Source organism: Moschus berezovskii, chromosome 8 (assembly GCF_049115385.1).
Source record: "Moschus berezovskii isolate FMDL1 chromosome 8, NW_MosBer_1.0, whole genome shotgun sequence".
NCBI lineage: Eukaryota > Metazoa > Chordata > Mammalia > Artiodactyla > Moschidae > Moschus > Moschus berezovskii.
The window spans coordinates 68,186,147-68,312,018 of NC_142467.1; the positions used below are offsets into that span (position 1 = coordinate 68,186,147).

Genomic DNA, 125,872 nt, shown 5'->3' on the forward strand with positions numbered 1-125,872 from the left:
ACAAAGGTATTCTCAGAAAGTCGCTGTGGGGGAGAGGGTGAGGGAGGAGGGGACCCCTTCAAAGAGAGAGCACTGGGGCTGGACCACAGCCTGCACTCCACGCCCTGCCAGGCTGGTCCCGAGACCTTCAGGATCCCTGCCCACAGGCTCCAGTCTATACCCCTGCATGGTGCCATCAACCGCTTGGCTCTCTGGAATTTCCCCCTGCTTCTCAAGTAGACAAACTCTGCAACTGGGCGAGGTGCCGGGCCTAGCCTGGGGCCCATATGGCCTCTGGGTGAAGGGAGACAGTCCCACCCAGCCCCTTCCCGGCAGCCGGGTCCAGATGATCTCTCCTTGAACCCTGGCTCCTTCCAAGCCTGAAGCGCCTCTGTGGACACCACCCACCCCTGTGGAAGGCAGGCGCTGCCAGCATCCTGCGGTAAGCCAATGCACTTGATGCGGAGGGTGGGTGTCCATACCTGCAGGGGACTGGCCTGATAGGCCGAGAGGTGAGCCAGTGACCACCGAGCTCCCCCGTCCACCGTCCTGTGTGTGTGGTCCACGAGGAGAGGACGACCGGGCCACCGACCCAAGAAGGGTTCAGGAAGAGGACCTCCGTGGTGGGGGTGGGGGTCCTCACCACCCAGGCGGCCCCAGGGTCATGGGACTCAGCTCTAAGACACCCATAAAGGCTTCTTAAACAGTCTGGTCTTAGCCAACTCTCATCTCCACTAATGCGTAAAAATCATTAGGTACGGGTCCCCAGACCCCGATCGTAAACCGGCAGGTCCCTGGGGCCTGTGCCTGGTCGGGTGAAAGACATCAGTCCGGAGGCTCGCCCACAGCCCCCTCTGCCCCCGCCCCACCCGGCCCCATGTGCTGGGAGCCTCTTCTCGATCGATTTTATGAAAGCAGTTAGGGGTTCACAGTGTTTCCGCCAGCGCTTTTATGCCCCTGTTTAAAAATTCTTAATTAAGCAGGTTTTTTCTGTTTACACTTGAACTAATTACACTTTTAAAACCAACAATAAAACATTAGGCCCAGGCTATTAAAGGCTTCGGTGGAGGCCTGCGATGCGGCCCATCCAAGCAATTCAGGAACTGGGTCCTTCCGCGGCAGATAGGGGTGCCGGGTGGCAGGCGGGTGCCCGGCTTCTCTCAAGAGGGTCCCTGAGTCTTATCCGCCTTCCTGGAGGGTGGGGTGGGGGACAGCAGGCAGCCACCCGGGGCCTGGCTTCCTCCCGCCCCCGCTGCTGATGGAGCTATTGATCGCCTGGCCTTCCCCATGGCCCATCCTTCCGGACATCCTCGGAACACCAGGGTCTGTGCCAGGTGGGGGCTTGGGGAGCACGGGAGGCCACAGGGGCCCAGCCCAGCGCCAGAGTCATACGCCTGCATAGGGAGCTGTCCTGGCCAACAGGCCTTTCATGTAGGCTCAAGGGCCCCATTCTGTGTGGAATGAAGCCCTCAGGCCTCTGGTTGTCCTCTGTAGCTCTGCCTGAGCTCAGCTCAGTCACAGGCCACCCTCCCCTCACAGCATGGACAGCTCTCCCCTGGTCACTTCCAGTGTCCCCACACACCCCAGAAATGACCTGGACAGTGGCTCTGGGGCTTTCTCTCAGGGAAATTTTCCCGACTCTGCAGTTCCCTCTAGACTAGCCAGGTGGCCACCAGGAGGACTTCCACACATGATGGACGACTGCCTTGTGGGCAGCGCAGCTCCGTTCCCTCAGGACTTTCAGCTGGGGGGACTCCTTCTGTCCTTCAGTCACCAGGTGACCTCTGGCAACACAGGGGCCCCTTTGAAGGCAGCCCGCAGGGCCACAGGGCCCACTGGGGAACTTGGCCCAAGCCTTCTGGGCCCCATGGAAGGTTCTAGGCCCATGGGTCACTGCATTCCTCCCCTGAGAGCCAACTCCACTGCCCCAGGCTCCCAGTTTAGCCAGCTTCACTGGCCTCAAGGTCCTTCTTGTGTCCCCATCACTGATGGCCCAGCAGGCCACCCACCTCCCAGCTAAAGACGCTGTCCACTCAGCCTCCTCCACCTCCACGTTCAGGCCTTCCCACATCCTCCATCCTGCCTCCTGATCTCCCTGGGAAGGGCCCCCTCTTCAGTTTCCCCACAGCCTCATCTCTTCCTGGGCCCCCAACTCTGCTCTCACTCCTCTGCACCAGGCTGCAAAGGGCCATGAGTAAATAAGTTCAGCCTTCTGGGTCAGCTGGTCTCTCTCAGGACAGCTCAGCTGTACTCTGGTAGTGAAAGCACCATAGGTGATGTAGAAATGAATGGGCATGGCTATGTGCCAACAAAACTTTACTGAAACAGGCCCAGGGCCACATTTGGCACTCAGGCCATAGTTTGCTGATTTTTGGTCTAGGCCACTCCCAACATTGACCTCAGGGGGCTCTTTCTCACTCACAGATCCAGTTTAGACCCTGGATCTAAACATTTTCTTTGCCTCTTCATTGGTGGGGCAAAGGTCCCACTCTCCTGACTTGTCTTGGAAGGCTCTTCAGCCCACCTCCATCACTGCGGCCTTTTATAGCCATGCTTTCATTGACTGTGCCAAAACCTTTGACTGTGTGGATCACAATAAACTGTGGAACATTCTGAAAGAGATGGGAATATCAGACCACCTGACCTGCCTCTTGAGAAAGCTGTATGCAGGTCAGGAAGCAACAGTTAGAACTGGATATGGAACAACAGACTGGTTCCAAATAGGAAAAGGAGTACGTCAAGGTTGTATATTGTCACCCTGCTTATTTAACTTATATGCAGAGTACATCATGAAGAACGCTGGGCTGGAAGAAGCACAAGCTGGAATCAAGATTGCTGGGAGAAATATCAATAATCTCAGATATGCAGATGACACCACCCTTATGGCAGAAAGTGAGGAGGAACTAAAAAGCCTCTTGATGAAAGTGAAAGAGGAGAGTGAAAAGGTTGGCTTGAAGCTCAACATTCAGAAAACAAAGATCAGGGCATCTGGTCCCATCACTTCATGGGAAATAGATGGGGAAACAGTGGAAACAGTGTCAGACTTTATTTTTTTGGGCTCCAAAATCACTGCGGATGCTGATTGCAGCCAGGAAATTAAAAGACACTTACTCCTTGGAAGGAAAGTTATGACCAACCTAGATAGCATATTAAAAAGCAGAGACATTACTTTGCCAACAAAGGTCCATCTAGTCAAGGCTATGGTTTTTCCCGTGGTCATGTATGGATGTGAGAGTTGGACTGTGAAGAAAGCTGACCACCGAAGAATTGATGCTTTTGAACTGTGGTGCTTGAGAAGACTCTTGAGAGTCCCTTGGACTGCAAGGAGATCCAACCAGTCCATTCTAGAGGAGATCAATCCTGGGTGTTCATTGGAAGGACTGATGCGAAAGCTGAAACTCCAATACTTTGGCCACCTCATGCAACGAGTTGACTCACTGGAAAAGACTCTGATGCTGGGAGGGATTGGGGGCAGGAGGAGAAGGGGACGACAGAGAATGAGATGGCTGGATTGCATCACCGACTCGATGGATATGAGTTTGAGTGAACTCCGGGAGTTGGTGATGGACAGGGAGGCCTGGTGTGCTGTGATTCATGGGGTCGCAAAGAGTCGGACACGACTGAGCGACTGAACTGAACTGAACTGAACTTTCTTTCTCACTGATGGTGTTTCCTCTGCCCTCCACTTTCATCGCCAGACAAATTCTGACTCTTTCCTCAAAGCCCCAGCTCCAATGCCCCATCCTTTGTGAATCCTCATCTGGGTCCCCAGCATAGCTTTTGATCATACCTTCTTCTGTGGCCTCCCTCACCCCAGCCCTTACCACCTCAGCCTAAAAATATCTGTGTCCAGGCTTGTCTCTTCCCAATCTCAGGGAACCTTCTAAAACCATGTCTTGGCTAGCACGAGTACTTCATTGGAGCCAGCCAATTGTGTAGTGTCTCCTCCTCATGACTGTGGTGATTGGTCCAGAGATGGGCAAGTGACCCAAACTGGCCAATAGAAGTCCTTCCCTGGGATTTTTCAGTTAGAGGTAGTAAGGAGGAATCCTTTCCTCTGTTGCTGAGAAAATAGAAGGCTGTGTGCTTGGCACCATGGGGACACTTGCAGGGCAGCTGGGCTGGGAGAATGAAGTGGGACCCTCTTTTAATCAGACAATTTGAAATCAAATTACCATCACCACTAATACACAGTAGGCATTTCACAGACGTAACAAATACATAACCACAGTTCCCTTTCCTCCCCAATCTCCTCCCCACCTCCTGTCACTATCTTGTCTACCTTACGTTCGAAATGTTCACTTATTCCTTGAGTGTCCCTCCCGCTAGACCCTATCTGTTCACAGCCATCTCCAGGGCCCAGAATGCAGGACCCAAAGCATAACAGGTGGGGCTTTGCTGCAAAATGAAAATGCAAGACCACCCGTTCTGAAAGCAAGAAATCAAGTGTTATTCAAGGTGCTAAAACACATAGCTTTCTCCTTTCTCCCTCGGAGTCTCTCTCTCTCTCTACTTGTCATGGTTTTTTCCACTTGCGATTCAGTGTCTTTTTTAAAAATATATCAATAATTACTTAATTTTTGTTTTTTCTTAATATATATATTTTATTCAAGCATAATTGACTCACAGTGTTTCAGGTCCACAGCAAGGTAATTCAGTTATACACATATGCATATTATTTTTGAAATTATTTTCCATTATAGGTTATTATAAGATATTGACTATAGTTCCCTGTACTATACAGTAAATCTTGGTGTCTTGTAGGTGTCTTTTAAATAAAGAAAAATTACAGGTGTGAATGGTCAACAGGAACATGGCCATATATTGTGTGCAACACAGATTGTACACACAGATACAGATTGCATGTCCTGTAGGTGCAGAATCACACCTACAGATACCACACCGAAGACACCAAAGACACACTGGATTTCACACCGGAATCACACCAGACACACCGGATTTCATAGACTGTGCATGCATGTTTTGTTCTCATCAGAACAGATGAAACAGCCCCAAACCTGGGTGTTTTCATCTCACACTGGGTGTTTTCTTCTGGACATGGAAATACTCCACCAATGCTGCAGAGGCTGGTGGTGCAAGTGGGGCCACAGGAACTGGGGGGCTAGTGGTCCGTGTGTGCGTCCTGAGCTCATGCCTCGCTCCATGGTCCCCATGGACGTCACTTACCAAACACAAGGTCAGAGATCAAATGATCAAGAATCTCAAGACGGTGGCAACAGAGCATCAGACCAAGCGTGGAGGCCTGGGAGACTGCATAGGTCCCCTGCCTGCAAAGCTGGCCCTGCTGGAGAGCCCTGGTACACAGCCAGTACTCGATAAATGCTTGTTGAGTAAGTGAGTGATGGGAAGAAGTTGGAGATCATCTAATCCCAGGGGCACAAAATGTTCCTGCAGTCTCAGAGGCTATGAATGGTGTCCTGGTTGCAAGGTAGGCACGGGATGAGGGAAGTTGAATGCAGGGCAGGGGGTGTCCTCTGTGATGGTCTGAATAGTGGCCCCCAAAGACATCCACCCCTAACAGCCAGGCCCCAAGGACACGTTACCTCATGGGGCAGAGGGGACTTTGAATGAGGAATTAAATTAAGGTCCCTGAGATGGGGATGACCCCAGATTCTGGGGGACGCAGTGTCATCACAGGGTCCTTATAAGAGGGAGGGGGGCGGGTCAGAGGCAGAGAGAGATGCTGAATTGCTGGCTGTGAGGATGGAGGGAGGGGCCGTGAGGCAGGCATGTGGTGCCTCTAGAAGCTGGAAAAGGCCAGAGCCATTGCTCCCTTGGAGTCTCCAGAGGGAGCAGCCCTGCCCATGCCTGTGAGACCCATGTCAGAGTTCTGACCTCCAGGACTGAATCAATGCGTGTGGTTTAAAGTGCTAAGTTTGTGGTGTTTATGACAGCAACAACAGGAAACTCATACGTCCTCAAGCAGCACCGCCACCTGGAGCAGATGACCCCACTTTCATCCACCCAAACCAAGGAAAGTGTGAAAGTCTTAGTCGCTCTATGTGTCCAACTCTTTGTGACCCATGGACTATAGCTTGCCAGGCTCCTCTGTCCATGAGATTCTCCAGGCAAGAATACTGAAGTGGGTTGCCATTTCCTTCTCCAGGGAACTTTCTGGCCCAGGGATCAAACCCAGGTCTTCTGCATTGGAGGCAGATGCTATACCATCTGAGCCACCAGGTAGCCTTCTGCAAAGCGATTGTCTGAAAAAACATTGTTCTGCTGCTGTATGTAAAGATTTGAAGCCCCGGTCTGACCCCATCTGCCTGCTTGTCAGATGGGGAAGCTGAGGTCAAAGGGGGAGTGAGGGTCTGAACGATGGTCTGGCTGAGCTGGGCTGGGCATCCACCTCCTCAAGCCTCTTGGTTTCACAGCCCCACTTTCCCAGGTGGACATTTCTCTCCAGAGGATGAAGGTGAAATTCAGGAGCTGTGATGGGGCAGCCCCCGTGGAAAACAACTTGGTGGTTCCTGAAAAGAAACAGAATTACCATGAGATCCAACAGTCCCATTGCCAGGGGTACACCCAGAACTGAAGGCAGGGACTCAAAGAGAAATTTGGGGACCTTTGTTCATAGCAGCCAAAGGTGAAAGCAACAGAAGTGACCATCAGCAGATGACAGATAAACAATTGTGGTCCCTCCACATACAAAAGCATCCCTCAGCTGTCAAAAGCAGAGAAGCCCTGACACTCGCTACCACGTCGATAGACCCTCAGAACACAATGCTCAGTGAAAGAAGCAGACACAGAAAGACACACAGGGTATGATTCCACTGATGGGAAATGTCCAGAACAGGCCGATCCACAGACCCAGAGGAGTAGTAGTTGTCAGGGGCTAGGATGGCAGCAGGTAGGGGTGGCTGCTGATGGGAGCTGCCTTCTATTGGGGTTGTGCAATATTCTGGAACCAGAGATGATGTTTGCTCACCATTGTGAATGTACTGAAAACTAGTGAATTGTTCACTGCAAAATAGTTAGCTTTACCTGAAGTCAATTTTACCTCGATTTTAAAGAATCCAGAAGGGCAACCTGAGGCTGTGGCTGCCCTGGGGGTGGGACTGCAGAGCCAGGGGGCGATGACTGTGTAACTTCCCAGGGATCCGGGGAAGATCCCACCTCAACTACCCCTCACCTCCTCTCCCCCCATGCCTGAGGACTCCAGTTCCTCTGCCTCCAAAACTTATTTCTCATTTTTTTTTCCTGTCTGCTTCTTAGAACCATTCTGATCTATGTGAAACCTTTGATATCTATGGCAGAAATTGGAGGTTGGGGATTTCGAAAGCTAAAGGGACCTATCAGTGATTTCCAAGGGGGTGCTGGCATGCCCAGAAGTTAGGGATGCGACATCCTGAGGGGAGAGGGGGTAGAGCCTTAATAGAGAGGGTTGCCCCACAGAGACCCCTCCAATGGGGCTCAGGGACACCCATGGGGGGCTGCGGGCCTGAGTCTAATCCCCTCTCCCACCCCCCACCCAGTGCTCTGGATCCTGGAAGAACTGGTTTTCAGGTGGGGGTGGGGATGGGAGGATTGGGGGGCTCTCTGGCCAAGGAATATTCCTCCTTTTCTGACCAGTTTCTCCCAACACTGGGGCAAGGCCCCCCCTTGTATCTCAGCCCACCATTGCTGCCCACCAGAGCCCCACCTTCCTTCTGGGCCGCCTGGGCCGGGTTAAGGACACAGGTGTGAGCACTTGGGCAAGGATCAGCATCTCGCCTCCCAGGGGGCCCTGGGAGGGACCCCAGCTGAGCACAATAAACAAGCTGGTCAGCCTGGAGCCTATGGCGTTCACTCCCAGCCTGACATCAGGGTGGCGGGCTGCCAATGAGACACCAAGGCGGAGGGGTGGCCCAGGATTGAGTCTGCTTCCTGGGGGTGGCACCCAGAGAGGTTTCGAACTTTGGAGGGTCACCTGTGTCTTGCATGACCCCGGGCCAGGGCAGCCGGGGAGCATTGGGGAGGACAGGCTGTAGTTCAGTGTGCCACCCCCTCTGTAGGATGGGGAGGGGACAGCGGGCAGGGCAGGCAGGGCGGAAGCAGTCCCAGATTTGTGCTGAGTGGACATGAATTCTGGGCTCACGGGGTTGTCAGCCCAAAGTGATGAGTGGACCCAGGGAGGGAGGGGCTGAGGGCAGGGCAGAGGGCCATCAGCTCAGAACCTTGAGGGACTGGGCTGGGGGGAGGTGGTGGGCCCAGGGCCTGGAGAGGAAGGATGGCAGCCCCCTGGGGATAGGCAGGAGGTGGGAGACACTGGCCTGTGTAGAGGGCTCTGACTGGAGATGGGGAAGATGGGGAGTGGCACGGGGAGAGGGGGGACTGTCAGGGGCCGGCGTCTACAGTGGTCCAAGCCCCCTGCCCGCATCTGGCTGACGGCATCTCCTGCTCAGGCATCTTCCCGCGTGGTGGGGGGAGCATTTCTGAGAAGGGGAAGGAGTCCCTCAGGGTCTTGGGGTTTCTCAGAACTATCTCCATCTTTTCTCAGAATTGCCTCCCCCAGACCAATCCCCGGGCCCCAGCCTGACGCACATCAAACTTCCACTGCAGGCTCTGGGGAGGAGGTGAGCTCCCTGTCCTTCTGGGGGTGCAAACAGCACAGAGCCGGGGGCCCAGCTCAAATGGGGCAGGCCAGTCAGCATGACCATTTCAGAGCTGGGAAGACTGAGGCTTACAGGTACACAGACCTACTGTACATTTAGGGAGTTTAGAGAGACGCTGGTCCCCTAAAGGGAAGGAGCAGCCCCTCCCTTCAGCCCCTCCCTGACTGCCTGCCTAATGGCTCTGGGGACACACCAGGGGAGGGAACCTGACCTCCCCTCCAGGAGGTGAGGTTCTAATGGAGGTGGAGCTCATTTTACATGGGTCACCTGTTCCCTCACACCCAGTACATGGCTCTAACCTTCAGAAGCCAGCCTCTTGGCACAAACCATGCCCATTTCACAGGGGGAAAAACTGAGGCTCAGAGAGCCCAGTGGCTGGCCTCAGGCCTCTAGCAGAGCAGTCGGGTGGGACATGGATGCAAGGCTGGCTGTCACTGGGTGTGTCTGCCCAGGACCCCACTTAGCCAGCTGCACCTTGACCATCATTTTCCAAAGGCATCGTTTTTCTCTATCCGCCAAGATTTCTTCTCGCCAGGCTCAGAGAGGAAGGTCAGTTGGCCCAAATAACAGGGTTTGCTGAGAAGCCCCTCTCAACTGCACTGGACATGTATTATTCTTGGTATTGTTTGCTTGGTGACTCTGGCCACCTGATGCAAAGAGCCAACTCATTGGAAAAGACTAATGCTGGGCAAGGTTGAAGGCAGGAGAAGGGGGCAACAGAGGATGAGATGGTTGGATGGCATCACCAACTCAATGGACTTGAGTTTGAGCAAACTCAGGAGTTGGTGAAGGAGCTGGCGTGCTGCAGTCCACGGGGTCACAAAGAGTCAGGCATGACTAAGTGACTGAACGACAACAACCAGATCCAGATGGGGAAGCTGAAGCTTGAAGGGGACTCCCTATGCTGACCCCTTCCCCTGGCTGGGACTTTGTCTGCAGTCTCCCCAGGGTGGAGCTCATGGTGGGGGCGGGGGTGGGGAGGGAGGGTCACTCCTAGCCTCCCTCCCCTGCTGGCAGAGCCCCATTAACAACCTCTTTTCCAGGCCAGTCCACGTAAAGCCCCACTGCACAGAAGGATGGACTGAGGCCAGCCAGGTGGAGAACCCGCCTGCCTAGGTGGCTGTTTGATGCTGGGCCAGGAGAAGCAGCTTGCTTCCAAACCTGGCCAAGCTCACAGCACAGCAGACACAGCCAGCAGACACACAGGGCTGGGATCACAGCTCAGTGGCTGGGCCTGAAATATGTTTATGAATAATAATCCCAGGCAGCCCCCAGCCACTGAGATCGAAACCTTCTGTCTAGTCTCTGGCGGCGGTGAGGAGTAGGGACAGGGAGCCACCCCCCTAGTCATGCCTCTCCCTGGTGGGGGGTGTGGGGGGTCCTCGGGGGGGTCTCCAACCCCCTCTTAGAATGAATCCTAATCTGGCCACCTCTCTCCACCTTTGTACCCCTATAGGCCATGGCACCCCTGTTTCCTGCCTGGACCTCAGTCCCCCACCTCCACCCTTCTTTCTTCCTTCCTGGGACAAACTCCACGGGGAACTAGAAGGATTTCCAAAAAGACAACTGCATTGTAGCCCCTCACCTGCTGAAAGCTCCACCCCCCCGCCGTCCCCCGAGCTACCCCGCCCCCGAGCTCCTCATGGTTTCCTCCCTTCTCAGTAAAACCCATATCCTTGACTGCCCTGCCCACTTTTCCACCGGGGTTTTAGGGGTCTTCAGCTCCCCACCCCCCACTCTGCCCCCACACAGCAAGTTTCTTTGCTGTACCCCCCTCAGGGCCTTACGCACACATGCAGAACCCAGTCTTCTTGTCACCCAGCCAGTCCCTTCTCCTTCCTCAAAGTCCTCCCCTTGCGGGACTTCCCTAGTGGTTCAGTGGTTAGGAGTCTGCGCTTCCATTGCAGGACGCATGGGTTCAATCCCTGGTCGGGGAATTAAGATTCCACATGCGTTGGCCTCACCACCAAAAAAAAGTCCTCTCCTTGGGGAGCCCTCCCTGCCCCTCAGGCAGAGCCTCCAATACCCCTTAGACTCCATCCCCTCCCCACCCCGTTCCCCCTTCGGGCCCCACTCTACCCCACAGGCCTAGCAGCCCGTGTCCAGCTGTCTGCCGCGAGCCTCCCCAACTTCTAGACAAGTCTTTGGGGTCTCAGTTTAGTCCAAATTCTTCCCCTGTCAGGAAATACTGCTAGCGAAGCTCTGCGCTCAGAGAGGGGTGACCCTGCCAGACCACGCCCCATAGCGGCCACGCCCACAGAGGCCACGCCCCGCGTCAATGCGGTGCGCCGCAAAGCCAAGTGAAAAGTGAAGTCTCAGTCGTGTCCGACTGTTTGCGACCCCGTGGGCTGTAGCCTACCAGGATCCTCCTTCCATGGGATTTTCCGACTCTTTGCGACCCCATGGACTGACTGTAGCCTACCATGCTCCTCTGCCCATGGGATTTTCCAGGCAAGAGTACTGGAGTGTGTTGCCATTTCCTTCTGCAGAGGATCTTCCTGATCCAGGGATTGAACCCAGGTCTCCCTCATTGTAGGCAGACGCTTTACCGTCTGAGCTACCAGGGAAGTCAAGAGTACTGGAGTGAGTTGCTATTTCCCTCTCCAGGGCGATCTTCCCGACCCAGAGACGGAACCGGAGTCTCCCGCTAACCTGGGCCTCCCGCTATCCTGGGTCTCCCGTATTGTAGGCAGACTCTTTACTGCTTTACCGTCTGAGCCCCCAGGGAAGTTTCCAGCTACAACGCCAGGCCCTCACCAGATGCCCCACGTCACTGTCTTCCTCCCAACTCCAGAATGGCTCCAGGTTTATGGTTTTTCTGGAACCTCTTCACACCTCCCACAGTCTCCACCTGCGATCTGCCCTCAGCCACCCCTCCTCCCTAGCCCTTCCGCCAGGTCTCACCCCAATGCCCCATTTCCAGGAAGCCCTCCCTGAACCCTCCATGGTTTTCTAAGTAGACATTCATTTGTTTGTCTCTACCTCGGAAAGAGGTCACTTCCCACATCCTTACCATAATGTTCCCACTGCCCAGACCCGGGGTTGGTGCCCAGGAGGTTTTCATGATACATTTATGTAGACATGCAGGAATGTAGGGCCTCGGTTCCCATTGAGAGGGCTCCTGGGGACCCCTGCCTGGCCGTTTGACCTTAGTAGGCAAAGGAGCTGCCAGCACCCTTCACATCCTAGGATCCCTCCATTCTGTTCAAGAGCACTGACTCCAAGAAGACTTGGGGTGCCCTCTTTCCTCATCTGAGTTTGGGATACAGAGTCTCCTGGGGGACTCTCCAACCCTCCCTGCCCCTCTCCCAATACAACCAGTGCATAATCAATGCCTCAGGTGACCACCCCCAAAGTCCCAGCCCTTGGAGCAGGAGATACCTTGAGACATGGTTAAACTACATCCTGGAGCTTGATGACCAGTTTACATGGCTTCTTCTGCCCTCAGCTGACACATTCAAAAACTGGAGTCTTGTAGCCCTTCACCAGGATTAAATTAAGTGATACTTAGCCCCAGGATGGTCCCATGGCCCACTGGGGTGTTGCTATTACCTTACTCCTTCCTTTGCAGGCTCCTTGCCTGCCTCCCCTCATCTGAGCATCGCCCCACTTCACAGATGTGGAAACGGAGACCCAGAGAGGGGCCACCCCCGCCCAGACTCCCCTGGCCGCCTGGGCCTGGTTGGAGAAGATAAAGCCGTGAGCCGTTATCAGCCAGAGCGACTTGACGGATGAGCCAGAGGATTCCTCGCTGCCGTCCAGCGGCCCATCGATCGGGCTCTCCAGCCTCCGTGGCCGGCCACGATTAATTTATGTGGGACTGGAGAACACTAATTAAGTCTGTTTAAAAGGAAGTTAACTTTAATGCCCTGACCACCCACCTTGTGCACTGTCCGAGTGGTTAGGAGTTTCCTCGGGTGCCGTGGAGACCCCAGACGTGGACCAGCGCTGTTCTGCCACACACGACCGGTCTGCTCCTGGCCCTGCAAGTCCCAGCTGTTCCAGCTGTTCACCAAGGCAGTGAAGACCCTCCTGGGTGCACCATGGGAGACTCTGCTGGCCTGGGAGGTGGGCCTAGCCGTCTGGACATGATGTGGGCGGAACCACCGCCCCTTGCATGCCAGCTCCAGCCCTGTGCTGTCACCTCTGAGCATGAGGCCAAAGGCTGTACACAGTAGGTGTTCAATTAATGCTCATAATGTCGCTGATTCTCAGTGGAGCTTCTAGCTCCCACTTGCACCCAGGGTGGAGTTATAAATCTGGGAGGCAAATCAGGGGCCGTGCCCTCCGGCTTGAGCTTCCCCCACCCCACCGCAAGCCCTCCTCCTGCAAGAGAGCAGAGCCCTCAACCAGTCCTGGAACATTGGCTGCAATCTGAGCCTCGCTGTTGGGAAGATGCCCTGGAGGAGGGCATGGCAACCCACTCCAGTGTTCTTGCCTGGAGAATCCCATGGACAGAGGAGTCTGGCAGGCTACAGTCCATGGGGTTACAAAGAGTCAGACATGACTGAAGAGACTGAGCACAAGCATACATTTCGCCACTGCCAGGCAAGATTTCTAAGAAACGGAGGGCTTTCCAGACCTCTGCACTTCTGCAAGCGCTGGTCTTCCTACCAGGAATTCCCTTCCTCTTCACTTCCTCATCCTTCAAGTCCTCCCCCAGGTCTGGCTCTCAGCCTCTCCATGACCCCCTGCCCTACCCCCAGATCTCTTTCTCCCACCCCAACCTCCACGGGGCTGGGAATGACTATGTCCAGCTCTCTCTCCACCCCATCTGGACTCACCAGCTGGGGCCCCAGGTCACCCAGGGATCAGAGAGGTGCACCCTGGGGGGTGTGAGTGAATGAATGAGCTGACCAGTTCTCACCACACCCCCGCAGTGAGATATTCTCATTGTTATTGTTGCCATGTGTGCCTGCCAGGGAGGCCTCCTGCTTTGGCTGAACCTCAGTTTCCCCATCTGTATAACGGGCAGTGCAGCCATCAGAGGCTAGACCAGAACCAAGATAGAGGCCACAGCTGGGAGGGTGGAGGGAGCTGAAGGCTGGCCTCCCCAGGGCCCCTCGGACAGGCCCACTGAGGGGACCAGCTGAAATCTCACACAGTCCCGGGCTCAGCGGTGAGGGGGTGGTGGGGTTGCTAGACTGGAACTCAGCCTTCAGAGCGAGCAACAGACAGAGAGGGTCTGTAGGTGCCAAGACAGGGAGGGTGTAGGCCCCAAGACATGGCCCCGTGGGCAGCAGGGAGGTTGTAGAGCAGGAGCGGGCCCTGGATGAATGACTGTTAGAAAAGTCTTGAGCGGGAGACTTCCTTGGTGGTCAAGTGGCTAAGACTCCATGTTTCCAATGCAGGGGGCCTGGGTTTGATCCCTGGTTAGGGAACTAGATCCTGCATGCTGCAGCAAAAGAGCCCACATGCCGCAATTATGACCCAGTGCAGTCAAATAAATAAATCTTTTAAGAAAAAGAAGTATCTTGGGTGAGAGAGATGGAGACCAGGATTTCGAATCCTGGCTTTGACACTCACCTGTTGTGTAACCTAGCCACACGGTGCCTCAGTGTCCCCTTCTGGAGAAAGGAGACAATGATCATGTCCATGACACACTCAGGTCCCTCTGGCCAAATAGGTCAGCCAGGTGAGTTTGGCGAGCTTCCCAGATGGCTCAGTGGTAAAGAATCTGCCTGCAATGCAGGAGACCCAAATTCAATCCCCGGTAGGGAAGATCCCCTATAGGAGGAAATGGCAACTCACTCCAATATTCTTGCCAGGGAAATCCCATGGACAGAGGAGCCTGGTGGGCTGCAGTCCATGGGGTCACTAAAGAGTCTGACAGAACTAAGCACACACACACACCACCAGGCTCTTGGTGGAAGAAGAGGGAATAAAATCTTCCCCAGGCCAGCAGGGACCTAAAAATTCCTCAGGGGCGAGTTGCCCGCCTCCCTCTGCAGCTGCCACACCTCCCTGGAAGAGAATAAAGCAGCAAACCCTGAAAATCCCAGAATCCCGAGATCCTGATATCCCCAAATCCCCGCAACCCAGAGTTCTGAGATCCCAGAATGCCAGAGAATGGGATGAGCAATAAGACGGGTACCCTGGAGTCTGTACACCTCCTACACCATCATTCTTGTGTCTTTGCCATCTCCATGCAGATTTCAATAATTACCTTATTCTTTTTTTTTTTTTCCACAATAGCAGAGTCCGGAGCAAGGGATTTGGAGAGCATTGTGATCTGGATTTCCTGTCCCTGGACCTGTTTCAGAGACTGCAATCACAGAGTCTCAGAGTTGGGGGCCCCAGAAGCTGAGCCCAAGACCAGCTGAATGAGGGTGGGTTATGCAGGAGGCCTCCTGGGAGGGAGCTGGAGGGACACGGCCCAGAGTGGTCACTCAGTTCAGTTCAGTTCAGTTTAGTCGCTCAGTCGTGTCCGACTCTTTGCGACCCCATGAATCACAGCACGCCAGGCCTCCCTGTCCATCACCAACTCCTGGAGTTCACGCAAACTCATGTCCGTCGAGTCAGTGATGCCATCCAGCCATCTCATTCTCTGTCGTCCCCTTCTCCTCCTGCCCCCAATCCCTCCAGCATCAGAATCTTTTCCAGTGAGTCAACTCTTCGCATGAGGTGTCCAAAGTATTGGAGCTTCAGCTTTAGCATCAGTCCTTCCAATGAACACCCAGGACTGATCTCCTTTAGAATGGACTGGGTGGATCTCCTTGCAGTCCAAGGGACTCTCAAGAGTCTTCTCCAACACCACAGTTCAAAAACATTAATTCTTCAGTGATCAGCTTTCTTCACAGTCCAACTCTCACATCCATACATGACCACTGGATAAACCATAGCCTTGACTAGACAGACCCTGGTTGGCAAAGTAATGTCTCTGCTTTTTAATATGCTATCTAGGTTGGTCATAACTTTCCTTCAAGGACAAATGACAGGACTTATCCATCAGGGTGTGGAGGGACATCACCCCTCACCTCTGGTCCCTCCAGAGCACAGAGGGGCCCCAAGGCTCACTGGGGACGGACAGCTGCAGCTGTGTTGAAGTGACAGGGGCCCCAGCGCCACGACCTGAGCCCCCAAAGTGTCTGCTGTGGGGGGGGGGGTTGACATTTGCTGCCTGTCACCCACACTCTGGGACAGACAAGTTCCCTTCCTTCAGTGAGGTGAGGCTGGCAGGGAAAAGAGAGGACAAACAGATAAACAAATCACCAGGACAGGGTCATGGGTGCTAGAGACGTGACGGGGATGTCTTTGGGTGAGGAGGGTCAGCAGGAGTCAGCGGAGACAGATGCATCTGAATTTCCTCTGCAGGGTACTGGAGAGCCACACACTGCTCTTGAGCAGAGCGAAGAGGCGTGTGATCTGATTTTTGTTCTTGAATGTTCCCCCAACAAGTCCAAGTCTACAGGCAGGCCAGGAGTAAGGGAAGGATGCACCAGGCAGAGGGCACAGTACATACAGGGAGCAAGCCAGCCTTGAGCATTTTAGCGCATGGCTGGCTGGTGGGGCTGCAGAAGGAGGGCTGGAGAGGAGTGGCATGTCCTGGGGGGTCAGCATGTCCTGAGGGGTCAGCCTGAGTTCTCCCCACCCTCCCCAATCACTACAGGGCCTCCAGGCAGCTCCCCTCTTGCTCCAGCCTTGGTCTCCTCACCGGCACAGGCATGTTGGTGTAACTTCTGAGCTGCTAGGACATGTCACCTGTACATCAGCTCCCGGGGCCCCAGAGACCCCTAGACCTAGGCCTGAGCACCTTGCCTGCAACCCCGGCCCCACCACCCACCGGCGTCCCCTCTCAGGCAACATCTTCATTACGGAGCCGAGTTGTTTAAATAAATGAATTAATATTGACGAACCATCAGTGACCTAATAAATGATTAGTTAAGGCGCACATACATCACGCCGCGGGGACGCCGGGAGCCCTTAATTACTGCTTCTGAGGGGCCAGCAGGGCCATGGCCATTGCCCCACACCCCTTCCTGGCCCTGGGCTCCTTCCTGGGACCCCATTCCTCTGGGTGTCAGGGGCTGGGCAGGAAGGCCGATCGTGCTGTCTTGCCATCCTTCCCCAGTTCAGACATTCACATGGCCTCAGAGCAGCCTCATCCCAGCCTCCTGGCCTCCTCCTATCCCCAGAGTTCCTTCTCTCCCCGCGCCCAGACAGCCTCACGCCTCCATCATTCTAATGCCTCCTGGGGTTCCCCAGTGAACTCAACAAAAAGACCGCAGACCTCCCCACAGCCCACGGGTCCCTGTAGCCCAGCCTGGACGGTGTCCCAGTCTCCCTCCTTGTCCCACCTCCTGCCTCGCTGCTGCCCACTCCGGACCCAGGCCACCCTGCTCACCTCAGCCAGCAGCACCTGGGGTGGATCTGTGGGATAGGACCACCCCAAGCCCAGGCCCAGAGGCAGTGAGGGGGACACCCAGCCCCAGGGGTGCTGGCCCTCCTCTGGTCCAGCACCCCTGACTGCCACTGCCCCAGCAGGATGTGAGTGGAGGGCCCGAGGGAGGCATCATACCTGAGGGACTGGTGGATTCATTCATTCTCTCCTCTCCCACCATCTGGTGTCTGCTCACCATGGTTGCCTGGGACCCCAGACTGAAGGACACAGCCAGACAACAGACTCTCCCAGCCTGCATTCGAGTAAGGGCCGATCCAGTCTCTGACTTCCTGGAATCCCAGCCCTTTGGGAGTTTACAGCTGGGTAACACTGTCCAGAGAGGGCAGGGGCTGGGCCAAGGCCACAAGGCCAAGCAGCCTCAGACCCGGCTCTGGGAGGGGCGGGGGGTGTCTGTGGAGCTTCTCAAGTCATTGTGGCTGAGAGGTTGTGGGCTGTCCTTTCCTGCCCCCAGAGGCTCTTCATGCCCCAGAGGCTCTTCATGGCTGGGGGCTGGGCACCCGGAAAGGCCACGGCCTAGGGCACCTGGGAAGGCCTGGGGAAGGGGTGAGCCGGAGCTGAGAGGTAGGGAGAGGTGACTGCAGCCAAGCCCAGAGACAGGGAAGCAGAGAGAGGGGCAGAGAGACAGAGGGACGGGGGAGACAGAGATGCAGAGAGACACAGGTTTAAGAAAGGGGATAGGGAAGGTGGCTGGGAGAGGCCCACACTGCACTTTGCAGGGGTGACTCCAGGAGGACACCTCCTGGGCCCCTCACCCCTCCTATGGCCCAGCCCCCAGGCAGTCCTTTCCATGGTCACCCCTGGGCCTTGACCCTACATTTCTAATTTATTTTAAAAAATAATTTTTAAATATTTATTTATTTATTTGGCTGCACTGGGTCTTAGTTAGGGATCTAGTTCCCTCACCAGGGATGGAACAGGGTCCCTGCCTTGGGAGCTTGGAGTCTTAGCCATGGGACCACCAGGGAAGTCCCCCACCTGCATCTATTAAGTGCCTGCTCTGTGTGTGTGTGTGTGTGTGTGTGTGTGTGTGTGTAGGCCCCTTCTGGCTGGTTGCTCTGGGGTCCCCTCCCGCTGTGGGAGGGCAGGGGCATGCTCCCTTCCCTGGACCTCCTGCTCCTGAGACCCTTCCCACAGGATCAGGCGCTTCCCTGTGGGTGGTCCCAAGGTCACAGCATCTGGTTGTAGCCCACACCTGGCTCACCCCACTTTTTCCTGAACTGTCCCTCGGCTCTTCCTCAGAGCTCGGGGAGACACCTGGGCCTCTCCCTGGCTCTGGGCCACAGTGTCCCCACATTCAGAACCTCAGGACAAGATGATCACCCCCTTTCCTCACAGACAAACTGAGGGCCAGGCACAGATGGCTCTGGGTTTAGAATCTCATCTCTCAGCTCTATGAAAAAGCCCCCCCACCTCCCTGATCCCATCTCCTACTTTGCAGACCAGGTTTGTCATATTTCCAGCCTCACGGGGATGTTGAGGGGTTGAAGGGGGTAGCTGGGGCATACAGTTGGCACTTAATAAATGCTGGGAATGATTGGATAATAGAGGTTTTCGGAATGATGAGGCTGGGAGGGTAATCAAGAAGTGACATCCAAGGACTTTCCGGTGGTCCAGTGGCTAAGACTCCACCCTCCCAATGCAGGGGGCCTGGGAACTAGATCCCACGTGCTGCAACTAAGACCCAACCCAGCCAAATAATTAAATAAATTTTTTAAAAAATAAACTAGATCCTGTCTAAACTGTTGTTATTTAATTTGCTGCTTGATCCCCTGGTTGGGAAGATCCCCTGGAGGAGGGTGTGGCAACCCACTCCAGTATTCGTGCCTGGAGAAGCCCCATGGACAGAAGAGCCTGACGGGCTCTGACAGAAGAGCTACAGTTGGACATGACTGAGTGACTAAGCACAAGCACAGTTACCATTATTGCTAAGTACTATTATTTAGTCAATTGACAAACGTTCGCGTAGGAGCATTTGGAGCTGGGCTTCAGGGCGCCTCCGGGGTGAACGCGGGTGTGCGCAGGGATCCACTCTTACTGCAAGTCCTGCAGGTGCGCTCAGGTGAGGGGGGTGGGAGTTGCACCTGTGCACACAGTAGGTGGTCAAGGAAGTCACTCGTGGTCTGGCAGGCACAGAGGAGTGTGTGAGGGGTGGGCCTTTCATGCTTCCTGCTCACGCAAGTGGGCAGGCTTGGATGAGTGGAGCTTTCTCCCCAGGCTTCAGAATTTGGTGATGGGGGGGCGCCCCAGGCACAGACTCGGTGACCCATCAATCCTCCCCAAGCTTTCAGCCCACATTTGGGGAGGGGGTTGTAAATCTGCCTTCAGACCAACCCACCAAGCTCAAATGTCTCCCAGAGGCCTTTGGGGTTGCAGTACAAAGTAGGGTTGGTGGAAGGGCTTGTCCCCACAAACCAGTCTCTTCACTTTATAAGTGACTCACCTGGGAGGTGCCCCAGGAATCAGAGGGGGTGGGGGAGGGGGGCGATTCGTGGGGAGGAGGGAAGCTGCGTGTTCTGGCTCAGCCCCTCAGGCTTGCAAAAGCTCAGGCCTCAGTTTCCCCATCTGTAAGATGGGATCATAGGCTCCCCCACCCCATACCAGTTGTCTCAGTGATCAGAGTGGACTCAGACAAAAGCTTCATAGGACAGCAGGGATGATTATTTATGATAATAACACTACTTAATGACGTTTTTTTATATAGTGACTATTGAATTCACGCTCCTCGCATACATGAGGCGCTCAATAAATGTGCTGGACAAAGGCGCACCCCTCTGTGCAGCCCAGTTTCCTACTCACAAAACAGAGGAATCGATTATCCACCCCTAGTATCCGGAGCACAGGGCCGCCGGCACCTGGGAAGCCCCCAGCATCGAGCCCCGGAGACCCAGCCCCAGTGCCCTTCGGGGAGTCGTTTACAAGAAGCCTGCTTCCCCCAACGCGGCCCCCGCCAGGCTGCCGTTCCCAGCCGGGATAATCTAATCGTGTTTCCAAGGCTGCAATCGATAACCCCGAGGCCGCGCCAAAACGAGTCTCTTAAAGGGCCAGCAGTCCCGGCCGGCGGGGAGGGGGTTCCCAGCTGCCCCCTAGTGCCTGCCGCAGGGTGGGAAGGCCCTGGGTAAAGAAAGTCTTTTGCATCAACAGAGCGCATCGCAGAACCCCCCACCCCTGAGGCTGTGTGGTTCTGGGCCGGCAGCCTGACCTCTCTGAGCTGGAGGTGCCTCCTCTGGATAGAGGGGCCCAGGAGGCCCACCGCAAACCCCCTCCACATCGTCACCTCCCGGATGGGGAAAGTGAGGCTCGAAAAGAGGAGGACACGAATGAGGTTATCTTCTGTGCTGTACTGCACCCCTGGCGTCCCCAGTCAGCCTGCGGAGTGCCCCCCCTGCCCTCCACGGCTCCCTTGGCCCTGCCTCGCTTCCCCCGGGGCCAGGGCTACCTGTCCCAGGATCTATACAAACGCATTTAGTGATCAATGTTCTCACAGGCCAGGTTCATCGACCTGCGCCCAGGGCCCCCTGTGGCCCTCATCCCTGTGGCTGCTCTGCTAAGCCGTCCCCACAGCCGCTGAGGAAGGGAGAGAGCCCATTCCTTCTGGAGTGTTTGGTAAACTTCCATGGTCTGATCCCAAAGGGGAAAAACCTAAAGGCCCCTGGGGGTAGACTCTTCAGAGCAGTGATGGTAGAATGTTCTAGAAGTGGTGATGAGGGGGGTATATTCTAGAAGCACTAATGGTGAACTATTCTAGAAGCTGTAACTGGGCTATTCTAGAAGTGGTGACGGAGGAATATCCTTGAAACAGTAATGGTGGGATATTCTAGAACCTGTGACAGTGGGCTATTCTAGATGTGGTGATGGGGGGAATATTCTTGAAGCAGTAATGATGGAATATTCTAGAAGCTGTGACAGTGGGGTATTCTAGAAGTAGTGATGGGGGAATATTCTAGAAGCAGTGACGGCGGACTGCTCAGTAGCAGTAATGGAATCTTCCAGAAGCTGTGATGGCAGCCAACTCAGGAATGTGGACTTGTCCAGCGTGCTGTGGACACAGCCCTGGTTTTCAGGGCCAGCTGTGACCAGGGCCCAGTCAGGCATCCTTGTTATTAGCTGCAAACTGGGACAATGACTGAACCTTCCTCCAGGTCCTTGCACGTAGTGACTCGTGCTGGAAAGAACAGGCCTGGGCAAATCTTGGAGTCAGTATGTGCCCAGGGCTCACTTGACCTCTTCCTCTGCTGACCACACCACCAAGGACCCTCTCTCCCTCTCCACACCTCGCCACCGCTGCCCTGGATGAGGGACCCCTGTCCTAATCCCACAACATCCCTCCAGCCCAGACCCCAGGCCTGACCCCACTTCCTTGTCACCTTCCAGGTCCAGGGTCGGGGCTATCCGGGTGAGAGGAGATTGATCCAGCCACTGACCCCATGGCCACTGTTGCCAAGGAGATGGCCCCCTGGGGCTGGGGTATGGCCAGGTCAGGGGTGACCAAGGGACAGAGGGAAGGAGGAGAGGGAGGTAGGGATAGAGGGAGGGGACAGACAGGCAGAGAGAAGGACAGAGGCACGGGGGAGAAACACAGTAGGATACACTGCTCATATCAGAACCTCCTGGGCAGCTTATCAGCTCTGCCAACCACTGCAGGGCACCCAGGAAGTGGCATTCACCCCTCCCGGGAGTCCGCTTTGGATGTACTGATGGGCTTTTGTCTGTACACTTGGCCTGGACCACCCACGATCACCCTGCCTCCATGGCAGCCTCTTGTCCATTCACCCCCAGGAGACCAGGTGAGGTATCCTAGAAGAGGGACCAATGGAATAGGGCCCTACAGGATGAACAGAAGTTTGATGAGTGGAGAGGGAACCATAAGGGAGAGTGATGTGAGCAGAGAGGACGCGGGGGAGGCTGGATATCAGGCAGGCTCCGCCATGGTGGAGCTTCTCCAGGGCTGGCTGACAGTGGATGGATTGTCAGAGGACGGCATAGATTCCCATAATCAAGGGGACTGTGGGTCATGTCCTTCTGCCAGTTTCTCAGGAAGGTGTCCCTGGGATGCCAGAAATCAGGGGTGACATCACAGAGCATGACTCCTCATGGGGGACAGGCAATAGCCAAGACCCAGATTAGGACAACAAAGGAAAGAAACAAGCTGGGGGACCTGGTGGAGGGCAGCACTGGCTGGAGGTGACACTGAGCTGGGGACATGTCAGCAGGGTCCTGGGGAAGTTGGGGCAGAAAGAACGGCCACAGCAAAGGCAAGATGTCAACACAACCAGAAGCTCCCTGTCTCCTTGTAGGTGACACGTGGCACCTGCAGGTGACATGGAGCCTGTGACCACCAGCAGGAGGAGATTGGGTGGAGGCCAGAGAGGCAAGAACAGGAGAGCAGGGAGTGGGCAAAATGCATGTCAGGACCTCAGGGAGGACCTGTTAGAGACGTTCTGACAGCTGACTGGTGGAAAGGGGTCCTGCTGGGAGCAGTGTCTCTGAGGGGGGACTTGAATGTGGGCTGTGGCTGTAAGCACAGGTGCATGCATGTGTGTGTTAGTTGCTCAGTTGTGTCTGACTCTGTGACCCCATGGACTGTAGCCCTCCAGGCTCCTCTGTCCATGGGATTCTCCATGAGGATTCTCCTCCAGGGGATCTTCCCTACCCTGGGATCGAATCTGGGTCTCCTGCATTGCGGGCAGATTTCTTACTGTCTGAGCCAGCCACCAGGGAAGCCCTAACATGGAGATATACATTAACATCCCCGAGCACACGTGTATATGTGTGTGCCCCATCACAGTGCACACGCGAGCAGGCACATGTGTAAACACGCAATAAACATGCCAGAATATGTGGACACTTGTTTGCCAGAACTTGCGCATCTGCAGTTATGCCGGGCAGTACATGGAGACGTGCAGGTAGGACCCCGCTCGAAGACAGGCAGACAGATCGATGCACAAAGGAAATGTGGACGTTTGGTTATGGCAATCCCATGTGCATACGCGTGGACAAACAAGCCTCACACGTGCAAACAAAACTGTGCCCACCTGTCCCCGGACGCGCCAGGTCCTGAGTACACGGTACCCAACAGAGCTGTTGCAGGGCAACGTAAACCGTTCGAGCACATGAACACACCAGCGTGCCGGTAGGACCGAGCTCGTGAGCACAGCTGAGAGCTGCGTACACGCGAGCACAGTGAGCTCACACGTGCGAGATCCCAACCGGGTACGCGTGGACATCGCAAGCACAACGAGCACTCAGAGCCCACAGGCACCGGGCACGCGCGTGCGCAGGCCACCGCGCGCAGCAGGCCTCCGCGGGTTTCTGGGCGGCGGGCGCCCCCTGGTGGACACTGGCCCCGGGCCCCCCAGTGCGTTTGTCCCGGGCAGCGTAGAGTCTCCCCAGCCCCGCGCTCACACCTTGCACCGGGTCAGGCGAGGGATCTGTGTGGACATAAAATGTTCAGATTAGGGTGACAATGGAACGGGAAGGTTTGGAGTAGTCACAGGCCTGACGGGAGGCGTCTGGAGAGGGTCAGGACAGGGCAGCCGGGTCGGGCCTCCATTTCCTTCCTCATCATTGAACCCTCTCCATCCTGCCCATTGCTGCCCGCGTCCCCAGGCCCGGGGACTCTGGCCTGCCTCGGTATCGCTGCACCCGGGGGCTTCCTGGGTCCCCCAGCGCGCGATGTGCTCCTTGGAGTGGGGGCTCCGAGGCCAGAGGAAAACCTCAGACCCACCTCAGGGCACCACCAGGTGGCAGCACGCGCCCAAGTGCGCACCTCTGGCCTGAACCGCCGCAAGGACCCCAAGCCCCCAGGGTCCAGCCCCCACCCCCGAGGCGAATGGGAGGGGAGTGGTCTGAGGGGGGACCCTGTGTGACCCGAGCAGGCGGCCTCTCCAGGCTGTGCCTCGGTTTCCCAGTTTCGAGATGGGGACCTGGAGGTGACAGGGCTAAACAGGCGCGTGGGCAGGGTGGCCTGGATTGCCACAGAAGAGGTGAACTTGAAGGGAAAGGAGGAGCACCTGGCGGGGGAGCAGCATGTGCAAAGGTCCCAGCTGGGCAAGGGGGAGCTGGAAGGAATCCTGAGGCTGGGCTGAGAGAGCCTAGGGCCACAAGTGGGGTCAGAACGCCCCGCCACCCCACCGGGGCTGCGGGGAATGGTGGGGGGAGTGGGGTTTCCGGCCTGAACTCAGGAGATGGAGATGATGCTGGATCCAGAGTCTATGACGGAATCCAAAGATTTTACGGCAGAGTCTGATCCCAAGTTCTCAATTTTCCCACCATGGGATGCTCAGGATAGAGCTCCCGACAGAAAATTTCAGACTCCCCATTGCCCTGCTGCCCCCAAGGTTGATGCCCCAATTTCAAGAGCAGAGACACAGAGACTGGGGGACCCCGCCCCTCCGCCCCTGTGACCCAAGGGGCAACGGTTGAAACGAAGGGACAGGGATCCTGTATCTGGGGACCCAGGCCCCCCTCTCACTCCTAGTGAGGAATACCCCCTCCTCACTCCTCAGCAGTACCAGTGTTTCTGCACCTTTAAAACAATATGGCAGAATTAGCAGCTCTACCCTCATTAATATGCAAAAATGCAAATCAAGGGGTGATCAAGCCACAGCCCCCTGGGGATATTTCCGCGGTGTTGGAGTCTATTGTCAGGGAGGTTTCAGGGGATGGCTGTACTGGCAGACTTGGGGGGATGTAGAGACAGGGCAGTCGGCCCTGGGAAGGCAGTCATCCTGCTCCCTGCTCACCTCCACTGCCCTCCTGGCTGCCTGCACACTTCCGGGGTAGGGGAGGGGTCTTCACGTGGGGCGGTGGGCAGATCAGTCTGCTTCATGACCTAGGGTTGGGAACCCAGGAACTTGGTTGAGGGTTGCCCCAGGCATCAGGGCCTTTGCATTGGCTGGGCCTCTCCCCACCCCACCCCACTCCCGTGCAGGATCACTTCTGGCCTCTGTATCCCCTCCCCAGGACTCTCTCTGGTCACTAAGGTAGGGGACCCCCCCCCAGGACAGATTCAGATGCCTGTAAAGTGGCTCCTTAGTGACTGTTTTTTCCCAGACTGACTGTGGCCCATCCCACCCCTGGCCCAGAGAGGGTGCCCACAGACTTTGCAGCTGGGAAACTTGCCCAGGGTCCCCCAGCCCACAAGAAGGGTGTCCCAGGCTCCCGTCTCGGGAGGGATAGAGACCACAGTGGGCGTGCAGAGGTAGGGGTCCTTCAGTTCACATGATTACACCCAGCAGGTGGAGGTAAAGGGGGGATCCTAATGATCTGAAATGGGGCTAGTCCCCCAGCTCCAGTGAGAGACAGACAAAGAAACACAGACAGGCAGAGGCCGAGAAAGACAGAGACACGCACAGAGGGAGATGGAGAGACAGAGGCAAAGAGAGAAACAGAAAGAGAAGAGACAGAGGCAGATAAGCAGAGGGAGATATAGAGACAGAGACCAAGAGAGAGAGACGGTCGGGGCAGCCCCACCCCACGGGGGTTCCTAACTGGCACAGGGCCAGGCGCCAGCTGCGGCTCCCCCTCCCCCACCTCCCACTCGCACTCCGAGTGGGGGTTGGGCCCCAGGAGCCCAGCTGCCGCTGCCACACACACAGGCCCCAAGACCCGTTAGGTGCCCCACCAGCTGCCCTAGGACCCCACAGCCCCCTGAGCAGAAGGAAATGCCTTTGCCCTGGTGGAGAGGGGCTGAGGCAGGGGTGGGGGGGCTTCTCAGTGCCTCTCCCTGTCTGACCTCAGACCTCTCCCTCTGAGTCTCGATTTTCTCACCTGTGAAATGGGGGCCACTGTCTTCCCCAGCCTCTCCACCGTGTGGGCTGGACTCTGGGGAGAGCCTGGTGGGGATGGAGGGCGTTTGCCCTGCAGGAACTGGGAGGGGACATTGAGCAAGCAAAGCTGACAGTCGTGGGGATGGATGGGCTGAGGAGAGAGTGAGGGAGAGAGGTGCTCTAGGCCAAGAGGCCAACCGTGCAAAGGCCCTGAGGTCAGCATGAGTCACGATGTCCAAGGAGCAGGGAGGGGGACGCCAGCACGGCTGGAGGGGCTGGGGGGGAACTGACTGGTGCACACCCTGTAGGTGACCTCAGTTTGCTCCTGCTCTGGATTCCTCCTGGACCCCAGCCCTGACTGCAAGTGTCACTGCCAGCCTGACACAGCCAGACCCCTAGGGGAAGGAATTAGGAGCTGGGGAGTGAATTTCTTATGCTTTGTGCCTGTGTGCAGACCTTATAGGTGATGCACCGAGGGGTTAGGAGCCACCTAGGCTGGCAGGGGGTGGAAGGAAGCTTAGGAGCACTGAGGGGCCAAGCCCCGCCCACACAACAGAGTCAAGGGAAGGCCAAACGTGAGAAACCAAGAACCTGGTGGTTCTGGGTCCAAGGCAAGCCCTCCACGCTTCTCCAGTTTCCACGCAAACCTGGGGAAACTGATACCTTTAAAGGGGCAGTTCTGTGACCCGCACAACCCAGTTCCTCTGGGCAGTGCCCGGGGCTGTCCCTGTCCCTGGGGAAGGGGCCGCCCCTCAGCGTTCCCCCAACACCTGCCCTGCGACCAGGGGCCCAACCTGGCCCCTGGTGGGTGGTAGGATCTGCAGTCCCCTTGAACTGATGAGAACTTGGGCTCTGAGTGAGGAAGTACCCACGTCAGACTCTCTCTGCACTGCTCCCTGTACTTGGCTCAGGCTCAAGGTCACCCAGGGGGGCCCTCCCCGGGGCACCAGGGGTTTTCCCCAGAGGACCCAAGGGGCAGCTGGAAGCCTGCCCCCTCCAAGGAACTCCCAGTGAACCCAGTTCCTGAAAGGAATCTTGATCTCCCCTGTGGAAACCCACCCCACCCCCTCCCATGGCTCTTCAGAGACCCAACCTCAACCAGGGATTGACAAACTAAATTTTCTTATAATTAAAAAAAAATACCAGAACATACACACTCACATCGAAAACACAATCCAACCTCTAAGTTCATCCCACCTCATGAATATAAATATAAAATAAGAACTGAAAGTCCCCCCCCCAACTCCGCACCCAGAGTAACCGCTGAACCCTTGGGGCATTTCCTCCTCCTGTGTTTTTTCGATACACACATTTTTGCTTCACACAAACTGTGCTCCCAAAATGGTGCTGTGGGTCCCAAACTTGTATTTAATCTGAACAGTCCACCTCAGATGTCCTTGGCTCAGAACATGCATGCAACACTCCCCTACCCCATCAAGCAGTTCAGTTTTCCCTGTTTAGTCACGGCTGGGATCTTCTCTCTCATCCCTGGTGATTGGTATGTGCTGTTTCCGAGTAATAGCTGCCACAAACCACATTCTAATGAACACCCCTGCTTGCACTATCATTTTTAATAGATTTCTGAGTGTTAGGGCTGGAATTAGGGAGTCCAAAGGGATGCAGAGCTTCTATATTAATAATCACCCCCTCAGAGGACCTCCACACTTACCTTCACTATTGCAGGATGTAACCAATCTTTTACCATTTTGCCAACTATCAGAACAAAACGTGGTTTCTTATTTGCATATGTGTTTACATTTCTTTCATCATGAGTGACTTTAAGCTTCTTTTTCTGTCTCTCCAGCAGCCATTTGTGTGGCTTCACATGTGAACTAATTGTTCCTTTCTTTGACCAGTTTTCCATTTTGGTGTTTTTTTATTGATTTGTAGCAACTCTTTGTATGTGAAGGACATAAATCCTTATTCTGTAACTAGGTTGAAAATAGTTTCTCTCCATATGTCACATCTCACCAGTGTGTGTGTGTGCACTAAGTCACTCAGTCGTGTCTGACTCTCTGTGACCCTATGGACTATAGCCTGCCTGGCTCCCCTGTCCATGGAATTTTCCATGCAAGAATACTGGAGCAGGTTGTCACGTCTTACTCCAGGGGATCTTCCCAACCCCAGGATCAAACCCTCATCTCTTGTGTCTTTCACATTGGTGGGTAGGTTCTTTACCACTGCACTACCTGGGAAGTCCCATCTTGTCTGTGGGTTTGTTACATGTCAGAAGCATATCTACAGAGTCACATTGGAAGATTTTTGTCCTTTTGTAGCTGTGGCCTTTGTGCCTTTTCCACCCCTAAGGAAGGCAAGGAGGTGGGGGGAAGTGGGCAGCCAAACTTTTCAGTTTCCTTCCATCCCTGGAGCACAGGGAGCTCAGCTGATTAATAGATGCCCCTCCCCCTAACATCTCTGCCACCTGTGCAGCACCAGTGGGGATCCCAGGAGATGCTCAGCAGAAAAACTGCATCGTGTTGATGGTGACCCTATCGACCTGCCCTTTGTAAACACCCACATAGGGACACAGCCCTCAGAGGGTCCTGGGGTGTAGAACTCCAAGATGACACATCCAGCCATGCACCCTGGGGTCTTACAGCTAAGACTCATGGTGGGGAGTGGGAGGTGGGACTTGATCTGTTGGCAAGCGGGGCCAAGGGGCTGGGAGCACAGCCCATGGGCTGTGTGCTCCCCTAGACATCCACCTGCCTGGCTCCATGTCTATCCCCAAGAACCAGGAGCCCCACTGGACCTCAGCTGCCTCTCTGCCACTCCCCAGGCCTGCACTGTCCCCAGGATGCTCTGAGCCTCATGGGGCAACAATAAGCAAGAAAGCCTGGGCCTCGCCCTTGGGGGCCCCTGATCTGGTTTGAGTGATAGGGTGACAGAAATGGCAAAAAGATGAATGGTGACAGGAGTTATAAGAGGGGAAAGGGGCCTGGCCTGCTTTGCAGGCCAAGGAGGCTTCCTGGAGGAGGCAACACGGAAACAGTGCCAAAGGATGAGAAGGAGAGAGCCAGGCACAGTGAGAGAAAGGGTGACCCAAAAGGAGGGCACAGGCAGGGCAAAGGCCTAGTAATTTATGGTGGAAAAGGGGGATAGAGAGACCGGTGTGGGGTCCTGGCCCCACACAGGGTGGCCAGGACTGGGGTGGGTGCTGTTCACTGCCAAGTGCTCTCCAGGGCCCCCAGCACACACCACGGAATGGCTTTGACCCCCCAGGCCACTCCCAGCCCCATGCCCTCTTCCTGAGCACCCTCGCCAGCCTGGGACCACCTCAGCATTTCAGGTTCAGCTCCCCTATCTCCAAGAAGACCACATTGCCCCCGTGACTTCCCCCAGAATCCTTAAGTGAAACCAACACACCTTAGCCTGGCAAGGTGCTAATCGCCCGGACGCTCTCGATTCTGAAAGGCACCAAGGAACAGGTGAGGGCTTCCCTGGTGGCTCAGATGGTGAAGAATCTGCCTGCAATGTGGGAGAACTGGGTTTGATCCTGGTAGGGAAGATCTTCTGTAGAAGGGAATGGCAACACACTCCAGTATTCTTGCCTGGAGAATTCCATGGACAGAGGAGCCTGGCAGGCTACAGTCAATGGGGTCGCAAACAGTTGGACATGACTGAGTGACTAACACACGCACACACATGAACAGGTGAAGGAGCTTGGGCAGGCATGTGCGCCAGGTGTAGGAGGCTGGCCCGCCTCAGGCAGGGGCTGGAGCCTTAGTTTCTGTGTCTGAACAATGGGTGGTTCCCGCTGCCTCCCGCAGGTAGCTCAGGAACCCCCATGCCTCCAAGGCAGAGGTCATGGGGCCACAGGCGTGGGCAGTGGGAATCTGGCAAGGTTTCTTGTCCCCTGCCCTGCCCCCCTCACCCCGTCCACCCCCGGGGGAACAGGGCTGGATAATGCCCAGGGGCTGGTCGGGAGGTGCCCCATGTTTGCACAAGCTCCCCTGGAATGTGGTGGGACAGGCCCCCGGGGGCCCTGAGTCAGGAGCTGTGGGCACCCTGCCAGGAAGGGGAAGGGCTGCCCTGGACAGGTGGCACCAGCCCTGGGGGTGGACGGGTACAGGGCAGGGAGAGGGGGTAGTGTGGGGGCCGGGTGGGAGAGGTGCAGGGCAGGCAGGCTTGGTCCAGGGTTGGGGGCTCAGCCTGGGCCCAGGGTTCAGTCTAGAATAGGGGCTCAGAGCAGAATTGGGGCTCAACTTGGGGCTGGGGTTTAGATTAGGGTGGGCACTCATTCATTCACTCTTTAAGTTCCTCGTGGCCAAGCCAAGGCTCTGTCCCCTGGGGCCTGGGCAGGGCGGGAATGTGGACTTCCTGGGCCCTCAGATACCCCTGCTCCAAAAAGGGTACCACTATTCACAAACCCAGGTCCCCAGCCCACACTCAGCGCCCATGGATGGCTGCCTTCTCACCCCCACCCCCAGGGAAGACTTCCATCACCCCTCGAACATACCCCCAGTCCACCCAGCTCATTCATTACCCCCAGAATCAACCCTTTGAATCCACCTCCAAATGTAGCCATGGGGACCACGTCCCTCTCCTGCTCAGACCCCCACCATGACTCCATAGTGCACCTGCAATGCAGACCCGGTGCCCCTGACTTTGGCGTCACTGCTCCAATTCTCTGGGCTCCAGCCTCATGGAGTCCTAAAGTACACCACACAATCCCCTGCCCCCCAGGTTCCTTGTTCTTTGCCCACTGACCATTCATCCTTCTGGTCACACCCAAGTGTCGTTGCCCCAGGGAACCCACCCCAGAGAAGAGCAAACTCTTCTGATAACCCAACATTGGAAAGCAAGTGGCTGGGGCTCCAGGCACCCTCCTGGCCCACTGACTCCCCAGGACAAACCGAGTCCAGTCACTGGGTCCCCTCCCCTCCTTATGCCCCTGGCTCTGAGCACCAAGGAAGGCAGGCTGGGGGGTGGGAGCATGGCCAGCAGAGCTGCTGCTCCGTCCATCATCCGCTTTGTGCCCACCATGGTCAGCACTTCCTCCCTCCTCTGCAGAGGGTAAGAAGCCCCCCCGCCCCATATCCAGGGAGAGCCCCTGGCGCCAGGCCCAAGCAGCACACCCTGCAGAGCCCTCCCTCCCAGAAGCCAGGGAGAATGAATGAATGAATGAATGAGTGAGGGAACCCCAACCAGACCTGTGTGGGAGGAGTCACGGAGAGCATGGACAAGCCAGGCCAGGCCCCTCCGGGGGGTCAATGGCCCACCAAGACCCCAGCTCTAAGCAGTTGTCCCCCCCCCCCCCGCCACTCGTACCCCCCCAGTTAGAGACCATGACCTGAGGTTTGTCTGTGGGGTCTGGCTTGACGGATAAGGGCCCCTCCCTTCCTCCTGGGCTAAGGAACAGCAGGGTGGGGCTGGGTGGGGTGGGAGTGGGAGAGTGCGTTTGGGGGGTCCGTTCACACCCAGGAGAAGGTGCCCACTCTGGAGACAAATGAAAATGATGTCAGAAGAGTGGTCCCCAAGTCCTAAATCCATGGTTAACTGCGGTGTGCCCATCTACTGTCTTCTGGAAGTTTCCATCACCATTCCTGTGTTCTGCCCCAGCGACCCCACTCACTAGTGGGATTCTGTCCTCGGCATGAGTTTTCCCAACCAGAGATGGGGTTGTCTTCCTCCCGAAGTTCCCAGCTGGGACAGCACACAGTAGGTGTGACTTGGGTGGAGGGAGGAAACCCGCACTGGGGGAGGCACGTTCCTTGCTCCTGCCTGGCCCCAGGCCCCTGGCGGGCACCAGGGGAGAACAAAGGCCTCAGTCAGACAGGCGGGGGTGGGCGGGCTGTGGGCTGCCCTTGAGGGGCCCCTGGCACCAGCTGCTGGCTGCCTGGTTCTGTGCCAGTGCCCTGTAGGGCACACCCGGGCCTCAGGGCTGGGCAGAGGCGGCATCCAAGGAGGGGTGGTGGTCCCCCATGGGCTGCTCCACCCGGTGACTCAGACTCAGACTGAGCCTCCCCAGGGAAGACAATGGTGGCCTATGGGTGCTGGGAGAGCCTCCTGGCAGGTGTAAGCCCCAGGGTGGACTGGACCCCAGGGAGGAGCTCTCTGAACCTCAGTTTCTTCATCTGTACAATGGGTTCATGGGTTTAATCACTCAGGCATGAGGACCTAACAGCTGAACACATGGATAGAAGCAGCACATTTGGGACTAAAATAGCGGGCCTCTGACAGTTCATCTTGCCTTGGAGGAAAGGGACTAGACAGCTCATAGTCACCACTGTGATCCAACACCCAGCACCAAGCCTGGCATACCGTTGGTGCTCTCAATAATTGCATGACCTGTTAATGGATCATTTACCCACTTCAGGGGGTGTGTCAACTCCAGGAATACTGGCCCCAGTTCTGTCTGTACAGGTTAGACCCTTAGCACGGTCAGGGAAAAGGGTGATGGCCCACCCTGAGTCAGTTGGGGGTCCAGAGGGATTTCAGCCCCAACCTGATCCTCAAGAAAGCCCCCCAGGCTAGGGGCAAGCCAGAGCAGACCCTGGACTTGTGGGATCGGGGTTGGTCTAGGGAAAGGCTGTGGTCTGGGAGCCCTCACTCCAGAGACTTGGGTATTCCAGTGGGGAGAGCCCACAGGATGGAGGCACATGCCCTTGGCACCTACACAATGACCATCACTACACTCTCCCATTTTCCTGATGGGGAAACTGAGGCCCAGAGAGCGGCAAGAGCTTGCCCAAGTGATGCCAGGAGGGATGAGGGATTTGAACCCAGACCCCCCCAAACCCTCAGTCCCCTCCTGAGACCTGTGGCACATGGCAGCACTTTGGCTCTGAGGGTCAAGGTGGGGGTCAGCCTGGTCCCCATGTAGCAGGAAGAGGCTTTATTAGGAGCCGCCTGAGCTTCCCGCCTTTCCTGGAGTTGTCTCCCCTTCCCCCAGGGATCCCACTTTTCTCCCTTACTTTCAGTCCTGCTCCCTGGATCTAGGGCCTCCCTGACCGCCCTGAACTGTGGGGTCTGGGGCTCCAGATGGGGTGGAAGAGCCTTTCAGGCAGAGGGCACAGCCAGGGCAATGGCCTGGAGATGAGAGTGAGCCTGGAAGTTTCTGGAGGCCACTGTGGCTGGAGTCCCTTGGGCCAGGGGTACACTGTCTTCTTCCCAGCCTGGAAGGGACTGTGATTTTATCCCTGCAAAACAGGGTGGGGTGGGGGCCACAAATCGTATTAGAGTGTGTTAATTTTCCTTTGTAATTATTCCCATTCTGTAGGGTCTACGATTCCCAAAAGCTCAAGAGCTCCTGGCTGTGGGGTGAACTTGGGATCTAAGTGAACTCACAGAGAGTCTGAAAGCTTTGTGAGGTCTCAGTTCAGTTCAGTCGCTCAGTCGTATCCGACTCTTTGCGACCCCAGAACCGCAACTGAGACTGTGAGGTCCCAGTCCAGCTCAAACTCAGGCCCAGATCCTATTTAACAGATGAGTAAACTGAGTCTCAGGCAGCCAAAGGCAAACAGCAAGTCAGAAGCATAGAGTGGGTTCCACGTGGAGCTCTCAGACCCTGAAACGGAGTTAGCAGCCGTGGCCACAAGGGTAAAATGGGTCTGATTCATTCACTCCGGCCATAGGATGCCCGCTCGCAAAACCCAGCACTAGAGGCCAGACCTAGAAACTCAGATATGACCAAGCTGAAGAGACTGTGCGGGCGGCCATGCAAACCCGAGAATAAAACACCAGCTGTCCCCCGCCCCCTACAGCTTCTCGCGGCCTTCAGCTTGGAGAGACCCGCCTCTTCGCTAGGCCGAGCGAAGTGGGCGGGGAGGGGGCGGGGCCTAGCCACGAACTGCTGGCAGCCTTGCCAATCATGCTTTTGCTACCTCCGATTGGCCCCGGCCTCTCCGCCTTATCGTTCCATCTCACGGCCCTTCCCGTTTGCGTCACAAGTATACGCCCAGCTCTCGTGCGCCTCCGCGCTAAAAGATAGTTCCTTCCCCCGCGCCCCCGCCGTTGTCCAGATCCCCGGCGCTCCCGTTCCAAGCGCCGGGCCCCGCGGGTCCGCAGCCGCGTCTAGCGTGCGCGTTTGGGCGGGCGGCGGCGGCCGGGAGAGCGGGCGGTGGCGGAGGGATCCACGAGAAGCGACGGGGCGGGGCGCTCTGGGCGGGGCCTTGAGGGGGCGGGGCGAGGCGCGGGGCAGGGGGCGGAACATGTCTCCCGCCGCAGGAAGATGAGGCAGCGGCCGCAGGCGTAGCGGGCCGGACCGAACCCAGCGACGCGGCAGGAGGGCACCGTGGGCTCCTCGCACGCGTCTCCGCCAACTCCAGGGCCGCGCGCAGGGCCCGTGGGTCGGACACACGGGGACCCGGACCACGCGCCGCCACCCACGCGCGCCCCTCGGGGCCGCGACGCCTCTTTGTCCGGGGGGGCTGTTCATGCCACCGCCCCCTGCGCGTTGCGGGCCGGGCCGCACCGAGCAGGTGAGCGCGCTGGGACCCTCCGCCGTTCGTTGCCCGGCGGATTGGGCCTCTTCGCGCGGCGCCGGGGCGCCGGGAGCCGGGGACGCCGGGCGGGGGCGGGCTGGGCTGGGGGCGGCGCGGCCGGAGTCATTGTTCTCCAACTTTGCGCGCCGGAGGGGGCCGACGACGTGGAGAGCGCGCTCGGGCCCGCGCGCCCCAGCCGACCGGCACTTCGGGAAAGTTTGCGGAGCTGGGCGGGGGTGACGCGGAGCCGCCCAACTTTGCGGCGGGGCAGCGGCGCGGGGGCCGCGGGCGCCCCCTTCCCCGGGGGCCCGGCCGGCGGCGGAGTTTGGAGGGGAGCGAACGAGGCAGAAGGAGCGTCCTTTTGTCTGTGGGGAAGGTGTGCCGCGCCTATGGGCTCGGGCCGGGGGACACATCTGCTATGTGCTCCGCGGGCGCGGGCGGCGGGTGCGCCCCAAGCTTCAAAGGGCTCCTGGGCCGCGCCGCGTCGCCCGCACTGGCTGCGGGGGTTGGGGTGGGGATTGGTTTCCCGGGCCCCCTACCCGCCCCCCCCGAGGACGGTCCTGCCCCTCTTCTCCCAAAGTGGCTTTGAGCCCCCAAAAGTCCTCGTGACACCCTGGAAGTATCTTAGCTCCCCCAGAGAAGCATGTTTCAGCCCCCCCTCAGGTCTGCTTTTAAATCGGTTTCAGCCACCCCACGAAGGAGTGCGGTTTCGTACTCCTCAAAAAAAAAAAAGTCAGTTTCACACGCCCTCCAGAAAAGAAAAAGCTTCGCGGGGGAGGGGGTGCGCCCGGGCATCCGTTTCACACCCTTCTCTAGTTGGCAAACAAAGAGGGGGTTTCTCCACTTCTGAAATCGGGTCTCCCTTGACCTCGGAACCCGAGCTTCCCTCGTGGCCCCCACGGTTTCTGCTTGCCGCCCCCGCCCCCCTGGGGGCCCGGGAGGAAACCCTGGAGGGGCTTCGCTGCCTGACTGTGGGACGGGGACCTGCTCTCCTGTCTCTTCTGGGTGTGGGATGGTGCCTGGCAGGTGGATTCCCCCTCATTCTAGAATGGAGCCCCAGGGACCTTGTGAGGTGGGGGAGACTCGGGTCTTGGGACCTCATTCCCCCAGAGCAAGAGGTATTTTCAGAGTTGCTTAAAAATAATTGCCGGATACATCGTGACAATAAAACAACCTAGGGTGGTGTTTCTCTTTTCAGAGTTCGGTTGTTTTTCGTGGTGGGAAGCTTTGTGGGTCGGTCCCTGCACGGGGCACCCCCGCTGCCAGTGTAGTCGTGGGACAGGAAGGGGGCTTCGCAGTCTTACTAGTGGATTTATTTTGCTTTGAATTTGGGGGTGACCAGGCCTTCAACGGGCTCTGACAGCTGTTGGGGGGGGTCACCAAGTTTCCCTTGGGGCGGGGCCGGGTCGCCCCTCCCTCTTCGCGGGGGCGGGGCCGGGGCTGGTGGGAAGCGTGCGGGTGGGAGGAAATAGGAGAGGTGGCGGGGAAAGGGGCGGGTTCTGACCGATTTGGGAAGGGACCACTCCGCCCCGCATCCAGTGTAACATTTGCAACTTGATTCCTTGGTGGTCGCTGAGGGAGTTCAGGGGATCTGCTCTGTGCTGCCCGAACCCCGTTGTTCAAACTCCCCCGTGGCCCTGGGGTGGGGTCTCTAGGGTCCCCAATCCCGGAATCCTGGCTGCGAAGGACCCAGAGCCTGGGACTATTTAGAGGGGCTCTTAAACAGCCTCCCCATCTGTCCACCTCGGCCGTCCTCGCTCATGTCTCTTCTCTCCTTCCTCCTCCTCTCTTCCTGCACCCGTGGTGGCCACCACGCAGGGCTGTCTCTAGGCCTAAGGAGCTGACCCCGGCACCTCCTTGCCGCTGGAGAATGAACCAGTCGCAAAGAATGGCGCCTGTAGGCACGGACAAGGAGCTCAGTGACCTCCTGGACTTTAGCATGGTGAGCGACCCTACCCACCCTTCCTCTCCGCCCAGCTCTCCACAGTCCCAGGACCACAGGAAGAACCCTCTGCCAAAAACACCCCCAGTATCTGGACTTCAAACTTGTTTGGGTCAAAGGACCCCAGCTGGGGCTGGGGGGATTTGGGGAGCTACCAATGGATGGGTTGACACCCCTACAGCAGGGTGCTGCTTCAGGGCACCTGTCACCCAACTGTATGCCTTGGCACAGAGTGGGTCCAGCCCACTCCTTTACAGATGTAAAGCCCAGAGTAAGGGCACGGCTGCCCAGGGCCCTCAGTTCGTCCTTGTGGAGGCTCGGCCCTGAGACCCCAGCTTGCTTTGGGCATGCAGAGATCTTGACAGTGATCTTGCTTCTGACCTATAGGATGGTGTGATCAGGGTTATTCACAGCACTGTCAATGCAAAAAATGGGAGTGCCCAATGCTTCAGTGCCCTGTGTGGGACCATCTGTGAGTGGAGAGAGGACACACACAGCGGACGTGTAACTGTTCATTTATTTACTCACATGAGAGCCAGTGCGCAGTGTCACCAGGAGCTGGGGCCACAAGTGACTGGAGACCTTGAGAGCAATGCACAGGAATCTGGGGGGATGGGAGTGTGGGGTGTGGCAGAGGATGTCCCTACACTTCCCAGGCGGTATGCTCCACCAGCCACAGCCCATTCCCTGGCCAGGTGGATGGCGGTTCAGAGAGGGTGCTGGCTTCCAGAGGTCACATAGCTCAGACAGGCCTAGGGGTAGGGGCTGGAAGCTAGAGCTTCCCTTGGAGGAGTGGGGGCCTTGGTTTGCCCTTCTGTAAGGTGGGCTGCCTGTGACAGAAGTAAACCTGGGGACTGTATGTGGACTTCCTAAATCCTGCCCCTCTCCCTGCCCCACTGAGCACCATTTTGGTTTGATTCTTTCGGTCTGAATTTGATCATCTGCGGGTACGAGGCCTAGGCCACTGAGGTCTGTCAAAAACAGAAGTCCCCAAGCTGAAGCCACCCTGCGGAAAAACAGCCCCTGGGACAGAGCGGCCGCGGCTCCGGAAGGGCCAGGCTGGTATTTTTAAGCCCCGTTTTATTTTTTCCTCCCCGGGTGAGTAACCAGGGGTGCTACTCAGTTGTTTTTTTGTTAAACTGACAAGTCACAGACTATTGGGCTGGAACAGACCAGCTTAGGGGTCAGGGGAGGGGGTGGCCCCTTCCCCCTGCCGCCCGACAGCCCCAACCACTTGCCCACCTCCCCTTTCTGTCTGGAGGGTCTAGACCACCCCCTCCCCCACCAGCTCAGAGCCAGCAACCTGCTTCATGGATAAGGAAACTGAGATGGAGTGGGAAAGGTGCCCAGTGTCTATCCTCCGGGGAAACCCAGAACTGGATCTTTTTCACCCTCCTTGTCATCATGGGGAGAGAGGCCCAGAGACATCCCCAGTTGTGGCTCACAGCTCTGCCTCCCACCTGCCCCATAGAAGTTGACTTAATTTGTTTTCTTAAAACAACCTAATTTCGATTAAAACAAAAGATTTCAAGGGGAAGCGTATCTCTGGGGCAGGTCCATGTGAAGGAAATGAGATAACTGTCACTTAAACACCAGAGAAGAAAGCTGCCCCAAGCTGTTAAAGATCCATGTCCTCCTGGTCCGGGGCTTCCTGTTAGATGGGTGGTCCTGAGCGCATGTGGGCTCTGAGCGCCCAGGTGGGCCTGAGGTGGTCCCCAGCCTGATGATGGCCTGGAACAACTGGGGGCTGGGGAGGGTGCTGTGGACAGGCGCTGGCACGGTGGTCCGACTGTACTCCTCTGAGCCCTGTGCATGCCCACGTGCGCTTGGGTTTCACAACTGCCCACGCGTCCTGAGCCCTGAGTCCCATTTCACAGAAGGAAGCATTGAGGCTCTGAGCAGTGCGGGGGCCTGTCTGGGCTGATCACAAGACTTGAATTGCCTACAGGACATGGCCCAGTGCCCCCTGTGGCAAGTGCCACGTCAGCGGCCCCCCGGCACCCTGGAGGATGAAACAGAAACGGAATTGAGCCCCTGCTCCTCCGGGGGGTCTTGACTGATGACCCCCCCAGGCCTGCCCCTCCCCCAGCGCAGGCCTAGGGTCCCCAGGGGGAAAGGGGCCCACCTTGAGGACAGGGCCCTGGGTCTAGGGAGCACCACACCACCCCCAGAGAGGACACAAACCCCAAGAACCCACATCCAGCCTGGGTGCTTTCCTTCCATGAGCCTCTGCACTCACCCTGCCAGCTTTGTCTTTGGCCTCAGTTCCCCTTCTGTAGAATGGGGTGTGCAGGCAGAAACCCCCTTCCTGGTCCCTCCCCAGGCACGTGATGCTACCCCCAACAGTCACAGACTCTCACCACCTGGTTGGCCAGGGAGGGATTGGGGGGCCATCAGCCGCTCCCCAGTTCTAAGCCTTGATTCAGGCCAATCTGAGTCACTTGGGGCCCAGAAAGAACCTCTGAACTCAGACCCTTGGGGCAGGGCAGGACTGCATTTTGTTTTTTCTATGGCACAAGGGTTTGTTGGTGTTGGGTTTTCCCAGTTAATGCTGCTAAGCTGTTTAATCTTGAGGGACTTAACACCATGGGTTTGGGTGAGTGAGTGGGGAGGCTGGTGGGGGTTGGGGGGTGGTGTTCCCACACTGGGTGCCCCCACCCTTGGGAGAACTGCCCAGTCACTGGCAGGGAGGGGTACAGCCTCGGAGCAGAGCCCAACATGTGGGGCTGCTCCCCGCCCCAGCAGTGGAGCCTGGGGTGTCCTCCCCTCACCCTGCCACTCGCGGGGTCAGGGACACAAGGAGAGGTGGAAGCCAGGCTGGTCAGGGAAGGTCAGGGTTGGAGGCTGGAATACCAATGCCTAGGGATCCACCTGAGGTATAAATGATCTCTTTTATTTAAAGCTGGAACTTAAAAGTGTATCCTTTCTAAGAGTAGGGATTATATTAAGTGCTCCATAGGTTAATTCATTTCTGGAAAGTGGTAAACAGGAGTTTTCAAATCCCACTGGTGACTGATCTGGGAGGTGCTCCCTGGGGGTGGGGGTCCCAGAGGGACAGGACCCCGGCAGAACCGTGATCCCCACTTACCCCTCTCCTTCCCTCCCTGCAGATGTTCCCGCTGCCTGTGGCCAACGGGAAGAGCCGGCCCGCCTCCCTGGCTGGGACCCAGTTCGGAAGCTCAGGTAGGAGGATCCCGCTGCCTCCCGGCTTTGTGTTTGAGGGAGGAGATCGCTGCTTGGGGGGTGAGCCAGGCAGTCCGGGACCGCCACTGTTGGGTAGGTCTGGTGGGCCAGGCACCAAGGGAGGAGGTTTCTGGGAGCAGTGCTCAAGCCCACCAGGTGGTATGGGGATGAGGGGCCTGGGGCAGTATTTCCAGGCTCCCAGGTAGGCGTGGGATGAGGTGACAGTGGGCCTGAGGGAAGCTGGAGAGCCAGCCGTTGTCATGGTCTTGTGACCTGCCATGGGGCTAGGGGAGGGAGTCCAGTGGTTAGCGCAGAGTTGCTGTCCAGGCTAAGGTGGGCATTTGGGCCTCCAAGGTCTCCCTGGCCCCAGTGGGTTCTGGGTCTCCAGTCCCTCCCCAGGGGGGAACCTGAGGCCAGAAGGGGTGTGGTGTGGAGTCCCAGCTCTCCACATCCTGCCCAGCTCCTGGCTGTTCTTGGTCAAGTGTGTATTTGGCACTTTTTGTATACGAGACTAGGCTTTAGAGTGAGTGACTGGCTTGGTGTGCTCTAGATCTGGGGGTTTGAGTGTTCGCACGGGATTGTCCCTGGCACTCCTGGATGAGCTGGTCACCCCTGTGGCACCGAGTACAGAGGGTGGACAGGGAGGATAGACAGGCCACAAGTAGCTTACAGCAGGGGTTAGGCAGCAGAGTGCTGGGGGGAAGCTATCCTGCAGCCGGGCAGAAGGGCCATCTCCAGGGAGATGTCTGAACTGAGGCTTGTGAATGCCGAGCCCTTGGGGCAGGACAGTTCCTGGGGTGCTGGAGGAGTAGAGGGAGGAAAAGTAGGCAAGTCATGCAGAGCCTGGTGGGCTCAGGGGAGGACTCAGGCTTTTCCCCTAGGGAGGTTGGAGCCCTGGAGGGCTGCGGGCAGAGAAACGAGCTCAGTGTGTTTTGGGGAGGAGGGCTGGGGGTCGTGTCCTTGGGAAGGCTGGCGCTCTATGTGGACTTCAGTCTCTTTCTGGGGCCCTGGGATGGAGGCTGTGTCCTTTCACGTCTCTGGGGTCACAATAGAAGTTTCTGTCGTTTCCAGATTCCATCGGGGTGGCTGGGGGGAGCTGGCTGGAGGTGGAGGGGTTTCAAGGGTGGTTTGTACTCACTCACCCCTACCCCCTAAATGGGGGATGGTATTGTCTGCTGCTGCCCGGCACTGGCCTTCCTCTCTGCCGGAGGAAGTGGCCTCAGGGCTGGCTGGCGTCCTCCAGAAGTGTGGAAATCCCCACCGGCCACCCTGCTCCTCAAACAACCCTCAGGAGCTGGGGGTGCTGCTGCTTTCCTGCTTCAAGCAGAAGGCCGGGCCCTGGGAGGCTTCCTGGAGGAGGTGGCACTGTCCTTCCTCCTCAGGAAGGTGAGGTGGCTCCCTCACCTTCCCCCAGGCCTCTTCCTGACTCTCTTCCCTTTTCCAGGGTTCACTTGGGGCCAGGAGCCCCCAAGGAAAGTCCTCCAAGATACCCCACACCTGGCCCAGTCTGGGGGGCCCCCTGTGGGTTTTTCAGGTTGATTTTCCGTGGTTCCTGCAGGCCCATTTCAGTTATAGCCCCACCTGACCATGTTGGATGGGGAGGGTCTGGTCTTGGCCCCGTGTGTGTCAGGGCTAAGCTTTCTTGCCCGCGAGGGTGTGGTGTGGCTGGACTAGCCCCAGAGGCCTCCAGTTCGTTTCAAGCCATTAGTGCTGCCAGGAGTGAGGGAGGGGACACGGGGCCGGGAGCCCTAAGACCTGAGCTCAGGGGCCCCCTCCTTGCTGTCCTGTCAGACACAGAGCAGGCTGTGTCACCTGACCCAGGTGACGTGCCTGCATGCCTCAGTTTCCTCATTTATAAAACGAGTCTTCCTGTCGGCTGATTCAATGAGTCCTTGGGTGTGAAAGTGCTTTAAGACCTGAGGCATGGGGCTGTCTCCATGTCTGCCTTCAGCTCACAGTGAAGGGGGGTCCTGCTCCAGACACGAGAGCCTCAGGAACAGAGACTGGCCCCTTTGAGGGGCTCTCCCCTGCTCCTTCCCTGGTGGAACTGGAGACCCCAGGAAGAGACCAGGGATGAGTGTTGGTGGTCCAACTGCAGGACGGGGCTTGGGGAAGCTCCCTGCTTTCTGATCCTGGGTCACTGCCCTCCAGACGGGCAGGGTCACCTTAAGGCGATGAGAGCTTCAGGGGGTCCTGCCAGCCCAGTCCTCCCTTCCCGCTCTGTACATCCTTGGCTCAGTGTCTGCTTAGAATTCCTTCAAGGTCACTTGCATTTTCCTAGACCTGCTCCGAAAAGGTGCTTTGCACCAGAAGAGCAGCTGCCTGGGCCGTGGGGAGGGGTCTCCAGTGAGGGGGTCTCGGTGTGTGGGCTGGGCAGCTGCCCTGCCAGTTTGTGCCATCTCTTTCTAGAGATTCTGTCAGAGGCATTGAAGACACGCTAACCTGACGTGGAGGCTTGCTTGTGTTAGATGAGAGGCTGTAGAATGAGAATAGTTTTTCCACCCCCTCCTTTTGGGAAAGCCCAAGGCACAGTGGTCTCAGTGGCAGCACCTCCTGTGCCAAAAACTATAGGGTCAAGGGCCCCCTACCTGGAATCATCAGGAGGCACTGGCTAACCCCAGAGGAAGGGCTTTTCTGTTGTCATGTCTCTGCAGCTCTCCTGGTTTGTGTGTTTCTAAATGTTCGTAACACATTCTTGGTACAAATCTCACAGGCAGGCAAGTCAGCGTCCACCCTGGGTCAGCACAGATGTGCGGTTACAGCCTCAGCCTAAGCTCCAGACCAGAACCGCTGGCTGTGGACCTGTGTCCATGGTGAGGATGTCCTTCTGGCATCCCAGGGCCGGCTCTTCCCCACCTCTTCCAAATCCTCCTCTTCAGCGGGCGTTAACTTGCTAGTGAGCGATTATCTTTCCAAAAGCATATTGGTCAGATGGGGTATTTTTTGATGAATTTCTGATCACTGTCTTGAGCCCTTCTCCCTTTTTTACTTGGATTTAGTCAGCTTTTTATTTTGAAATCACAATATATTCACAGGAAGTTGCAAAGAAATGTGCAGGGCAGCCCCAAGCCTCTCTCCAGCCTACCCCTTCCCAGTCTTCTCTCATATGACACGGAATCAGGAGACTGACCGTGGTACAAGCCATAGAGTTTATTCAGTGTTTAGTTTATTCCTGAGTCTTGCGCGTACCATTTGTGTGTCTGTAGCTCTGTGCAGTTGTATCCCACGTGTAGCACCATGAAGCCACCCCGACGGTCTCTTCAGGACTGTTCCATCGCCCCATGATCTCCCACCTGCAGCCCCTCACCACCCCTGCCCCCACCTCACCCTGGCAGCCCTTGATTTCCTCTTCTCCATCTTCCCAACTTTGCTGTGTTGAGGATGTTGCGTACATGGAACCACATAGCACGGAGCCTTCTGGGGTCAGCTTTTTCCACTGAGCATACTTCCTTGGAGACCCCCAAGTTATTGGATCAACAGTTTGTTCCTTTTTATGGCTGCCTGATGAACTTTTAAAAAACAGCAATAGTTAACACTTGTCAGCAACTTAGATCAGCATTTCTCAAGCACTGTACTCCAGGAACCAACCCTAGATCATTCATTCCGAGTCCTCAGTACTCCCGGGGTGGTGAGACAGGTGCAGTCATCTCCCCCGTTATACTTAGGATGAAGCTGAAACTTAGAGAGTTTAGTAACCATCCCAGCTAACCACCCAATGCTGTATTCTCTTTGTAGTGTCCTGTGCCCCTGCCCTATACTGGTCTTACTGATTTGCAGGAGCTTTTTCTATAGGAAAGATATTAGTCTTTTGTGATCTGTGTTGCAGTTTTTTCCTTAAGTTTTCATTTATAACTGTTGTTGATGATGTCGATTTTCAATTCCTCTCCGTGGTTTACAGGTTTCATTTTTATGTTGTTGAGTCTTTCCATTTGTTCTAGCCTTGGTGCCATTTCTGAGAAATTTTTAAGAATTAGATGACAGTCCATTCTGCAGGGCAGATGTGACGGTCATGAATGTGCCTGTTCCATCAAATTGAGGAATATACAGGAAAAGACACTGGAGGGCAGAAAAGGATGCCTTTACAGCTTTTGTGAGAGCAAAGAAGTGCAAAATAAGTGGGAGGTAGAGAACCTCAACGATGGAGTGATCAAGATTGAACTCACAGAGCAGTTCCTGGCCAATGGCACACATCCTGCTAACCTGTGGTACTGCTCCAAACATATACTCTTGGGCCCTGGACCTGGAGATACTAATGAAAAGCCTGGAATGAGGCCTGAAAGACACCTTCATTTAGAAGCACTTATCCTTCAAAGGCCATGCCCTGTAAATAGGGATCACACTTCTTATAAAAACTGATCACATACCAGGCATAATAAAAGGATGTAACAAAAAAAAGTGACCAAAATATAATTCCTCATATTCCTTGAGAACAATGCAGTAAAACTGCAAATAAAAGACAAAAAAATGCAGAAATAAACAAAAAGGCTAACTACTTGGAAATAACAAAATTGCTTTTTGTCTGCCTCTTGAGTTCAAGAGGAAAGTAAAACACAGCCAGGCTAGACAGAAATCAGCAATAATGTAAACACAAGAAACAGGTGTAGCCAAAGCTGTACTTGGAGAGGAATCATAGTCTCTGACAGTCTTCAGATGCAATGGAAAGAAGTGGAGTAAGCATTTAATTTAGGAAGTTCTAGAACAGAATAAACTCAAGAAAATCTTTCTCGGTGGTTCAGTATGCCTCAGAGAATTTCCTAAATTGCCATTTAGCCATGAATTTTTGCCTTATATTTCTACTTTCCTGTAAAAATATAAATATTTTACTTCAGTACTACCCAGTGTTAGTTACTATAGCTTTGTGGTGTTTTTTATAGTCTTACCTCAATTTTTGTTTTCCAGGTCCTCCACCCACATATTTTGACATATGCTGATTCTTTTCTTTGATCTTTAGAATAATTATGTCTCCTCCCATCCCACATCCCTTCAAAGGAAAAAAACCTGTCAGGATTTGGATTTTATGTTAACTTCATAGATAAGTTTAGGAAGAACTGTTTGTCTTTATGGTGTTGCATTTTTACATTGTAAGAACCTGTTGTCTGCTCCCTTAAGTGTCAACCCTTAATATTAAGCTTTTGAGATAAACTTGGAAAACTGAAATTATAAGGCACTTAATCACTTTATAGTCTTTGTTTTTTCTTAATTTGGCCACATACTTCTGCAGTGAGGGTTGTTTCTAGATGTTTTAGGACTTTCTATACTGTGGTTGGAGAGCTGACTTACTGGAAAAGGCCCTGATGCTGGGAAAGAGTGAAGGCAGGAGGAGAAGGGGACGACAGAGAATGAGATGGTTGGATGGCATCACTGAATCAGTTAATGTGAGTTTGAGTAAACTCTGGGAGATAGTGAATGACAGGGAAGACTGGCGTGCTTTAGTTCATGGGGTCACATAACTTGCAACTGAACAACTGTTGTTTGGGGATCTTTTTCATCATATTTTCTACCTGGTTGCCTCCTGACATCCCCTAATTAGGTTCTTCCCTTGGCTTGGTTTTCCAAGTAAACCACCTGCAGGCACCCAGCTTCCTCCATCCTGGTGAGGATGCCATGTGCCTTTTCCCATCCGCCAGTTTCTGGAACCACACGGGCGTGTGCTATTTGGCTGTTGTCAGCAGGACTGGGCCTGATCCTGGCTGTTGATTCGAGATAGACCTCTCTGACTGTGTTTATCACATTCTGGGCATTTCCTTCTGGTCCTATACAGCTGTCCACGTGAGTGATTGGCATCATCGTGGTGTGTTGGGCGTCTCAGGATGGCCCCTGTTGTCCTCCTTCCCCACCTCCTGACTCTGTCCAGAAATTAATGGTTTTTCTTTCCCTGAAGCACCCTGAATTAGGGTTTGGTCTATATCCTTGTTTTAACTGCCAGACCACATCTGCCAGCCTCAGGTTTGCATTTTGCATGTCATGTGGGGTTCAGGCTTTTTTTTTTTTTTTTAATATTTATTTATTTGGCTGCATTACAGGTCTTACTTGCAGCACGTGGGATTTTTCATTGTGGCATGTGGGCTAAGTAGTTGTGGCACATAGGCTCTCTAGTTGAGGTGCATGAACTCAGTAATTGTGGCACGTGGGCCTAGTTGCCCCGAAGCATACGGGGTCTTTGTTCCCTGACGAGGGATTAAACCCACCTTCCCTTTGGTGGCAGAGTCTTTCCAAATTGGAAGGCATGGTCTTGACCACTGGACCACCAAGAAGGTCTCCTTGTATCTGTTTATTGACTTTTCTTCCAAGGAGTCTACTTCATTGTGGAATTGATGTTTATCAGTTGATTGCTTTCCTCTGCACCATTTCTGTATTGTTTTACTTTCTCTCTTTCTTTTTTGGCCATGCTGCATTGCTTGTGGGATCTTAGTTCCCCAACCAGGGATCGAGCCCAGGTCTTTGGCAACGGAAGCTTGGAGTCCTAACCAGACCATCAGGGAATTCCCCACTATTTCTATTTTAAGTCCTCTTTTTCTGTTAAGTTTTTCTTTTTACTTTTGAATCGAAGTCTCATTTGTTTACCTCTGTTCTCTTGAGGGTTATAAATTTCCCTCCAAGGATCACTGTGGCCATATCTCATTGGTTTCAATAATGTGTATTTTCATTATTTTTTAAATGTAGATTCTTGATAATATTAAAAAAAAAATTTCCCTTCTGGTCAAGTTCTTTTGGAGATTTCCAGTTTTCCAGGTTGAGGGGTGGAGGGTTTGTTCCTCGGTTGGCTCATTTCTGGGTCAGTGACGCAGCGAGTAACCACGGCTTGGGCTGCTGCCCCTGTTGGGGCGGTCCAGGGTCTCCCTGCTTTCCAGAAACGGCCCTCTGGCATTCTTCCCGAGGCCTTGAGGGGCACTTTGACCCAGAGCTGTGAGAGCTTCGTCTCCTGCTCATCTCAGTCAGGCTTTTCATTTGTCCAATGTCAAGGACACAGGACGTGGGATATTCTCTGTGGGTCCTGCCCACTGTCAGCAAAAACCCACCTTCCACTCCAGCGAGAGCTTGTGCCTTGAATTCAGATTTGTGTATAAATGTTTTGGTCCCTCCATTTCATTGGTGTTACTTGGTATGTCTATGTGCATCTGATTGTCTTCCCGAGTCACTTGTTCCAGAGCACTTTTCAGGTTTCAGAAAAGTCGAGTCTGTGTCCCTTTCACGCTTTTCACACACTGATAGTAGGTTTTCTTCCTTGCACCCGGGTCTGGTGTACTTACTTGGCAGCCTGTGCTGGTTTGCAACACTGCCGGTGGGGGTCCTCCTGATCAGGCTGTTTCCTCCCCAGAAGTGTAATCACATCTTCGTGCCCTGCGGGAAAGGGACCTTCCCCAGTCCTCCTGTTTGGTTTGAATACATTGCCACTTTTTTAAAACATCATTGCTCTTTTCAAATCCTGTCCTGTGTGTTCGTATCCAGCTGGGAAACACGTGTCCTTGTTATATTAATTCTGCCACTTAGGCGATCTCAGTCTCCTCATCTTTGAAGTGGGGATGATGGCAGCTGCTCAAGGGTTCCTTGGGAGAAACCATGGGGAGTTCCCCGGGCAGTGCAGCACCTGTGCACTCTGGTGCCCACTCTTGGTGGGATAGTGTCTTAAATTCTGTTTAATGTGTGGGTCAAAGGTGCCCGCTCATCACTTCCTCCTGACTGGAGTGGCCTGTGCTGGGATTACCCTCCTGCCTGGAGCGCTTCCTTTTGGATGTTCTACAGGGAGGAGCCGCAGGTGATGTCACCTTGCTCCTGCTTTTCTGGTGAGCGGCACCTGGGCACCTGCCTCATGTGAGCAGCAGTGGGTTGGGTATGGGATTGGGGCTGGTACTCCCCAGGGAGGCCGCTATACACCTCACTGAGCTTCCGTCCTATGGATTGTGTTACTGCATGGGGCTGCGAGCACGTGGTGTCCAAGAGGTGTGTGCATTCTTCCAGCTCCTCACTTTTCCCTTTGAGCACCTAGGTTGTTTTTGACTCGGTGTTTTTGAGTTTGGGTGTTTTTTCCCTTGTTCTCCCTGGACGCCGGGGGCCTCAGAATGCCCCCTTCCCTGGTGTTTGGGGGCATCTCCAGAGCCCGCCCTTGTGTTTGATCACCTCTTCTGCACTGTCACTTCCACCTCCCTGCCTCTGATGCTGCTTTTGCGAATTTGCTGCAAAATTATTAGTTTCTCCTCTTTCCTCTCTCCCAGAAGCCTTAGCTTCTTCCATCCATTCCAGGGAACCCACAAGCTCTGCAGTTTCCTTGGGAACGCACGCACAACAGTGGTAGTCTTAGATACTCTTCTGTTTCCTGGGATTGATCCTAAATCCGTGAACATGGCTGTCTTCTGTGTTCTGGTTTTGTTTTGCCCTATGCCTTTTTTTGCAGGGAATTCCTGACTGGGATTCTGAGCTTAGGTTTGGTGGTGGGGTGGAGTCGAGACCCTCCCACCTGGCCCGTGAGACTGGAACAGAAGGGCGTCTTTCTGCTGTCGCTTTGTCACGAATCCGAAATTCACAGGAGGGGCGGGGCAACTTCTGTGCCTGAGGGACCCCGTTTCTCTGCATTACCATCTGTTTGTGGGACCCTCTTCTCCACCTGAGGGCCAGCTCCTTCCACTGGGGAAGCCCCTGGGGTTACGGGTTTCCTCTCCAGGGCTTCATGAGAGGTTGGGTTGGAGTGAAGCCTTGGTTTGGAAGTGGTGGGGTGTTCCCCACTGACTTTCTCTTTAGCCTCAAATCTGCTTGCTTGGGGGCAGTGTGGGAGCCCTTTAGGTGCTGTTAATTTTTTCTCAGGTGTGATCATGGTGTGTGTGGTGGTTTATATCGTTATTATTTAGTTTTTATTTGGTTGGTTCATATGTCCAGTGCAGCAGTTGCTAGCCAGTTATGTCCATCTGAGTGTGTGTTAATTAGCCCCTGGTGGCGGTGGGAGCTTTTCCCCAGTCCTGGAGGCCGCGTTGCAGGCAAGTAGTCACCACACGTGACCGCAGGAGGATGGCACACCAGATGACGTTTTGATGGGTTCAGTAGCTATCAGATCAACGAAGGGGCCACAGGTGTCTGTGGAGGTTGTTTAGGGGCTAGCCCTGGGCAGGCATCGCTGGGGACAGAGGGGGCCGGCATGGCAATCTGCCTGTCGGGGGACATAGGATCATCAGGTGTGGGAACCACCCGGGCAGACCTTGGGTGGGGTCGAGATCTGCTCACCTGCTGAGGGTCGGGTAGCAGTGAGCTGGGAGAAAACTGTGGTCAGGGAGGAGTCTGGTCTCTACGCTGAGGGCAGTGGGGAGCCCTGGGAGAGGCTGGAGGGAGGGAGGAGAGCCAGCCTGCCCATGGTGGTGTATGGGCAGGGAACCTGGGGGGACACTGGTGTAGGGTGGTGGCTTGACCCAGGGGACATACCTTGGCTGAGCCAGGGTCGAATTGCAGAGTGAGCGTTAAGAGTGAGGTGGGGAGAGGATAGCTCCTTGGATTTAGCCTGGGACCTGAGGCCTGGGACCACAGGATAGAACCTCTGACAGCGACCATGGCTGTACAGCTGCAGGTTTTAGATGGGGGCACTGCAGGGCCCTGCTCAGGTGCCGTGACCATCTTCCCTACACTCCAGGTACCAAAGTCCACTGGTCTGGCTGCTTTATACAGGGGGACTGGCTCCAGGAATCTCCATGCTCAGGTCAGCTGATAAAGAGCTCTTTCTGATAAAGAGCCAGACATTATGTGCAACTAATCTACAATGGCAAACACCATTGTAGACAGTGCGGGAACAAATGCCTGTGACCTTGTACTAATAAAGCTTTATTGACAAAAGGAGGCAAGGGCTGGACTTGGTCCAAGGTCCCAGTCGGCAGACTTGCTATGGAGGAATCAAGGTACCGAGGCCCTTCAGAGGAGCCCTCCCCCCATGTCACCTGGCCAAGGGGGCAGCCAGCTGGGGTGCGGGCTGGGCAAGTCCCTCTGTGCCGCACCTAACCCCCCAGCCTTCTGGTCCGTCCATCTCTCGCCTCTTGCTGGGGTGGTGGACCAGGACTGAGCAAAGAGGTGATTTTTCTGGGTGCAGCCCCACCACCACTTCATTTCCAACTTTGTTTAAAAAAAAAAAAAAAGAGTGCGCTTGTTTAAAGAAAATACACTCAGACTGTGAAGTCTTATTCTATTAGTACATATTAATTGGAACATGAACAAGGGATGTGTTATGAATATTCATGATGGGTTATTAAAATGTGTAATTAACCAGTGGGGGGGGAATAACTTAACGGGAGTCTTCGGGGAGGGGTCATCCCTAGTTTTGTCGTTTCTAGGAGGCGGGGTGGGGGGGGGCGAGGCTGGGGCTGGGGGAGGAGATTTTTACCTGAAAAGGAAGAGCAGGGCCTGGTTGCCTCTGCCTGAATCTTGTGGGGCCTGTGTTGGCCAGGTCCCTGGGTGTCAGGTTCCAGGAGCACCCCTCAGCCCTGCCAGGCCTTGGGGTGCAGGGAGGCTTGGATGTGGCCTTGGACCTGGCCTCCTGCTCTTGCTCGAAGTTCCTGGGGCCTGTTGTGAATGCCCACGGGAGTGGGGGACCCAGAGCAGAATAAGTTCATCTAGGAGAGGGGCTATGCCAGAGGGCAAGGGGACGACAGTTAAGCGGGTGTGGAAGGAAACAGGCTCAAGTGCTGGCCCTGTACTCGAGGTCACCCCCCACCACCAATTGCTCTAGTTCCTGTAGTCCAAGTGAAGGCCCAGAACCTTGGGGAACAGACACCCCAAACCTGGCAGTAAATGCCAGATGGATTCATGGAGACCATGGGAGCTCCCTATATGACCCACTGCCCACCATGGCAGGTCTTAGCCCGCCATCATAATCACACTGGAAATTTTTGATTAGAAAACAAAATCTTAAGTGAGCTATATGAATATTCATCAGACCAGAATATTGATATGCACAATTATGCAAATTAGACAGCAGTTAAGCACCAGTTCTCCAGGGGAGATGATTAACACAAAGGCACCAAAATAGGAGGCTGCAGTTTGAAGTAAGTTTCTGGTACAGACAAGCAAAGGAGGGCTGGGTGAAGGTTCCAGCTAGGGTGTTCTTGATGTCCACCATGCAGGGTCAGGGCAGGGGGAGGGGTTGTCCCCTGGCACAGCCTGCAGTGCTGGGCACGGCCCTCCCCCCATCTCTCGGCCAGCCTAGCTTGGGGAGCTTTGACTCAGTGTCAGATGTGGACACCCCCAGTCCTGCAAAGTGGGATGTGTTCATGACCCCACTTACTGAGGAAAGAAACTGAGACACAGGTGGAGGGGCCCAGGACTGCTCATTTTTGCTCTTCCGGGCCCTGAGCCCTGTGGCCCCCGATGGGCAGTGTTGGAGATAACCCACCCCTCCCCCATGAAAAGTGCAAGCACGTGCTGTCTGCCCCTGAAGGAGGTGGGGAGAGTCCTGGGCCGTGCCTGGCGAGTGTTCAGGGAGATAAGGACCCCACCCTGCTCCCTGCTCCATCCATGGTCCTTGTCCCCAGTCCCAACTGTGGTTAACCCCTGCCACACTTTGGGCTGGGTGAGTGGGGTAAGCTCCTGTCTTCTGGATTGGATTCCACTTTCCCAGGCGCCAGCCTGTGTGCTTGGCGGGGAGTCAGTGGTGGCTGCTGCTGCTGCTCCTTTCAACAAAGGCACGGCCCCACCTTTTGAGTTGGCAGCTATGGGAAAGGGGAGATGAGAGCTCATCCCTTGTTCCCCCCCGCTTGCCCCCTGAGAGGCCCAGAGACCGGTCAAGGACTCCATCTTTCTTGGCAGGATGGGGGCCAGTCCCAGATGAGTGGAATTGGTCTTCTTGGTACCTGCATACCCAGGGTGCTTGCCACTGGTGGTGATGTCTTTGTGGGCAGAGTAGGGTGGGTTCATCTGTATAAGCTCCAGGGTGGGTCAGAATGGCCTGGAAAGTATCCCAGGTTGAGTAAGGGCACCCCATCCCTCATCTCTGGCCAGGGGTGGGAGCTGGTGTGGAGTGGGCAGGTGAGGCCCTTGACCCTGCCTTCCTGCCCTACAGGTCTCGAGGACCGGCCAAGCTCGGGCTCATGGGGCACCAGTGAGCAAGACAGTTCCTCCTTCGACCCTGGCCGGGTGAGGGGCCGCTAGAGGCCGAGATCCTTGGTTTCCCTCCCTGGGGTCGTGTTGCATGGGGAGATGGGCCTAGGGCAGTGAGGCTGGATGCCAGCCTGGGCTGCAGGGGCTCTGGGCTCTGTGTTGCAGGGTCATGTCCTGACCCAGGCGCCTCCCCAAGCCTGTCTCCCAGCCCTGAAGCCGGGGGTGCCTCCCTCACCCCTGCTGTCTCTCTGCAGACCTATAGTGACGGCGCCCACTTCGGTGAGTCTCACAGCAGCCTCCCTTCTTCCACATTCCTGGGTCCTGGGCTTGGAGGTGAGTGTCTGCACGTGTGGCACCCATGCCCCCCATGTCTCCCTGCACGCGCACTTGGTCTGGGGGGTGGTCAGTGTATTTGAGTGCCAGGGCTTCCAGATATCCATCCAGAGAGAGGACATGGCTGGGGACCCTCCAAGTGCAGCTAGGAAGTGAAGTCCTGACCACTTCAGGACCTGGCTGAGGCCTGTCTGCCCTCCCTGGAGCGCCCACGTCCTGACTGTGGGGATCAGGATCCGGACGAGGGTCCCCCACCCTGAGCCCTGGCTTCCTGACCGTCCAGATGGGGTTGTCACAGAGCCTTCCGAGAACTGGCAGTGATTACTCTCCAGCATCCCAGACCCAAAGGCCCATCCCCATCTTGCTCACCAAGAAGGGACTCAGCCCCCAGGACCCTTGTCCCCCATGAACCCCGGTCTCCCTGTCCTGAGGGAAGCACTGGGGCTGATGGTGGAGTTGGCATCTCTGGGAGTTGAGAGGGGCTGGGAAGTGGGGGGTGGTTCCCAGGCCAAGGGTCATGGCAGGATTGACAGGCACTGGGGAGGTGGGTGAACTGGGGGTTCCCAGCAGACCAGCCAGGGGGCAGCCAGGGCTGGGCGGCTTTGGGGTCAAGCCCTGTGTGGCTGGATATGCTGAAGGAGCCAGATGGGTGAGTGGCCTGGGTGCAGCCCTGGGAAGGGGCTTGGGGAGAGCAGCGTCCAGCACCTGCTGTATCCAGCGGACATCTGTGTGCCTCTCCCAGCCTGGGAGGTGGGGCCTGACCCAGGGGCACCTGCCACGACAGAGGATTCCCCTCGCAGTTCCTTCCTCAGCCTCTTCCAGCATGGGCAGTTCTCACGGCCTGGCCTGGTCAGCAGGGCCCAGAGCCCAGCTGTGTCCACGCCCACCATATGCTCCTGTGGCCATGGAGCTCAGAGGGCAACAGGGAGCCCAGGACATGCCCAGGGAACTAGCAGCGATGTGGGCGAGGTCTCACCTCCCTGGGCCCTGGTTTTCTCACCTGTGGACTGGGGCAGGTGTGGCCGTGGTGGGGCGTGGGCAGTGAGTGCCAGGGCCCTGGGGGTGGGGTCAGTCTTCCAGTGTGGCCCCCAACCTGGTCCGGCTCCTTGACAAGCCCTGGTGGTCCTGCCCTGATGCAGGGGCCTGGTGCATGGCTTAGGCACCTGCTGTATACCCACAGGGCTCTGGTCACTGCGGGTCCCATCCCAGAACCTCTGTTTCCTTCCTCATCTCCTCATCTTTCTTTTCAGGATACCCCGATTCAGTGCCTGCCCCATACTCTATGGGGGGTGGAGGGGCGGGCGCCCGGAGCCCTGGCTGGGCTGGCCAGCGCTGCTTCCCACAGCCACCTGCCTGGGAGGAAGGAAGTTTGCTCTCTGGACTGTGGGGCAAGTCCCTCTGGTCTCCAGGCCTTAGTTGGTTTGTCCCCACATGGGTCCATTGTTGCCTGCCTGGAGGGGCCATGGGAGGTTGAGCTGCTGGGTGCGTCCTGTAGAGTGTCTGCATATTGGTAGGAGCATGGTCCCTCTGTCTGCCCCCTAAACGGCGTTTGTTCTGAAGTCTACTTGGAATTGTCTTTTTAAAATAGAAAGGAGATTCCCCCTGCAATTTGAGAATAAATCATGTTAGTCAGTCAAACATTCTGATTCCTTACTCGCAGTAGGGCTGGGTATGGTCCACCCTCAGTCAAAGCTGGTGCTCAGCAGAAGCCAGAAACAGACTTGAATGGCTCGGGTACTGATTGACCCAGGGACAGCTTCAGACGAGGCTGGATCCAGGTGTTTGTGTAGCTGCAGCAGTCCACTCACACAAGCAGTTCTCTCTGACAGGTTGTCCCCCCACATCAGGGGCCTGCCCACCCACGTAGAGAGAGGGTGCCTTCACCAAGTCACCTGACTTAGCGTCCTCAGGGACGTCACTTGCTCACTCATTAGGTAACCCTGGCTAGAGGCTGGTGAAGGAGCCCGGGCCCTGGGTGCTGAACTGAGGCAGCAGTGGGAACCCCAGCCTGTCCCCTGGGAACCCAGCACTCTGGGGAGTTGACACCTCATGACCTTGAACAGAGGAAACCAAAGCTCGGAGGGGTGCGGCAAACTGGTGCTGTCCCAACTCGGGGGTGAGACAAGGGGGCCTGGCATGTCTGCAAGGTACTCTGCAGGTTGTCTAGGGGCAGCATCTGGCTGGACCCCCGCTTGTCCCTGGGGCCCTCGCTACCCTGCAGGGAGAGCAGTGTCCCGCCACGTTTCTCAGTGTTGTGCACTTGTGGAGTCCCTGCAGTGTGCAGGCAGCTCCAGGTGACCCTCCTTCCTTTCCCCAGGCAAGGGCAGCGAGCGGGGTGCATACGCTGCCTTCGGGAGAGACGCTGGGGTCAGCAGCCTGACTCAGGTGAGGCAGTGTCTGCGGGGAGGGCGTGGGACTGCAGAGTCTAGAGAAGCCCGCTCTCCAGACTGGGGGTGGTATAGGCGGGCGGGAACGAGGGAGCACCTGACCTCTCGTCAGCACCTCATATTCTCCAGTTTTAATTGTAAACAAATTCATCCCGATTTCCTCCTGATCTGTGAAGCTGCTTTGGCTGAGCCGAGTGCTGGTCACTCGCCAGCAGCAGCTAAAACAGGCCAGGGCCCTGGACCAGGCCGGGTGTGTGTGGAGGAGAGGCTGGGTCCAGCCTGCGGGCCCCCTACACAGCTGAAGGGGCTTCAGGAGACACCCACCCACCCAGCCCCAAGTGGCAGACAGGGAACCTGAGGCCAGCCCAGCCCTGTGGTCCAGCCCACAGCTTCCAGCCTGGGTAAGGTCGTCACCCCTGTTGCAAGGCTGATGCAGCAGCGACCCAGCATAGCGGTCCCCGTGGCCTCCTGTCCTGGTCGCTTCTCTCGGCCCCTCCCCTGCCCCTGCTGCAGATGGCACCACCCATGTGCTCAGCAGGCTGCAGTCTGCGTGGCAGCGATCACAGCCACAGGATGCCTGCTGGGCGCCAGGACCCCTGCCCAGGGAGACCTCCCTGGCCCGGTCAGTCCCCACAATGACCGTTGAGCTGTGTAGCGGCTGGCGTGCCCGTTTTATAGACGGGAAGGCTGAGGCTGCAGCTGTGGGCCTTCAGCCCCAGTCACGGCTGCTCTCCAGGGAAGAGTCCCATTTTATACCAGTGTCTGTGAGTTTAAACTGTTTGCCTTAAAAAAGCAGAGTGGAGGGATACATACAAAATAAACCGAGCTGATTCCCTAGGCGCAATTATGTGTGTTAGTGCCCAGACCGCGCTTCGTCTTCAGGTTTGACAGTGTTTCTCTGTCTTTTGCATTCACGCCTTGATCAGAGACACTCCACAGGTGCTAGCCAGGGAGCTCCTCCCCAGGTCACCCACCCCAGGACCTGGCCTTGGCCTTTGCACTTCTTGTTTTAGCCAGAATTGGCTGGGGCGGTGGGGGTTGACTCGCGACAACTCCCCTCCCTCCTTCAGGTGGGCTTCCTCCCCAGTGAGCTGACCCTCAGCAGCCCAGGGCCTCTGTCCCCGTCGGGCATCAAGGGCGGGTCCCAGTATTATTCCTACTCTGGGCACCCTCGACGGAGAGCAACGGACAGCAGCCTGGGTGAGTGGGCCAGGGCGGCAGTCCCCTTGAGGCCCGACGGTCGTGTCCTATGAAGTCCACATGCCCGCCCCCCGGGTTCTGTGCATGGACAGAGGCTTGAGTTCTATTAGTAGAGAAAAGCCCCCAGGTCCCCTCTCTGAGCTGTGGGTGGTGGGGGATGCTGTCTCCCACCCCTGGTGACGGGCACGTCTGGTGGGAAGGGTCAGGGTGAGGGTGGGAGCCGGGCCGGGGTTCTCACTCCTCCTGTCCCGACAGACTCGCAGCCCAAGAAGGTCCGGAAGGTGCCGCCTGGCCTCCCGTCCTCCGTGAGTCGTGGGACAGATGGGCCCCATGGGTTGAGTGCCTCTGTGACACCCCCCAGGGTGGGACAGCCCCATGTGGGTTCTGGTGAAAGCCCCAGGGGCTCAGGGGTCTTCTGCCCTGAGGCCCCAGCTCTGAGGGAGTTGGGAAGTCCTTCCTTGGGTCTAGCCTGGGTCCCTTGTGTTTTAAGTGGTCTCCTGTGACTGAGGCTCCTCAGAAAGGGCTTGAACAGGGGTCCTGGGAGCGGGAACTGGTGGGCATCATGGGGGCAGTTCAGAGGGTTTCCCGCTCCCTGTGCCTGGCTTGGAGCCACCCTGCATCCTTGCCCCTCTGCCTGTGGTTGGCAGGGAGCCAGGCCCAACAGATGGTGCCGAGCCGTCAGTGGCTCCCAGTGCTGAGCTCCTGCGACTTAATCACGCTGGGAGAAAAGGCAGTTTGCCGGGTTCCCTGGATCAGCCACTTCTCTCTCTGCCCACCTCCCTCACTGGCCACCAGCACAGCCCCTGAGGCTGACCCAGCCCACTCCAGGCTCAGGGTTACCATCTGAGGTTGAAATCCTGCAGCCTAGGGTTGGGGGATAGGCAAGTGGAGGTTGTTTTTAAGCCTCATCTCATGATGTCACATCTGAAACATCAGAGTGAGAGGCCCCTGAGCCCACTCCATCCCCCCTGACTCATCACTTGCTCCCTGCTTTCTGCTCCACTGCTGGGGCAGACGTTGCCAGTAGATCCCAGCATTCTCCAGACAGTGCCAGCCGATCAGGGTTAGTGCTAATCCTAGAAGGCCTTTGCCATCTTACTTCTTTGGAGCAGCTGGGGCAGAAGGTTTACCCGGGGCCCTGCCTCTGAGGCGCCCAGGTCTCCTGTGATCAGGGCTGATCTGAGGGAGGTTCCAACACTGCTGGGCTTTGATGGGTCAATAGGAGCTTACTTGATTAAGGAGAGGAAAGGTATTCTGGGTGGGGGTGAGGGGTCTAATCTACGCAGGCCTCAGGTCTGGGACTGCAGAGTGGGCAGGAGGTTGGGTGAATAAGGAAGTGCAGATAGGTGATGACACCAGCAAGCCCCAGACACTGGCCACTGCAGTTTTGGAGAGAGGGTTTGGAGCTGTGCAGTGTACAGGAGGGTGGGGTGGAGGGCAGACAGAGTTAAGCCCCAGTCCTTCCTGCCTGACCATGCCCGCGGCCCCTGCAGGTGTACCCCCCCAGCTCAGGGGACGACTACGGCAGGGACCCCACAGCCTACCCATCCGCCAAGACGCCCGGCAGCTCCTACCCCGCCCCCTTCTACATGGCAGGTATGGGGGCTCACCCAGGCTGCCTGGAGCAGGCCGGGGGTCCCTGTGCCCACCCACCTTACCATTCCCCTCTCTGCAGATGGCAGCCTCCACCCCTCCGCCGAGCTCTGGAGCGCCCCAGGCCAGGCAGGCTTTGGGCCTATGCTGGGCGGGGGCTCGTCCCCCCTGCCCCTCCAGGCAGGCAGTGGCAGCTCTGTGGGGGGCAGTAGCGGGTTTGGCAGTCTGCACCAGCATGAGCGCATGGTAAGCTATGTGGGTGGCCCTTGGCAGGTGGGGGACAGTGCCCTAGTGTGACCCCTCTGACCCGTCCTTCATGCCCCGCAGGGCTACCAGCTGCACGGAGCAGAGGTGAACGGCGGGCTTCCAGCCGCATCCACCTTCTCAGGCCCCGCAGGCACCTACAGCAGCATCTCCAGCCACACGCCCCCCGTCAGCGGGGCCGACAGCCTCCTGGGTACAGCCCCTCGTTCCCCACCCCCATGGGCTCAAGATTAGCATCATTGGCATCATTATCATTATTTTCACTGTGGTCCTGGTGATCATTGTTACCGTTGGCTCCTCAGCTGTTTTTAAGTGGCTCTTTCATTAGGGGGCCCCACTGGGGAAACTGAGGCCCCCAAAGTGTGCTGCTCACGCAGAGCCCTGCAGCCCACCTGGCCCCAGAGCCCTGCAGAGGCAGGTTCTGGACGGCAGCAGACCCTGACTAGCTGGGCTGCCCAGGGCCAGGCCAGGGCATCTGTGCGGTAGCCTCTGTCGGCCAGGACCTCACATCTCTCCACTCACAGGCTCCCGTGGGACCACATCCAGCAGCTCCGGAGATGCCCTTGGCAAGGCGCTGGCCTCGGTGAGGCGTGGGACGTGGTGGGTGGCTGAGCAGTGACCCCGAGAAGCTGGCCCTAACAGGCCACCTGGTGGCTCTGTTTCTCCTTGTCCCATCACAGATCTACTCCCCGGATCACTCAAGCAATAACTTCTCCTCCAGCCCCTCCACCCCCGTGGGCTCCCCACAGGGCCTGGCAGGTCTGTGCAGGGTGTTGGGGGAGGGGGTCGGGGCTGGTGACTGCAGCCCCAGTTGGGTGGGGAGCTGGACCAACCAGCTGCCTCAGCTCATGTTCCCACGGTTGTCTCCCAGGCTGTCAGTTGTCTCCCAGGCTGTCAAGGAGGGCAGCCTGGAGGAGGGGGATCTCAGGTCACAAAACAGGCCAAAGCTGGGAGGGAGTGCTCCATGCACTGCAAGCACTGCAGAGGCAGAGGGACCCAGCAGAGGCCTGGGGTGCCCAAGAGCCAGAACAGACATGGACATGTTGGCGTTTATTCACCCCTACGGTTGTTAGTTAGACACCCACTGTATGCCTCATGCTGTGCTCTGGAACGGGGTTCGGGTCTGAAGAGAGAGGACCAAGGGCTCTGGAGCGTGTGGGCAGTTTTAACAGTACGCATAGGCCTGTATGGTGTTCTTGGGGCTTAGGTGTGGAGGGACTGGGAGGAGCCTCCTTCCCCATGGGTTTCATAGAAGTGGTAATTGAGGTGCAAAGATGTGACCTACCCACTGGGTGCACACCCCAGACTAGGAGCTGCCAGGTCAGCTGGGCCCAGATCCAGACTCAGGCCCTTAGACCAACCTGCGGGCATGGGAGCCCCCATGTGGCCAGTCTGAGCATTGTAGCCTAGGACTCCCGGTCCAGCCTTGCTTCTTCCTGTGTCAGGCTGCGTGGCACACACCTCAAACCTGTGCCCATTCATGTGCATGTCTCCTGCCCCTTCCAGGGACATCGCAGTGGCCCCGACCAGGAGCCCCCGGTGCCTTATCACCCAGCTACGATGGGGGTCTCCATGGCCTGGTAAGCGTCCTGGGGGCTGGGGAGGGTGCGCCATGGTGGGAGTGTGGGGTCGGTGCACAGGGACAGCAAGGAACACCTGTTCCAAGGATGGTGGGGGCCTGGGGAGGTCCATCCATTGATGGGGGAGGCAGGTTGGCTCAGTATTTCATTTCTGCCGTGGTCGTGACGTCTCACAGGACGTTGAAACCATGTCCTGTAAGAGCCCCAGGTGAGGTGGAAACAGCAGCATGTGTGACAGGACAGGTGCCCCTTGACCAGAATGGACGTCTCAACTAATTTACTGGGGATGAGGTCCAAGGAGTGGTCAGCAGGGTCGCTGGCGGCTGTTCCCAGCCCTTCACCACCCTTCTTGCAGCAGAGCAAAGTGGAGGATCATCTGGATGAGGCCATCCACGTGCTCCGCAGCCACGCCGTGGGCACCGCAGGCGATGTGCACGGGCTGCTGCCTGGCCATGGGGCACTGACCTCAGGCTTCGCTGGCCCTGTCATGCCACTGGGTGGGCGGCATGCAGGCCTGGTAAGTGCTGGTGAGGGCAGACCTGGGAGGAGGGTGGGCTGCACAGGCCAGGCCAGAGCTGATGAACCCCCTCATCCACAGGTGGGAAGCAGCCATTCGGAGGATGGCCTGTCTGGCAGCAGTGGCCTCGTGCACAACCATGTGACCCTCCCTGACCTCTCACGGCCACCTGACTCCTACGGCGGTGAGTCCCAGTAACGTTGCCTGTGCTGAGGGCCCACCAGTGCGCTGACCCCTTGTTCCTCCTCTGGAAAAGGGGGCTCAGAACCACCTGCCAGACCTTCCTGCGTGGGCTTATGACTCTCTACCCCCATTTCCAGTTGAGGAAACTGAGGCCCCAGGATACTAAGGAGGGGGCAGAGGAATGTACTCTACACATCAGTGCCATCTTCAGCCTCACCAGAGAAGCCCTGCTGGGCCTGGCCCTGGGGTCCCACAGGACTGGGGTGGGGACACTGCTGCTTCTGGAGCTGGGGAACAAAACAGATTGAGCAGAGAAAGGGGATGATTTGTGTGGAAGTCGGAAGGTGAGGTGAGCGTGTCGGGACACATGCTGGGGGGAAAGTTGGTGGGTGGGGAGAGGGGCCCTGTAGAGTCTGCAGTTTTAAAGTTAGGATTTGAGCAGGCAGGTGCCAGGGTGAGTATGTGCAAAGGCCCTAGGGCAGGACTGTGTCTGGCATGTTGGAGGAACAGCTGGAGCCAAGTGAGGAGGGGGAGAGAGGGAGGAGGGGAAGGAAGGCAGGTGGCTCAGGGCCTTGTGGGCCATGGGAGGACTTGGGCTTTTACCTCGGAGTAGGTGGGAGCCTGGAGGGCTGTGGACAGAGGAGGGCCTGGGATTTTGCTCAGGTGTTCACAGGTGCCCTCTGGTGGCTGCTGCTGGGAGGACAGACTGGGGGCAGAAGAGACTGCTCCTCCAGGAAGGAGGGTGTGGGTGGCTGCTGGGGACCAGCCTGGGTAGAGGCCATGAGGGGCAACTTCCAGGGGCTCTGAGGGATGTGAAGACGTGGAAGATGAGGTGGGGTTCCAGTCTGGAGGTGGCATCTAGGCGTCCTTGGCACATGTTGGAGTGGAGGGTCCCAGCCCGGTTGTCAGGTGACATAGTATGCTATGCAGACTTGACAAGGCCCCCACCACACAACCTTCATACCTTCCTGCACACCCTTAGCCCCAGAACCAGCCTGGCTCTGATTTGTGCTTCTTGGATGTCTAGATTTCATCCCTCGACACCCAGGGTCTCACCCTGGGTAGGGAGGGGTGTCTGGCAGGGATGCTACCCAGCCCCCACAGGGCCCAGGACGCCCAGCCTGGTGCCAGCAGTGCCAAGAGGCCCGAGTTAGTCTTTTCCCAATGGGTCATCCCTTCCTACAGGACAGCCCAGACCTTCCTGGGACCCACAGTGGCTTCAAGCCACAGCCGCAGGTTGGTTTATGTCGCCATCGTGCTGGGTGGCCTTCTCACCCATGCAAGGACCACCCTGGCCTCACAGGGCACTAGGCCCCTCCTCACCCTGGGCACTTGTGCTGGCACTTTCCAGAATCTCCTGAGCAGTGTCTCCTGGTGTGGGTTGGGATTTCTGGGTGTGTGTGTTGCCACTTTTTCTAGGTCAGGCCAGAGGGTTTTTCCAAGAGGTCACACCCAGGACCAGTGCTAAGACTCACAGCGTTTCCTCCATTCGGGGTGATGGAGCAGCTGCAGTGCCCAAGTGCCCTGCCTGCTCCCTAGACGCTCTGCCCTCCCCTCACTGAGACTCCTCCCTTTCTCCGCTTGTGGGTGAGGAGTCTCTGTTCTGTGGCCCAGCTGCTTATTTTCTTGGTGATGAGATGTTCTCAAGTTGGATATATTCAAGTTTATCGATTTCTGTTTCAAGGACAGCGCTTCAGTGTTTTAGGAGACTTCTCCGGCCCTGAGTGGCCATAACGTTTTTGTGCACTTCATTCCCAAGGCCTTTCGGTCCTCAGGGTCTGGGAACAGATGCCCGTGTGGGGCTGGGCACCAGCTCTCCGGGGGCTTTCGCATGGCCCGCTGACCCCTGCCTCTTGCAGATCTCGGGCGTGGCACTGCCTCAGGCACCACTGACATCAAGCGGGAAGAGCAAGAGGACGAAGAGAACGTGGCGGCTGACACAGCCGAGGATGAGAAGAAGGACCTCAAGGCTCCACGTACCCGGACCAGGTGCCACTCTCCCCTACTCCCACAGGCCCACCACACACCTGCACAGGGCCTCCCGCGGGCGCACGCGCACACGCCTGGGATGCCCACTCCCATGGCAGCAGCGGGTCCATGCCCAGCCCTGCCTCACTGTCTTCCTCTGGCCCCCGGCCCCATAGCCCAGACGAGGACGAGGACGACCTTCTCCCCCCAGAGCAGAAGGCTGAGCGGGAGAAGGAGCGCCGGGTGGCCAATAACGCACGGGAGCGGCTGCGGGTCCGAGACATCAATGAGGCTTTTAAGGAGCTGGGGCGCATGTGCCAGCTGCACCTCAACAGTGAGAAGCCCCAGACCAAACTGCTCATCCTGCACCAGGCCGTGTCGGTCATCCTGAACCTGGAGCAGCAGGTGCGAGGTCAGTGGGGGCGCGCTCCCTCCCCTCCGCTGCCCTCGCTCGCCCCCCTTTCCTGGAGCCCACCTCCCCTGCCTTGATCTTCCCTGCTATGAGCTCCCCCCTGCAGTGATGTCATCTCGTGACTTGCTGCAGAGACCTCTCTGCTGCTGTGACATCACCCCCTGCTGACTTTCCTTCTCCTGCAGTGACCATCCCTCCCTCAGTGACCACTTCCCTGCTGTGACCATCGCCCCCAGTTACCTTCCCCTGACAGTGACCCCCCTCCCTGAAAGTGACTGTCACTGCAGTGACCACTCCCCCAGTGACCATACCCTGCTCCTGACCTTGGCCCTCTGTCTGGCTTGGCCTCATTGTCCCTTCTGAGATGGGAAAAACAGACTCCAGATCCCTAGCCCTCGAGACCTGGGCACTTGGGTGCAGAACTGTGTCCCCAGACCCCAGAAATCCCCCCACCTGCCCAGCCCTTCCTTCTCACAAAGCCAAGAGCTGGGCTGGCAGCACCTGTCGTCCCCTGGGTCCCATAGGCTTCTCTGTCACTCTGAGCAGGCACTCTGTGGCCATGAGAGCCCATCAGGCCCACCTGCAGGGGGGTTCACCGCCATCCCAAAGGCTGAGCGAGGATCTCAGGAAGGGACCCCCTGTGACTCCCCCCCACAGCTGCCTCCTAAACTCGCCCACCCTACCCTTGCTGCCCTGTTAACCCTTTCTTCCCTGCAGTGCTGTCGCTTGGACTGGAGCTAGGGCTATGGCCTGTTGCCCTCTGTCCCCTCAGCTGAGGTTTCCACGTCTCCGTGGCGATGTGGGTGTCGCACTGTGTGTGTGTGTCGCGCTGTGTGTGTGTGTCCCCCTCCCCCTGCCCCCCTGCGCCTGCCTCTTTGCTCTCTGCCTCCCATGCTCCCCCTCCCCCAGCCGCCCTCCTCACCTCGCACTTGTGCCCAAGCACTGGAGCACTGGATGCCAGGGCTATGGCCCAGGCCTTTCTTCCCCCATGGCCCCTGCCTGCCGGGACCTGAGGGAAGAAAGGGGACCTGAGGCCTGACTGTCAGTTTGGTCTGCGCGCTTGTCCTGGGCTCCGGCCACTGCCGCCACCCCACAGGGGTCACTTAGGCCTGAGGGGGCGGGGTGGGCAGGTAGAACAGGGTCCCAGGCCACAAGGCGGGTGTCCTGAGTGAGATTGGCCCTGTGCTGGGAAACAGGCAGAGATGGCTTGTGCAGTGCCCCTGCTGCACAGCGGGGGCCTGAGGTGGGTGTGGACCACGTGGTCTCCGGGTGGCGAACTGAGCCCCTGTTACAGACTGGGGAGGGCTCCACACCACATCCACCATACAGCTTTCACAGTGCAAATACCAGGCTCCTGGGGCCTGTGGACAGGACTCAGGGTGGCTATCAGGCAGCCAACATGGGGAGAGACATTCCTTGGGGGCCCAGGGTGAAGGGTCGGGTCCCAGGCCCCTTGTGCCTGAGGTGGTCCAGCTAGACCCAGCTCCATCATTCAGCAAACAACTGCTCTGAAGGGGAAGGTCGTCATCTCTGGAGGGGTTACGGGGCCTCCCCTGCTTCCTGGGCCATCCTGGGCACGGGGAGCAGGTAGGGGGCAAAGACTGCACTCCAGCTCCCAGTCTACCCTGGGGTGGGGGTCGAGGCCCTGCCTGCAGCCAGGCACAGGGTGCCCCTGGAGTTTGGCCCAGGGCGTGCGCCCACAAAGCCAACGGGTGCCCTCCCCACGACCCCGCCCGGGACTAATGGGGCCCCCGGTGCTGTGACTCAGCAGTACGGAGGAGGTGCTGTCCCTGGAGGAGAAAGACCTGAGGGACCGGGAGAGGCGCATGGCCAATAACGCGCGGGAGCGGGTGCGCGTGCGGGACATTAACGAGGCCTTCCGGGAGCTGGGGCGCATGTGCCAGCTGCACCTCAAGTCGGACAAGGCGCAGACCAAGCTGCTCATCCTGCAACAGGCCGTGCAGGTCATTCTGGGCCTGGAGCAGCAGGTGCGAGGTAGGCGCCCGGCCGCCCCGCCCCGCCCTCCCCACCGGCGGCGCTCCGCCCACTTTGCGGACCCCGCCCCCGCCCTGCCCACCAGCGCTCTACCCACTGCGCGCCCCGCGGAGAAACGGAGGCGCACTTCTTCCTCGCTCCCTGGGGAACCCTCTCCCACAGTGCTCTCCCTTCCTCTCAGAGCGTAACCTGAACCCCAAAGCAGCCTGCTTGAAGCGCCGGGAAGAGGAGAAAGTATCGGGCGTGGTTGGAGACCCCCAGATGGTGCTGTCGACTGCCCACCCTGGCCTGGGCGAGGCCCACAACCCCGCCGGGCACCTGTGACAGGAATGTCGCCCGGACAAGTGACCCCACCTCGGTCTTACCTGAGACGGTCACGCCAGACGCCAGATCCCCACCCCACGTCTCCCGAGGTTAACCTCGAGCCAGCATCACCCCGGGCCCGGCCACCAGGTCTCCTGCCAGATGGATCCTGAAACTGCGTCTAGACCCTGCCGCCCAGGCCTGGGCCCAAAGGAGCATTTTTGTTTGTTTGTTTTTGGCAGTAGAACCTGAAAGCAAGCCAGAAATATATACACTTTGTCAGAAAAGAAAAAAAAGATGCCTTAAGTTAAACGTGAGGTCAAACATGCTGCTCACGGGAGGGAGAAGCTGTGCGGAGCCAGCAGCAAATCGTGCCTAAGCCTAATCGTTTTTGTTTTTAAGGAAAATGAACCTTAGTTACGAGATTTTTTATATATATATATATATATATAACGTAGAAGAAAATTAGAATGCCTTTTTTTTTTTTTTTTTAGCTTTTTTGCATATGTTTTGTAAGCAACAAATTTTTTTGTATAAAAGTCTCTTGTCTCTTGCTATTTCTGCTGCTGTTTCTAGAAATGAGCATTGCATTTCATTATCAACCAGATAATTTAAAATTGTATTAAAAAGACCCCAGGACTTCCCTGGCAGTCCAGTGGTTAAAATTCCATGCTCCCAATTCAGGGACATAGGTTCCATCCCTGGTCTGGTAACTAAGATCCCACGTGCAGTGGAGCATGGCAAAAAAATAAAAACCTCATGTAGACCTGAGGTCTCCCATCCTCTCCAGGAGCTACTGGTCCCAGGGGTGGTTGCTGCCATCTTGTTCCGGTTCTAACGTGGGGGGCCTGTTCTCTAAGATTTGCTCTCTGTGAAATGGTGGGTGGGCCTCACCCTGATGGGGAATTTCAGTGGAGACAGGGATGATCCCCAATCAGAAGGTCAAGGTTCCTCCCCTGTAAACAGATCTGTCCCTCCCACCCCCCACCCCTGCCAGCCCCACACTTGAGCCCCGAGCCTGTGGACCTCTCCAAGATAGGACTTTGTGAGAACCAGCATTCCTGGGCTCAGGGCCTGCACATCTTTATTAGGCCAGGGGACCTGAGCCCCTGCTTCAAACTCTAGCACAGAAACCCCCGCTCCCCAAGTGGTTGTCCTGATCTGGGGGGAATGGTGTAAAGGGTCATTGCCTAGAAAGGCCCCTGGTCTGCGTGTCTGCAACCTGGAGGGTGGGCTGCCCTCAGGCTCTAAGTGCCAGCTCCCAAGCCTCCCCAGGTACCCTTCTCACCTGTGTTCAAGGGAGCCGATTCAACCTGGACTGCTGGGACCATCCCAGGCTTAAACTGAAAGTCCAAGATGGTCACTCTGTGTCACCTAGGCATGGAGTCAGGCCCAGTGGGGTCTCACCTGCCCTCCCTTCTCTACTGCACAGAGGCCTTATGGACCCCCAGGTTGGCTGTGGGCACCCCACACCACCAGCATCCCAGGCATCTACCCTAAGACTCCCACCTTCATTCCCAAGCACTTGGGCTGCCTGGCCCCCAAGACTGGAATGCCCCCGTGGCTGGGTGTCCCATGAGAAGCTTGAGGAAACCCCAAGACCAGGATGGGTGGGATATCCAAGCTTGGGGGGCCCACCTCTGGACTCCTGGGGTTCCCCTGGGCTTTCCCCCCAAGACCAAGTCACACTCCTTGGTGACCCCCCCGGTCTGTGGGTCTTCTCTCTTTGGGGAAGCTGCCTCAGTTTCCCTCTGCAGCTCCCTGAGGCCCACAGATTTCTGAACTCTGTATCACATATATAATTTAAGTTTTATATGTTATATATATATATAAAATGAGATTAACCCAGCCCAGGGAAAAAGCCTTGAGGGAGGGGGAAGAATCACAGTTACAGGAAAATTGTGCTCTGAGTGCCTCAGGATAACTGACTTTTTTAAAACAAAAGAAAATTTTAAGTAAAATAATTTTATACAACTCAACACAGCTGGCTGGATTCTTTGGGATTTTTAATAGCAATCCTCTTTAAGAGTCAATTTGGCAACCTGTCCTGTACATAACAGCACTGTAGCAATAAATGACATTTTATGACAATACTTGACTCTCCCTTGATCTTTCAGCTGTTGTGTGCTTATGGATGAAAAGGGGGATAAGCAAGGTGATGCCCGCTGGGGTGTCTGAGCATACCCTGCCAAGGATGGCACCGGGCATACGTGTTCCAGGGATGGCATCACTTCCCATGTGCGCATGCGTGGCTCCCAGGGCAGCTGAAACAGCTCCGTGTGGGCCTGGGAGGGATAGGGGCAGGGGGCTTCAGGTGTGGCAGTCATGCTCCCTCCTGGCCCTCCCAGGAGGGTCCTTCCTGCCTCTTACCAGCTTCCAGGGACCCGGGGTGTGCCTTGGTTTGCAGACACATCACCCCAATTGCCACCTCCATTTTCAGGTGGCCTCTCCCTGTGGGTCTGTGTCCAGTTACCCCTCTTACCTGCCATTGCATTAGGACTACAAAATCTCCAGCGTGACCTCATCTTCACCAATCACTTCTGCAGACACCTTATTTCCACATAAGGTCCTGTTCACAGGTGGAGGGGGGTGGTGTCAAGACTTGAACAAGTCCTCAGGAGCACAATTCCACCCTCAACCCCGGTTTGACAGGGGGGTGGTGAGTAAGGTCAGTAGAGTCACAGGCTGACCCGGACCTCAATACGTCAAGGGGTAAATACACAGGTCCAAGTTGTATGTTTTAGGTGTATCTATGACCCAAGTGTACCTCAGTAAAATTGTAAAAAATTTTTAAAAGAATCCAACAGATGATGGGTGCACACAATGTGGTCCCTCCACACGTGGGAGCATCACTCAGTCCTGAAAAGGGCTGAAGCCCTGACACTTGCTACCACGTGGACAGACCCTGAGAACACGATGCTCAGTGAGAGAAGACACAAAAGGACATACAGGGTGTGATTCCACAGATGGGAAATGTCCAGAAGAGAGAGATCTACAGACAGAGAGTGGGGTCCTGGTTGTCAGGGCTGGGGGCAGGAGGATGGGGCGGGGGACGGTGATGGAGATGGGATTGCTTTTGGGGTGATGACAATATTACAGAATTAGAAGTGGTGGGTACACAATCATATACTAAAGGCCACTGAATTCTACACTTTAAAGTGGTTAATTGTATGTAATGTGAATTTAACATGAGACAGAGTTCGGTTTCCTGAGGGCTAAATGGAGACCCTACATGGAACCCAGGGGTGGCTGGGGGTGGGCAATCATTCTTGCTTATCCACCATCTCTCTGGTCACAGAATCCTGGTATTCTATTTTGGGGATCCTCCTCCAATTTTAGTCCACATCCTCAAATGAGAAGGACCAGCTCTTCTGTTTCCACAACATGCTAGTAAGGACCAGCTTTGGGGCATTTCCTGCAGCTTTGGGGCATTTCCTGAGATTATTGGGAAAGAGGTGCTGTCTTCCTACAAGGGCTGCTGGAATGTCAACCCAGAGTTTCTGTGTCAACCAGGAGTTTCTGAGTATCTCTGCTCAGAGAGCCTTCACCAGTACAGGCAACATATAGGAAAGCAGGAGTTGAAAGACGGAGAGAAAGCATGTAACGATATTGCTAGACTCCTGGATGCAGCTGAGCCTGAAGCCACCCAACATGGCTTACTTATTTCCTCTTAATCTGATTTTTGTTTATCACTTGAAATAAAAAAGCATTCTTCCCCCTGAGCTGAAGTGCATTAAGCACAAGGAGCAACGTGGCAGAGCTTTAGAAACCGCTGGATCCAGGACCTGCAGCCCCAAGGCCTCTATGCCCACATCTGCTCATCTTTTCAGGCTTCTAATCTCTGTCTCGGATTCTACAATCTTCAGGGTGGCCCCTTCATCCCACTTTTTAGGTTTTCCATCAAGGACAGAGCCTATTTCAGGTCCTCTCTGATCCCAACGTTAGAAATCCTAGGGCATCTGGAAAGGCAGAGGAACTATGTTCAACTCGGTAGCAACGAGCATCCGTCGTGCCCAGACCGTGGTTTCTAACCAACCCTATGGTCAGCGGCCAGGGGCAGGTTTGAGGCTATAGTCTCAGGAGGTGCCAAGGGCGGATCCCAGGAGGATGGGATGGGCTGGCCAGACAAACTCCACGGTGTCCAGTCCGCATCTCCAAGCCTACATTCGCCGCTGGAGCCCCAGAATGACGAGGACTCACCTGTCCTGGGTCCACCAGCTAAAAGGTGGTATTCTGAATGCACACAGCCCGAGGAGCCAGGACTCCCTCTGCTGCTGGAATGAGGGATATCTCCTAAACGAAACGTGCAAACAATTTTGGACCCGCCTCCGAGCAACACACAACTTAGTGCCAGCAAACCGAGGCTAGAGGAATCACTATCATCCGACCAAGGTGTCACAGGCAGTGAGTCCAGTGACCACGCCCAATTCCTCCGAAAGAGTTCAAATCGCCACCCTTCCTCTCTGTGCGACTCTGGACGAGTCCCTTCCCCGTCAGGTCTGAGTTTCTTTAACTAAAAGTAAAGTTCTAGCACCTAACTGGGACACAAACTCACAAAACGCCGCGGATTGCGTGTTGCGCTCCTTCCGGACGTTCTGACAGCCAGAGGCCGCGCCAGCTTTGCGCATCACGTGATCACAAGGCCCGGCCTCCAGGGCCCGCCCATTCCAGTCCGAGTTCTTCAGACCTTTCCCGGAAGTTAGTGTAAATAGCTTGCGAATCTGCGTGCGCAGCGGCGGCGGTCTCCGGGTCTCCCACTGCCAGCTCTTCCTGGAGGGGACGGGGCGGGGCCTCCCTGCGGGCCTGCGCGCTGCGGCTAGCGCGCCGGCGCAGTGCGCCCGAACCCGCAGGGCCGGGGTCACCCTGAGCAGGGAAGGCGCCGCGATGCTGACCAGGTTCCTGGGCCCGCGCTACCGCCAGCTGGCCAGAAACTGGTGAGGACGTAGCCCCCCGCCACCGAGCCCCTTGTCCTTCCGGATCCCAGGTGGGGAAACTGAGGCACGGAATGGCTGCGTGGTCTCCCCGCGCTCACTCGAGTGGCGGGCTCCCGACCCGCTCCACCTGGGGGCCGCGATGGTGCCCACCCACCCGGTCCGCGTCCAGCGCCCCCGCTCAGCTCCTGGAGCCTGGAAACTGACCCTGTGCACTCCTGGCTTTGCTTCTGCCTAACGTTGCTGTGAAGCCATCTGTATCTGTCCCTGCTCCCCGTGGAAGACGGGTGGAATGGGTGTGGCCCCACGTGGCAGCGGGATTGGGGAACCCACAACGTGGGGCGCTGAGAAACGGGTCTGTACTCGGCAGTCGTGTCCTCGAGCCCTAGGAGGGAGAGTGACAAGTGGGGACTGTCACTGGACGTCGGCGCTGCTAGGGACCTTCGGATGGACAGTGACAGTGGCGCTTTATAATTGGGGCAACTCATACCGAAAGGCGGTCCCTGGCGTCGGGTGGGACCTCCGGAGACCCCTACCGCCCCTCCCCCTGAGCAGCTCGAGCCCTCGAGCACCGTCTATCTGTCCCTATCTGCCTTGATCAGAGCAGCGACACCCTCATCCAGGGTTTCATTCAGTTGGCAGCACCCACTGAGCACCAGTGTGTGCTCTCACCTAGCACTGCGTTGGGTGCCAGAGACAGCGATAAACAGAACCTTTCAGGCTGACGCTGTAGTCCCTGGACAAGAAAAAACTAAAACGGTATGATCCGTGACATGAGATTGATGTAAAATATTAAAGGGGATGGATGCAGCCTTGCACTCTACACTGGCTTCCGGAGGCCGGGAAGCAGGACTCACCTACAGGAGGCACTGTGCGGTTGTGTCTCAGATTCGGAGCATACTTGCTCACCAGCTGGGGCACCCTGCTCTTAGCCCCTCTCGGAGCCCTGGTGTCTTCCTGTGAGAAAGTGGAGGAGAGGTGGTGAGGGTGTAAGGAAGGCCCACGAGGGACTCAGCAGCATCACCTTGGGTGCCCTTTGGAGGTCAGGTTCGTTGCCACCTCCCTCTGTGAGCATCCACAGGCCCCAAGGCCAGTGGCCAGGACTGTGGGGTCGAGGGCAGGTGACTCTGATTCTGTTGTTCAGTCACTAAGTCGGAAACTCTTTGCAACCCCATGGACTGCAGCACACCCAGGCTCCTCTGTTCTCCTGTTTTCTGGCGTTTGATCAAACTCATGTCCATTGAGGTGGTGATGAAACCATCTCATCCTTGCCTGCCCCCTTCTTTTGCTTTCAACCTTTCCCAGCATCAGGGTCTCTTCCAATGAGTCAACTCTTCACATCAGATGGCCAAAGTCAGTCTTTCCAACGAATGTTCAGGGTTGATTTCCTTTAGAATTGACTGGTTTGATCTTGCATTCCAAGGGACTCTCAGAGTCTTCTCTAGCACCACAGTTCAAAAGCATCAATTCTTCGGCACTCAGCCTTCTCTGTGGTCCAACGCTCACATCCATACATGACTACTGGAAAAACCATAGGTTTGACTATATGGACCTTTGTTGGCAAAGTGAGGGCTCTGCTTTTTAATATGCTGTCTAGGTTTGTCATAGCTTTCCTTCCAAGGATCAAGTGTCTTAATTTCATGCCTGCAGTAACCATCCGCAGTGATTTTCTCCTCTCCATATTTTATTCGTTAGAGGTGTGACTGGGTCCTGCTGACACTCAAAGGGAGGGGTATACAAGCCAGGAGGTGGGACTGTTAGGGACGTCCTTGACCATGCCCATTGCTGAATGTAAACGTGGGGTGTGGTGGTCTTGGAGCCCCTGCTTTGGCTCTGCACCCAGCAGGCTGTGTGTCTCAGGGACATGACTTGCCCTCTCTGTGCCATGGTCTCATCAGTAAGACGGGTCCCTGATGACTCTCACCTCAGTCCATTGGCTGTCTCAGGGATGGAGCTGCTGTAAACTCCATTCGTTAATGTGCCTACCTGCAAGCTTTTTCTATCCTTATGGTTACAAGTTTGGGCTTGGGCTTTTCTTAGCAGAATTCCTCAAATAAAACCTTAAGCAGATCTTGATATGAAAGCAGATGGGAATGGCCTTGCCTCGGGGTCATCAGCAGGATGTGTCCTGCCCATACGTGGGGCAGGGCCAGGTGCAAGGCGGACACCTGATGAACAGCTGTGTGGGAGGGGCGCTGAGGCCTGACCCCTGCTGTCCTTGCAGGGTCCCCACGGTGAGCCTGTGGGGCACCGTGGGTGCCGTGGGGCTGGTATGGGCCACTGACTGGCGGCTGATTCTGGACTGGGTGCCCTACATCAACGGCAAGTTCAAGAAGGATGACTAAATTCACAGCCTCAGGCCCCTCTGGTGAGTTTCAGCAGCAGTCAGTGGGGGTAGCCTGGGATCCCTGAGCGGCAGAGGAGCAGGACTGCCTGCAGGTCCTGGGCTGGGGCAGCAGGTGTCGGGGGCTCACCTGGACAACCCTACCTGAGAGCAGGGGCCTGCACAAGCCCCTTGCCTGGTAGTACAGAGCTACAGGATGGCAACCTGGGTCTGTGGGGTGGGCGTGGCCCCCCAGGGCTCCATCCTGGAGCTTCAGCCTGCCTGGACCCGGTCGGGGTGGAGGGATGCCCATCTCACAGATGGGAAAGCACCTGGCAGCGGCGTCTGCTCAGCCTGCTCTCTTCCCCCTCCAGGTGTCTGCTGTGCTGCCTCCTGCCGTCTGCATCTGGAGCTGCCCAGGCTCTCTGCATGGACTCTAGGAAGTCCCTGGCGCGAGTTCATTTCCTCTTTGGGGGGAAATAGCTTTCGTGTGTGGACACACACACGGCATTAAACCTCTCTGAAACCTGCCCGCCTGCACGTGCTCATGCTGGGGTGCGGTGACCTGGGGATCCCTTCAGCGCCAGAACTGCACAGGTCTGGGCTTCCCAGGGGCTGGCAGACACGGTTTGATCATTTCAGATGTGTGGTGGGTGATACTTGCATGGTGTTTTTATCTCTTGCTGCCTAAATGTTACTCCTGACTTGGTGGCTTAGGACAAACATTACCTCACAGTGAGAGTTGGAGAGTGATCTGAGGGGTGCTGCTGAGGGTCGCTCACGAAGTTGCAGCAGAGGCATCAGCTTCATGGTGGGGGTGGGGGTGGGCAGGTGTTGGGGCTTCCAGGAGGCCCCCTCACATGGCTCCTGCCCATGTGGGCCTCTCAGGTGTGACTTGAGCCTCCTCACCACATGGTGGGCGAGGTTGGGGGAGTTGCCTTTTACAAGCCACTCAGAAGTCTCAGGCCATCGCCTCCACATCTCGTTCAGCGGGAGACTGTGTCTTGAAGGGAGGCACCTGAGAACCTATCTGTATAGGCACAGATACAAACAGGAACAGGTGCAGGAGGATGGACTGTGTGACACCTGCCAAGTCCCAGAGGAGGCTAGAAACATCCTCTCTGTGAAAACAGCCACCTCATGACTCTGCCTGCACTGCTACCACAGAACAGAGGCCCAGCCGCCGAGGCTGCAGTGAACCTTGTCTGGTTCTGGAGGCTGCAGCCTGAGCCTGAGCTCGCTTCTGGAGATTTTGTTCCTGGTTCAGCTGCCTCCTCACCACGTCCTCATGTGGCCTTTCCTTGATCTGAGAGCAGGGGCGCTCTCTGCGGACTCTCTGGACACGCTGCTTCTAGGGGATCAGGGCCGCACCCTTATGACCTCATTTAACCTTGACAGCATTCTTGGGGGCCCGTCTGCAGATGCAGCCACACTGGGGGGTTGGGGTGTCAATATACACACACATTTCAGGGAGACACACTGACACATACTTTCAGCCCACAGCAACTTCATACATTTTAACACAAGGAGTGGCGTGTGCTACATACTTTTTCTGCACCAGCCTTTTTCACCTACTGTTTATTTCCTGGAGGCCAGGACACTTCAGAAAGAGCACAGCTTCATCATCAAAAAGTCTACAGATAATAACTGCTGGAGAGGTGTGGAGAAAAGGCAACCCTCCCACACTGATGGTGGGAATGTGAACGGGTTCAGCCATGGTGGAGAATGGTTACGGAGGTTCCTTAAGAAACTAAAAGTGGAACTACCATGTGATCCTGCAGTCCCACTCCTGGGCATATATCTGGAAAAGGTGAAAACACTCATTTGAAAAGATGCATGGATCCCAATGTTCATAGCAGCACTATTCACAATAGCCAAGACATGGAAGCAACCTACATGTCCATCAACAGATGAGTGGGTAATGTGGTATACATACCCAGTGGAATATTACTCAGCCATAAAATGGATGAAATAATGCAGCAACATGGATGGGCCTAGAGATTTTCATACTGAGTAAAATAAACAAGACAGAGAAGTACAAATCTATAATATTGCTTATATGTGGAATCTTTAAAAAATAATACAGAAAACTTATTAAGAAATAGGCTAACAGACATAGAAAACAAACTTTATGGTTACCAAAAGAGAAAGGGTGGGAGGGAGGAATAAATTAAGAGTTTGGGATTAACATACACACACTGCTGCTGCTGCTGCTAAGTCGTGTCGGTCGTGTCCAACTCTGGGCGACCCCACAGACGGCAGTCCACCAGGCTCTCCCGTCCCTGGGATTCTCCAGGCAAGAACACTGGAGTGGGTTGCATTTCCTTCTCCAATGCATGCAAGTGAAAAGTGAAAGTGAAGCCGCTCAGTCGTGTCTGACTCCTAGCGACCCCATGGACTGCAGCCTACTAGGATCCTCCGTCCATGGGATTTTCCAGGCAAGAGTACTGGAGCGGGGTGCCATCGCCTTCTCTGATACACACACTACTATATATGAAATAAACAAGGACCTACTGTATAGCACAGGGGACTATATTCAACACTTTATTATATAATAAACCATAATGAAAAAGAATATATACATGCATGTGTATAACACTCACTGTGCTACACACCTGAAACCACCACATTATAAATCAGCTATACTTCAATTAGAACCCACACCGCATCCTCAGGTTTTAAACAGCTGCCTGGTACCAACATTTATTAATGAGCTGCTGCATGCACACTCAGTTGCTTTTGTGGTGTCCCACTGTGATCCCAGGGGCTGCAGCCCACCAGGCTCCTTGTCCATGAGGATTTTCCAGGCAAGAATACTGGAGTGGGCTGCCGTGCATTCCGCCAGGAGATCTTCCCAACCCAGGGATCAAAGCTGCATCTCTTATGTCTCCTGCATTGGCAGGTGGGTTCTTTACCCCTAGTGCTACCTAGGAAGCTCAACCAGTCTATTGAAAAGTGAAAGTCACTCAGTGTGTCCGACTCTTTGAGACCACATGGACTATACAGTCCATGGAATTCTCTAGGCCAGAATACTGGAGTGGGTAGCCTCTCCCTTCTCCAGGGGATCTTCCCAACCCAGGGATCAAACCCAGGTCTCCCGCATTGCAGGCAGATCTTTACCAGCTGAGCCACAAGAGAAGCCCAAGAATATGGGAGTGGGTAGCCTATCCCTTCTCCAGAGGATCTTCCTGACCCAGGAATCAAACCGGGATCTCCTGCATTGCAGGCGGATTCTTTACCAACTGAGCTGTGAGGGAAGAGTGAGAGACATTCTGTTCCTGTCATCTGCCATTATAACTGTGGAGTAATGTGATTTCACACATCACCTAAATCTCTGTATTTAATAGCCATCACTTGAGTACCTATAAGTGATGGATTGTGAGACAAGTTACACTTAATTTTTTTTTTAATAATTTCTAACTCACAGGTGTGGACAGTCCCATAGGCCCCCATCAAAGCCTGAGACAAATGGAAATGTGAACCCGCCATACGTGAGTTTTTATGTATTCTCATGATGGTTAATAGTTTTAATGAAAATATCAGAGTTTGCTCCTGTGAAAGCCAAAAAAGTCAAATTCTAATAAATGCAGGTTTGGATTAAGTACAATATTTAGGCTATCTTTTTCAACCACTTTAATTTTTGGGAGAGGAAAATAAACCATCAAAAACTATATAAAAACACATATAAAGGGCATATCTTCCTCATTTTGTCTCAGACTTTAAAATAGCACTGTTCGATCTGGATTTAAAATTTTGACATTTTGTATATAAACATTTCCTACAATTCAATAACAAAAGAAACAATCCAGTTGAAAAATAGGCAGAAGTCCTAAATAGATATTTCTCCAAAGATGGCCAATAAGCACATGAAAAAATGTTCAACATCACTAATTATTAGAGAAATGAAAAAAAAAAAAGCACGGTGAGGTACCACTTCACACCAGTCAGAATAGTCATCATTAGAAAAATCGACAGCTAATAAATGCTGGAGAGGATGTGGAGAAACAGGAACCCTCCTACTGTGGGACTGTAAATTGGTGGGACTGTAAATTGGTGCAGCCACTATGGAAAACAGTATGGAGGTTCCTTATAAAACTAAAAACAGGAACTTCCCTGGTGGTCCAGTGGTTAGGACTCTGTTTTCACTACCACGGGCCCAGATCTTATCCCTGGTTGGGGATCTAAAATCCCACAAGCCCATGGTGTGGCCAAAAAAAAAAAAGTTGCCATATGATCCAGTAATCCCATTCCTGGGTGTATACCAAAAACTATAATTCAAAAAGATACATGCATCCTATGTTCATAGCAGCACTATTTACAACAGCCAAGACGTGGAAGCAACCTAGGTGTCCATCAACAGAGGAATGAAGAAAGAAGATGTGATACACACACACACACAAAACGGAACATTAGCCATCAAAAAGAATGAAATAATACCGCTTGCAGCTACATGGATGCAACCAGAGATGAGCATAACAAGCAAAGTAAGTCAGAAAGAGAAAGACAAATACCATATGATGTCACTTAATATGTGGAATCTAAAATATGACACAAATGAACATATCTTTGAAACAGTAACAGACTCCTAGACATAGAGAACAGACTTGTGGTTGCTGAGGGGGAGAGGAAGTGGGGAGGGAAGGACTGGGAGTTTTTGGGACAAACAGATGCAAAATATTGTATATGGGATGGATAAACAAGATCCTACTGTATAGCAGACAGAACTCTATTCAACATCCTGTGATAAACCATCATGGAAAAGAATATATCTACATATAACTGAGTGTGCAGTATAACTACATGTAGCTGTGCTGTGCAGCATAAACACAACACTATAAATCAACTATACTTCAGTAAAAAATTTTGACATTTTGTTCATCATGGATTTTTAAATTTTGAAATGTTAAAAGAGTACATTCCGTTCCGTTCTGTTCCGTCGCTCAGTCGTGTCTGACTTTTTGCGACCCCGTGGACTGTAGCCTACCAGGTTTCTCCGTCCATGGGATTCTCCAGGCAAGAATACTGGAGTGGGTTACCGTTTTAAGTGCCATTAATCTTGACATTTTTGGTGCTCACTAAATTTTCTCCTGAGGTGAGTGCCATGCATACCTTGTATCAGCTTGCAGGAACCCTTGGCTGGGGATGTCTGTAGTTGTCATGACTGGGGGGTCCTCCTGGCATGAGTCAGGATTGGGGGGCAGGGATGCTACTCCATACCCCACAACACTTGGGACAGCCCCTCCATGGTAGCAGATGCAAGGGAGCGAGACCCTGCCTCTGAAAGGCTTTCCAAGGTCCTCATGTGATTTAAGCCTCCTGGTTTGATTTCTACCTTTCACCTTGTGGAGATGGGCAGGAGAGAGTGTCTGCTCAGGGACTGGGCCAGTAGGCCAAGACAAACAGAGTTTATTTCAAAGAGCCGGCACCCACCCAAACAGGAGAAGAGTTGGCCAGCCCCTGTCCCTCTCATTCAGTGTTCCTGGCCTTTCCCCTCTGCATCTGCCACTGGCACCCTGGGTCAGCCACCCTCCTGGTCTGGCCTCAGGGTAGTCCCTCAAGGACAATCCCAGGGGCCTGGCTTAGACCAAGTAGCACCCACAGGCCCACTATCTATGCTCTGGGGTCAGCTTCCCTGAGAGGCAAGAGGCTGGCAGGCCTGGTTCTGGATGTCAGATGCTGTGATCTGACACCACACACCTGTCGTGTGCGACTGTCAAAACCCGCAGACTAACACTGGAATGTGTGGAAAGATCAGAGCCTTTGTTCACTCCTAGTGGGAAACAGAAAGGGCGCAGCCACAGTGGACAAGAGCCTGGCTGCCCCTCCAAAAACTAAACAAAGGGCCAGTAGGCACATGAAAAAATGCTCAGCATGATCAATCATCAGAGAAACACCAATCAAAACCACAATGAGGTATCACCTCACAACTGTCAAAACGGTTATCATCAAAAAGTTTATCAATAATAACACATGCTGGTGAGGATATGGAGAAAACAGAACTCTACTGCCTTGTTGGTAGGGATGTAAATTGGTGCAGCCACTGTGGAAAACAGCCGGGAGGTTCCTCTGAAAACTAAAAATAGTACTACCATCATAAGATCCAGCAATTCCACTCCTGGGTATATATCAAAGAAGAAAACAAAAATAAAAATAGTAATTCAAAAATATACAAGCACCCCAGTGTTCAGTGCAGCACTATTTACTGCTCTGGCTATTTACAATAGCCAAGGCATGGAAGCAACCTAAATGTCCACTGACGGATGAATGGATAATGAAGATGTGGTATATATGGATGTCTCTGTGTGTATGTTTCAATACAATGGAATATTACTCAGCCATAAAAAATAAAATTAAGTCAGATGAAGAAAGTTACTGTATGCTATCTCACATCAGAGAAATCTAAAAATACAGCAAACTAGTGAATAAAGAAGTAGACTCACATATATAAAGAGAGAACAAACTAGTGGTTGCCAGCGGGGGCAGGAGCAATAATACGGGCGGGGGAGTGGGAGGTACAAACTGCTGGGTATAGACAGGCTCAAAGATGTACTGCACAAGGGGAATACAGCCGATACTTGGCAATGACTGCGAAAGCAAAGCAACCTTTGAAAATCGTATACAAATAAAAAGTTCAAAACAATGTTTTGCCCTCCTCAAAAAATAAAAACAAAAAATTAAGAACACAGGATCACCAGGTGACCTAGTAATTCCAGCTGACGTGCACCCAAGAGAAGTAAAAGCAGGGATAGGGGCTCCTGCGGCAGGAAGGATGACAACTTTTTCCTTTAAGCGTCTTCACCGTGCAACTACGATTTTGAAAAATGAAGTCACACACGCTGGGAGAAAATACAACAGTGACCAGCACTGTCCTTCCTGCAAGGTCAGGGTCCTCGAGGCTGGGTTTGGGCCTGAACTGCACACGAGCATCCAGTGCTGAAAACCAGGTTTGTAACGGGATGACCGCTCGCCCATCAAGGTGCCTGCCCGGCCACCCTGCCCTTTGTGGGAGAACAGCCCAGTTGCCCGCCTTAGGGAACCCAGAAGAGGAAGGGACGTAACGAATAAGTTGCACTTACCCGGGGACTTTAAATAAACAAGTGGCACCTGTCCGCCGCGATCTTTGGGGTTCCGCCCAGGCCCTGCCTCCAACCAGAGCAGGGACCGGGAGACCCAGGGCTGCACTCGCAGGGAGTTGAGGGCGTGCGGACCCAGCTGGTTGCCCTCGGGGGAGCCCAGACCCTTCCCACCCGCATCCTCCCATCCCCCAGGGGTCGGAAGCCCGAAAAAACCTGACGGGAAGCCCAGCTCACTCCTGGCACTGACCACAGACAGCTTCGGCCACTCACTCAGAAGTCTTTTCTGAAATACCTGCCCTAGACCGTCCAGGCTCAGCCCTGGGGGAGCAGCGGAACCAGGGGAGCGCCCAGGGGAGTGTGAGGGGACATAAGAGGGACGGGAGATTTCCGAGGAAGGTCCCACGGAAACAGAAGGCGGTAGACCAAGGAGGCCCAAGAAGGGGCTGGTGCCTGGGTTCTGAGGTGTCATGAAGGCGTCGGGTGGGCCTTGGGGTCTGGAGGTGGGTGGTCACCTACAATGCGCCTAGACGTGGATGCCAATGACAAGACTAGGGGAGCAGCAGGATGGCGATCCGGCACTGGACTGGCATCCCAAAACACCAGAGGGACCACGGAGGAGGTTCGGGAACAAGACCACTCAAGGAGGGAATCGGATTCCTGACGCTAAGAGGAACTCTTGGACCGCCCAAAGCGCACGCGCATAGCAGACAAGCCGCGCGCCGCCGCAGGCCCCGCCTCCAGGACGGACGCTGATTGGCGCCGCCGTTAAGGGGCGGGGCCGGAGGCCGCGGTCCGGGAGGGGCCTGCGCGGCGCCTGCGCAGCACGGGGCCCCGCGCGCGCGGGCGGAGCGGGCCCCCCGAGCGGGGGCTGGCGAGCGCGGGGAGGGGGCCGAGAGGGCGGCAAAGCCGGCGCGCGCCCGGCTGGGGGCGGAGGGTGGGGGCCTGCGGGCCGGAACAGCCGCGGCAAGTGGCGGCGGCAGCGGCGGAGGCAGCTAAGGCGGCGGCGGCGAGCGGGGCTCCGGGCGGCAGCGGCGGCGGCGGGCCGAGGACCCGGGCGCGATGGAGCGGAAGAGGTGGGAGTGCCCGGCGCTCCCGCAGGGCTGGGAGAGGGAAGAAGTGCCCAGAAGGTCGGGGCTGTCGGCCGGCCACAGGGATGTCTTTTACTATAGGTGAATGAACGTGCCGGCCGGGCAGGGCCCCAACGGGCACCTCCCAGCGGCCTCTGCGGCGGCCTGGGCGCCCGGACCGGGGCCGCAGCCTGGGCCCCGCGCGTGCGTTGTGCGTGCATGCGTGCGTGCGTGCCGGCGCGCGGCGGGCTCTTTGCCCATTGCGCGTGCGTGCCCGGCTGGGCCGAGTCCGGTGCGCCTGCGTACCCGGCGAGGCACTGTCTCAGTGCGCTTGCGCTTCCCACGCGGCCGCATGGCCCTGGAACCGGTCCCGGGCGCGCGGAGGCCTTTGTTCGGCGGCCGCAGCTAAGCGGCCGGCTGGGCAAGGGACACCCCGGCTCGAGCCAGATGCCGCTGGGAGGCAGGGGTGGGGGCTGGTCTGTCCCTTTGATCCGCGTGGGGCTCTCCCGGGCCGGGCGCAGCCTGGGCGGGTGGGGAGACAGGGTTTCCGGAAGCAGTATTGGTTCTGGGGGACCAGGGAAGGCTGCCTAGGGATGCAGGTTCCTGGCCCCTTACCAGGGCTACTGGGCTCCAGAGCTGCGTGTCTTTTAAGATCCGCCCTTCTGTCCTTGGGCACCGTGGGTAGTGGCCCTTGAAGTCGCCAGACCGGGGACGCGGCGTTTGTGAACCCCCATACCCATACTGGAGGGAGACCTGCCCTTGGCCTGGATAAGGTAGCACGGACCCACACTTCTGTGACACAATCAGTAAGAGGCTGGAAGCCCAGCCCCAGACCGTGAACCACCTGCGGTTTGCTTTTCTGTTCCTTTTTTTTTTTTTTCTGATGGGTGAAGATGCTTTGTTTCTGAGCCGGCTTTGATGGCTCCCTCCCCTTTGCTTCAGGACCCTGGAGGCAGGCAGGCAGGACACCTGCCACGTGTTGAATGCCTGCCAGGTGGTGAGTGTGCAGCAGGTCCTGGGCCTTTGCTAGCCGCCTTTTGGGAGGAGTGAGGGAAGTGAGCAGGAAAGGGATGGCAGTTCGCCCGGGACAAGCTCAGGTTCTCACGTAGGAAAAGCGCTGGTGGCCTTCCAGTGTACACTGTGATTGGCTGTCGTCTGGAAAGGTCAAGCAGGAGATAGTGGGGTTACAATCAGCATCTCTTAGGGACCTGAATGTATATTCGCCGTCACTGTATCTGACTGCATGGCTGGCTCTTTAGAAAACTTGAATCCTGGTTCTGTCTTCCCAGGTGCCTGAAGTGGCCTTTGACTAGGAACCACGTGCCCTCATTTAATTCCAAGCACACTTGTGTGCTTACTTCTTCCTTTATATCCAAAGACTGAGGCAGGTCTCTGTGCCTTTAATCCATTGTTAATTTAGTAGACGCCTTTGTAGCAACTGCTGGCCATTCAGCTGGGAACGAGACCTGGGTCTCCTCTCCTGGATGACAGCTGGTGCCTCAGTCATCAAGTGCCCCATTGCTTTCATAGTTACAGGTGATGACACACACAGAGATGCAGGGGTCTGTGAGGGGTAAATGACGGGGTGCCTAGCTGAGCTGGGGGTGGGTCAGTGAGGGCTTGTCTGAATAGGTGGTCCAGAGCTGAGCCAGGAGGAGTGTCCAGGCGGTGGGAGGAGCCTATGAGGAGGCTCTGGAGCTGAACCATGGCCAGAGTGGCTGAAACGCCCTGTACTGTCATCATCTTAGGTCTCGTCCCCACCTGCTCCCTTCCTGGGAGCCTCTCAGGGCCTCTGACAGTGGCACCCCACTCCAAGGACCTGCTCCTGAGCACTGGGATTTGGTGGTAGGGAAAGCCTCCAGAGTGGGACTGGACAGCTCCCATGAGAGGTGAGCGCCTGAGACAGGATGGGGGTGTGGGGTCCAGTGCCTCTGCTAGGCCTCTGGTCTGAGTGATCTGCCTGGTCCCAGGAAGTGGGAGGTCTGGGGGCTGTGTTAGGAAACCCGCAGTGTTCTCTGGGATATGGGTTCTTGGCCTTCTCAGACCCCGATGTGGAGCCAAGTGCCCAGGAGGAGCACGTGGATTTCCCTGGTACTCTTCTCGCAGAGGGAAGGCAGCTCTCAGGACCATTGAGTTGGACATAGCTGCCCTTGGATCCTAGCGCGGCCCCTGGGCACATGGAACCTTGGTGTCCTGGTCCACAGAGTGGTGGGGAGACAGTGTGTTCTTTGCAAGGAGAGGTGGTGTCACCTCACATACTTGGAAAAAGATTATACACACACACCCGCCTCCAGCTTGGCAACCGGGCCCTGAGGACTGGGAGATGAGGATGAAGCAGCTGGCTACAGCTGTGGCTGTCATTTACAGTCCAGGCAGGAAGTTGAGGACTTGGCAGTTAGAGTCACTGTTTGGGGTGAGTGGAACAGAGAGGATTTTTGGAGCTCAGTTTAAAGGTGGGAATACACTTAGAAAAGCAGGTGGTCCTCAGCAGGTTGGCCCCCTTCCCTGAACAGCAAGCTTGGCTTGGGTGGAGCCAGCTGTGTCTTGCTCTTCAGACTTCACCAGGCATCTTGGGTCACAAGCCCCCTTATAGGCCTGGGGTTGTTGCCCACTCCTCACCCCTCCCACAGCCCTATGTCCACACTGGGCACTGGCTCCCACCTCCACAACACCCCAGTGCTTCAGGGGGCCCTCCATCTGGCTTCTGGCTGTCCATCTGCTCCCCGAGGTGGGCCTTGTTCTGTAGAAAGGCCACTCTTGTTCTGTACATCAGGTTTCACCAAATCTAGAAGATTTTTTGTTTTGTTGGATAAAATACCTCGGACATCTTTATGTCCCAACACAAGTGTGCAAAAATGGTTTTTAAAAGGGATATATAGTTCATGTTTTGCACGATTCAGTTTTTCAAAGTGTCCAGCTCAGCAGTTTTTAGGACATTCACACACATGGTGCAGCCATCACCACTATAGTTCTGAAACGTTCATGTCACCCAGAAGAGACCCGCATCCATTAGCTCTCCAGCTGCTGGCAGCCCCCACCTACTTGGCCTCACTTTCACCGTTGTGACAGCTTTACTGAGGTAGGAGACATCTGTACTGTCACCCATGTAAAGCATACCGATCACACATAGTGCAGCTACCACCATGGTCAGTTAGACCTTTCTGCTCTTCCAGAAACAGCCCTAGACCTCAATACCCCTGCTCCCCAGCCCTAGATCTGCAGCCTGGGTTTCTGTTTCCCTGGCCTTGTGTGAGCAGGACAGCAGTGGGTGGGGGCGAGGGCTTGTCGAGGTCCTGCCTCTGCCCATAAAGCTGGAGTCAGGACGTGAACTCCATTTACGTCAGCCAGCAGGAGGGAGTAAGGGAAAAGTGGATCTTCCAGAAGTGTCCCCGGTGGCCTTGGAACCCTGGAGAGGGAGGTGTGGAGGGCAGAGCTGGCATTGCCCAGCTGATATTCAGCATGGGTTCCATGCTACCCGCTTTTGTCACTGGTCTGCAGTACTCAGGGACACCTGGAGGGGGCAGGTGTGCACTGGCATGAGCTCAGACTAAAGGCCTTCAGGGGAGGTCTACAAAATGCAGCCCTCATCAGCCTCAGATGGAGAGTGGCAGGGATGGAGAGTAACAAGGATGTTCTGGATAAGTGCCAGGCCTGCTGGAGGTTTCATGTGTACAACTCACTAGTTCTTGGGATTTTCATGGCGGAGTGAGGTTCCCTGGTTGGGGGACATCCAGGCCATTTCCCTTGGTCAGTGTAAGTCAGCTTCCATGAGTGATGAGGTGTCAGTGTTTTTGTGGACATGTGTCTTGGTTCTTTGATACTTAGAGGTGGACTTGCTCTGTAACCATTAGAGGAACTGCTGGACTGTCTCAAAGCGGCCGCACCCATCCTTGTCCCCAATGACCAGTCCTTACTGCTGGTGCAGGGTCCCATGCTGGTCACCTGCGGAGTGAGCTCTGAGAGGCGAGGTGAGGCCTGACCCGGTCCATGGGCTGCGCAAGGTGCGGAGCCTCACAGCCAGGGCTCAGGCTTCCCAACAACACGGTCTGCTTCCGGAATGTTCCAGAAATGTCAGCCAGGCTCCCTGGGCTGGCCCCATCCTGCCATAGGCGGGGGCGTCTGTCCCCACTCTTGGCCTTGGCATCTGTTGTGCTGGGGAACAGGTGCCTGGCCTCCGCTGACCCCTATGTGTCCGCAGCCCAAGCGGGAAGAAGTTCCGAAGCAAGCCTCAGCTGGCGCGCTACCTGGGCGGCTCCATGGACTTGAGCACCTTTGACTTCCGCACGGGCAAGATGCTAATGAGCAAGGTGAACAAGGGCCGGCAGCGGGTGCGCTACGACTCCCCAAGCCAGGTCAAGGTGAGCCCGTGGGAGCTGCTGCTGGGGACAGGGGGGAGCTCACCCCACCACCACCACCCCCCGTCCTGGAGTTAGATGCGTGGCTGCTCCTTGGGGGAGACTCAGCGGCTATGGAAAAGTAGAAGGAAAATCGGAACCTGCCCATCACCTGCCCAGGAGAGGCCCAGCTGTGGTCTGTGCTTGGGCACCTGGCTCCTGGAGTGTCTACAAGTCTCCAATAAACAAGTGTTCAGGGACTTGGTCCCCTGCCCTGATTGCAGGACAGAGGTGGCTAAGGGCGCCCGGCCCATGCTCTGCAGAGAACGGGGCCATGATGCAGAAGGGGGCAGGTGTGTGTCCACAGCCCCTGGCCAAGCTCACCAAGGGTAGCACATCAGCCCGAGCCTGGGCATAGCATTGCCTCTGGTCCAGGGGTGCTAGGGGGGTTGCTGGGAACCCTGAAGCCCTGGAGCACAGCTTCCTCACTGACAGGAAGGCCCTCTGAGGACCTGCCCCATCCCATCTCCATAGGGCAAGCCTGACCTGAACACGGCCCTCCCGGTCAGGCAGACAGCATCCATCTTCAAGCAGCCAGTGACCAAGATCACCAACCACCCCAGCAACAAGGTGAAGAGCGATCCCCAGAAGGCTGTGGAGCAGCCCCGGCAGGTGAGGCCGCACACAGATCTTGATTGCTTGCGGCAGCAGGCCTGGCTCTGGGTCAGGTGGTCTCTGGAGCTCAGTCCACTCTTCAGAGCCCAGTTGGTTGGCCCAGAGCCCCCAGCATTGTGATCAGGAGCCGTCATCCTGGAGTGCAGTCCCACGGGAAGCAGTCTCCCCCCAACCCACCCCCACACACACAAGGGGCCTCCTGGGCCGCCACTGTCACGAGCAGGTCAATGGTGTTTCACATATGCAGTGTTGTGAACTGTTTTCCAAAAACCAAGATTTATCACATTTTCACATGTGTTTACAAATGCCCAGTAGATAGCGGGGTGTGGGGGTGCTGGCCCGGGTTGGGAGTCCATGGCTGGCACAGGGGAGACACTTGGGAGACCCGCAGGGCAGGGGTCCCACTGTGGGCAGTGCCCTTGGTGCCATGTGGGCTGCAGCCCTCCGGGTAACAGGTCAAAAGCCTCTTGTGTTCCCCCTCTCCCATTTCAGTCTTCACCCCTTAGACACCCTTCCCAGGTCTCAAGGTAAAGCCCGAGGGTGCGAGCTCACTGTGTGCCCAGGGCCTCAGGCCCGGGCACACCCCAGGTGGAGACTGGGCCTCCTGACCCCCAACCCTGGGATGAAGGGACTACAGACCATCCAGCAGCAAGTCAGATGTATGGGGTGTTCATTCTGCTGGAAACAGGGTTAGGGTTTCTCTGCCCTGGGGTGCAAACACCCCCAGCAAGTGTGGAGTCAGAGGTCACGCTGAGACCCCAGCCCAGCCCGCATGTTGCCTGCTGTGGGGGCGGGTGGCCTGGGAATCCCTTCGCCTGATATGTGTCTGGTCACAGCTTTTCTGGGAGAAGAAGCTGAGCGGCCTGAATGCCTTTGACATCGCGGAGGAGCTGGTGAAGACCATGGACCTCCCCAAGGGTCTGCAAGGTGACCTGCCGCGGGGGAGCAGGGGACAGAGAGGAGGGACAAGGCTCAGGCTCCCCCAGCCTGGGGCCAGCCAGGGTGCACCTGGGGACGGGACAGTCACTGGTCCTGAGAAGCCCTGGGGGTCAGGTTTCCTTGCTGTCACTGCGAGGGCAGCTTGTGCTGCTGTGTCACCGCGGGCTGCCCACCCACAGAGGTTCAGCACAAACCTGTGGAAGGGCTGAGGGGACAAGGCTAGTGACCGTCCCCCATGTCCAGCAGGAGTGGGTCCCGGCTGCACAGATGAGACGCTGCTGTCGGCCATCGCCAGTGCCCTGCACACCAGCACCACGCCCATCACCGGGCAGCTCTCGGCCGCTGTGGAGAAGAACCCTGGGGTGTGGCTCAACACGGCCCAGCCGCTCTGCAAGGCCTTTATGGTGACTGATGAGGACATCAGGTAGTTGCCCCTTCCTCCTCCCTCCCCACAGGCTATGTGCTCCAGAGAGGCCAGGTGTTTTGGCCATGCAGCAGCTTCTCTGTGCTGGGCTGTGAGCCCCTCAAGGGGCTCTGGGGGTGGGCAGGAGACTGCAAGGCAGAACAGCTGCACCTGGAGTGCTGGGGGCTGGCGAGAGGGGAGCCCCTTGAGAGATGAGGACCGCTGCTTAGACCACACACACACAGGCCTCACGTGGAGGAAGTGGGCAGGAGGTGACAGAAGTCATAGGCCAAGACGCAGCTGTGTGAGAGTCTGGGCGACGTTTAAAGCACCACTTGGAGAAATAGAGTCAGCAAGGTGGGGACCACAGTGCCCAGGTGTGACTGTGGCCCTGGTCCTGCCTGGAGGGGGCGCTCTTGGCCATCAGTGTGGGGGCACCAAGGATGGGCTGGTATTGGTAGGAAGTCTCGTCCACGTAGAGAGGGGGCAGGCATGGAGGAGGCAGGGAGGGCCCAGGGGTTGTGGGCCCAGGTTGACAGCGGCCCTCTCGGCAGAGCTGGTTTGGGGAGGGGCAGCAGCAGGTACAGGTGGGACAGCATGGGGCTGGGGTCTGTCTGAGACTGGGAAACCCTGGCCACTGGGTCCCTGTGTCCCCAGGAAGCAGGAAGAGCTGGTGCAGCAAGTCCGCAAGCGGCTGGAGGAGGCACTGATGGCCGACATGCTGGCCCACGTGGAGGAGCTGGCCCGGGACGGTGAGGCACCATTGGACAGGGCGGGCGCTGACGAGGACGAGGACGAGGAGGAGGAGGAGGAGGAGCCCGACCAGGACCCGGAGATGGAGCACGTCTAGAGCAGGTGCCACCAGGCCTGAGGCCTTTTGTGCCTGTGGCGGCAGCGCTGGGCTGGCCAGACACTCATGCCAGCCAATCTGTCTCTGCAGGGGCCCCGTCTGCCAGCCCGCCCGCAGGGGGCCACCTCAGACTCGGCCCTCACCCTGCCCTGGCGTGCCCCCTCCCCCGGGCCACAGGAACTCGGCTGAAGGACAGCCCCTCGCCTGACGGACCCCCCACATCTGCTTCTCTGAAGGGCCTGGCCCGTCCACAGGAGGCCCCTGCTCAGGTGGTTGCTCCACGCCGCACTCAGGCCAACCTGGTCCCCATGGCCACTGCCCTGAGCTCCTTATACAGGACAACTGCCACCAGGCTGCCTGCGAGGCTCCCCAGGACTGGAGAAATCTGTGTGGAACAGTCTCGCCTCCGACTTGTGCCCATGAGGGGTGATGTCCCAAGCTACATGTCAGCGCCCCCAGAGGCAGTACAGGGTGGCTCCCCAGGCCCACTGGCCGGGTGCAGCGCACCCGCAATAAACTCGCGGTCCCCCGGGGGCCAGACGTCTCCATTGCTTCGAACCTTCTGTTGGACGCACATGGATGGGAACTTGGGCCTCGGCACCGGAAGACCTTGCTGTTTCCAACCCAGCCTAGCCCAGTGGTCAGCACCATGGACGGAGAACTAACTGCTCACAGCCAGACTCGGGCCAGGCCACCCTTGGGCCTGGGTCTCACCAGGTACATATCCTGCCTGCCTGGGCGGCGGCCTCCACAGAACAAGGCGAGCAGAGTCGTGTTGCCCCACTCCCAACAGTCTGAGAGCCTGGGCAAAGGGAGACCCTGCTGCCTGAGTGGATCCTGGCTAGCACCCTCACTGCAGCCCGTCTATCAGTCTGGAGGCTTGAGCCATGGCCGGTGTGGCCTGTGAATGCCAGACCTGTCCCATGCCTGCCGCACTTGCAGCCATGACTGTCAGGAGAGGCCCGGGTCACTGCTTCGTTTGTCCGGACTCCCTGGGCTGTGGTGGCCTGCTGGCGGGGTGGTGGTGGCACTGGGAACCTCCAGGGACCGGGTCACACTGCCAGCTCCTTCTGAGGACACCAGCCTGGGAGGCTGGCTGACCCCATCCTCCCAAGTTCAGTCAAAGCACAAAGCCTCGAGGACTGGGCACTGCCCCATGGAGGCAGCAGCACCACTGCCCAGGTAGCCACAGGCCCCAGGAAAGCCCCTCCGCTGCAGCCCTGAGGGGAGCCAGGAGGCTGCGGGAGGCTTCTGTGGGTGGCGTTGAATAAAGCGTGTCAGGCAAGTATGGCCTAGGGCTTTGTGTCAGTCCAAATCTGGGGGGTTTGTGTCCACGTGCCGGGAGCCTCCCTCAAATTCATCATCTCCCTGGGCCAGAGAGTGGGAAGGATGGTGGGTGGCTTCCCTGTGGCCCTAGGCGGGGTCTCCTGATGATTATGCCCCAGCAGTGTGAGCAAGAGAGCTGGTCACACCCACCCCACTCCAGCAGCCCCTCCACCCCTGGTGGAGTGGTCATGGCTGGCTTTTCTCCCGACCCAAAGCCAGGTTCAGGAGCTGGGAGAACCCTGGTTCCTCTGCTGCCCAGCCACTTAGCGTGGACCCCCAGAGCTTCTGTCCACATCCACAACTGGTCAGGGCTTTGGTGGCCTGGGCCCTCCTCACTCCTACTCTGTGGCTCTTATAGGCGTGGGCAGGGCTGGTCCCACCAGAGACTTCAGGGGAGCACCGGCTCCTGCCTTTTCCAGCTCCTAGAGGTACCGCATCCCCAGCTTGCGGCCTCTCCCTCCATCCTCACAGCAGTGCAGCATCTCCTGTCCCTCTCTTATAAGGATCCTGTGTTAACACTGGGACCCCATGGAATCCAGGGTCATCCCCATTTCAGGGGCCTTAGCTTAATCCCTCCTACATAGTTTTCTCTGCCCTGTGAGGTGATGTGTCCACAGGCCCCAGGGTGACTGGGGGATGTTACCCTGAAGATAAGTTTCCTGTTCAGCGGAGGCAGCTCCTGCCTGGCCATGTGGCCGGCCCCTGCAACCTCAGCTTCCTCCAGCTCACTGTAGCCTCTTGTGCCTTGTCGCTGCCATCCCTTCAGGGGATAAGCAGTTGTTACAGAAGCCCTGGAAACCTATCACCTCAGGATTCCCCCAGGTTCATGGGCCGGGGTTGACTTGGGAGAGTGATGCCTGGCAACAGTTTGGGACTTTCTGGTCAGAGGAAGCAGTGGGACCCCCACCAGTCACATGTGGCCATGGATATAGAAATTGGTGACAGCTTAGGCAGTGCATTCCTCAGCTGCCCTGGCCACATGGGGCTGGGGGCCATGACTAGACAGATTAACAGAACATCTCCATGCTGTCCAGAATAGGGGTGCTGATCCTCGGTGGAGTTGGGGGGGGTCGGGGGGGTGACACACACTATGTAAGATCGGGTGCGGCTTCTCAAAAAGTGACTGCCAGGGCTTTCCTGATTGCTCAGTGGTAAAGAATTCCTCTGCCAATGTGCAAGACATGGGTTTGATCCCTGATCCTGGAAGATGCCACATGTCCCAGCAACTAAGCCCCTGTGCCAGAACTGAAGCTGGCATATTCTGGAGCCCATGCTCCACAACAAGAGAAGCCACCGCAATGAGAAACCCTCAATCACAACTAGAGAGTAGTCACCACTCTGCAACTAGAGAAAAGCCTTTGCGGCAATGAACAGCCAGCATGGCCATAAATAATTTTTTTAAACAAATGATGGCCAAAGTGTCTATCCACTGGTGAATACAAAAATCCAGCTCTTCCAGACACAGGAGCATCACTCAGCCACAAAAATCAGAGAAGCCCTGACACTTGCTACCATGGGTGTGGACGGGTCCTGAGAACACGCTGGTCAGTGAGAAGCCAGACATAACCACGCCATGATGTTAATTTTAGGAGTCAACTTGACCAGGCTGAAGGGCACCCAGATAGCTGGTAAAACATTTCTGGGTGTGTCTACACAGATATTTCTGGAAAAGATGAGCGTTTGATTCAGTAGACCAAGTAGAGAAATTCATCCTTGCCAATTTGGGTGTCAGCTGACCCATCAGGGACCCTTTGCAACAGTTTCATTCTGGTGTTCTACTAGACTTAAGAGCAGGGTTGAGAGCATTTTAAGTGACCATCCAGGCCCCCCACGCCAGATGCGTGGGTGTGTGGGGGTTAGCGGTTCTCAGCTTGGTGATTCTGCACCCAGGGAGGTCTGGTGCATTGCATTGTCCCCCCAAAAGATACATCCGGATCCCAGCCCCTAAATCTGTGAGCAGGACCTTGTGTGGAACTAGGATCTTTGCAGACGTCACTATTAAGATGAAGTCACACAAGAGTAGAGTGACCCTGAACCCAGTGCCTGGTGCCCTTATAAAAAGTGAGGACATAGCCACACAGGGAGATGAACACCCTGTGATTCAGGGGTGGAGGCTGGAGAGATGGCGCCACAGAAAACTACTCCAGGGAGTAGAGCAGAGGTGACTCTAGGCATAAAGTGGGTAGGGCCAGGAAGGCTGCTCCATACCCCAAAGCACACCCCCCCCATTCCCTGAGGATGCTGTTGGTTAGTTGCTCAGTCGTGTTCAACTCTTAGCAACCCCATGGACTGTAGCCCCCCAGGATCCTCTGCCCATGCAATTTCCCAGGCAAAAATACTGGGGTGGGTTGCTATCTCCTCCAGGATATCTTCCTCACTCACAGATCAAACCCACATCTGCAGTGGAAGGTGGATTCTTTACCTCTGAGCTATCAAGAAAGACCCAGCCACAAATGTCCACAGTGCCAAGGGGAATACCCTGCCCAGGGGTCCAGAACTGCCATTTCATTTGTAGCTTCCCCCAACCCCCATTCATCTTTCTGTCCATCCCTCCCTTCATCTTATTTCTGGTATATTTCAAAGGAGACACCACCCCCTGCCCCTAAATACTTCAGCATGAAAATCACTTAAGAGATTGGTGGTTTGCAATTCTAAAAGGACTTTTATTTATTTTTTATTAAAAGGACTTTTAAAGCACATCACCACAGGGCCATCATGAACAAATCCACATGTACATACAACAGGTCATTGTTCAGGTGTCTCCAACTGCATGTTGAAATCAAGGCCCTAGAGTCCCCGCTCCCCCTTTTCTCTCTTCATTCTTGTCCATTTCTTGCCTGACAGCCTTCTTTTAAAATCGTAGTCTTTGCTTCTGATGATCGGTTCCCCTCACACCCTCAGTGGCCTCAGTCAAACCCCTCATATGTCATCCAGCCCCACATAACTCACCTTCATGGAGCAGCACCTGTTTCTTCATTTACTTACTCCCTTGCTTTGCTGGAGTGCATCCTGCAGTATACTAAGCTAATCTGTGATGACCTGCCAGCCTGAAACATCCTGATTCCTCCTCCCTCTTGATATGGACCTTGGGGTCAGTCATCACTTTCCCTAGGAACCTCGGCTTTCTTCCTGATACTTTGGAATGTGATCTGAAAGCCCTAGTGGTCCCAGGACACCTGAGTCCCCAGAACAAATTGTGGGGTCCTAGCTATTTGGAGGCTCTGGCTCCACTATCCCTTCCATTATTTCCTGGACAACTTCCGTCCACTTTCCCTTTCCTCTATTTTCTCTTCCCCCACCTTTTGTCTCTTTGCTTGACTTTCTGGGAGAGTGCCTGCTAATGTTGAACTCCTGCTACTGTGCTGTTAACTCTCACCAGTCCGAGCCTGTCTGAAGAACACGTGTGTGCATGCACACGTGTTGACCACCCACAGGACGAGTCACTCTGGCCTGTTCCCCGTCTGTCACCAGTAAGGGCTGGATACCACTCTTTGCCCCAGCTCAAACACTGTCTCCTCCATTCCTGACCTCTCCTCACCCCACCCGAGCCCCTTTCTCAGCCTCCAGCATGCCACCCTGGGTGGGGTCCCAGCTGGGGGTAAGGATGAGTAGGCACCAAGGCCCCCCCCACCCTGCCCCCAGGGGGACTTGAGGCTGGCCAGGTGAGCCAGGGCAGGTCCCCCTGTGCCCTGAACACCAGCTACAGCCAGCAGAACTTAGGGTGAGGAGACAGGACAAAGCCTGTGGCTAGAACAGAGGGAGGTCTGCGAGGGAGTGCCAGAGTCACACACCGAGTGCTTCTTGGGAGCCCAGCTGTTCTGTAGCTCCAGTGCCTGCCTCCAGGAGCCCGGTCCTAGGAGGGAGGGGACAGACATAAGTCAGGATGAAGTAATCAATACTTGACAGCATTCAAACAGAAAAGGAAAAAAGTTCCTCTCAGACCCCAAGAGAGAAACTGGGTGGAATGCAGCCTGGGGGTCGGGAAAGGCATGAGGAAGAGGCAGGGAGCTGAGGACTTCGAGGAGTAGGGGGCACCTGCCCGGAGAGCAAGAGTCCATGAAGAGAAGAGACCAGGTGAAGGACTATCTAGTCATGGGAGCAGCTACGGCTGAGGGACTCCATGGAATTCGAGGCAGGAACCCAAGTCCGGTGAGGATGGCAGCAGATCCAAGGGAGAGACCAGTGTTGGGCAAAGGGGCAGGCTGTCCCCTCTCCCACCCAAAGAGCCCATGCAACTGTCCTGAGGTTCCGCGGTGTCCAGCCAGGGACTGAGGCCAAGGTCCCCTTAGCGACTCGGCGGGCCAATCCCAGCCCATCTACTTACCTGTAAAGGGAAACCAGAAGGCTCTTTCGCCCCAAAGGCAAAAAGAAGGCCCCGAAGGGCTGCTGGAGGCCACTAGGACAGGATGGCCTTAGGCGTGGGCACGCGGGGCCGCTCTCGAGAATTTTACCCAGCGGCGCTCACGTCCGAGGGCTCTGGCCTGTGGAAACCAGACCACGACCGGAAACACCACCACTCAGGGGATGTGGGTGCCCGTGACCTCCCGGGGGTGCCCAGAGGCCAGGTGTGCATGGGGACCGCGGAGAGGAAGGGGTCTGGAGTACCGAGCCCGGCCGGGGCGCTAGGGGTCTAGGAGTGGGGAGCCCGGGACTCCGGCGCAGAGGCGAGGAAGGGGCCGGACGCCCTCGCGCACCCTGGGCCCGGGCAACCGCGGGCACCTACCTGCGACCGCACCCGCACGTGCCAGCGCGCCCAGCCCGCCGGAGCGCCCGCGGCAGGGATGTCCGCGCCACGTGACCGCCCCGCCCGCCCCGCGCGTGCGCCCTACCCGGCGCCCCATTGTTGGCGGAGGCCGCGTCACGGGGGCGGGGCCGGGGCGGGGCGGCCGGCGGCCCGAGGGAGGCGGCGGGAGGGCGGAGGGAAGGAGCGTCCGCGCCGCCGCCGCCGCCGCCGCCGACTAGCCGCCGCCGCCGAGAAGCAAGCAGAGCCGCGCCGCGCCGCCGCCGCCCGCGCCCGAGCAGCCCCGCCGCCGCCCCGCCCCGCTGCTGGATGCCGGCGGCCGGCGGCCGGGCTCCCAGAGGCGGAGGGCGGCGGCGCGGGCGGCGGCGGCGGCGGGGGCGGCCGGCGGCCGGGAGGCGGGAGCGCGGGCCCGAGCGCTAGCGCCGCCATGCCTAGCTCCACCGGACAGCCCGACGGCGGCGGGGGCGCTCGCGGCGGCGGACCCGGGGCGCCGGTCTGCGGGGACCCCAGCCCGGGTCCCCCGCCGCCGCCGCCACCGCCCCCGCCCGAGGGTGCCGATGAGGCCGCGCCCGCGCCCCGGCCGCCGCCCGAGCCCGACGACGCGGCCGCCGCGCTGCGCCTGGCCTTGGACCAGCTCTCCGGGCTGGGGCTGGGGGGCGCAGGCGACCAGGACGAGGAGGGGACGACCGCGGGCGGCGGAGACGGAGCGGGTGCAGCGAGTGGGGGCGCAGACGGCGGGGCCGCGGCGGAGCCGGCGCCCCCCGACGGGCCTGAGACGGGGGCTCCCGGAGTGGCCGTGGCCCCCGGCCCGCTGCCGCTGCTGGAGCCGGACGTGAGCCCCCCGCCGCCGCCTCGGCCGTCGCCGCCCGACGTGTTCGCAGGCTTCGCGCCCCACCCCGCGGCGCTGGGCCCCCCGACGCTGCTGGCCGAGCAGATGAGCGTGATCGGCAGCCGCAAGAAGAGCGTGAACATGACCGAGTGCGTGCCCGTGCCCAGCTCCGAGCACGTCGCCGAGATCGTGGGTCGCCAGGGTGAGTGGCCGCCGTCGGGGGTGCCGCCCCAGGGGTCCCCGCGCGACTCGCCCCCAGAGGGGCCGCCCAGCCCAGCCCACGGCTGCACAGCAGATCCCGGCCACGCCCCGCGTGGGCTCGGGCCTCGGTGGCCGCCTGTGCGCCTTTGTCCTGCCGCTGGCCGCGGGAGAAAGTTGGGCGCGGCCGGCGCTCCTCCCCTCGGCGCTCCGGCCCCGCTGCCGCCTTTGTCTGGGCTCCTCCAGCCTGGAGAGCACCCTGCGTGCAGCTCACTGCCTGGGCCCTGGGCTCCCGGAGGTTCCATCCCGGGGATAAGGGGTCTGACCGGGCAGTGCCCTCTCCACACCCAGAAATGGCCCAGGGCGGTTCGCTCGCGCGTGAGGGTGGCTAGGGGCGAGGGCATTCTGGCAGGGTCAGGAGAGAGATTTAGTGGCACAAAGAGGGTACACCTCAGGACTTGCCTGCCTGGGCACCCTGCTGGGGGTGGGGGAGCAGGACAGGATGAGCGAGTATCTGTCCCGGCTGTCAGCCCCCAGTCAGGGATCTGGGGTGCCTGTGAAAGCCACCTGGGGGGATCCAGCCCGACAGCCCTCCTCTGGCCAGAGTGTGGGGGTCCCGAAGCGGCATTGTCAGAGGTCTTTGCAGCCGCCCCATTGTTCTCTTTGTTAGAGAGCCAGGCTGGGTGACATCAGGCCGGCGGTCGCTCATTGGCCCTGGAGCTGCGGGGCGGGCGGGCCAGAGGGTGGTGGGCAGTGCCCGGCCCAGCACACACCCACCCACCCTGTTAGCTGCTTGCCCACCAGCCTCAACTTTCTCTTGCCCGCACCTCTGGGCTCTGGCCTCCCTGTTGGTCAGCCAGGTTCTGGAACTTGGGGTGGGGCCTGGGCAGAGCTTGAGATGGGACTGGGGGACCCTGCCTCTGGGACCTCGGTCACGGGAGCTAGAGAAGGGTGTGGGGGGCTTGAGTTGCAAGATGACTTGTCACCCTAACTACCACGGGCAGAGGACCACAGGGATGCCTGGACACCACCCTCTACTAGTTCTGGGTGGGTGGGGCCTTGGGGCCAGCAAGCCTGCTGCTTCAGCTGCAGGTACATTCAGTCATTCACTTGTCCACCCTACATGTGGACATGAGGAGGGTCAGGTGTGGTGCTAGGTTGGGGGACTGCCCTAAGGGGGTCCTTGGCTATGGGCAGGCACCAAGAGACCCCAACTGAACACTTCCCCTCCCTGCCCTGTCCCCTGTAACCGTACTGGGACCTGGAAGAAGACAGCCGCCCCACGCCCCAAGTGTCCAGAAGCTCGTTGTGGGCAGATGTGGAGACTGAGGCTGGGGATGCCGCCCAAGGTCACTAGGCTGATCCGTGGATGGTGAAGCATGAGGGCAAGCCCCCTGTGGATGCATGCGGCAGCACCTGGGGGGTGTGAGCAGCAGGAAGAGGGACCCAAGCCCTGGTCTCATCTGAGCCGTCTGTCTCTTACTTGTGCCTCTGGTACCCGCTTACCAGGTGTTCATCTGGGTTCCCACTGATGGCAGGCAGCAAAGCAGGGACCTCCAGAGCTCTCCCCACATCTAGGGTGGCTCCTCTCTGTGATGGGGGGTGGGGGTGAGCACCTCAATGAAAATTCTTATGAAAGATGCTGGTTCTCCGCCCAGTCCCGGCTGGCACACAGTCGCCGCCCCATAATAAGTTGGGTGCAGGGCCTCGGGGTGGAGCATGCGTGCCAGGACAGGTCAGCAGCTTCAACAGCCCTTGCTCCCCACTCTTGAAGTATCTGTGGCTCCCATCTTCCCTCACCAGTCCTCAAGCACAGCCTGGAAGACACTATGCCCTTTTTCTGGTCACAGTCCCCCACCCCGCCCCATCTACCTGTGGGTTCCTGAACATGGAGCCTATCCCTTTTTCCTGCTCTGCTGGCCCGAGTGCAGGGGTTGTGGCCTGCCCTGAACTTACTCTTCTGTCTGACCCCTGGTCCAAGGCCACCCCTTCCCTGGAATTCGTGGAGGGGGTGCGTATCTGTCCAGCCTCCTCTGGCAACCAGAGCCACAGACCTGGGCCTTCCCTTTACTTGACAACCCCACGCTGCTCTGTGAGCCTCAGTCTTCTCCCCCCTAGGTCTGTGCCACTTCTGGGCAAGGGATAGGGACCGTGACCCCTGTGGTGCTTCCTGGTCCCTGAGGCTGAGAGGCCTGAGGGACTGAGAGGACCCACTGAGTGGGGGCCTCAGCCTGCCCGACAGTATCCCCTAGAGAGGACCTGCCACCTCCAGGCCAGGAGGGTAAAGCGGCAAAGGTGGAAGTGCAGCCAGAGCCAGCTGGTAGGGCTGGAATTTGTACTCTAGTCTCAGGCTCTTTTTGCACTGCGGGAAGAAAAGGTGAGCTGGGAGAGAACTGGCTCCAGGGTTGGGTGTGTCAGGAGCTGACCCCTTTCCACAAATAAGAAAGTGGAAACGCAGAAGGATCAGTTGGGGGGTGTCACCCCAGCCTGTCGTCAGAAGTGGACAGGGCTGGCACACATCTGCTGCCATTGACCTTGGCCCAGTTCCTTCTGAAACCGCCCCCATCCACCCCAGTGCCCTCCTGCCTGGCTCCCCTTGCTAGAGTTTGCAATGTGGCCATGACTGGGATGTTGGGATTGGGTCTTAAGCACCAGGCCTGGCCTGCAGCCCACTAGGTCATGGTCAGGAACAAGTGACCTGCCAGCCACCTAGGGTCCCCTTCATTGTCCCTCAGTGAGAGGGGCCTCTGCTTGCTATTCTCTGCCTGTGTGTGGCCCCATCTCTGTGGGATAATCCTAGGGTGATGGGGGGCCATGCCTTGATGTTATCTACCCACTCAGAGTAGGGAGCATAGGAAGAGAGCCATCCCCAGGCCCAGGTTGGGGGTTGAAGCCTTCCCTGCTTGCACAACGAGTCCCTGTTTCACACGGTAGCCAGCTTTGTCCCCAGACATCCGACTGTGACTCAGCCTTGCTCTGGGACAGCACCCCGCTGGGTTGTCCCAGCACCCACCTGCCTGTGGAACGCTGTCCCCACTGTCCCCTTAACCAGGAGCGCTCCCCCAGCACGCAGTCTCCTTCCCAGGGTGGTGCCCTTGGCTCCCCACGTGGCCTTGAGGTTCCCTGGATAAGTGTGGTCTGTGGTCACCTGCATGGGCTCCGTTGGGGCCTGGTTCCTTGAATGCCTAGTACACTCAGTGCAGGGGTGGCCTGGATCCTGGTCCAGGCTCATGTGAGCAGCAGGAAGCAGGACTGCCTGCAACTAGGCTGCCTGTGGGGACCCAAGGCCCTGCCTCTCTGAGGGCAGGTCTGGCAGCTATGGGGCTTGCTAGGGCCAGGGGAAGTTACCCTCCCTCCCCAGTTCTCTGAGTTGGAATCCTGGTAGGGGCAGGGTGTAGGAATCTGCATTTCTGCTGTGCCCACCAGTTGGCAGTAGCCCCCAGGGTAACTCCTGGAGCCCCAGTTTCCTGTCTTGTGCAGTTCCATGTCCCCAAGCTCTGCCACCTCTAGGGGTCTTGGTGTAGGTGGGGTTGGGGGGGCCAGTGGCTATCACAGCTGAAGTGGGAGTGGTGAGCTGGGCTCTGTTTGGCCACTGAGGGTTCCACCCGAGGCTGCTCTCAGGTCAGGGCAGGATGGGGTCCCATGAACAGGAAGTTACAGGGTTCAACCCCCTCCTTGAGGCTCCCTCACAATGGCAGGCTCCAGTCCCTGGCCCATCAGATCCTGCCCCAAATCTATGAGGCTGGGTCTGTTTCTGCTCTCATTTGACAGATGAGGAAATTGAGGCATGAAATGGTCCCTCAGATGCCCATGGTATCCCCAGTGCACCAGCCTTACATCACAGTCCCCGAGTCTCAGAGAGTTCAGGAAGTTAGACATAAGGTCTGAGAAGTGTGTATTGGGGCCTGACCCAGTATAGTCAGGGTGGGCGTGCCCGGAGGAGGGCAGGCCATGCTGCGATGTGATGCAAAGAAGGCAGAGGATATGAGAGTGACGTTGCAGATGGGAAAGGTCAGGTGCAAGGGGACTGCAGGAGAGGCCCTTCCCAGCAGCTAGGTAGGGAGGAGACCATCAGGGCAGGCATGGAGGCAGCCATGGATCAGGGTGCCTTTGGAGTTGCCAGAAAGGCTGGGCAGCCACCAAGGGGAGGACCCCGAGTGGGCATGGAGGAAATGGCCAGGGACCAGGAGTCAAGGCTGAGAGATGGCAGACCCCTGCTCACTTGCCCCGCTTTATTCAGCTGTGAGTTAGGGGCACCTGCCCCGGTACCCAGGCTCCATCAGTCTGACTTAATCAGAGCAGAAGGCTTGCGGGCTAACTTTGTATCTTTTCTTGTTGAGAACTTAGCCACACTGTTAACTCCACTCAGAGCCACTAGGAAACAATATTCCTGTGTCCTTCTGGCTTCCCAGTGCTTAGAGGGTGGGGGGACTCCCAGTCTCCTGGGCCCCAGGTCAAAATGTCTCAGAAGGCCCTGGGGTGGGGGTGGGGTGTCAGGGGCCCAGTGAAACCACACCTGGCATTTAGATTCCTCGGGGGTAGCTTCCCCTTAGCCCTGGGAGGGCTGCCAGATGCTGGGTGTGGTGCCAAGTCAAGGACCCTGCATGACTGATCCTTTCCTCAACAGATGTCCTGGCCCTTTTCTGCAGGGTCAACCCTCAGCCCACCTGGGCAGCAGTGATGAACCCCCAGGGCATGTCTCCAGCTTCCCCTCAGTGACTGGGACCACTGGGGGCCTGTGGAGGTGTTTTTACCTGGGGTGCAGGATCTGCTGTTGGGGGAGGGTCATATGACCAGACATTCCCACCACTCGGGCCTCAGGTTCCCCTCCAGGCAGTCTGGGAGTTGGTGTCAGAGAGTCTGAGTTAGTGTCCTCTGTCCAGTACAGTGGACCGAATGGCTTGAAACTGGGACAGAACGCTCACAGTTCTGCAGGGTGGGAATCTGAAATCGGGGTGTCGGCAGGGGGCGTGCTTCTTCAGAGGTTCCAGGGGAGGATCTTCTCTGGCCTCCTGGCTTCCAGTGGTGCTCACAAACTTTGGCATCCTGGGGCTTGTGGCCACCTCCCTCCAGCCCTGGGCTCTGTTTTCACATGACTGTAATCTCAGGGACACTCTGTGTCCCTCCCTCCATCCTTGGGCCTCTGTCCCCTCTGGTCCTACACACCCCTGCCCCATAGCAGAGGGATTGTCAAAAAGGCAAAGAGAGGCCCTGTTGTAGGTTGAAAGGTGTCCCCCCAAATCCATGTCCACCTGGAATGTCAGAATGTGACCTTACTGAGCAAGTCTTGGCAGATGTAGTTAGAGTGCGGTCATGACAGGTTGGGGTAGCCCTGAATCCAGTGACCATTGTCTCTATAGAGGAAGAAGGACATGTAGAGCGGCAGTCTGATGTTACAGCTGGAAGGTAGGGGCTCCCACCCAGGTCACCGGCTGTCCCATGCAGCTGCGGCCCTGGAGGGGCTGTCCTGGGGAGGGGTCCACGCCCTCACCATGTCTCCCCCTCCCCCACCCCCAGGGTGCAAGATCAAGGCTCTTCGAGCCAAGACAAATACGTACATCAAGACTCCGGTGCGAGGGGAGGAGCCGGTCTTTATCGTGACCGGCCGCAAGGAGGACGTGGAGATGGCCAAGCGTGAGATCCTGTCGGCCGCCGAGCACTTCTCCGTGATCCGGGCCACGCGGAGCAAGGCGGGCGGGCTGCCGGGTACTGCACAGGGCCCACCCAACCTGCCCGGACAGACCACGATCCAGGTGCGCGTGCCCTACCGCGTGGTAGGGCTGGTGGTGGGGCCCAAGGGCGCCACCATCAAGCGCATCCAGCAACGGACGCATACGTACATCGTGACGCCTGGGCGCGACAAGGAGCCGGTGTTTGCCGTGACGGGCATGCCCGAGAACGTGGACCGGGCGCGCGAGGAGATCGAAGCCCATATCACACTGCGCACAGGGGCCTTCACCGACGCCAGCCCCGACAGCGACTTCCACTCCAACGGCACAGATGTCTGCTTGGACCTGCTCGGGGCGGCTGCGGGCCTCTGGGCCAAAGCCCCCAACCCGGGCCGCAGGCCCCCAGCACCCACAGCCAGCCTTCGTGGGGACACTGCGCTGGGCGCCCCGGGAGGCCCTGAGTCCTTCTACACAGGCAGCCGTGGGGGTCCGCCAATGCCTGTGCCGGTGCCGGACGCCGGCCCCGCCAGCCCCTACAGCGCTTCTGGCAACGGGGGCTTCACCTTCGGCGGGGACGGTCCTGGGGCCCCCACGGGGCCACCCGCCCCCGAGGACTGCGACTTTGGCTTCGATTTCCTGGCGCTGGACCTGACCGTGCCTACCGCGGCCACCATCTGGGCGCCTTTTGAGCGGGCCACCCCGCTGCCGGCCTTCGGCGGCTGCTCGGCGGTCAATGGAGCCCCCGTGCCTCCAGCCCCGGGTGCCCGCCGCAGCAGCGGGACCGGCACACCACGCCACTCGCCCACGCTGCCCGAGCCCGGTGGCCTGGGCCTGGAGCTCCCGCTGGCCCGCCGGCCTACACCGGACCCAGTGGGCGCCCTGCCCTGGCGGCCCCCACAGGGCTCCCTGACGTCCTTCTCAAGCAGTGCCAGCTTCTCCACAGCCACCTCGCTGCCCAGCAGCTCCTCGGCCTCCTCGTGCTCGGCGCTGGAGTCCAACACCCCCGAGAGCGGCCGAAAGCCCCCAGCGGCCCCGGCGCCTGCGGCCCTGGCGCGGGAGTGCGTGGTGTGTGCCGAGGGTGAGGTGATGGCCGCGTTGGTGCCCTGCGGCCACAACCTCTTCTGCATGGACTGCGCCGTCCGCATCTGCGGCAAGAGCGAGCCGGAGTGCCCGGCCTGCCGCACTCCCGCCACCCAGGCCATTCATATCTTTTCCTAGCTGGGCCCCTCGCGCACCCGCGGTCACCCCACCCCACCCCCCGGGGCCATCAGTGGGCGCAGGGTGGGTGCGCAGGGCCTGGAGGGGAGGAGGGGGCGGGCGGCAGGCTGCGTGGCCAGTGTTTACAGACGAGCTTTAACTCTTCGGTCCCAGGCGTGGAGACGACGCGGCCAAGCGGCACCTCAGTTCTTAACAAATAACAGTATTGAGTGGACAGGTTAAAATAAACCAGAGAGAAAAGGCCTGCTTGCCTGCTTGCACTTTTTATTTAAGATACTCCCTCCCCCCTCCTCCCCCCCCCCCCCCGCCCCCAGCCCAGGGTGATCTTTTTAAGAAAAAACAAAACACGATTTTTACAACTCTGGGTTGTACTTCTTTTGTATGTAGCGGATATCAATTTGACAGTGTTTGTTTTCCCACGGTCTCAACCTCTGCAGAAACTTCCCAGGAGGAGGATGGCTCCCTTTGGGGGTATCATATGGTTACCCTGTAGTATGTAAGCCGCACGCAGGCCGGAGGGGGGGTGGGGGGGAGGGGGCGAGGGGCGTCCGGAACTTTCTAACTTTTTTTTAATTATTAATCCCTTTCTGCTGTGGTTTCTGTTGACAGTTTTTAATTTTTGTTGTTTTTTTTTTTTTTTAAACTTTTACTTTTTACCTCTTGTGTATATGTAGGGAATTTATAGGGAAATATGTACTTTATGGAATAAATTTTAAGACTAAAATATATTTTATTTTAAATAAAGTAACGGACCTTTAATCTTACACAGCTAAATTACTGATTATATATTTGCTGAGCTGACCTAAGGGTTCAGAAAATTGTATCAAGAGTTTTATTTTTTGACTTCAAAGCCTTCTTAATAAAGTCTTTTTACTACACGTGAGACCTTGGCCTGGTGTGGGATGGGTGGGCATGGGGGAGGGATGGGGGTGGGGGCTCAGATCCAGCCCCACCCACCTAGTCTTCCAGGACAAAGCGTTAGGGCTCAGGATATCCCGCTTCTAGGCTTTTCCACAAGCCAGGTACTGTTGGCATCTTATCGGGGCTCTACAGAGAGGTGGTCCAGCCAGGTCCTCTTATCCTCAGGACCCCACCTCCTAGGGGAAAGCCAACCATGGGGACAGCTGTGAGCCATGTGGGGGAGTGGTGGTACTGGTTGCTTCCTGGGGCACTGCCTGCTGCCATGGCACTCCTGTGCCCAGCCAGAGGATACTGTATAGAGGAGGGGCAGATCTTCCTCCCAGGAGGGGTCCTGAGGTCTCCTGGGCCCAAGGAACATCTGAGTGATAAGCCTCATGTGTTGTCCCCCAGGCATCTAGTTGGGAACAGAGGACTCTGGGGCTGCCAGACATGGTTCTTCAGGACTGGGACTAACCCAGAAGCGAGGACTGGGGGACCACAGATTGTACTGTGGGCCGCTAGCGGGGACCACCAGAGCTCCAGAGGTGGAGTGAGTTGAGGATAGGATGTACTGACAGGGAGGGGCCCAGGACTGCTCCAGGGACAAGCCCAGGGGCCAGGTGACCACAGGCTGCTGGCTCGGAACAGGCACCGAGGGAACTGGAGAACGCAGCCCACTAGGGAAACTAGGAAGACAGAGCAGAGCAGCCTGGAGGGCTTTCAGGAGACGGCCAAAAGTTTGGGATGACAGGAGCATCTGAAGGGGCAACAGGGACAGAGAGGAAGTAGCCAGAGATGGACAGGGCACCCCCAAGAGCAAGTGGCAGCCACCTCGGACCCTCCAGTTGGGAGTAGTCACCCCAGCTGTGGAAACCAGGTGGGTCTCAGGACAGACCCTGTGCACCCAGGGTTTGTCCAGTCCTGCTGGAATGTCCCCATCTGTAAATGGGGAAACACCTAGGTCCACACTCTCAGAACTGGTGAGGCTCCAGTCTTGGAGTGCACTGGTACATGGCCCCCAAAAGATACAGCCCTGGAACCTATGGGTGGGAGCTGACAGACCGGTCTTTGCAGCTATAGTCAAGAATCTTGAGATCATCCTGCATCAGGGTGGCCCTGTAAGAGAGTGTCCTGATAAGACAGCAGGAGTCACAGACAGGAGTCACAGGAAGAAGCTGTGTGACGCTGGAGGCTCCTCTGTCCATGGAATTCTCCAGGCAAGAATACTGGAGTGGGTTGCCATTTCCTCCTCCAGGGGATCTTCCCAACCCAGGGATCGAACCCATGTCTCCTGTGTCTCCTGCATCACAGATGGATTCTTTACCCTCTGAGCTTTCAGAAAAACCTTCATCCTGCATTAGGGTGGCCCTAAATCTAACGTGTTTGTAAGAGACACAGAGGATCACAGTCCTGGGGAGAAGCTGTGTGACACTGGAGGTGAGACTGGAGTTGATGCAGCCACAAGCCCAGGACGCCTGGAGTCCCCAGAAGCATGAAGAGGCAGGAAGGACCGCCCACCACCCGCACTGGAGTCTTCAGAGGAATCACGGTCCTGCCACACCTTGATCCCTGACTTCTGGCCTCCAGAACACGAAGAACATATACCTATTGTCTTAACCCGCCCACTTTTAGGTAATTTTTTAAAGTCGCCCTGGGAAACTGATATGGTAGGTGGGCTAGACTGAGGGGTTGACTGGATGGCACAGTCAGGTGCAGATAGCATGGCAAAGGCTTGGAGGTGATGAGATCCCAGGACACATCCAGGGAACATAGAGTGGTTGGTCAGAGGGACAGGTGAGAACAGTGGGAGACAGTTGAAAAGGTGAATTGGAGCCAGGCCTTGGAATTCCTCCTTTAATCTCTCCCACCTGTGTCAGGACTTTTACTGGGTCCCCATTTTTGCCACGGTCTTCCTCACCCTTGGACCTTCCCCCTTTACAAGGAGAAAGACACACCAGCCCATACTGGACTTCAGCCAAGAGAATTCAAATGTAAATAGCCCCAGGTGGCCAGAGGTTCCTCTGTGGGCCACATCTCTCTGGAACGTTCCAGTCCAGGATTGTCCCATAGGGCATCTTGTTATGATGGGACTGTTGTAGACCAATACCGACTGGTACAGGAGCCATCAGCCACATGGGTGACCCAGCATCTGAAATGTGACTTGTGCAACCAAGAGATTGAATCTTAAATGCTGTTTGGCTTTAATTTAAATTGAGATAGCATCTAGGGGACCTGTTTACTATGTAGACTCTTTTAAAGCAGAGAAACAGGAAGGCCAGTGTGCCCAGATATTGTGATGAGAGTAACAGGGAGTGGAGGTCCTGATCTGAGTGGCCCCAAGGTGACAAAGCCATGGGGGAGGGAAAACCTGTGGGCTGATGTGGTCGGCAGCATAATAATCCCAAAGACATTACATCCTGATCCCAGAGACTGTGGACGTGTCACCTCATGTGGCAGAGGGGACTCTGCAGGTGGGATTAAGGCCCCTGAAATGCGGACAACCCTGGATTCCCCAGGGAGAGCCAAGTGTCATCACAAGGTCCTTATAAGAGAGAGGGGGAGTGTCAGAGGCAGAAAGACTGGAGTTTTGCACTGCTGGCTGTGAGGATGGAGGGAGGGGCCCCAAACCAGGGATGCGGCGCCTCTAAAGCTGGAACAGGTGGGAGCCGGTGCTCCCCGGAGCCTCCGGAGGGGACAGCCCTGCCCACATGTGAATCTGAGGACTTTTGCTCTCCAGGACTGTTAGGGAGAATAAATTTGTGTTGCTTTAAGCCCCCACATGTGTGGTGCTTTGTTTCAATATAGGAAACTCACACAGCTGTGTTAAAAACTGCCCCAGCACCTTGGCTGATCCTATGCCCTGTGCAGGGAAACTACAAAATGAGCCTAGACATCTTGCGGTGCCAGAAAGTAAGGAAATCCTCAAAACACCCCATGAGAATGAGGGCATGTCCAAGGGACACCGAAGCCAGAGGCCAGAGCTGAAATAATGCATCCTATAAGATAGAGGACGCCCAGTGAACTTGAACTTCTAATACACAGGGGATCATGCTTTTAGTCAAAATCTGTCTCCAATATTGCCTGAGACACCCTTCTACCTGATGATCATTCAGTTATTTACCTGAAATTCAGATTTAACAGAACCTACTATGTTTTTATTTGCTTCATGTGGTAACTCTATGAGGTATGAGGGGGGATGAGAACCCATTGATTTGCAGGGAGATACATATATGCTGGAGAGGTCCCTCCTGTGGTTCCTAAATTCCACCCTGACTTTAAAGATGCAGAGCAGCCTAACAGGATGTGGACAACATATTAAAAAGCAGAGACCTCACTTTGTTAACAAAGGTCTGTAGAGTCAAACCTATTGTTTGGCCACTTGATGCGAAGAGCCAGCTCATTGGAAAAGACCCTGAGGCTGGGAAAGATTGAGGACAGGAGGAGTAGGGGACAGCAGAAGATAAGATGGTTGGATGGCATCACCACTCAATTGGACGTGAATTTGAGCAAACTCAGGGAGATAGCCAGGGACAAGGGAGCCTGGTGTGCTGCAGTCCACGGGTTCCAAGAGGGTGGGACACGACTTAGGGACTGACAACACCAGGATGTGGGCTGGGGACTGGCAGGTTCGTGAACCTGTAGCAGAATTAATTCCACACACATTTATGGATATGGACTGAGCGCCTTGATCCTTGCCATTCCAGGAGCGGGTTTGCTCCGGGGCGGAAGCCGCAGGAAGCCAGAAAGTCCCAAGCACTTTTGCTGCTACTAACCCCTTGCGCCATCCCCAGCCGGGCCCCCTCCAGCGGCTGGGAGGGACCAGAACTGCCCGTCCTCTGTCGCCACCGTGTGGTCGGAGCCGCGCATGACACTCTGCCCGATACAGCTGCAGAGCCCGCTCCTTATTATTTATGTAAAGTGGGCGTAACTGCCCTTGGCCCAGGCCTGTGGGCTCCTCAGGACACAAGCCGGTCCCCTTCCACAGTCCACCATCCATCGCTCAGCAACTCAGCGCTGGCACGCAGTGGGCCCTCCCTAAACGTTTGCTGACTGAATACACTACAGGGACCGCTCCCCCCTACCCAAATAAAACTGAGGGTTTTTTCTTTACCCTAGCCAGATCCCTAACCGCCTGACCACCTGAGGTCCTGAGAAACTGCGCACATTTAAATACACACCTGAGTGGGAAAGGAGGTGACACAGACGCTGGCGGCCATCTGGTTCACACCATCTGACCATTGGGAATTTACCCTGGTGTCCAGTGTGAGTAGGGCTTGGAGTTTATTTTTCCAGATAACTAATGTAAGTTCTCCCCCTAGGCACTGTGGTCATTTGGGGCCTGGATTATCCTCTGAGGAGCGTCCTGGACACTGCGGGGGTTGACCAGCATCCCTGTCCCCCATTTGATGTCAGAAACTCCCCTTTCCCAGTTCTGACTATGAAAATCTTCTAAAGTCTCCCCTGGGGGCAGGAACCTCCCCTCCCCCAGTGAGAACCGTTCATCCCATTTCTCAGGGATTGGACCAAATTGGCCCTGAACAGGCTGTGTCCTGGAATCTCCCCACATACCCACCCACATGGAGGGTTCCGCTTGCAGAGTTGGAACATCTGATTTTGGTTTATTTCAAGCAACCCTTAAGATGGATTCATGTCCCAGCTAAAATGACTTATGCTTGACTCGTAAAACTTTTTAGTGTTGGAAATGTCACATGTAAATCCAAGCAGAGAGGGGTCAATCCAAAGGACCCAGCTTCAGCAAATAACCAATTCTCAAATTTCCCAGCAATTCTTGGCTGTTTCTCTCCACCTGCCCCACCCCCACCAGGCTCTGTAGCAAACTGCATTTGTCCACAGGCCAGGATGCTTACTGAGTAACACAGGTGGGCACAATGTCACCATCAGAACTTAAAATTGTTAACAATAACTTTAAAAAAAAAAAAAAGTTCAGACATGTGGGATCTAGTTACCTAACCAGGAATCAAACCTGGGCCCCCTCCATTGGGAGTGCAGAGTCTTGGTCACTGGACCACCAGGGGAGTCCTCACGGTAAGGCTGATTTCTTAACAGTAACTCTCTGAGCAGCATTTCCCTTTGCTTGAGTGTATTGTTATTGTTTACAAGTCAGTTGGTTTCAGTCTGCATCCGGCACATACTCCCTGGAGATCTGGCTCTCGTGTCTTGTTCATGTATTCTAACCAGTGGTTCCCAACACAGACCCTCAGTGTGGATGAGGAGGTTTAAAAAATACCAAAGTCTGAGTCCCCCCAGTTATGCTATAATTAGTCTGGGTGCCATGTGGGCAGCAGGATTTTTTTTCAATTGTGGTAAACATAACAAAATTTACCAGTTTGAAGTGTACATTGAGTATATTCACAATTTGGCCCCTGGAACCTGTGGGTGGGAGCCATCCATCACCCCTATCTCTTTCCAGAATATTCTCATCACCCCAAAAAGAAATCCCACCTCCATTAGCAGTCACTCCCCACTCCCAGCCCCTGACAACCAGGATCTGTGTCTGTGGATCGGCCTGTTCTGGACATTTGCCATCAGTGGAATCACACCCTGTGTGTCCTCGTGTGTCTGCTTCCCTCGCTGAGCATCGTGTTCTCAAGTTTCATCCACAGTGTAGGGAGTGTCAGGGCTTCTCTCCTTTTATGACTGAAGAATATTCTAGTGTATATATGGACCACCTTTTGTTATCCATTCATCCTTGAGGAATGAATTTTTTAATTAAATGTTTTTATGTTAAAAAAGAAAACTTTTTGGCTGTGCTAGGTCTTCATTGCTGAGTACTGGCTTCAGTAGTTGAAGCATACAGGCTTAGTTGCACAGAGATCTAGGAATAAAATTGCTGAATTATTTGGTAATTCTATGTTTAATTTATTGAGGAACCAAGGAACAGAACATTTTGGTTTTGTTTTATTTTTAATTTTCGTCGAGCTACACTGGCATGTGGGATCTTAGTTCCCGGATCAGGGATCAAACCTGCACCCCTGCAATGGAAGCGAGGAGTCTTAACCACTGCACTGCCAGGGAAGTCCGAAACAGAGTTTTTAATGGAAATTTTTATTGAGATCATTGTAGATTCCCCTGGAGTTATAAGAAATAATGCTGATCCCTTATACATTCTGCCCAGTCTCCCCCAAAGTTTGCATTTGCAAAATGACAGTCAGTACCTCAACCAGGATACATTTATATCTAAATCAGATTTCCAAGTTCCTCAGTTTTTCTTGCATTTGTGTATGTGTGTATTTAGTTGTCTACAATTGTATCAGTAGAGTAGGCACATGTATACACCACCACAGTGGCCTATTTCCCTAACCTTGGCAACCACTCAAATGTCCTCCATTTCAAAAAGGATATAATTTCAAAAGTGCTATATAAACATAATCTTAGATTGTGAGACTGTAAGTATGTTTGACATTGTTTTTGTTTTTGATTTTTGCTCAGCATGATTCCCCGGAGTCATTAGGAATTTTTAAACTCTTCAGTGAGGTGGTCTGATATTATTCAGTTTGACCTACTTACAGCTGTTCTCCTAGCAACCCATGTGCCTCAGTTTTCTCATCTGTTAAATGGGGGAGAGGAAAGCCCCCAGCACTCAGGTGAGCTTTGAGAATTAGAGTAGATGGGGAACCAGGTGCCCGCAGTCAGGACCTGGAGCCTGCGAGGCTTTGTGATAGCACACCAGGTTGCCATGGCACCAGCCAACCTGCCTGCCCGGGATGCTATAGCCCTGGTCCCGCCTCACTTGCTGGTGATTGGAGGAGGCATCGTGACACATGCTCACACAGACCAATGATGAGGTAGTCCAGAGGCTGGGTTCTACCGAGGCTTTAGATTAGGCCAAAAGGGTAGAATTGAGTGAAGCCAAAATTTCCCTCACTCTTCAGGTTTAAATAGGCTTTCCGTGGTTTCTTAAAAAAAAAAAAAAAAGGCCTGGTCATCCCTGGAATGAATTCATTTCCATTTCATGAAGCTTCAGCCCGTTGTAAATGCCCCCAAAGGTGAGGCTAATAATTCTTCTAATAATTTTATTTCTTAAGACACACAGTTAACCTCTCTAAAGAAGATTCCAGAAATTTTCAGCGTGAGAGTGGTGTGGGCACTTTGCCATCTCTCGAAGTTCTCATACCTAGAAATAAGAATCGGCCTGGGAGGTTATGAAATTAATATATTCCGTGGTTGGTTTATTTTTAATAAACCACCATTGTAGGCTCAGGGTGTGGGCGATTCTCACAGATTGTTGCTGTTCTTACGCCCACAAACAGATGGAAATAAATACTCTAGGTAGGTCATTTTGCAAGATGCACAGTTAAATGGACCGTGGATGTTTTGCCTCCCCCCCCCCCCCACTCCCAGAAACAAATGTTCTGGGCAGAAAAGGAGCTGGGTCCTTTTCATGTTTTGGCATGTGTATTAGTTAGCTATTGCTGGGTAATGCATCACCCCCAAACTAAGTGACTTGAAACATCCATTTATACATTAGAGTATTAGCCAGGAAAAAGAGTGGCGTTCTGACACACGGCAGTGTGGATGGACCTTGAAAACACCATGCTCAGGACTTCCCTGGAGGTCCAGTGGTTAAGAGTGCAGGTTTGCACTGTAGAGGGAACGGGTTCCATCCCTGGTCTGAGATCTAAGATCCCACATGCTATGCTGCAAGACCAAATAAATAAATATTTTTTAAAATTAAAAAAAAGAAATATGATACTTGGTAGAGAAGCCAAACACAAAAGGCCACACAACATGTGATTCTTTTGATGGGAAATGTCCAGAACAGAAAATGAGAAATGTGCATCTCCAGGCAGATCCACAGGCACAGAGAGTGGGTTCTTGGTTGTCAGGGGCTGGGGAAGTGGAGGGGGTGAGGAGTGACTGCTGATGAGGACAGGTGTTCTTCTGGAGTGATGGACTCTCTGGAACTAGACAGGGGTGGCGACTGTATAACACTGTGAATGCACTCAGTGCCATGGAACTGTACACTTTAAAATGGTGAATTTCATGTTATGTTACCTCAGTAGTAATAATAGTAGAAAAGTTAAAAAAGAACAAACCCACAATTCACACACGGTTTGTGTACTTCTCTGCTCACACCCCATTCCTCCGGATTCTCCAGGGAGTCCAGGGAGATTCTAAACTCTCCCTCTTTTATGCAGAACAGTTTCTCTTCCCGGGTCTTACCACACTCAGGCCTGTGACCCCCCCGTGATGTACCCCCAGCCCCTTCGTTCCCTCCCTTTACCCCATTCTTCCACAAAATCACCAGGTGGGTCTTTCCACCCAGGGGCAGGAGTGCACCCAGTCACAGGGTTCAGAGAAAGAGCAACACTGATGGTTTAATTTTTTCCATAGGAACATACTGAAAGTCTCTCAGTCATGTCTGACTCTTCGAAACCCCATGGACTGTACAGTCCATGGAATTCTCCAGGTCAGAATACTGGAATGGGTAGCCATTCCCTTCTCCACGGGATCTTCCCAACCCAGGGATTGAATGCAGGTCTTCCGCACTGTGGGCAGAGTCTTTAACAGCTGAGCCACCAGGGAAGCCACAGGAGCATAAGTGCCTGAAAATGGATAGAAAGATCCAGAGAACCTTGCTGGGACCTCCTCCCCAGGAAGGAAGAGGACCAGAGATGAGAGGCATCAGCCCTGGGGATTTAGCTTCATCTGTCAGGTTGCAATTTGGAAATTGATAGCAGTTGTGTGTGTATTGCTCAGTCGTGTCTCACTTTTTGTGACCCGGTGGATTGTAGCCCACCATGCTCCTCTGTGGAGAAGGCAATGGCAAGCCACTCCAGTACGCTTGCCTGGAAAGTCCCATGGACGGAGGAGCCTGGTAGGCTGCAGTCCATGGGGTTGCTAAGAGTTGAACACGACTGAGCAACTTCACTTTCACTTTTCACTTTCATGCATTGGAGAAGGAAATGGCAACCCACTCCAGTGTTCTTGCTGGAGAATCCCAGGGACGGGGGAGCCTGGTGGGCCGCCGTCTATGGGGTCACACAGAGTCAGACACGACTGAAGCAACTTAGCAGCAGCAGCAGGCTCCTCTGTCTGTGGAATTCTCCAGGCAAGAGTACTGGAGTGGATTGCCATTCCCTTCTCCAAGGAGTCTTCCCACCCAGGAACTGAGCCTGGGTCTCTGCACTGATTCTTTCCAAGCAGGCAGTTCAAAGGGAAAAGCCTGCCGGGGGGTGGGCTCAGGTTCCCAGCTCTGACCTGCTCAGTGACCTGGTGCAGGTCTCATCCCTCTTCAGTTGCCCCTGTGCCCTGCCTGCAGGTGGGTGCCTGTGGGCCCTGGGATCCTTCCCAGGGCTGTGAAGGGTCACCTGAATGAGGGTTGCAGCTCTGCCTGGCCCACATCTCCAGCCCCTGAGACATCTTCCCACTGAACACAGCAGATGGGCTTGAACCTCCACAGGCAGCCATGCCAGGTGGCAAGGATGTCATCAAAGGGCTCAGAATCTTTGTTCAAAACCTTGGGACTGGAACCTCCCTGGTTGGGGAGCTAAGATCCCACATGCCTCATGGCCAAGAAACCCAAACATAAAACAGAAACAATATTGTAACACATGCAACAGAGACCTTAAAAATGGTCCACATCAAAAATAATCTTAGAAACAAAAAGCCTTGGGATTTGCTTCACTCGACCTGATCCTGACCCAGCACAGGGAGCCTGATGGGTTGAGGAATACTGCCTCCTACAATTTGGGTTCAGGAAGCAATTGTTTTTTCCAGACCAGCCAGACTCAAGCCTCTGAGTTCTCTCGTTTCTGTTGGCTCGCCGGCTAGCTCTTTCCCGAACTCATCTTTCTGACACTATCTTCTCGCACATAATGGCCAGCTGTCCGTCAACCAGAGCCTCCAGCTCTAGAAGCACACATGCCCCACCCCACTCTGGTCCTCCCCAGGGCAAAAGTGCCAAACGTCTTGCCCTGGCATGACAGAGGTCACCAATTTCCCAGCTTCCCCATCCGTGTCCTCCCTGCCCATCCGTTAAGCAGTGTTCCATACTTGAGAGTTTTGGTCGTGGCAGAACCCCACTCTGGTAAGGATTTCTGTGTTGGTGAAAATCTGGCCCATCTATCTGTGTCACAGAGAGCAGTGGGCTCAGATCATGCCAGGTTTGGGTGCCCCCTTGCCAAAGCTCCTCAAATGCCCCAAAGAGAGGCAGATGGGGCAGGATGCAGAGTCAAGTCTCCTTTAATGAAAAAAGAACAAACCCCGGACACAAGTCTGGGTTGAACAGTCACTCCAAGAGGTGAGGCGAGGCTCCCCACCCCCTGCATGTTCCCTATGCTGTCCCCAAGGACGTCCCTCAGCGGGGAAAGGAGAACAATGGGAGCAGAAATGGACCCTGTGTCCTGGGTATCAACATGCAGAGGTCCACTCTGACCCTTGGGATCGCTAGATGCTCTGTAGCTTAATGATGGCATGCTGAAGGCGCTGGTGGGCGCCTGGGGTACAGCCACAGCCCCGCAGGATGCCCAGTGGGTAGGAGGTGCCAGGCTGGCCCCGTTCCCAGACTGTGAGCAGCAGCTCCTCACCACCCCCGCTCCGCACAAGTTGTTCCTGATCTCTGCTGCCGCTGACCTGCCAATGTGGGGAGAAGCTGGGGTGGAAGGGAGAAGGGGCCCCGGCCCTCAGGGGGCAAGTGGACAGGAGACTGAGGGCACCCTGACCTGAGTTTCAGTGGCTGCCCCACCCGTGGGGACTCCAGGCTAGGAACCAGGGCTGTGCCATATAGACAGAGAGACCAAGGCTCAGATGGGACCCCCTGCCCATAACCACCCAGTGAGACCTCCTACTCAAGCCTGTGTCCTGGGGAACAGCAGCTCCTCACTGGTGCCAGCTCTCCCCACCGCTGGGCATGGCCATTTGAAGCCAATCCTGCCCTCTGAGACCCAGCCCAGGTCAGGGCACTCTGGTCTAAACAGAGATGGGGTTTTTACTGTAAAATAAAGTCATACTAATTTTTCTAAAATGATAGTAAGGATTGTATACTACTGCGTTGGAATTCTGTTTTAAGAGCGGCTACAATTTCTCAGAGATTGCCAGAATCGCTCAGGAAAACCTACAACTGATTCTGCAATGAGATGGCATTTTGCCAGGTGCTACCGGTGACCACATGGGACCATGATCCCCAGTGACATTCTGCCATCATTCAAACACATTTTATTTCCAGTTTTATGCTTGGGAGTCATAAGTCTCAGTTCCTGGCTCCACCAGGAACCAACCACTTCCTCAGGCTTTCTCCCAAAAACATGCAACACACCAGGCCCATTTGAGGGGGCCCCTTGCTCCCCTGCACCATCCCATCACTGAAGAGCAGCAGCACCACCGGCTCGGACACCAGGAAGCACAGCAGGCAGAGGCCGGGTGCTACCGGCCAGCTGGGCATGGACAGGCCCCGCTCCTGTGGACGGACCCCGCTCCTGTGGACAGACCCAGCTGGGAGACCTCAGGGCCGGGGGGCCCCACCACCTGGCCCCCCCTGGCTCCCCTACCTCCACCCTCACCTCTTGAAGCTGTTGCTGTATGTACCAGGCAAAGAGCCGCAGTACAGCCAGAAGGGAATCCTGTGCCCTGGGGAACAGCAGGGCACCCAGCAGGCTGGGCACATTCCTCAGGGTAAACATCTGCAGCTTTCCCAAGTGGGGCGCGTAGCTCACCTGGTTGTTGTTGGGGGGCACAGGGCGGTGACCATGGAGTCAGGGGCTCCATCCTGGGCACCTCACACCCGAGGACACCTTCTCCTGTAGCCCTTGCACCATGATTTGAAACCAGCTCTGCAGGGTCCAAGGCCTCTCTGTCCATTCAGTCCCGACCCCGGCCCTAAACTCCAGACCCATGGTGCCTCAGACTTGGCTGTCCATGCTGAGATCCTGATGGTTCCCCACATCTGTCTGCCCTCTTGCCACCTTCCTCTCTTGCCTGATGGCTGCTCCATCCCCCCCAAAACCTGCAAACTACACCCAGATTGCAGCCCTTGCTCACCCCTCCATAGTCACCACCCCAGCCCAAGTTACCACCATTGTCCACCCAGCTTGTCCAGCCACCTCCCTGCTGCTCTCCTGTTAATAAAAGTACAAGTCAGACTCCTCCTTCCTGCCCCAACCCCAGCAGTAGCCTATGAGACTCTGTGACTTCATGTCTGCCTCTGTGCCACTCCTCAAACCCACCACACTGGGTCCCATCTTGGCGCCTTTGCACATGCTGTTCTCTGTGCCTCTGATGCTGTTCCTGACAGGCCCTTTCTCATCCTTCCTGTCTCACCTGAGCATCACTTCCCCAGACATCCCCTTCCTCCACAACCACTCTGTGGAGTTGCCTCCACCCCCCCAATCTGTCACCTCATCTGCTTTATTTTCTTCAGAAAACTGCCACCAAAATCAACTTAGTGATTCATTTGTTTAGCATTGTTCTCCCCCAGAAGGCAGTAAGCAACTGTAGGTATGTACAGTAGGTGTTTATTAAATACTTGAGTGAAAGAAGAAAGGCAAAGGCAGAGAGGGCTTGGCCCCACAGCGGGTAGGAACTCCATGACTTATCCCCCTGGGGGGTGCAGTGCCATGTGGGTGCTACCCGGAACCACGACCCTGTTGCCACCGTCTGACAGTTGGTAGCCAAAAACATACTTGCTAGAACAGTCCACCCACTTGGGGGCCCAGAAGACAGGCTGCTGCTCTCTTGGCGGGTCCTGCATGACTGGGCACAGGAGGAAGTGACATGGGGGGGGTTCCTGGAGGGGCCTGGTGGAGGCACAGGAGATGGGGAGAAAGGTCCAGGGCACAGAAAAGCAACTCTTGGGGCTTCCTGGCGGTCCAGTGGTTAAGATTTCATGTTTCCACTGCAGGGGGAGCCAGTTCAGTTCCTGATAGGGAGAACTAAGATCTTGCATAACGCATGGTGTGGCCGAAAAACAAAAAAACCCAAGCAACTCTTGCCTTGAGGGGAGAGGACTGGGGGACCCTGAGGTCACAGCCGCTTTTAGTAATGAATAAATCTGAAACACGTGTAAGGTCCAAAACACTGCAGGGCTTTGCTTTATTTCATTAAGCATTTTTTTTTTTTTGGCATTAAAAATAAAATCACTCAAGGCCACATGGCAGCCTGGATCGAATCCTTGGAAGAGGAAAAAGGCAGGAATGGGGAGCCTAGGGAAATCCAGCAGCCCAGGGGGCGGGCCAGGTGAAGCCGGAAGTCTGTCCTCCGGGATTCTCAGCAAATCTCACATTATCTTGTGCCTCCCCTACCTGGGGAGCCTGAATCCAGGCAGAGCTGCAGGTTCCTGATGGCTGCCTCCACCTCCTGCCTTGGACTCCCCTTGGGCCCTGGGGAAACAGCTCTGTTGGGGGGCACAGGATCTGGAGAACAACCCCACCCCCAGCTCCCACATCCAGAAAAGTCCCAGGTTCAACCCAGGAATCCAAACACTGTCCCCACTTTACAGGTGGGGAAACTGAGGCCAGGAGAGGGGCTGTGATGCTAGCAAGGCACAATCCTCACCCCCACTTCTCAACCCTCACCCCTGCCCACAGTTCCTGTCTAGGATGGAGCGTGCTCACCTGCCAGGTCACTCTGGAGGGTCCCCTGGGCCAGCAGCTGGATGGGGCCCTCTGGGGCACAGAGCCCCGCTCTCCAACAGGGAGTCCTGGGGAGGGAGCAGCAGACAGACGTTGGGAATTGGTGACGGGCTCTGGCCTCCCCATGGAGACCTCATGACTTCTCCCCGTGCCCAGCCAGCTGTGAGGATGCCCTCTGCATTCCCCACTACCTCCCCGCTCCCGGCCCTCACCTCACTGCCCCACTCCATGGAGTCAGGGTCTGAACCATCTTCTCCAGGACCTGAGGCCTCCTGAGAAGCCAAGGGGCCTGCAGGGGGCACACGGATTTGGGCGTGGGGGCAGAGCCTGGCCCCACATGGAGGGCATCTGCTGTGGAGGTGGTTTCAGAGCAGGAAGGGGATATGACAGGTGTGTGAGATGCAGGGCAGGGAGGACCAGCTGATGGGGGAAGGAGAGGTACTCACAGGGCGCTCGGCACTGGGGCAGTAGCAGCCGGCCCACCTTTCGGAAAAGTCTGCCCAGAGGCTGGGGGATGGCAAAGATGGGCGGGCTGTGGCAGGAGTGGGGTGGAAGCCGGTCCGGGGTGAAGCCCTTTAGAGTGGGGAGCTGGAGGTCAGCAGGCTGCTCCTGAGTACCTGTGCTACCTGGGGATTCTGACCCTCACCTGGGGCTGCTGAGACACCCCAGGGAGGGGCCACCCTGTCCCGCTGACACCCCACACCTGCGTGAAAAAGTCATCCTGCAGCAGGTGGTCCAGGCTGGGCCGCTCGGCTGGGTTGGGGGCCAGCAGGCGGGCGATGAGGCGGCGCGCATTGGCAGACAGGTGTGCAGGCTCGGGGTAGCGGCCCTCTCGGATGTTCTGGTACATCTCCGACAGGGGAGCCGCCACGAAGGGAGGGACGCCAGTCAGCACCATGTACCTGGCCGGGTCGGGGGCAGGAAGCAGGGCGCCTGCTCAATCCCTGACACCATTCCTGCTTCACACCCACTTTCTCACACCTGCCCTGTGTCCACTCTCACCTAGTCACTCTTGTCTGCACAGAAGACACCAGCATCTGTCTGTACACCTGCCTGCACCTGGGTTACCCCTGGACACCTTCACAGACCTTTCCAGTTTTAACTTATGCTTGCTCGCACCGGTTCCAGTCCTGCATATGCCTCACGTCAGTACAAATGTCCTGATCTGCCTGTGTACCTAGCACCTGCGCACACCTGTCCACAGCTCTGGGCATGTTCAAACCTGTCCTCTGCTGCGCATACACCCTCCTGTATCCCTGTTCATACCTGTAGGCTCATGTGATGGCAGGCGCCTGCTCCTGCCTGCCCCCCAGCTGCACACACTGAGGTCCTATGTTTGCTCACACCTGCCTGTCCCCACACTCAGCCTCCTCTGTATATGCTTACACCCGTCCTTACCTGCCAGTGCCTGTCCCCACCTGGGCATTCCTGCCCCCCTTCCCCAGGCCTGGGGCTCCCAGGGCGACTCACATGATGCAGCCCAGAGCCCAGATGTCCGACTGGCAGGAATGTCCGTTTCTGGACACTACCTCCGGAGCCAGGAAGTTTGGGGTCCCGCAGAGCACTCTGGGGGCATAACGGGGGCTCAGGAAGACTGGGGGCCCCCCCACCAGACCAGGCCCACCTGCATCCACCCAGAGAGCCTGCTCAGAGCTTACAGTCACCTGTGGCAGCGGCCCCCTAGCCCCATCCTGGTGGCCAGCCCCAGGTCTCCAATCTTCACCTCCATGTTCTTGTTCAGGAAGAAGTTACCTTGTGGAGGGGAACGCAGCGGACGGTGAGGAAGGACGGTGGCTTGAGTGGAAGCCCCGCCCTCACCCCGCCAGGAAGCCCCGCCCGGGCGTACTGAGTTTCAGGTCCCGGTGGACGATGCGCCGCTGGTGCAGGTAGCTCAGGCCGCTGACCAGGCCTCGAAGATAGTAGCGCACCTCGGGCTCTGTCAGCGTCTGCCGTGCCTGCAGCACGTGGGCCAGCGACTGCAAGGCCCGACAGGTGCGCACCACCGTCGAGGAGACACAGGTGAGCTCCAGGGGCCCAAGAAGGCAAAGGAAAATTCAGCCGGGCCCAGGTGAACGTGGCTGACTGTGGCATGGGCAGAGGTGAGCTCTGAGCCCAAGGATGAGCACAGGAGTTCACTGGACGGAGGGGCCACAATGGGCGTGGAGGCCAGAGACGAATACAAAGTGGGTACACGCTGGGCACAGGTGAGTTTAGGTGTATTTAAGTGGGCTGAACTCAAGGGGTCTGTGAAGGTGCAGCTAAATTCAGTTGGGTCCAGGAATGGGCATTCCTGCCAATCAAACATCTGGGCTCTGGGCTGCACCATGTGAGTGGCCCTGGGAGCCCCGAACCTGGGGACCGGGGCAGGGTTGCCCAGTTGGAGACAGGTGTGGGCAAGTGGGGCCTGGCTGAGTACAGGAGAGGCACAGATGGGCTCCGATGTGCTTAGGTGGGTCAGGAGAGCCTTTGGGTGGGCAGGGGTGCGCAGGTGGGCCTGGTGTGGTCTCAGGTTAAAACAGTAAGGAGAGACAGACAAGGGTGCGGGGACACAGGTGAGCCCAGCAGACACGGGTGGGAGGGGACACGCCTCCCTCTCACCCCGCCCCCGCACCTGGCGACTGCAGTATTCCAACACCATGTATACGTGGTCCCGGTCTGCGAAGTGGCCGTGGAAGGCCACGATATTGCGATGTCGCAGGCGGCTGTGCAAAGCGATCTCGCGTTCCACCTGCAGGCAGGGTACCATGTGTATACATCTGGTAGGCTCCCACACCCGAGGCATTCATGCCCCCACAGGCAAGCTCCCCACCCCAGGGCAGGGACCTCTCTGGGGACCCGCTTCGGTCCTGGGGCCCCTGGGCACTGACGCGCGGAGAGTACCTTGCCGCGGGCGTGTAGCCGCGCAGCCCCGCCCCCTCCGCGAGGCACCACTTTGAGCGCGAACACAGCGCTTGTGGACATGTCGGTCAGCTTGTAGCAGCGGCTGAAGGCGCCCTGCAGGGCAGGAGAGTCAAGCTGCGTGCATACAGGTGTGAGGACAGATGGCCAGGCCTCCTCACACACACACACAGAGCTCACACCTTCCTACCTGGATCCCCAAAGCAACACAACACAGATGAACACGAAAGCACACAGATACATCACAGACGCGCAGAGTCCACAGAACCCCAACACAGTCCCCGGACACACGCTACAACGCCCGCACACAGAAAGCACAGACCTATGACACACGCAGACACACACACACAGGGACAACAAAACAGAGTCTGAGTCCGCACCAAGGCTCCAAAACACACAACACACCCCGTACCCTGGACACATAACCCACGACACAGCACTGCACGCCCAACACCGGTTCCCGCCACACAACGCGCGCCGCACAGCGAGTACATCGCAGACCCGGGCGTCGACCCACGCCAGCCCCGCGCCAGCCTGCAAACTCCCGCAGACACGCGGACACGCAGAGACAAAAGCCAGGGAGCACACTGGCTCATCTGCGGGTCTAGATGTCGCTTGCGCTCCGCCGGGCTGGGACCCCCGCTCCGCCCGGCCCCCGTGCCGCGGACTTGGAGTGCTGGAGTCCCCACCTTGCCGATCAGCTTCCCGCGCCTGTACACGCGCCCCGAGCTCGGGTCGCGCAGGAAGACGGAGACCAGCGGACAGCAACTGCGCCGCCGCCGCCGCCGCGGCCGGGGATCCATCCCTCCCCGGGGGCCTGGCTGGCGTACTGGCGCAGCCTCGGGCGCGACCACCGCGCACAGCGCTGCTCCGGGGGCAGCGCGCTACTGGGGCGCCTCTTATTGGCCGAGGGGGGAGGGGTGGAGTCCTGACGCTCCGGGCGGCCGGTGCGGGAGGGGGCGGGCGCGTGGGGGCTTGTGGGCCTGCGGGGACGCCGGGCTGGCGGGAGTTCCAGGGACCAGAGCGGCGCTGGCATCCGGCACGTAAACCCCGCGCCAGTCGCGCGCGCTCAGCTCTCTGGCTTCTCCGATCCTGCGCCTCCCGCCAAGCTGTGAATTGTCCACGCGCCCATTTTTCTGAGCAGGAAACTGAGGTCAGAAGGTTTGTCTCATTCTCTCGAGGCCTCAGAAGGAAGGGTGGGTGGGAATGAGGGCTTGGCGGGGCTCCCCTCAAGGTGCGCTTGAGGTCTGAGTCTAGTCGTCCTGAATACACACACGGGACTACTGCCAATAGGTAGGTCCCTGGGGCCTGCCTGTATGACAATGTGAAGCTTGATCATCTTGGCCCTGGGGAGCCACAGTAGGGTTCAGAGGAAGAGAGAGAAAGGGGAAGAAGCCTAATATCTCTGGGACTGGGGCTGGTGGGGAGGGCAGTGCAGCCTACAGGGGCACTGATAGGAAGCTGCTGTACGTAATGGACACTAGGCATGAGGAGCAGGATTTGGGGACTAAAGGAGAGGCACTAGGGGTGGTGACTCCTGCCTCTGGCTTCTGCAGCCATGGAGAGGCAGGAGGATAGAGGACAAGAGGGCAGGCTTGGGCCCTGTGGAACTATGGTAGCACCTCTGAGCTATGCCTCACACTTTCGCTGCCTCAAGTCACCCTTTCACTGATCCTGAGAGCCAGGTACTGGCCTTGTCCCCATTTCACAGATGAACACACTGAGGCCCAGGGAGGTGAACTCACTTCCCCAGGCAGGAAGGGGCAATGCTGGGTTTGAATCCAGGTAGCTGCTTCCAGATGCTTCAGAATTAATACCCACACGTTACATAACACAATGAATGGGGAGGGGTTAGGAGGGCTCCGTTTGGCTGGAATTAGGCCTTGGAATTTTCCAGAGACCAGATTTCAGAGTCCGGCCCAGCCAAATCACCAGGGATAGGAAGCACCTTCTGTGTAGTCAGATGTCCACCTGGCATGTCAAACGGGGGTACCCAGGGCATGGAGGACTCTAAGGGGGCCCCAGTGCATTTGGTGGGAGCCAGCCTCTGGCACCTTTCCAGGGGGGCTGGCCTCAGTGCCAGGGTCAAGGATTCCAGGCCAGTGCAGGACAGGGGTGTGGGGCCCAGCTGACTGAGGTCGGAGAGCCCGAGTCCCCTGCTAATGAGAATCAGGTGCAGTGTGACCAGAGGAAGGCAGCTGGGGGGCCCGTGGGTCTGAGTTTTCACGTCACTGTCGCCCTGGAATCTGCATGGGTAGGCAGGAATCCAGGTCCCTTTCAGGGCTGCAGCTCCGCCACCTGCTAATTCAGGTATTTGTCCAGCACTTACTAGCGTGTGGAGCTTGTGCTGGGCTCTGTGTGCCCAAGACAGACCTGCCTAGCCCTCAGGAATCTGTGGGCAGGAGATCACCTAGACTTAACCAAAGCCAAGGGTCTGGGCCAGTTCTGGAGACCAGCATCAGAAACCCAGATCCCTTCCAGACAGTGGCTCATCCCAGAGGCTGGGGCTATTCTTAGCCCCATGTTACAGATGAGGAAACCGAGGCTCAGAAAAGCATATGTGAGCCAGTTGCCAGACTGTGGCTGTGCTCAGCCTGCAGTGCAGGTTGGGGGATCCAGAGCCCCTGACCCCCCCAGTACTACCCCCTGGCTCCTTCCCTGGTGGCCCCAGGAACACAGGAAGAGCTCTCACACTGGGGCAGGCAGCTGAGCCCATTGGACCCCTAGAAGCCTCCTGGGGGAAAGAAATCTCAAGTTCCTGGCCCAGCGCCTCCCAGCAGGGCTGTCAGCTGACACTCTCTGCAGACAGCAACTCTGCCCGAGTCGCCCGGCAGCCTGCTGTTTTCCTGGCTAAGCCTCATCCACCGGACTGGGGAGACGTTCCATCCTCAGCCTGTACCCCCTTGAGCAAGGATGCCCTCCCCCAGCACTCTAGAGTGGAAAACTTTATCATAAAAGGAAAAACTTATATGCTCGTAGCAGCTGTATTCACAACAGCCAAAAGGTGGAAATAGTGTGGGTATCCATCGAAAGGTGATGGATAAACAAAACATGTTCCAAGCCCACAGGGAAATATTATTCAGCCTTAAAAAGGAAGGAAATCCTGACGCTTGATACAATATGGGTGATCTTTGAGGACATGATGCTCAATGAAAGAAGCCAGACCCAGAAGGACACACACTGTCTGATTCCACTCATGGAAGGTCCCTAGAGGAGTCAGATCCACAGAGACAGGAAGTAGATGGTGGGGCCAGGGGGTGGGGGAACGGAGGGGGAGTCAGTGTTTCATGGGGTCACAGTTTCCATTTGGGAAGATGAGAAGGTTCTGGAGATGATGGTAGGGCTGGTTCCACAACAGTGTGAATGTGTTTGATGCCACTGAGCTGAGCTCTCAAAAATGGTGATGATGGCGAATTTTGCGTGAGGTATATTTTGCCACAATCAAAAGTGAAAACCATATTAGATACCACACCCCAAGAAGCCCTCAGCCTTAGGGGCTGGCTAAGACCCGCATTTTACTGATGAGCAAACTGAAGTCTCATATGTGTGGCAAGCTAAGAATTGTAGTTTTGCAAAGGGGCCGGTGCTGGGGTAGTGGGCTCAGTGGGGCAGCCTGACCCTCCCATGCGGACACCTGCCTGGGGCTCAGGAGGCTGAGGAGTTGTGGGCTGGGGCCCCAGGCTGGCCACACAGCCCCCTGAGCCCCTTTGCTCCAGGCCACAGGCTTGGTTTGTCTCCAGTCTGTTCTTTCTGTGACCTGAGATAACTCCCCAGACTCAGCAGATTTCCTGGGAGAAGCGCCACAGAGCCTCGCTCAAAATATAATACCTGCCGCAGGTGGAGGGGCTGGCTGCTGAGACAGCACTGGGGCTGGGCTAGGGAGGCCTTCCTCGGGGGGGTGGGCTGGGTCGGCTTTGGGGTCCACAGTGGTGTGACTCCTCCCTTCCAGAACCAGAGAGGGAGCAGGTGGACAGGCATAGGCATAACTCAGCCCTGCTCCTAGGTCCCTCTCTAGCCTCTGGCCTCCTGGACTTTGAAGTGCAGTGGACTCCCTTCTTCCTGCTTGTCTGTACTTGGGACAGTACTCAGCCAGACCTTGCAGGTCTCCAGGGACAGGTCCCATGAGCAGAGCGGGCAGGAGGGGACCCCATGACTGCAGTGCCTGCTGCCTTGAGACTGGCCCAGCTGGCAGGGGTGGTGGGGGCTAGGTGCCATGTCCCCTGGTTTGCACAGGAACAGACGTCGTCCTTGTCTCTCCCAGATTCCCAGAGCCCACTGTCATTGGCTCCTTCTAGAAGCTCTGTCCTCTCGCGTCCTCCAGACACCTCTCTGTAGGCTTTTCTCCCATCTTTCTCACCCCATCTTTCTGGTTCTCCTTTGAGGCCCCTATTTGTTCTCCTGGAGCCTGGGGCTCAGTTCAGAGGCCCCCACACCCCTTGTCTATTCCCTCTTTCTGGCATGATTCAGGCCAGCAGGAGACTGAAGTGGGCAGCTCATCTCTCCTCCCCTGTCCCAGTCTGGCCTCTGCCGAAAGCAGAGCCTGAAGCAAGGGTTTAGTGCAGTGAGTTGACCTGAAGAGCAGGAGCGAGGGGCCCAGGAGGATGAGTCAGGGCAGGACTTGGAAGCCACTATGGGCCCTTGAGGAACGGGGTAGATGGTTCCCCAGAGCTGCCTGTCCACAGGGGGGATGGGGAGTGTGTGGACCCCTGGCCTCAGCCCCTCATTAGCTGGGGCCTTCATCCTGGATGCTCATTGTCTGTACGTGCAACTTGGAATGTCTCCCACACGTGGTCTGACTGCAGCTTGGAGAGTGATGAAGTGATGTTGAGACAGGAAGGGTGTGGGGTAGGAGTCTCTGAGGGGCTTGCTGCCTACCCCAGAGCAAAGCAGAGCCTGGACTCAGTCATGCCAACCTCTCCCCTTTGACCTGTGACACTAAGACACATGTCCACACCCAGAGTGGGGGAGTGGACAGGGTCAGAGAGGGGATATCCAGAGGAGGAGATGGAGCTGAAGACACCAGTGGGTGCTCCCTGTCATGATGCTCAGGATCAGCCAGGACCCTGGGTCAGGAGCAGTAAGGATGGCCACAGCCAGGTCAGGGGACACAATATGTCTGGGCCATCTGAGGCTCACAGAACCAGGGGCTGGCTGAGCGTTGGACTCAGAGGACAGTCCAGCCTCTTCCTGACAATAAGAAGTCTTCTAGAACTAAATTGGATCACATCTAAAAGCCTGCTAGTGAGCCCCCACGGCTCTCCCACACACCTACACACACACCCTGGTCCAGCCACGCTGGCCTCTCTGTCGGTCTGAGATCCCACAGCAAGCTCATCCCACCTCAGGGCCTTCGCACACACCATTCTCTCAGCCCAAAGCACTCCCCGCCCCCTGGTCTTCATCCAGTAACTCCTTCTCATCTTCTGAGTTCCAGGCAAGGGCCCCCACACACCCCAAGAGCCCCTCTGTGGTTCCCATACAACCTGAAATCATGCTGTTTCCTTGCTGGTTTGAGGGTCCTCCCCCAAGGACCGGGGGCTCCACGGTAGAAGCAGGTTCCCTGCAGGTGCTGACCCTCCCTGGGGAGGCCTTGGGCAGGTTCAGACCTTCCCCTGAGCTGCCCTGACCCCACCCACTGGGTGGGCACCCTCGGGGTCCCGAGTATGTGCTGCTCACCCTGGGTGGACGCTCTTCCCACCCTGTCCTCAGCTGGACGCCGTCCAGGGATAGTGTTCAGGGACAGTGATCAACTCCAGCTGCAAGCAGAGTGCTGTGTGAGCATCAGAAACAGCCAGATTTCCACAGGACTAATTCATATTTTATCTGCTTGGGCCTTTTGAGCAATTATGAGAGAAACAGCTCAGTGTCATGTGGGCTCCTGGATGTGATCCTCGAACAGAAAAAAGAAATTAGTTGGGAAAAAAATAGAAGGAATCCAAATAACATTTGGAGTTTAGCCAGTCGTTATAGTAATTACTAATATTATTAATTAGAAATGGAGATATACCAAAGTCACTTCCTTAGACATCACAATAGTCATTGTTTCCTGTGGCTGTTGTAATGAGTTACAAACTTGCTGGCTTAAGAAAGCACACATGGTGGCTCAGTGGTAAAGAATCCACCTGCCAATTGCAGGAGACGTGGGTTTGATCTCTGGTCCGTGAAGATCCCACGTACCACAGAGCGACGGGGCGCTATGGAGCCCAGTGCATCACAACGGTTGAGCCTGTGCTCTAGAGCCTGGGAACTGCAACTAGTGAAGCCTGAGCGTCCTACAGCCTGTGCTCTGCAACAGGAGAAGCCCCTGCAATGGGAAGCCCACACACCACAACTAGAGAAAAGCCTGAGCAGCAAGGAAGACCCAGTACAGCCATAATAAATAAATATAAAATATAAAAGAAAGCACACATATATTATCTCACGTTCTGGAGCTCAGGCGTGAGCAGGGCTGGTCCCTCCGGAGGCTCCCCTCTTTTCCAGCTTCTAGAGGCGCTGCATCCCTGGCTTGTGGCCCCTCCCTCCATCCTCATAGCCCGCAGCGCAGCATCTCCCGTCTCTCCGCCTCTGACCCTCCCCCTCCCTCTTATAAGGACCCGGTGATGACACTGGGCCCTCCGGGGAATCCAGGGTCATCCCCATCTCAGGGGCATTAATCCCACCTGCAGGGTCCCCTCTGCCCTGTTGCATGATCACAGGCCCCGGGACCAGGATGTAGACATCCTAAGGGGTTGGGGGGGGATTATACTCCTGATGACAAAGGATAGACAGAACTGACAGTAATATTTTTGGAACTTTCTGTAAATCTAAAATTACTCCAAAATAAAATTTCTCTTTAGGGACTTCCCTGGCAGTCCAGTGCTTCGGATGCTGTGCTTTCACTGCAGGGGGTGCAGGTTCAATCCCTGGTCAGGTTAATAAGATCCCATAATCGGCATAGTGTGGCCACAATTTTAAGTTCTCTTTAAAAAATAATTAAAAGGTGACAAGAAATTAAAACCTCAAAGGCAGTAAGTAACTCAGAGTCACCTCTAACCTCCACCCCCAGATTATCGTGGGTGACCATGGAGGTTTATTCCTATCCCCTTCCTATCTGAGCTAATGCTAACATAGATACTTCTTCTATATAACTGCCAGTGGATCCTGCATAACTTTTCTAACTTTCTCACCTAATGCTTCTTGCTGTTTCTGTGTAACTTTCCCATGCTCCTAGCCCCCAGGCGCTGTGAGACCCCTGCCCCCCACCTCCCCGGCTTCCTGTTCACCCCATTACACAGGTCTCCTCAGTGGGCCTGGTCCTCACCCGGCTCCTCTGGCCCCTCGGTCTTTGCACGTGCTGTTCTGCCAGCCAGGAGCACCCTCTCTCTCACACCCTCCTCTGTTCAGTTCCCCCTCATTCTCCAGGTCCTGCTTCCAGTATCCCCTGGCTCAAGAGTGTCCCCCCACTCCCCTGCCTCAAAAGGAGCTCAGGAAGAACTCCCCTGGTGGTCCAGTGATTAAGAATCCAGGCTTCTTGTATGACTCAGGGAGCTCAATCCTGTGCTCTGAGACAATTCAGAGGAGTGGGAAGGAGTAGGAGGGGGTGGGAGGGAGGTTCAAGAGGAAGGGGGTGTATGTATACTATGGCTGATTCATGTTGATGTGTGGCCAAAACAAACACAGTATTGTAAAGCAATTATCCTTCAATTTAAAATAATTAAGCAAACAAACAATGAATCCAGGCTTCCACTGCAGGGGCCTGGGTTCTGAGAACTAAGATACCGCATGCCTTGTGGTGCAGCCAAAAATTAAAAA

At 56.3% G+C, this 125,872-nt stretch overlaps 5 protein-coding genes and 2 long non-coding RNA genes across 23 annotated transcripts; 4 read left to right on the forward strand and 3 right to left on the reverse strand.

Annotated features, from left to right (window-relative positions):
- The first annotated feature begins 33,895 nt into the window (after positions 1 to 33,895).
- Positions 33,896 to 66,206, forward strand: TCF3 (transcription factor 3). Of its 13 annotated transcripts, none has more exons than XM_088838674.1 (20): positions 33,896 to 34,186; positions 36,008 to 36,131; positions 39,242 to 39,314; positions 48,928 to 48,993; positions 51,343 to 51,416; positions 51,635 to 51,713; positions 54,031 to 54,098; positions 55,171 to 55,300; positions 55,556 to 55,605; positions 56,794 to 56,896; positions 56,976 to 57,139; positions 57,221 to 57,350; positions 57,682 to 57,740; positions 57,838 to 57,916; positions 58,664 to 58,737; positions 59,093 to 59,254; positions 59,336 to 59,438; positions 61,297 to 61,426; positions 61,582 to 61,817; positions 63,994 to 66,206. In XM_088838674.1, exons 2-20 carry the CDS (start codon positions 36,060 to 36,062, stop codon positions 64,134 to 64,136), a joined length of 1,995 nt encoding a protein of 664 aa, XP_088694800.1. In that variant the 5' UTR covers positions 33,896 to 34,186; positions 36,008 to 36,059; the 3' UTR covers positions 64,137 to 66,206. The 13 variants fall into 13 exon arrangements, with proteins under 13 accessions (XP_088694800.1, XP_088694801.1, XP_088694805.1 ...); XM_088838675.1 differs by having other exon boundaries at positions 59,096 to 59,254; XM_088838679.1 differs by lacking the exon at positions 63,994 to 66,206 and adding an exon at positions 63,589 to 63,800 and having other exon boundaries at positions 61,582 to 61,810.
- A 22-nt stretch (positions 66,207 to 66,228) lies between these two features.
- On the reverse strand, positions 66,229 to 68,749 carry LOC129558202 (uncharacterized). Its single transcript, XR_008686384.2, has 4 exons — positions 68,671 to 68,749; positions 68,316 to 68,408; positions 66,598 to 66,684; positions 66,229 to 66,400 (listed from the first exon to the last, which is right to left on the reverse strand). It is a non-coding gene; the product is annotated as an uncharacterized LOC129558202 (long non-coding RNA).
- Positions 68,750 to 68,844: 95 nt separating this feature from the next.
- UQCR11 (ubiquinol-cytochrome c reductase, complex III subunit XI) lies at positions 68,845 to 71,899 on the forward strand. The gene is made up of 3 exons (XM_088838684.1): positions 68,845 to 69,049; positions 71,271 to 71,414; positions 71,744 to 71,899. Exons 1-2 carry the CDS (start codon positions 69,000 to 69,002, stop codon positions 71,389 to 71,391), a joined length of 171 nt encoding a protein of 56 aa, XP_088694810.1. The 5' UTR covers positions 68,845 to 68,999; the 3' UTR covers positions 71,392 to 71,414; positions 71,744 to 71,899.
- Positions 71,900 to 79,334: 7,435 nt separating this feature from the next.
- On the forward strand, positions 79,335 to 88,001 carry MBD3 (methyl-CpG binding domain protein 3). 5 transcript variants are annotated; one of them, XM_055430461.2, is made up of 8 exons: positions 80,024 to 80,509; positions 81,261 to 81,401; positions 83,711 to 83,870; positions 84,381 to 84,518; positions 85,358 to 85,448; positions 85,707 to 85,884; positions 86,521 to 86,718; positions 86,804 to 88,001. In XM_055430461.2, the coding sequence occupies exons 1-7, from the start codon at positions 80,496 to 80,498 to the stop codon at positions 86,711 to 86,713; spliced, it is 915 nt and encodes a 304-aa protein (XP_055286436.1). In that variant the 5' UTR covers positions 80,024 to 80,495; the 3' UTR covers positions 86,714 to 86,718; positions 86,804 to 88,001. The 5 variants fall into 5 exon arrangements, with proteins under 5 accessions (XP_055286437.1, XP_055286439.1, XP_055286436.1 ...); XM_055430460.2 differs by having other exon boundaries at positions 86,521 to 88,001; XM_055430462.2 differs by lacking the exons at positions 80,024 to 80,509; positions 81,261 to 81,401 and adding an exon at positions 79,335 to 79,614 and having other exon boundaries at positions 86,521 to 88,001.
- Positions 88,002 to 90,678: 2,677 nt separating this feature from the next.
- On the reverse strand, positions 90,679 to 92,836 carry LOC129559435 (uncharacterized). The gene is made up of 2 exons (XR_008686537.2): positions 92,763 to 92,836; positions 90,679 to 92,520 (listed from the first exon to the last, which is right to left on the reverse strand). It is a non-coding gene; the product is annotated as an uncharacterized LOC129559435 (long non-coding RNA).
- A 102-nt stretch (positions 92,837 to 92,938) lies between these two features.
- Positions 92,939 to 101,577, forward strand: MEX3D (mex-3 RNA binding family member D). Its single transcript, XM_055430625.2, has 2 exons — positions 92,939 to 93,811; positions 99,325 to 101,577. Exons 1-2 carry the CDS (start codon positions 93,208 to 93,210, stop codon positions 100,692 to 100,694), a joined length of 1,974 nt encoding a protein of 657 aa, XP_055286600.1. The 5' UTR covers positions 92,939 to 93,207; the 3' UTR covers positions 100,695 to 101,577.
- A 10,427-nt stretch (positions 101,578 to 112,004) lies between these two features.
- Positions 112,005 to 118,884, reverse strand: PLK5 (polo like kinase 5 (inactive)). Its single transcript, XM_088839302.1, is given in 16 exon segments — positions 112,005 to 112,176; positions 112,892 to 113,032; positions 113,142 to 113,269; positions 114,154 to 114,337; positions 114,841 to 114,931; positions 115,166 to 115,216; positions 115,292 to 115,325; positions 115,396 to 115,472; positions 115,630 to 115,756; positions 115,887 to 116,085; positions 116,654 to 116,749; positions 116,848 to 116,935; positions 117,030 to 117,159; positions 117,795 to 117,911; positions 118,064 to 118,177; positions 118,771 to 118,884. Coding segments are annotated over 16 exon segments (1,863 nt in total).
- Between the last annotated feature and the right edge of the window lie 6,988 nt (positions 118,885 to 125,872).

Coding starts and splice junctions, on each gene's coding strand:
- TCF3 (XM_088838674.1), top strand. CDS start 36,060: ATGAACCAGTCGCAAAGAATGGCGCCTGTAGGCACGGACAAGGAGCTC. Junction 54,099..55,170: donor GGGTCAGCAGCCTGACTCAG/GTGAGGCAGTGT, acceptor TCCCTCCTTCAG/GTGGGCTTCCTCCCCAGTGA. Junction 55,606..56,793: donor CGCCTGGCCTCCCGTCCTCC/GTGAGTCGTGGG, acceptor CGGCCCCTGCAG/GTGTACCCCCCCAGCTCAGG.
- UQCR11 (XM_088838684.1), top strand. CDS start 69,000: ATGCTGACCAGGTTCCTGGGCCCGCGCTACCGCCAGCTGGCCAGAAAC. Junction 69,050..71,270: donor CGCCAGCTGGCCAGAAACTG/GTGAGGACGTAG, acceptor CTGTCCTTGCAG/GGTCCCCACGGTGAGCCTGT.
- MBD3 (XM_055430460.2), top strand. Junction 83,871..84,380: donor ACTCCCCAAGCCAGGTCAAG/GTGAGCCCGTGG, acceptor CCATCTCCATAG/GGCAAGCCTGACCTGAACAC. Junction 85,885..86,520: donor GTGACTGATGAGGACATCAG/GTAGTTGCCCCT, acceptor CTGTGTCCCCAG/GAAGCAGGAAGAGCTGGTGC.
- MEX3D (XM_055430625.2), top strand. CDS start 93,208: ATGCCTAGCTCCACCGGACAGCCCGACGGCGGCGGGGGCGCTCGCGGC. Junction 93,812..99,324: donor CGAGATCGTGGGTCGCCAGG/GTGAGTGGCCGC, acceptor CCCCACCCCCAG/GGTGCAAGATCAAGGCTCTT.